The sequence below is a fragment of the Ascaphus truei genome, chromosome 7 (assembly GCF_040206685.1).
Source record: "Ascaphus truei isolate aAscTru1 chromosome 7, aAscTru1.hap1, whole genome shotgun sequence".
Classification (NCBI taxonomy): Eukaryota; Metazoa; Chordata; class Amphibia; order Anura; family Ascaphidae; genus Ascaphus; species Ascaphus truei.
In genome coordinates this window covers 46313014-46437014 of record NC_134489.1, presented here as the reverse complement: position 1 = coordinate 46437014, position 124001 = coordinate 46313014, and the positions used below count along the sequence as shown (strand labels likewise).

The 124001-nt window shown below is 46.1% G+C and overlaps 3 protein-coding genes and 1 long non-coding RNA gene across 8 annotated transcripts; 3 read left to right on the top strand and 1 right to left on the bottom strand.

The window, feature by feature from the left end:
* Positions 1–3517: 3517 nt before the first annotated feature.
* Positions 3518–8131, bottom strand: LOC142499203 (uncharacterized). Its single transcript, XR_012802630.1, has 3 exons — positions 7070–8131; positions 4361–4505; positions 3518–3970 (listed from the first exon to the last, which is right to left on the bottom strand). It is a non-coding gene; the product is annotated as an uncharacterized LOC142499203 (long non-coding RNA).
* MED29 (mediator complex subunit 29) lies at positions 7845–100316 on the top strand. 2 transcript variants are annotated; one of them, XM_075608230.1, is made up of 4 exons: positions 7845–8175; positions 15393–15451; positions 15852–15936; positions 100008–100316. In XM_075608230.1, the coding sequence occupies exons 1-4, from the start codon at positions 7885–7887 to the stop codon at positions 100230–100232; spliced, it is 660 nt and encodes a 219-aa protein (XP_075464345.1). In that variant the 5' UTR covers positions 7845–7884; the 3' UTR covers positions 100233–100316. The 2 variants fall into 2 exon arrangements, with proteins under 2 accessions (XP_075464345.1, XP_075464344.1); XM_075608229.1 differs by lacking the exon at positions 100008–100316 and adding an exon at positions 20150–20909 and having other exon boundaries at positions 7852–8175.
* On the top strand, positions 90621–95028 carry ZFP36 (ZFP36 ring finger protein). The gene is made up of 2 exons (XM_075608227.1): positions 90621–90779; positions 92435–95028. Exons 1-2 carry the CDS (start codon positions 90660–90662, stop codon positions 93332–93334), a joined length of 1020 nt encoding a protein of 339 aa, XP_075464342.1. The 5' UTR covers positions 90621–90659; the 3' UTR covers positions 93335–95028.
* A 386-nt stretch (positions 100317–100702) lies between the features above and the next one.
* LOC142499198 (uncharacterized) lies at positions 100703–117704 on the top strand. 4 transcript variants are annotated; one of them, XM_075608226.1, is made up of 5 exons: positions 100703–101708; positions 104503–104594; positions 105282–105953; positions 107975–108137; positions 116528–117704. In XM_075608226.1, exons 1-5 carry the CDS (start codon positions 101698–101700, stop codon positions 116586–116588), a joined length of 999 nt encoding a protein of 332 aa, XP_075464341.1. In that variant the 5' UTR covers positions 100703–101697; the 3' UTR covers positions 116589–117704. The 4 variants fall into 4 exon arrangements, with proteins under 4 accessions (XP_075464341.1, XP_075464340.1, XP_075464338.1 ...); XM_075608225.1 differs by lacking the exon at positions 100703–101708 and adding an exon at positions 108903–109002 and having other exon boundaries at positions 103179–105953; XM_075608223.1 differs by lacking the exon at positions 100703–101708 and having other exon boundaries at positions 103179–105953.
* The last annotated feature ends 6297 nt before the right edge of the window (positions 117705–124001 follow it).

Genomic DNA, 124001 nt, shown 5'->3' with positions numbered 1-124001 from the left:
TACATTCATATTGGTATCTGTATAACTTCCTCGGCATGCGCTGCGCGAACAAGTACCGCCCCTCAATGGGGCTGGGCCCACTACGTACATTTGGCAGCCGCGCTCTACGACCAGTTTTTTAAAAGACATCAAAATTGTATTGACAACTTGCGACGGAGGGGGGCCACGCCCCCACCGGCTGTTCAGCCAATGAGGGCGAACCAGCCATATGAGGTCATGGCCACACCCCTGCAAAACCCCTGCCACGCCCCCCCCCAAAATCCCCCCTCTCACCCTTTCCTGCATCTGCCACAGACCGCAGATCGAGGTGAAGCGCTGTGCACGCGCCTCCACCCCGCCGGGCGCTCATGCTACAGTGCAGACTGGTACCGCGGCCTTACTTTAAGGAAATACTGTACACACATCTCACCAAAGTTTCTGTATACCCTGCTGCTTTGCAATTTCTTCCTTTTGCTGTTACATTCTGTAGGCAGTGTACGTAATTGTATTGACCATATAACGTAAAAGTCAACTAATACTAAAACCACACTGAAGTCATCATAGATGAATTACCAGGGCACAATATCCTACTACTTTGCTATGTTCGTTTATTGGTACATTTGGCCACCTATCTATTATGGCCACATTCATAATGCCTTGTAAACTTGTAATAAAGTATTCTGCATTAAAGTGTTTGCTGCTGTGTTACATTTTTCCTGACTGATGTGAATATTCACAACCTAGTGTTAATAGCAGTTCTTCTATATGGAGTCTGTGTGACATATATGGCCTTCCCTGTATTAACTTTTTTATAATCAGTGCTTGAGGAATAAAGAAAAAAAAATCATTTTTGATCCAGTCGAGACATTTTGTCTTTGCTTTCGTGGCCCATATACTTGCATCCCCAGGCTCGTGTTATTCTGGAAAGTTGTATGTCTCCATTAATCGTGGCTCAGTGTTCTGTATTCTGCTTTCAGCTGATTACAATAACGTTTTAGTTTACTGGGGTAATTAAATATTAAAGACATTCTAAATTGACCTTTCAAAAGTAACAATTAAGCAGTTATGGGTTCAAATGTGTGTGTTTTGTATTTGAAAGGGGTTTATTTTCATGGTAGGCATGAGTTGAGATATTACACTGTGTCCACAGGAGGGAGACATTTTCATCACACCAAGCCAATCACACATTCCTCTTTATCAGGGGTAGGCAAAATACGGCACGCCAAATGATTATATGCGGTCCGCCACTGGTAGGGACCCCCTCCCAAGGCTCTACCTGTGGTGGGGGTGGGGGGCCTTACCGGCAGTGGGAGCCCCCCCAGGTGGTCCTAACACGGAAGTCAGGGCCAACTGCTGCATTCATAATCTACATAAAGACCTATGTCGGGCCAACTCCGCACCCAAGCTCTCCAGTTAGGATCTGGGGGGTGTTGGTGTGTCAGAGAGAGAGAGAGAAGGGAAGGGTTGGAGAGGAAGAAAGGTTGGGTGGGAGAGGGAAAAGGATTGGGAGGGAGGAGGGAGAAGGACTGCGGAGGAGAGGAAGAGGTGTAGGTTTTAGGGGAGAGGGAGAAGAGTTGGGGGGGGAGAGGGAGGAGGGGAGGGATAAGGATTGGGGGAGAGGGAGAAGGGTTGGGGGACAAGAGTTGAGGAGGAGAGGGAGAAGGGTGGGGGGAGATGGAGAAGGGTTGGGAGGGAGGGTGAAGAGAAGGGGGAGAGGGTGGGGGAGAGGAAAAAGAGGGAGCAAAGGGAAAAGGGAGGGGGAGATAGAAAATGGTTGGGGAAAGGGAGGAGAGGAAGAAGGGAGGAGGATGGGAGGGGGGAGAGGGAGAATGGTAGGGGGCAGGGGCGTAGCTTTAGCTCTTGGGGGCCCACTCTCCCCCTCCCCCTGTCAGCATCCCTGTTGACCATCTCTCTCTCTTCTCCCCCAGATAGAGACAAGCGGGGGGAGAGGATGGTACACGGCGGCGGGCCCGCCAGAGTAAAGGAGAGGAGCAACCACAGAGGAGTTAGGAGTTGTACAGAGGCAGAGCAGGACAACTATCTAACCTTGAAGCCTTTCTTTCTTCCGTTGTCTATCCTGCTACAGCACGCTCCTTCCCATCCGTCCTGCTCTGCCTCCGTGCAACTCCTAACTCCTCTGCCAGCTGCTCGTCTGCTTCACGTACCATCCTCTCCCCCCACCTGCCTCTCTCACCACCCTCTCCCACAGGTAGGCATGGAGGAGGAGAAGGAGGAGGAGACAGCTGGAGGAAGGGGAGACAGCTGGAGGAGGGGGAGACAGCTGGAGGAGGGGGAGAGAGCTGAAGAGAGATGAGGTGGAGGAGGGGGAGAGATGATGAGGAGAGATCCTCCAATTTAAATCGAAGCAAATTTTTCGCTTGAATCTGCGGAATACGTTCACTTATAATAGGGCCCTGAAAAATGTTTTGCCCGGGGTCCCGCACATGTCTAGTTATGCCACCAGTTTTTTCCTATCTCGATTTACACTCTCCTTTGAGCTATTGCATTTATGTATCACATTATCCACTAATTGTCTACTTAGTTGAACCCTATGTTCAATTGTTTCTTTTTGAGAGAGAGAGAGATATATAAATATATAAATCATTTGTAGATAAAATGTAACAGAATAAAGATTTTTCCATACTTCACAGTCAATGTCCCAGCCTCACTGTAGAGAATTTCTTGTTGATTTCGTGCCCAGGGCCGCTGACAGGGAGGGCAGCCGTGGCATGTGTTCTGGGCCCGGTGAATGCGGAGGGCCCGGCAGCCGGCGCTGCAAGTTGGCCCCGGTTCTCCTTCAGCTGCAGGCCTCTTCCTCACTCTGTCCCAACGCTGGCGGCACGCACGCGAGGGGCCTCTCTGACATCAGCGTGCCGGACGTAAGATGGGCCTCAGCTTCCGGTGTGTGCTGACTTTGGAAGCTCGGCGTGGGACACATAGTGAGGACGAAACCTGCAGCTGATGGAGAGCCGGGGAACCAGCCACAACCGGCAGCCGGGCCTGGCCAAAGGTCAGGGCCAACTTGCAGCGCCGGCCGCCGGGCCACACGCAGAAACCGGGCCTGAGACCATCCACAAGGTAAGTCTATTTTTTTATATGTATTCGGGGGGAGTGAGGGTCTTTTTTATATGTATTCGGGGGGAGAGTGGGTCTTTTTTATATGTATTGGGGGGGGAAGTGGGGTCTTTTTAATATGTATTGGGGGGGAAGTGGGGTCTTTTTAATATGTATTGGGGGGGGAAGTGGGGTCTTTTTAATATGTATTGGGGGGGAAGTGGGGTCTTTTTAATATGTATTGGGGGGGGAAGTGTGGTCTTTTTAATATGTATTGGGGGGGAAGTGGGGTCTTTTTAATATGTATGGGGGGGGGGAAGTGGGGTCTTTTTAATATGTATTGGGGGGGAAGTGGGGTCTTTTAAATATGTATTGGGGGGGGAAGTGGGGTCTTTTTAATATGTATTGGGGGGGAAGTGGGGTCTTTTTAATATGTATTGGGGGAGTGAGGGTCTTTGATATGTATTGGGGGAGTGACGGTCTTTTTAATATGTATTGGCGGGGTCTTTTTAATATGTAAGAAAACAGCACACAACACTCATAGTGAAGTATATTCCTATATAAAAATGTATTAAAAGGGTAATTAATCTGCGTACAGCAAATCAAAAAGCATTCCATGTACCAAGACATGGGTTACAAAGCGCCGGAACAGGGCGGGAACGGTCGTCACGACACCCTCAGAGGGTACTCTCGGATGGTCCCTGGAAGACGTAGTTCTCCTTCAGCTAGGTGGCCTCTCACGTAGCGGCACCAGCAGTCCTCCTTGGAACAGATGTCTCGTCAGATGACTTCCCTCCGGGGTGGTGTCGGTCTTACGATATGGTAATACTGTTTGTATAATGTCCGTGGTTTTGAGCCAGAGGGTAACCCCTCTTCCTATCTCCAAGCGGTGTCACAGTATAATCGTGACCCGTAGGTGGGGAAACGGGGGATATTACTGCAGAGGTCACATAAACAAATGAGTAAGTACTCCGGGAATCAATAGTGTATACCAGCTGAACTCAAAGTAAACACTGGCAGCATGCTGCAAGTCTGTGATATCGCTGCAAAGGCGCCACGTAGTGACGGTCGGAAGCAGGGAAAGCACTCTGACCCGCTAAACAAAACACAGTGCTAGAGCTTCAGAGGTTACCCAACAATGGAAACAGGACTTAGCTTATAAAATCAATAATCGAAAATCCTATGTGTTTCTGTTACGCCGGTGCTGCCTGCAGACCAGACCCGTCCCTTATACTGAGGTGAGGGACGTATATGAGCACGCACCCGCAGCAAAAGGAGCGTGTCCGGAGTGTGGTGTTTTAGGCGTTCCCAGGCCAGGTGGTGTTACCTTTAGCAATACTTGCCGGTACCAGTAAAGAAGTGCCGTCGTCGTTGCCGTTTAACCAAGGTCAGGGATTGGAGAATTCCGGAAGGTCGGTGTCCAAGCAGGGATCGAGAGCCAGAGATTGACGTCCACCAAGCCAAGTCGTGACCTGAGTAAATAAAGAGAGAGCCAGCGTAGTGATCCACAAGTGGAAACTATGTCAAGCAATGAGTGAGTGACAGGACAGGCAATATAAAGTGCGGCTGACCAATCAGAAGCGGAGGCAGACCTGGAGGAGTGCTTGGAGCTGTTTTAGATAGGTCCGCTTGATTGGCATGCAGGTGAGTACTTTTATTCTGGGGAAACAGCCTGTACGTCAGCTGGGGGCGTGGTTTCACTGCTAGTGCAGTGAATAATTATCTTCACCCGGCACGCGCTGTCCACGCGCGCGCCCGTGACAAATGGAAGCCGCATGAGAGAGGGGCGGCTTAGGAGCAGAGGCGGACCGCCAGGGACGGCGGGGAACCACCAGGGCAGTGGAAGATGCCCGGCGTGGTGAGGGGCACGCACCACGGCAGCAGTGGGAGGCAAACGAGGTGAGAAGGGGCCGCGCTGTGGGCGCCGCGATCCCCGAATCCTCACAGTTTCGTAGCGCAATGCTACTTCATCAGGGAATAGTTTGCACTGAGTTACACAGAGAGTTAAATATATAAAATATTTTCACTTATATAAGGATCTTCAAAAATGTACACGCAATGTGACTCTAAAGGGAATACTTTATTAAAATTGAGAAAGAATCCACTACTAATGTCTCTAATGTAAGTGATATTAATGTTTCGAACATATCCGATACGGAGGATCAAGTCTGTAGGCATACACCGTTCAGGGCAGAATCGAAATTCTACCATGCACATTCTGAGGGTCACCATGTTGACACTTTTTTCAATATGGTCAATAACGACTTTAATGTGGTAGTCAAGAATTTCAAGCCGGGAGATATAAAATATAACTTCAGCAAAAAAGAGAACTTAGCCCTTCAATTTCTAAAAGAAAATAAAAACTTAATTATTAGGCATGCAGATAAAGGAGGTGGATTTATCCTTCATAATCGTATGGATTACGAAAATGAGGCACACCGACTCCTTTATGACACAGCTTTTTATTAAAAAAAACTATGTATCCCACAAGTTACTTTTTGGTTCCTTTGAAAGCACTTTTGGATGATGCCTTATCTAGATCTGTGATTTCTAAAACTGAATATGCATTTCTTTATTCTGATTCACCAAAAATGCCAATTGTTTACCATTTACCCAAAACGCATAAGTCTTTAACAAACCCGCCTGGAAGACCTATACTATCAGGGATTCAATCACTCACTGCAAACCCTTCCCAATATGTGGATTTTTTTTCTGCAAAGTTATGTAGGGAATCTTCCCTCATACTTAAAGGATTCATCTTCTGTACTTAATTTATTTACAGAATTCGAATAGAAAAATTTAGACAGATGGTTAACATGCGATGTACAAGCTTTGTACACGCACATTCCACACAATAAGGGATTAGAAGCGGTTGAGTCCTACAGTATTTGGAGGATGATCCCTTGGTACATCGACTCAATAGAGACTCTATTCTCCAATCAATTGAATATATATTAACGCATAATTATTTCCTTTTCCTCTCCGAGTTCTTCATGCAGGTTTGCGGAACAGCAATGGGGATGCGTTTTGCCCCCAGTTTCGCAAACCTGTACATGGAGAACTGGGAATCACAGAAGATATGGTCCAACAACCCCTTCAGTGGCAATATTATACTGTGGCGTCGATATATAGACGATATCCTATGCGTCTGGGAGGGTGACCTAGAGACATTGGATAGTTTTCTTCTATATATCAACAATAATATATATTTTTTTCTTGTCTTTAATTTCTTGTAGTGTAAGGGGTGCTGAGCCACCCTCATGTCAACAGCTGCAGACGCTTCACTTATTATTCATACAAGGTTATATATGTTTTACACTAATTTGATTGTTGGTGTGATAGAATTACACTTTAATTAGTGTGGGGTAATTGGATAATCATCCTACTTGAGTTCACTGAATTTATTCTAGTAGAGCACTTTTTAAAAAAATATGTATTGGTGGGAATGGGGGTATTTTAAATATGTATTGGGGGAGTGAGGGTCTTTTTAATATGTATTGGGGGGTGGGTGGGGGTCTTTTTAATATGTATTGGTGGTTGGGTGGGGGTCTTTTTAATATGTATTGGGGAGAGTTGGGGGTCTTTTTATTATGTATTGGGGCTGGGTTTTTTTGGTATGTATTTTGTGGTGGGGATTTAGTGAGAGTGGGGCAATTGATGGAAGGTGGGGGCGAGAGAGGGGTTGAGGGAGGGAGTAAAAGAGGGAGTAAGATTGAGACGCAGGGGAGATAAATATAAGCGAGGCTAGAGGGGGATGAGTGAGGAAGAGGGAGTGAGACGGAGGGGAGAGAAATACATGGGAAGAGGAGGGGAAATAGAGGGGGCTCATGAGGGGTGAAATGGGTGGGGGCTCGCAATACCGCCGACACGGGGACGACAACACGTTAGTCTAGTCCTGGGCCCCGGGAAATCTAGCTGCAGCCCTGCTCGTGCCTGACAGTTCCCTCACAAATCAATGCAAAAGCAAGAGAGTGACTGAGTGGTTCTGTATTACAATATGCAATGTGTGCAATCTGTAGTTCAACTAGTGTGGTACCGTTTAGAGCTAAAAGGGTATCTTCCATTTTTGATAACACCTTCCCGCTGTAGGGAAGGGGCCAGCGCACTGCAAAAAAAAAAAAACATGAACAATGTGTGAAATAAAACATACTGTAATAGGGATAGTGCTGCAGTTGCTACAATGTCTGCAAGCGCAAGACTCTGCCTCATATATTCCCAGTTATCAATGTGGTGATGTCATAATTTAGAATATGCTGTTATTAGGTTTTGTGCCCTTGATGGGACTGTGTCCCATCCATCCACTAATGGGACACGTTTACATAACCTCATACTAATGGCTAATTATGTTTTCTTCACATTAATGCTCTTATTTTCTTGGTCACTGACTCCTATGTCTATACTTAGGCTGTTTCGGAGGCTCATCCAGTACCAGCTTCCCCACTGTTGTTCATTCTGTTACTTAGATACAACAAAAACAGTGTTTCCTGTGTCCAAGAGGGAGACTAGTGGTTAATAGTAATGACTCGTCTTTTACAGCACAGGTATGTGAGCAGCCTTAGCAATGTGTTAACCATGCTGCATGCCCCAGTCATTTACTTTTACTGCAATAAATCCACAAGGAGACTATATAACGAATGATAAATATTGAGAGAGAATGTTGTTAAATTAAAAATAGGCAGCACCCGAGTCTGTCTCATTTGTTCTCACTGACTAATACAATCTCGTTAAACTGCTAAATCCCACCCATCTCGCTTATTGACAGCCCCTTACACCTATAACAAGCTCGCATCATTTCCGCCTTTTTCCTTGGCCAATCAGATTCTTTCGCCTTGTTGTACAGAGTGCGCAGCAATGGCGGCTACCATGAATCCAGCGCAGCAGCAACCGCCTCCGCCGCCGCCGCAGCAGCAGCAGCAGCAGCAGCAGCAGCAACAACCGCCGCCGCAGCAGCAGCAACCGCAGCCACCGACGCAACAGCCCCCGCCCCAAGCGGGAGTCGGAGCCTCAGGATGCGGGGGACAGCTGCAGCAACAGCAGCAGCTGCAACAGCAACAACAACAACAACTCGCCCTGCAACAGCAGGATTTCGACCCAGTGCAGAGATACAAGATGCTGATACCTCAGCTCAAAGAGAGCCTGCAGGTGAGTGACAGTATTATTATCAGTTATAAGACGCTAACATCCACAGCGCAGTACAATGGGGTTGCAAGCTCTCTGGTCCAAGAAGCTTTCAATCTATGAGGAGAGGAAACCACAAACATAAGGTACATGGGGAGAATGCTGGTGTGTTTCTTGGAGCTTTTAATATATATATATGAAATATAGCATTCGGCGCAACAGAACAACTAAATGGATGAGGTATGATATTATCAAGGTAGGAAGCTGGAGGGCCTAATTATATTAAATAACTCCCAATATAAGAATTATATCTCTAAATAATATTTTAAAAGAGTCCAGGTAGAATATCACTTATAGAACAATATCTTCTATTATAAACTAAATCAGTGTAACCTGGAAAAATCATACAATCGGAGTGATGAAAGTCCAAAAATAAAAGCTGAGTATAGGAAATAAGTCCCAGAAAAAAATTAAATAGAGTCTTCTTACTCTGAAGTCTTGTGTCTCACTGACTGTCTGGTTTGATGTATGCTGTTGAATCAGCAGATATATTCAGCCCAATTGATCAGTCAGTGTGTGTAAACTTTGCTGCTGAGAGAAAAAGGAGGGGAAAAAAGAAAAAAAAAAACAAAACAGAAGAGACAGCCTATGTAGACCTGGTTACCGGGTATAGATGGCAATTGGATCTTCCACCAGATTATCATTAGTCTCTGGTGTCAGGTTGTCACTCCGACATTCACGGTTGGTTTCATTCGGTCGCCCGACACTCTCCGCTGTACAATCGGGACTTTGTTCATCAGTCTTCCTCACAGCAACTACCTCTGATCTCACGATCCATATACAGGCATCTCACTGTTTACTCCTTGCCCAGCAATAGCTCCGTCTCTTGGCGCCACCGTCTAGAACCACACCAGTAGACAGGACACACACCGGCACTCTCACACAGCACTGCTTCGTCTTCACCAACCAGCTGGATGCTGATTACTGTCTCACAGCACCTGAGCTAGCACACTCTCCACACCTTCTACTTCTCAGCTGCAGATTTGATTAGAGGCACTCTGAAAGAGCCTCCAGCGCAGGTGTTTAGGGGGTTGACGTGCATAAAAAATGAGAGGCTGACACAAGTTAACTTTTGCGGAAGATATATTAAGAAAAGGGTCAGAGATGCAGTGCATACATGAATAAGTATAGCTCCTCCTAGCCCTACACGTTTCATCTAAAACGCAGCAGCAGGATTTCGACCCAGTGCAGAGATACAAGATGCTGATACCTCAGCTCAAAGAGAGCCTGCAGGTGAGTGACAGTATTATCATCAGTTATAAGACGCTAACATCCACAGCGCAGTACAATGGGGTTGCAAGCTCTCTGGTCCAAGAAGCTTTCAATCTATGAGGAGAGGAAACTAGAAACATAAGGTACATGGGGAGAATGCTGGTGTGTTTCTTGGAGATATATATATATATATATATATATATATATATATATATATATATATATATATATATATATATATATATATATATATATATATATATATATATATATATATATAAAAATTTCATAAACTCCACCCAAATCCTTATTTCACTGCCTCAAAGTGGTGGGATGGTGGCTACTTGTGCACTTGTGGTGGCAGGTTTAATGATTGTAGCGATTTATAATTGAGAAGAAGCAAATCATTGCACTCAAACAAAGACAATAGATCAACAATAAAAGGCAGTGTGCTTATCATGAAGAGAGTTGAGGACTTCTATATGAAATTGTACAGTAACACTGATAACGCAAGGCATAATCCAGCAGAGGACAAGCAAGAAGAAACCACCAATGATGTACCATGCGTCCTTTCATAAGAAGTGGCAAAAGTAATAAAAACCAATGAAGAATGAGAAGGCTCCTGGGGAATTACAACTGAAATCTTGAAAGAGGCTGGGGAAGAAGTAGAAAAAATCCTTGCAAAACTCTTTACATTCTGCTTGAAGAACCGCAAAATTCCAGAGCAATGGAAGAATGCCATAGTTATCCTCATCCACAAGAATCACAACATTTTTACATAGATACTCACTAATTGGCTACAACAGATCCTGGACTTTGCTCAGCCTAGAGAACAAGCGGGATTTCACAATGAATATAACAAAATGGCCACATCCAAGTCGTACAAGAAGTAATTAATATGATCTACCACTCATGTTAGGATTCATAGATTACAAAACAAAAAACATTTGATTCTGTCTATACCTCAGTGGTCCTAGATGCATTAAGAAGACACAATGTCAAACAAGCGTACATTGATATTATAAAGAACATTTTACTAAGTGCAACATCAACCATTAAATTGCATGATACGAGCAAGATAAGGCGTGACAGGGAGACCCCATATCACCAAAGCTTTTTACGGCAACACTTGAATAATTGTTCAAGACATTAGATTGGGAAGAAAAAATAATCAAAATCAACTGAATATTTGAGTCGCCTATGATTTACAGATGACATTGTTATTTTTACCACAAGTTCAGAAGACATCCAGTAACAAATTGGAGAACTCACCAAAGCAAGTAAGAATGTGGGTCTTCGTATGCATCTCTTCAAGACCAAAGTGTGAGTATTGGACCTCGGCCCCGCCCCCGTGACACATCCTGCGACTGGATGGGTGACGCACCTCACTCTGAGGTTCTGCATAGGAGTCGTGCTGTCAGTCGGGGGGACACCTCACGGATCGGTCTTATGCCCCGCCCCTGTGATGTCGCGGGTGACGCTTCTCGCGCAAGCACCACATTCCCACTACCAGGACCGGACCTAGGCTTCGCCAACGCACCGCATCCCGTGACGCAACGGAGGGCGCTCCAGTTCACACTCCACGCCGGCGCCGCATCCCAGGGACATGCGATTAACAACATCAGTTACTCCACACCTGCGGTGCATTTCGCCCCTGCTTATCACTGGACATCCTATCTGTAATTATTCATGACTCATTGCCTGCAAAACTTCCCATTGGCTACCTGCTCCTTATATGTTCAGCCAGCCAAAGGCAAATTGGCTGAGCATAAACTTCTGTTTTTTATTTTTCGAAGTGCTTGCCTCAAGCATCCTGTTGTTGCTCTGCTCTTGCATTCTGCCTTGATTTCTGTTACCTTTTGACCTCTGCTTGTACCCGGACCGCTGCCTTCTCTGACCCGTGACCTTGGCTTGTATTTGGACTCCCACCTTCTCGACTCCTGGACCGCGGCTATGCACAACGACCATCCGACCTCCAATCCTAGACCACGTTGAGTATCACGACTATTCTGACCTCTCCTACCCTGACCCGGCTACACGACCATCACTCTGCACGCGGTTACGTGGTTGTAGGTCGGTGTATATCACTATCCCCACCTCAGCCTTGTGGTCCTGTCCTGTTTGTGGTGAGCACTCGTTACACAAAGTGATGGAAAAGAACTAGAAAAAGTCAGACTATGTCTACCTTGGCTGGCAAATAACAATGGCCAGGAACCTTTTGAATTAAATCAATATGAGAATGAAAATGAGATGGAGCACATTTGGAAGAAACAAGACCATATTTCAAGGGAAATCCACAGTGCCTCAAGAAGAATGTTTTCAACCAGTGTAGTCTGCCCCTGCTCACATATGGATGTGAAACTTGGACCCAAAATGTGAAGATAATTCACAAGCTTCAGACAGCACAAAGAAGTAATGGAGAAATCTAGGGATAGACTCCATCTCCGGGATCACTTGGAAAGATATTTATAGATGCGTAACCTGCAATATTAAGTTGCTCTATACTTGTATAGAACACTCCATGGGACTCACAGCTATTGATTACTTTCTGAGTTGTGTTGCCATGGTGCCATTTATATAGGCTAATTTCATCTTTTCCGTAGTAGAGTCCTATGACCGGTGCTACCATAGCCAAAAATTGAGTATCTCCATGTATATGAAAGTCAATCGCCACCTAGTACCAAACGTGTGCTGCTTGGGCCAATATTTACTCGCCCGGGGGTTAAATCCACTCGCCCGGGGCGATCAAATGTATAGGTTTGTCGAACACTATAATATATAATATATATATATATATATATATATATATATATATATATATAATCTATATATCAACTGTAAATATTCCTGTATGTTCATTTGCATGTGAGTGGGTTTACTGGCTTTGCATCTTACCCCAGCCTTTGCTTAAAAGCTGTGTTTAAAGCAGCATACATTGGCTTAAGGGTTGCTCTGTAATAGGAGCTTGAGATAAAAGGTGTCACTGTGTGCTCATTTGCATGTCATTTCCCAGAATCCCTTGCTGCAGTGGAAGTGCTGTGTGCTGGGTGATAATGGTGAAAGACAGGGTGGCAGACCTGTCTAAGACATGCAAATGGACATACAGGAATATTTACAGTTGCTATATGCTTTACTGTGGAGGGTTTTTGTCACTTTTTTTTACCCAGCATAACACACATATATATATATATATATATACCATAATACTGAGTTAAGTTATGGTGAGTAAAAAAAGTGACAAAAACCCTCCACAGGAAAGCATACAGTTGTATTTGTATATATATATATATATATATATATATATATATATATATATATATATATATATATATATATATATATCACCATCACTGCCATCACTTTGTGTAACGAGTGCTCACCACACATATATATATATATATGTATGTATGTATGTATGTGTGTGTGTCCCGACCGGTAACCACACTGGCTAATATACCCCGCATGCAGAAAATGAATGAGGCACTCACGGTTGCTGTGTGCAATAACTCTCCTTGACGTGCGGCTGTCACGGTAGACCAGGACTCTTAACGCCATTTATATTTAAGGGATGAGTCAATAGGCAAAACAAGGCAGTGAAATAAACTTAGGTTTATTAGGCTAAGACCTCGGAAATACACAAATACAAAAATATACACACTTACTGGGCTCTGGGGAGTGAGATCTACCATTTCCTAGGTGCAGGGTGCCGCTTGCATATGCTTACCCCGAACAGAACCTTGTTCTGTACGTCCTGGACTGAAATCCAGCAGAAAATCCTGACCGGGACATAGTCCTGAATCCCCTGGAACTGATTCCAGCAGAAAATCGTGACCATGACCGCTTGTTCGATTTTGAGAACTTGGCAAGCTTTTCAGGATTTAAAATGTAGCCGGTCGCTCAGCTATTTCGAACAGAGCAACTTTGAAAAGCCCGCCGTAGCTTCGACTCCCGATTGGTGGCGCTCCTCTCTCTCCTGGTCAGCACCTTTCATACACTCTGCTGGGCTATCCCCAGAACGGAGGGGGGAAGGAGCAGCCAACAGAGAAGCGGAATCCCTCTCTGACAGCCAATAGAAAGAGGGCCTCGACTGACGTCAGGGGAGTAGGCGTGCCACAGAGGCTCGAAAGCCAGATGAGCGGGAAATATGATTTTAGCCAAGAGGATCAGACTATATGGCTACTTCCTCTCTGGCTAACTCATTGCCTCCTGCCAGGCCGGCTCCACCAGGTCTGACACTAACAAACTGTGTCCCTTTGTAGTCCGGACCTGGCCATTCGCCTTTTCTCATTCACCAAGTGCATTCACACCTCCTGGACATCCTCTCTCCTTTGAAGTACGGACCCCATGTAGACTTGCTGGCACCGTAACTGGTCGCCCAGACAAGCTACATATAGCCTTATAATGTATAAAACATTGAAACACATTTTAATACATGGGGGACCTTGTGGAGACTCATGGCTGTGCTGGATATAGAACTGGGATTTCGGGGCTCGAAAAGCAGGAGTCCGGGGGACACAGGGCAGCCCTGGTGTAATTCTACTTGTGTACTGACACGTCGGGTAGAATTAAGGTACTACCGGTAGCTCCGGTTCCCGAACTCCTGCAATCAAAATAATTGCATTCTTACCCAAATATCACACCTAAAACTCACAGAAAGTTTCATGAGCATGGGGTACAGGGAACATGAAATGGGAAATAAAATGACCCTGTTTTTCCTAACATGTATCATCCCTGGCTTATGGAGGTACCAGGAACCCTACGGGTTCAGGGGTAACCAGAGGGATTGATCTTTATTGACATGGTTACCCCCTCCCGTCACAGCAGCGTCTCCGGAACTCCTCCATGTGTGTGCTCCTGCACAGGTCAATGCAAAAATGAAAAAAGTGGTAGTAGCAGAGCACAACAAAATTAGACGAGGCGTGAAGAGATGAAAAATGTGTTTTTTGCTTAATTAAAATCCCTTAACTGCGGCAGGCACAGGAGCCCCCTAACACATTTCACACCGAAGTGCTTTGTCAAAGGGTAACTGGTGCTAGCAGCTTCTGCCCCTAAATAGTTAGAAACCGGCATCAGGTGAGATGATTGGTGTGCAGCAACAATGTGACCGCTGAGAAAGGGGATGCAAAAAGTCTCTGATATATAATATAAGGCGGAACTCACCATTAAGGGGGAGAACAAAAACATATTCAATATTTGGTCAAAAAATATATATTAATGAAAGTATTGAACGATTTAAAATAGCATGTGCCTGCACAATGTTAAAGTATGGTACATTGTATAAATCGATACAGAGGCTGAATTGTTAAACATTGATAATAACCAGATGGAAATCCTTAAGGATACCTGTCCAGATGGCAGCATAAAAACCAACGTCTTTACAAAACCAATAGCTACCTATGGCTACTTACATGCAGAAAGCAATCATAATTAGATTCATCATCAGGTTTGCCTGTCAAGCAAAATCTTCCCGTGAGGAAACAGCCAAAGTATACCGCCCCTAGTGTGCACAATTAACACACTTGTTGATCCTCCCAATATCCCATGAAGAGATTGGCATAGCTGGGGGCGAACCTGGCCCCCAGTGCTGTTCCACAGATCTTTAAATAAAAACACCCATCAAGTAAAAAGTAGTTTTGATTTAAAATGAAATCAATAGCTGACAAGATGAAATAACCTGTACATATGGCACCATGGCATACCGACTCAGAAAGTTATCAATAGCTGTGAGTCCCTTGTAGTGTTCTATACAAGTATAAAGCAACTTAATTTTGAAGGTTGCCCATCTATACTGTATTAATGCATACAACAAAAAAGAATCCAACGTTTCGTGCCAACTCGGTTGGCCCTATATTGCACTATCCTATCTATAAATAACGTGATATTACAAGATGTCCAGTTGAGATGAGACATAATCATACGATACTGATGTGAGCTCCTGTGAAAACTTTCTGTTTCCTCTCCTCTTTCAGAACCTCATGAAAATCGCCGCTCAGAACCTTATACAGAACACCAACATCGATAACGGGCAGTGAGTATATACCAGGGGGTCATTACTCAACATATAACAGATCAGCGCTGCTTTCCAGGGGTTACATAGTAGATGAGGTTGAAAAAAAAGACATACGTCCATCAAGTTCAACCTATGCTAAATTTAGATAGATACTTTATCCTATATTTGTACATTTGTATCAGTTTATTGATCCAGAGGAAGGCAAACAAAAAACCCCAGTGAAATATCATCTGATTATATCTTATAAGGGGGGAAAATAAATTCCTTCCTGATTTTGGCAATCGCATTACTCCCTGGATCAACATCTTTCCCATGTTTACTTATCTGGTTTATCCCTGTATACATTTCCTTTCTAAAAAGATGTCCAACCTTTTTTTTGAAGATGTAGGTGAGGGGCTCATTGCTTATCTCCCTGCAGGAAGAGCGCAGATGGACCTGTGCATCGTTTTGACAAGAGCTTGGAGGAGTTTTATGCCATATGTGACCAGCTGGAGCTCTGTCTGGTAAGTGGCTAGACATAAGTGTCATGAATTGCAATAATTCCATCCAAAGCCTTTACATATACAAGAAAAACACCTTCCGTCAGTCATTGTCAACTTGGACGTCCCGACACTTTAAGAAAACAAAGGTTTCACCAAAATGATAATTTAAACTTGAAAAACTAGAAAATAAAAGCATTGAAACATTTGGATTTACAGTTAAAAAAAGGAACCTCAGTAAAATTATTTAGCATAGCTCTTACATGGAAAACTTTGGCATCAGAGCACCATCAGGATGGAATTACACGATTCACATGTAATATATAAAAGTTTGATGCAGCTGTAAGTAGATTTAAAAAAATATATATTGTGAGTTTTATACATGGCTCCCAAACACTGAGGTAGTTGAAGTAACATTTTTGTTTGCTCACACTAAGCTGTTTTTTGTATTTAGGGGCTAATTCTATGTAGTCCGAAGCAGCAGGTTGGGGCCATTGAATCGAATGGGCATGTTTGTCTGAAAATGGCCGTTTCAGACAGTATAGAATGACCTGCTTCGCAATTTCCGTATAGTTGATATTTAATTCGCATCCTGTAGAGCAACTCTGATTTGCTCCCTCACTGATTTTGTTCTTTATTTACAGCAATGTGGAAGGGGGGAAAGGCTGCACACCAACCAAATAACAAACTGCAGGGTGCACATTCATTGCAGTCTTGAAGAATAAACATAAAAGGGAATGGCACACCAGGCTTTATGTAAAAATAAGATTATTGGGGTCCATGTCAAAATGGATTTGAAGCAGAAGGTGAAACTGCTCATTTGCATGTCATTTCCCAGAATTCCTAGCTGCACTGGAAACAGTGTATGCTAGGAGATACTGGTGAAAACCATGGTTGCAGACTTGTCTGAGACGTGATTGTGCACACAAGTGATATTTTTATTTGCTTTAGGGTATAGCATGTAGTGGAGGGTTTTTGTCACTTTTTTTACCCACCATAACTTATTTAAAGTGTGGTTGAAAAAGGAAAGAAATGTATTAAATAGTCAACATTGCGGTCTACACTTACACCTTCATCAGGACTTAACATACAAACAATGAGAAGTGCACATATATAGTGTTCTCAAAACTCCGCCCATCCAGAGCCATTTCATGACATTGTTAACAGGGGCCAGTAAACTCACAACAATGTATAAAAGGACCTGCGTACGGGTGAGTGACTGCATAAAGAAAATCTAATGTTAAAAAGGATTAACGTGACTATCAATCTGCAATCTTTTATACTATACCAGTTCTAATCTTGTGATCTCATTCACCTGAAGAGAGCAGTGGTCAGTGGCAACTTCAATCAAATAACCACAGTAAATTGTATATAATCTGTATACATGAATTTGATCCACCCTGCTACCCAAGTACAGCCAATAAACAAAGTACACATGAGTCCATACATGAACAGACTTGCTAATTTGCTATCCCTGACTAGTAATCACACCAATTAAATATTAATGGGGGGGGGGGGGGGGGGTGGTAGAAGAATGTGCTATAAGGCAATGTAAGACATTTAACAGTTATACTTAAATAGTGACCACAGAGGACCACAATGAAAACCAACTATGAAAAGCAAAATAAAGCAAAAACAGGACCACATTATTAACCCTTGCTTGGCCTATAGATGCCACTATATATTGTTATATAGATAGGATAACCAGTGAAAGACATAGAGAAGGCACAAAACATGCACATCATTATTCCCTCAACCTCAGATTGAAGGACCTCACAAGTGGTACTGGCAAACGATGTGAAAGTGGCATAAATTGTAACTAAAAGATGAAACCTCACATACTTTAAAAGGAGTACATGTAGCACTGGAGTTTCTGCATTACAATGGTCGGTGGAAACCATGCCAAATTGCAGAATACAGTAAATCAAGATGCCAGGGCAGTGCCTGCTTAGATTATTATCGCTACATAGGGAAAAAATCTCTAAATCAAATGAACCAAATAACGCATATAAAGGTACCACTAAAATTACTTCAAAATTGTCTAACTGTTCGTCAAGACTAATTCAGAAACCGCAAATATGATACAAAAAGTATGGCCAAGTTTTCGTTGTACATATTAAAACATTTTTTACAAACATTAGCTACACTTGAGTATGAGGCTTGACCTGTAACGAGGGATATTTCCTCGTTATACACAAACTTTACAAGTGATGCAGGCAGGGGTGGCCAGCTTTTCATAGGCAGGCGGGGGCAGATTAAAAATGGGACACTTTTTGCAAATCCAACTGTGATAGGGAGCTCTGCTGCACCGTCACACGCTAATCTTTTCATGGGATATCTTGAGTAAATGTATATTTAGAAACTATTGCCATTTTATAAATGTGGCATGCTGGTGGCGTGGCGGGGCTCCCATGAGTCATTACTGGAATTTGTCAACTATTAATATGATAAATGAGAAAATTGTGTTTAACCCAGAAATTAACTACAGTACCGCCAGTTTTTTTTTTTGTTGCCATCACCAAAACATCTACTGTCCTCAATACAACACTGAGGCCGATAGCTTCCATCCGCCCAGATTATCAGATTGGTTGCCCATTTCACAAAATCTTAGAGTAATGTGGATCTGTAGTGATTCATCAGACAGATAAATCAAAATGACTGAAATGATGGATAGATTCTTAAGCAGAGGATATAAACCAAGCATTGTGATAGTCCAGTGGGAAGCTAGAACAGAAAAATTAAAAAGAGCAAGCAGCACAGGAAAACATTCTCTTTATTTAGCCATTTTTAAACATTGCAACTGATGTAACAAGAAATGTGAATAAACATTGGCACATTATACAAAGTGACAAGGGTGTTGCAGATAGTGTGAAATCAAAATATATAATGGTTTATTAAAAGGAACCGGAACCTGCGGGATCTTCTGATTGAAATACAAGGTGTTATTTTATCACCCGTTTTATAGGTGAACAATTTTAAATTAGGCAGTTTGTGATTTGCCCGAGTTACTATTGTGTGTACATACCAACATGCCCCTGCAGTAAAGTCTATGTGGGGAAGACTATTTGGCCATTTAAGCGTCTTTTTACTGAACAAATAAGTAACATCAAATGTGTGAAGGAGCACAGTAAGAGACGAGCAGAAGTACAACCAGGGAGACAGATTTGGGGAAATTAAACCATGGCTTTTAATCAGCCGGTCACTTTAAACACTAAACACTATAGTTTAAGGAAACACAAAAATAAATAAACATCCTATCTATTTTTGTGATGGCTAACTCACTTTCCCAGTCCCTCTCTGCAGGGCTGGGAGGATAAGCCTTTTTCCAACCTATGATCCCAAAATCTAAAGAGGTAACTATAAGCAGGGAGTGATTTGTGTCAGTCTCTGGGTCTGGGTTGGTGTCTGTTGAGGGGCCACTTTCTGACAGGTTCCGCTGTGCCCTGGAATAGAAGTCTGGTTCCTGATGTCTTGCAGACAGCACAGTCCTGTGCTCAAGACAGTCTCTGGCAACACAGTTCCTCTGTGCTCAAGAGATCCTGTGCAATTCAAGAAGAAGGCTTTTCTATCTGTCTGATGAGCCAGGTGGAGATTGGTTAATTGTCTCTAGCTGCAATTAACCAGCTCCCTGCTGGATTCCTTAGACCAAATCAGGGTTTCTATTGAAGCCCTTTTAGACTGGGCTTAAGGCTCTCTTACAAGCTACAAGACAAGGGTATCGCTAAAGATGTCATGCAAATCTACATTTTATCAAAGAAAAAAAATCACCCTATATGTTGCTTTCGGGGTATGGGTATTGAGCAGGTACAACCTCTGGTATGGTGGTGACAGTAGTCTCCTACTATTACAGTGTGAGGCTTACTGGATTTTTAAGTTGGACACCCTAGCACTAAAAGGTGTGAGCACCACCTTAAATTATGATTGTTTTCAGCAGCGACAGACGTGGTGGTGTCTTCTGTTTGGTTGACATCGCATTGTTTTTGGTTACTGGAACAATTTAAGTAACCGTCTTCTCCATGTGAGGGCACTGCATAGTATTGGTTCTATTGAGTTTTCTGCTGTTGTTTGAATGTAGTGTTCACTACTAGACTATACCATGTGATTTCCACCAAGGTTGGGTGGCCATATTTTTTGTGCCATATTTGTGATATGACAGCTCAGACAGTGACCTTGCGGGTGGGTTGGCAATACTCCTGTTCTTTCATGTGCTGACCTGTTTCTGATTCCCCTCCCTCAGCGTCTCGCCTATGAGTGCCTCTCTCAGAGCTACGACAGCGCCAAGCACTCGCCCACGCTGGTGCCCACTGCCACCAAACCAGATGCGGTGCAAACAGAGAGCCTACCTTACACCCAGTACCTGAGCATGATCAAATCTCAGATCTCCTGTGCGAAAGACATACACAACGCCCTGCTGGAGTGCTCCAAAAAAATCATGGGCAAGACGCCTCCCACCCAGGGGGGGCTTTGACACCCACCTCTGCATCATAGAACCAAGCAGGGGAAACCTGTGACATGCAACTACTCCGTGCGCATCAAAGACCATTTGCGGGGGTGGACGGAGGTCTGTCCCATTCACGTACTTCCTGTGCATTGTAGCGCCACCTGGGGAAAGAAACTAGGATCTGTGCCATCCATCTACTCGCTGTATAGCAGCATCACTCGTGGGGAGACGTGTGACACCCACCATCCACTTCTGCATCACAGCACAATACAGAGAGGGCTCAGACACCTATCTATGACACCAACCTCCTCACTGGATTGTGGTACCAAGATTCTACCACCTACACGTGGCATGAGCGGGAATAAATTGTGACAAGGGCAGGTGCGGCTTGGGATTAAAAGGAGGGGCAGAGATCCTACAGGCCAATTCTGATCATGCTATTGTTATCACTTATTCTGTGACTGCTGCGTACATTGATTTTCTATTTTCTTAATATTACACGTATTTGAGCTCTTCTGGATTTCTTTAAGGTAATTAAAAGTTAGCTGTGCTTTTGTATTGCTGTGAGCGTTTGTATGTCACCTTGGTCTGTGCACATTGCCTAGGTATGTAACCACACCATCCTTGACTCTGCATGGCATGTGTGCAGTGTGGTAGGAACGCTTATCTGAATTATCACACTACCAGGTCCCCACCTCCTACATATGGTGCCTTATCGTCTGTGTACATAAATGAGCAGACTTGAAGTGTGAGTATGACCCTGGAACTTGCCTGTTAGCAAAGCAATGAGAAGGAGAATCATGGCGTTCCTGCAGAGTTTAACCACCTAGATTAAATAATCACTGACTGCTTGGAACATGTTGTGCACTGCTGCAACTGCAATCTAAAAGAGGGGGAGGAGTAGTGATAATGTGTCTGATTCTGCTAAATAAGCACACTTTCTGAAGATTTATACTTTTGAAATAGAAAAGGGAAAAGCATCTTCCCTGCCCACTTTTTTGGGGGGCTTAGTAAACAAAAAACAGTGGTCCTATATATACCCCTGCACCATCACATATCAATCAGGCATCTAGATTGTAAGCTCATCGGGGCGGGGACTCCTTTTTCTAATGTTACTTGTATGTCTGAAGTCCTTATTCCCATTATGTATTATTTGTTATTTTATATTATGTCACGTGTATTACTGCTGTGAAGCGCTAATGTACATTAATGGCGCTATATAAATAAAGATATACATACAGGCATTACATAACACAAATTGTTGATTGGGCACTGCTAAAAATCTGACACTTTAAATCATTGGGGCACCAGCAAACCTGGAGCAGCCCATCCTCTGACCAATGTGAACTAATGGCTATATTGTTTTTAACACACGGGTAGGCGAAATACGGTCTGCAGGCAACATCCGACCCGCCAAATAATTCTATCTGTCCTGCCAAGGGTAGGGCTCCCTGGAAAGACGTGGGAGAAAAGCGGGAGGGAAGAGAAGTGTATGTGGTGGAGAAGCTGGGAAGGAAGGGAGCATGTGGGGGAGAAGCTGGTGAGGAAGGGAGCATTTGGTGGTCCACAAAGCTTACCCAAGCTCGTGAAGTGTCCCGCCAGCCAAAATAATTGCCCATCCCTGGTATTAACGGTACTACTGTATTTGCCTGATAAGATCATCTCGAAAATAAGGCGACCCCCTAATTTCAGAAGCAGCTGGGAAGAAAACAGTTGATGTACACACTCTCATCTCTCTGTATCTTTGTGTCTATCTCTGTGTCTCTATCTCTTGGTTTGACCTCCCTGCCACAAGCAACATCGCTGCCACGTGCCCCCATGGTGGAGCTTCCTCCATTTTACCCTCCTATCTCATACAGCCGACTTCCAATTGGCTTGCAAAGTGAATGGGCCCGATTTGTAAGGTGAGTATGTACTTCTCAAAATAACTTTATAAAAAAAAACATTACCTTATAATCGGACCAATACGGTATTCATAAAGTGTAATAGTGCTGATCAGGCACTACGGTAAGAATGTTTGTGTCTACAGCCACGTTGTCTTTGTGTAAAGTAATTTTAATACCACGATTAGTCAAATGGCATAAAATTTAATGAAGTATGTATGAGCGAGAACAGAATTACACAGAACCAAGTACAATTACAAATTTGTCAGAGGAAATAAACAAGTTTTAACTTTTGGGACAATTAAATCTTTCTTATGAAGCCAATCAGCAGCCTGCCCTTAAGGTGACCTCTCGCCAAACTATGGTTAAACGTTTTTAATGGTTTTTTTTTTTTTTTTAATGTGAATCTTCTTTGCTGGCAAAGGCAAAAAAAAAATCTCATGGGGTGGGGGGGAAAGCTTCAGTCGGACAAAAATTGTAACGAAAGTGACTGCGCATGTGCCGCACGCACGGCACCGCTGCATGTCAGTCACTAGTAAGCTCCATCCGCTTGGTGCGCATGTGCAGCAGCTGCCGGCCTGGCGCGCATTTGCAGAAGCCGCAACTCGGCCCGCATGTGCTGAAGTCGCAGGCTCGGTGCATATGTGGAGAAGCTGTCGGCTCACCACACATGCGCAGAATGCCCCGGTTCAGCGCGCATGCGCAGCAGCCAGATCATCGCGAATGCGCAGCAGCTGCCAGCTCGGCACTCATGCACTGCAGCCACCACCAGCGCCACGCACAGGAGCATCAGCAACCCACCGCACTTTTGAACAACGGAGACCACACACACAAACATACAGAGACACACACATACAGGAACACACTGACACACATACAGTCATAAATGCACACAGAGACAAATACACATACAAAGACAGTCATACACACACTAGACACACAAACACACACAAGGAATTCACAGTTGGTATAAATTTAGAAGTGCGGCTCGGCGAGCATGCACAGCAGCCGCCAGCACCACATGCATGCAGCTAGAGCAGCAGCAACCCAGCCACAATTTGGAAAACGGAGACACCGCACACAGACGCGCACACACACAGTGACACCCTGTCAAGGGGAGACTCCTGGAGTGGGTAGGACCTTGCAACAGGAGAGGCAAGGATTTTTGGTGACACAGGCTGAGGTCGAGGCGGGGCAGGTAGCGTGGTTGGGGTCACAAGCAGAGATCGGAAGCAGGCGGCAGGTAGCGTGGTCAGGGTCACAAGCAGGGTTCGGCAACAGGAAGGCAGGAACGGAGACTAGGGAGCAGGGAACAAACAGATTACCAGCAAGAGCCTTTAATAATGTACAGGACTCCAACACGGAACAGAAGCATGGTCATGGGCAAAAGGAGTCTGACACATTACAAAGGCAAGGGAGGAACAGGAAACTTTAAGGGCAGGAGTAACAAAAGGAGACAGACAGAGGAACCCCAGAGCAGACAGAAAACAGAAGCACACCCGGTGGACAGAGAAAGGAACTGGGAGAGAGGGAGATTTAGGAAAATATGTCAGGGCTATTTCCAGACCCACACACGTGGAATTTACACTATATATAATATAGAAGTGTGGCTCGGTGAGCATGCGCAGCAACTGCCAGCACCACACGCATGCGCTCGAGCAGTAACAACCTTGTCACAATTTGGAAAACTGAAACACCACACACAGAGACACACACAAAGACACATTCAGAGACACACACACAGACTCGCAGGTATTATAAATATAGAAGTGGAAATTACTAAAACGGGGTGTGTTATATATCAAACTTCTTTGCATTTTGTCCTGAAATTGTGCTTTGATTTGTAATTGACAACATCAACATCACAAATACAATTTCTGTGACAAAAGACAAAGAAGTTTCACTTAAACTGCGCGTGCTCGGCACACACCCCGATTTTTTTTTTATTAGGGGTTGAACAGGCACCACATAAACTTGGGCATTGCAGATGTCATCTTTTTAATTTCTACTTTCTCTAAGAAGTGAAAGCTAATTTTCTTGTAATATTCCCCAACAATATTATTTTAAACTGGTACTTCTGTGAAAGGACAAACTACTGCAAGATTACTCACCAACACACACAAAGCATTTGATCCTCCCTCACCAACCTGACTACTTCTTCACAGAGAAGCTGCAGTGAGTTTTAGCTGCTGAGACTGTATTAGGCACACAGACTTCAAGCCTTGGGCTACGGCCCCAGTATTTACTGCGGCACGTGCACAGATAAAAGCTGCGATCGGCGGGCTGTAGGGCAGTGATGGGATGCACGGGGGGGGAGGAGGTGATCATGAGGGGGCATATCTGCCCGCCGACCATGTGGTCGCGGCACGGGTAGACAAATATCCAGCGTACGTGTCCGCGCTTTGCGTGCCCACACACACACGGCCACTGGGGCCTGCCCTGTAGAGGGCCATGCTGTGGCGCATTGGCCACTGGGGACCTGGCCTTATCCAAACATTTCTATTTACACAGAACTACTCCCTCTTATGTTTTTTTTTTGTCTGGTTAACCAACAACAATTCAAGGGCAAGCACTTCAGAAATACATGAAAGCAATGTGAGAGAGAACTGTTGCGCTGAAGAGCTTACAATCTAAGCTGCGATATTGGTGCAAAATATAGCACATTATTTAATAAAAGAAATAACATCTTTTTGAGAGCAGCTGAATTTCCTTTCCCTGTGATAAATCTGGTGATGATTTAACCCCAAATTTGTGTCCAAGGGGCCTTTTGGTAAATGTCCGTTGTTGTTTGTAGAGTTTTTCCTCCCTGTGTTTCAAAGAGGGGGGCCGTTCTCTTTTCTGGGCTATGATTCACATTGTGTTCCCAATACACACAATCACAGCTGTAATGACAAGATGAAAGGATGAAAGGAGGGGGCTAGAATGTTTTTGATTTGTAAATATTCAATGTTCTCTTTTCTAAAGATACTGTGAGATTAGTGCTAAACCGCAAGATACCTTCTGGGGCCAGAAGACACCTTATGACCCATTAGAGAAGCACTATTTAGGAAAACTGGCCCTGTATGCTTTAAATGCTTTGATTCTCGGTATTTTTCCTCCAGGTTTATTTATTTTATTTTTTCAAGTTTTAGTTTTGAACCCACTTTTAACTTTTAACCCTCTTACTGCCAGAAGCCTACAGACAATAACTGCCTCACCGATAATGGGATTAAGTTCCACCTCTCTCATTCTACAATAAAACCATTGCAAGTGTACATATCACAGACAATTTGGGCCAATAATTTCTGCATCATTGTATCAAGGTTTCCCATGTAGGGATTTTACAGTGGAAGAAATACTCACTCATGGAATGAGATAGATCAGATTCTGCCGCTTCACATCATTATATTTACTCACCTTTTTAGTACAAAACAAATCGTGTGGCTCTAAGGCAGCAGGGCACAAACTGGGGGGCGCGAGACTTCCTGCGGAGCGGGGGGGGGGGGGGGCGCGCGGTTTACAGAGGCCCCGCGCGCTTCCCGAAGGCACTTAAATGAAATGCCAGGAGAGCTGCAGGGCCTCTGTAAACCTTTACTTACCTTGGCTCCACACGCGTCGCCATGGCAATAGGTCATGTGACGTAACGTGATGTCATGACCCCGGAGCCGAGGTATGTGGGGGTGAGGAGACCGCCGGCAGGGGGGCGCAGGGAAAAAAGTTTGCGCCCTCCTGCTCTAAGTTAGTTTACATTTCTCTGACCTAACGATGAACATTACATTTAGGAAACCGTGTAAGCAAACGTCACTTCGACACAGAGCTCTGTTTAGTAACTTCACGTCATGCCTTAACATGTATCTTTAAAGACCAAGAACGTAACGTGAACTCATGTTTGCGGAAAGAAACAGCATTGCATTTATTATAATGGCCGTTAGATTCTTTCCACTCACTTGCCATTATTTCATTCCCTGTGAGCACCACCCTCTCATCCACTGTTTGGCTATTTTTCCCTCCCCTTGCTTGAGCAGAGTTAATTCTGCAGCTATCATTTGTATGCAGATCCCCTTGTCTGTTATTATCCGTTAGAAAATGATATGCAAAAAAGGCGTTCCCCCCTAACAGCGTATTTCCACAATGTTCCATTAAGGTTAATACAAGGTTTTAATATTACATAGAACTGGTCCTCTCTCTGCCTCCCTATCGCTCCCCCTCTTCAAATGGTTTCACGGTCTGCATGGGAGTAATGCTTACACATACTTCACATAACGTTAATGACATCTTAAACAAAGTTGTGTTACAATAATGTGACATAGGTCTATGCTAATGAGATTCACGGCTGTTTTTACACATATGTAACGGGTATTCCACCCCACCCAATCGCAGATATAGTGTGGGTGCGGAGAACATACAGTGTTACCAGGTGTGGTGCTTTACCTGCTTGGCTCACAGGAGGGCTGAGCTACCGCCACTGGGAACCTGGGGCAATTATAGTATGAGTAACCCTGTACTCGGTGCAGCGCCTCCACCTGCGATGGTTCCTAGCAGAGCAGGAATTGTTCCTCGCAGGACACATACAATAACCACATACACTGTATGTATAATAACCAACGACTTTTACTGATGAGCATATGAACTAATAACAATACACATAATATCGGGTGTCCCTCTCTAGAGGAGACACTGAGTAACCTGACACATATAACTCTCCCACCTTCACCGGGTGATCCCACCCCGTGTCCAGTAATCCCCCACACAATGTCCAGCAATCTATAGAGAGCGGATATGTGTGACTGCGCAGTCACTAAGGAACTACTAGGCCTGTTGGTGCACGTATAGGTCAGAGTTACCTGCCGAGCACTCCAGTGCTCGGGCCTGCAACGGACTTCACAAAGGATCTGCCGTTTGGTGATCTCTGTCTGGTCCTAGCGCTACTGTGACAGGATCCCTAACCTAGGGCCTGTCCCTGTAGCATCACAAACTGGGGAGTGAGGACCTATCTGGGACCTAAGGGGTTAATAGCCTGCTCCGCTCCCCTAACTCTTCCCAGTCCTGACTAACTGATAACTAGCAGCGCCCGCAGCAACGCACTGCAACCTGCTGAATGCGTACAGCAAACGTGCTGCACAAATCCTGTGCCTTCTTGTCAGGCCTCACAGCACTGCCAGTCGTGACCCTGACAAGACAGCACTATACACTCACTAAGGGCAGCGTCCCTATCTTGGGCCGTCCCTTAGCAATTACCCACTAACCTGGTGGGGAGTTGGGGCCTACCTGGGATGTGGGGGACCTTACACGGTGCAGGAGCTTCACTCGCTCCCTGCACCCTTCCTTCAGCTCCCCAGCTCCAACTGACGTTCACAGCGCGCAAAATGTATCTTATTCTGGCTGTCTGGGAATCCTTGGCCCTATTGGCCACTATCAGGCACCTGGTACGCTGGGCCCTAAGCCTCATGGGAGTTGTAGTCCCGTGGAGGCTGTAAACACATTGGGGCCGCGTGCGCGCCTTCCTTGCGCATGCGTGAGTCCCTAATGGCCACTGCAACCTCTCCTGGGCTGTCCCTAACTGTCTCGCTAGTCCTGCGCATGCGCGACTCCGTCGGACCGCCGGGGGCTTACTGCGCATGCGCAAACTGGCGCAACATGGCGGCGCACTCACAGCCCTGCTCCGGGAGCGCCGGGACCTGGGCAACGCGATTGCAGCCCTAACAACGGGCCGCTCGTGTCCCCAGCAACCTCCGAGCAGGAGCCTGACCGCCCTCACCCCTGCGATACGCTGGCGGGGTCGCCATTGGACTCAGCGGCACCCGCGATCGCCAGCTAGGTGAGGGGGGTGCTGACAGGCAGGGGAGACCTGGCTACATCCTCCCCCTGGTGAAAAAACCAACGTCCCCGCTTGGGGAACGACATCACACAGCATAAGTTTATACAATAAAAATTTGCATTGCATAACCGATACACTTAGCAGATTGACTTTATCATCACGCATACATGGCATGTCATATAAGATAACTGAGGTGAGCTGAGACCATTTGTGGGGTGCCCCTAACCGATCATGTGGGGGTACCTCACTTTTGCGTGCGTGAGCCTCCCCCAGAAAAATCTCGTGTAGAGTACGCTCTGGGGTAACAGTCACCGGTTCTGTACTACTTCCTCCCCCTGGTGGAAGGAATAGCACAGTGTCTCTTGGCCAGACCTTTACCCGGCCATCCGTGGCATGGATGTAGTAGGCCAGGAGGTCTTGACCTTTTCCGCGGTCCACCACATGGTGAATGGAGCGCTCCTTTTTGGGCTTAAAGGAGGCCACTTTCCCTGAATCCTTCTCCACACAGTCTTTGTCCCTACACACTTGCGAGGCTCCCACTGGGAAGCGAGCAATGGACAATGTCTCTTTCCTCACAGTCTCTGTGTCACCTGGCAGGGGGTAAAGGGTAGATACCTTACCACTGCGGTGATTCCCGGTGGCCAACAGGTCCTCGGGGACGCTGTCAGTTCCCACCTCGGCTATCTTGGGACCTGTCCCGGGCACTTCTGGGGCAGTCCACTTACTTGCTGGAACCTCGGGAGCGTTGGATCCCAGTCCTGGGACCATTTGGGTCGGAGCACACGGGCTCACACTCGGTTCAGTTGGGATGACACACGGATGTCCAGCTACGTTCTTCTGCTCAGCATGAACTTTAGTTGGAGCATTTTTCACGGCCACCTCCACCGGAGCCTGTGGGGAGTAAGGAGGTTCCTCACCACTCCGCTGGCTTGCGATGGATTCCTCTTCCTCTGGAACACTGTCAGGTACCACCTGTGCTTCACTGGACACCACGATGGAACTGACTGTTCTCTTCGCTTGGACGATAGGCGATAGGTACTGGTCCACTCGCACCACTGGACAGCTATCTTCTAAGGGAGACACCTCCTACAAGACGCGATGCCGAGTGGAGCCATTCGCCCTGGTGGCCAGACTTAAGGAGCTATCGTGCTCCGTGGTCACCTGGAGGCTCACACCCGACACCCCTGGGGCAGTCAACTCACCCTTGTCTTCGTTAGGTACTGGTCCCCAGCCTAGGACCGATGGTACCATCGTAGTTGGCCGGACTGGCCATTGTAGGACACACGGCCCCACAGCAGGGTCCGCAGCATCTGGATACACCTCCTCTAGGGCACATGGACCCACAGCAGGTTCTGTATCCGCCGAGATAGTGGGCTCAGGGACCTCACTAGAGGGGTCCGCCGGCAGGCGCATCACCACGAACGGTTGTTGATCACGGGAAGCACTAAGTAACCGCTCCGTGATGACAGACTGAACTTCAGCATAACTCATAGTAATATAGAGGTCAGGCTCCTCCTCTGTCTCCTTTGTATCACCGCTGGGGTGGTTCGGTGGTAGGCGCATCGCCACCGATGGGACTTCATCCACTTCCTCGGAGAATACCACGATCGGATCCTCCGCCTCTGCTGGTTCTGCAGGCGGGGGCATAATAGGCTTCAATAACCGGGCACCACAACAGTCACATGGTGGTCCCCACGTCAATGCCTCTCTAGAACTGTCACAGGTGGTACAAAAACATCGTATATACGGTTTTCCTTCCACCTCGGTTGGCTCGAGGCCTAGTGGGAACTGGGATAGGTCGGCTCCCTGGACATAGGCTTCTTGCAGGCAGGTGCAAAGTAGTGTAAGAATATCTACTCCTGGCGCGCGCCAGGGCACATACACATTAGGGTGTACCCCATGACAGTCTATTACCTCATCAACGTATGGTTGAAGATCACAATGCTTGCTCCCCATGGTGGAATATGAAGGAGGGGCAGCACACTCTTTCAAGGAGTGATTCTGGCTCTGCACGGCGTCACTCAGTTGGTGGGGGTGGTCTTAGGTTTTCCCGCCAGTCCCGAACGGTTTTCTGCAAAGTCATTCTGCGTCTTGAGCGCGATACCACGTGCACTCTGTTCACTTGGGGAAAGTAGCCATGGTGCTGGGTCAGCGTATACTAAAGGGTAGCCCTCAGAGGGGCACCTGGGCATAAATAACGTGGACGGTGACTCAGACGGGCATATATCCCACGTGTGTGTCACCACAAAAAGCATCGAGCTCCCTGGGGACGTGGGGTCTTTATCTACATCTATAATAAGGGCGTACTGCCACCCGGGGATTTTATGCAAGTGATCACAGACTTCCTCATCTGATATATTGGCAGGAAGGCCTCTACGGCCACCACACGGCGGGGGCTAACGTTTATCCTCAAGGCCCAGGCGAGGATCTCGTGTCCAGATTTTACAGACATGGTGGACAGTTTTTCGAAAACCTGTGTGTCAGGATAGATCATGGGACAGGCCTGTGCGGAGGGCTCGGGTAGGGTCAATACATGGGAAACAGTCTCTAAGCATATGTCACCCAGGGTGACCAGGAGATAGGTAACCCCCCGGCCGTCAGCATCCGGTTTATAGTCTATCACCCAGGCGGTGGTCAATCCCGGGCAAATTCTTACTTGTGCGCGCAGTGTGGATAAGGCCATATCATGGGATACTCCCGCCACTGCAACCACGCGCCTTGGGGATACTTGTCGCACTAAGGCCCAGTCATTGATGTCTTGCGTTGACGGCACGGACATGATGGCGTTAAAAATCGGACAATTTGAAAAAAAAATGGAACAGGGCACCCCAGGTCTATCTCAGCAGCGCCTCCAAATGTAACGGTTATTCCACCCCACCCAATCGCAGATATAGTGTGGGTGCGGAGAACATACAGTGTTACCAGGTGTGGTGCTTTACCTGCTTGGCTCACAGGAGGGCTGAGCTTCCGCCACGGGGAACCTGGGGCAATTATAGTATGAGTAACCCTGTACTCGGTGCAGCGCCTCCACCTGCGATGGTTCCTAGCAGAGCAGGAATTGTTCCTCGCAGGACACATACAATAACCACATACACTATATGTATAATAACCAACGACTTTTACTGATGAGCATATGAACTTATAACAATACACATAATATCGGGTGTCCCTCTCTAGAGGAGACACTGAGTAACCTGACACATATAACTCTCCCACCTTCACCGGGTGATCCCATCCCGTGTCCAGTAATCCCCCACACAATGTCCAGCAATCTATAGAGAGTGGATATGTGTGACTGCGCAGTCACTAAGGAACTACTAGGCCTGTTGGTGCACGTATAGGTCAGAGTTACCTGCCGAGCACTCCAGTGCTCGGGCCTGCAACGGACTTCACAAAGGATCTGCCGCTTGGTGATCTCCGTCTGATCCTGTGGTTCGTTGTCCAGGATCCGCCAGGGGCGATCCCACCCTGGAGATAGTCTCTGTCTTTGGGCACAGACTTGAGCCCAAGGCTTCTCTCGGGAAACGCAGCGTCCGCTGTGTCCCTATCTAACACTAGCGCTACTGTGACAGGATCCCTAACCTAGGGCCTGTCCCTGTAGCATCACAAACTAGGGAGTGAGGACCTATCTGGGACCTAAGGGGTTAATAGCCTGCTCTGCTCCCCTAACTCTTCCCAGTCCTGACTAACTGATAACTAGCAGCGCCCGCAGCAACGCACTGCAACCTGCTGAATGCGTACAGCAAACGTGCTGCACAAATCCGGTGCCTTCTTGTCAGGCCTCACAGCACTGCCAGCCGTGACCCTGACAAGACAGCACTACACACTCACTAAGGGCAGCGTCCCTATCTTGGGCCGTCCCTTAGCAATTACCCACTAACCTGGTGGGGAGTTGGGGCCTACCTGGGATGTGGGGGACCTTACACGGTGCAGGAGCTTCACTCGCTCCCTGCACCCTTCCTTCAGCTCCCCAGCTCCAACTGATGTTCACAGCGCGCTAAATGTATCTTATTCTGGCTGTCTGGGAATCATTGGCCCTATTGGCCACTATCAGGCACCTGGTAGGCTGGGCCCTAAGCCTCCTGGGAGTTGTAGTCCCGTGGAGGCTGTAAACACATTGGGGCCGCGTGCTCGCCTTCCTTGCGCATGCGCGAGTCCCTAATGGCCGCTGCAACCTCTCCTGGGCTGTCCCTAACTGTCTCGCAAGTCCTGCGCATGCGTGACTCCGTCGGACCGCCAGGGGCTTACTGCGCATGCGCGAACTAGCGCAACATGGCGGCGCCCTCACAGCCCTGCTCCGGGAGCGCCGGGACCTCGGCAACGCGATCGTGGCCCTAACAACGGGCCGCTCGCGTCCCAGGCAACCCCCGAGCAGGAGCCTGACCGCCCTCACCCCTGCGATACGCTGGCGGGGCCGCCATTGGACTCGGCGGCACCCGCGATCGCCAGCTAGGTGAGGGGGGTGCTGACAGGCAGGGGAGACCTGGCTACACATAGTTAGCTTTGTGGATATGTATTAACCTCAGAAAATAAGGTACTTTGATTATTTAGATAACACAGCATTATGAGCCCTGACTTAACAAATCTCTGGTCCTTGGTGTATTTGTATTCATTTATTTTGAGAGGTCACCCTTAGGCTGAGTCCATGCTCCCTGCTTGCTCGCTGAGGCGCGCTGAGGCTCAGGGAAAGCGGGTGCTTTCCCTGGCCTTGCGGTTGCTTACCGCACGCGCCGTCAGCGGGCCATCAGGGGGCTGGCCAGGGGCGGGCGCGTCACTGGCCGGGGGCGGGCCAGTGACGTCATGGAGCTGGTTCGCCCTCATTCGCTGTCTCGCCGGCAAGCGGAGGAATTTTAAATTCCCCTAAGACCTGCGCTTCCGCAAGCGCACGGAAGCGCAGATGAGCCCCTACTAAAGCCGCTCTAATTGCGGCTGTAGGGGCTCAGTGCTGAGCGTGAGCACGCTTCCGCCAGCAAGCAGTAAACATGGCCGAGGCCGCTTAGAGAGTTTACTGCTTTCACCATAGTTAGAGACCTCAAGAGTGTTATTATAATGTCTGGCAGCAGGTGGCAACAGTTCATTCTTCATCTTCCAGCTCAATATCGAACTTACACATAATATACCTTGTATATTGTACAGCTACATACACTGCTCTGTGTATAACAGGCACTCGGGCTATTTACTGCTGCAGAACATCGCTTTATTCATACTCTGGACCTTATTCAATATGATGTAAACCTGCTTCCCTGTACTGGAGAGCGTTTTAGTCCCATTCATTTGAATGCAGCTCATCTGTTCTGCAGCGGTGGGAAGCATTTTCGCTGCGCATTCAGAGAACCATGCAGAGCAGCATCTTATTAACCCACTGCAATATAGCGCAAGAATGTTGCTTTATTAATATCCAGCTATAGATGTGTAGAGCATCACATTATTACCCCATGTTACAGACTGTCAGAGCATCACATTATTAACCCATTATATACCTGCAGACCATTGCGTTATTAGATCCCTATTATAGACCTGTAAAGAATAGCATTATTACCCCTGTCTGATAGACCTCAGAGCATTGCATTATTACCCCCCAATTATAGACCCGCTGAGCATTGCATTAGTACTCCGCCATGATAGAGCTGCAGAGCATTGCTCTGTCAAGGAAGGTTAAGCGTTTCCTGTTCACTGAGATTTTGAGCTCAGGAATGGTTTCCTGGATGGAACATTATCGTGGGTGGGGAAATGCCGATGCTGATCCCAGAACAGGGAGAGTGCTGTGGGGGCAGGAGGAGTCTGTAGCCCAGGACGGTGCTCCTGCCTGTGACTCAGAGCTCGTTACCGCCCTGAGTAATTGCTCCTTAATTAAACGTGTAAGGAGCAGGAAGCGTTTAGGATAGGCAGGCTTCAGCAGGGAGGGGGTTCCCCTGTCAAATGGGGATATCCCAATAATTCGGATACAGGGAACTGTGTGTTAGTGCAGACCAAACACCTATAACCCTTACATTGAACTACCATTAACCCTTACCACTGCCACAAGGCATTCACTGCTAACCATTACACTGCCACAGGTCATTACCGTTAACCCTTACAATGTCAGTAATAAACCTGCTTCTCTCTTTCTGTAGTTTTGAGGCCCACTTCTCTCTCTGTCACTAAGGGGCCTGCTTCTCCTCTTTGTTAATAAGAGGCCTGCTTCTCCTCCCTGTCTTTAAGAGGCCAGTTTCTCTCTCACACACTTTGAGTATAGGGTTGCTCTCCTCTCTCCCAGTGGAGAGGCCTGCTTCTCCCTCCCTCTGTTAGTAAGAGGTCTGCTTCTATCTCTCTCTGTGTGTCAGCAAGAGGCCATTTCTCTGTCTCTTCGTAAGAGGCCGACTTCTATCTCTGACCGAGAGTAAGAGTTTTGTTTATCTCGCTCTGTCAGGAAGAGACTTGCTTCTATTTCTGTAAGTCAGAGACCCGCTTCTCTTCCCTTTCTGTCAGTCAGAGTCCTGCTTCTCTATGTCAGTAAGACCCCCACTTTCCTCGCTATAGCTCTTTCAGTAAGAGGCCCACTCCTCTATCACTGTCAGTAGGAGACCTGCATCTCTGTGTGTTACATTTTATTTGATTAGAGCCTACTTTTCCCTCTCTGTCGGTAAGACGCTTGCTTCTTTGTCTTTCTCCCTTAGTAATGTAGCGCACTTTCCCCCACCCCCTGGGAGATATGTAACTAGGGTGTATGTGCGGGGCTTTACCTGTGGCTCACAGCCTGAGCCTACGCTGCTGCGAGCCTGGGGTGTACCTGAATCGTTTCTGGTGAGTGCCTCCACCTGTACAGGATCCTACGGTGTGAGATAACCCTGTTACAGGAACCCATGCAAGGAAACGCACATTGGTAACAGTATAACAGTTTACTGCATAGAAGATAGGCTGCGCTTATAGTGCCGGCTACGGATGACGTCTCCCGTCTCCGTAGCCCAAGCGAAAGTTGTAATTTGAGTTTGGGAGACGTCTCTAGCTACAAGGGGAGTGACAGAAGGCAGCGGTGTGAGGACAGGAGCAAGGGGGAAGGTTGAAATGGAGGGGAGTTGTAATTTCTGTTTGTATGCTGAAATTACAGTACTTTAAATTACGGGAGAATTTACTATTTTAAAGTTGTTCACAGTATAGTGTGTTTCACTTGACAGACACACACACACACAATCAGAGCCGCCAACAGAAATCATGGGGCCCAGGACAAATGAATGGGGCAGCCCCCCCCCCCAACCCAACCCATAGCCCACCTACCACAGAAAAAAAAAATTTAGCGCACAACTTTTACTTAACCCCCCAAAACATATAAAAATACACCCCCAACCCCCCAATACATATAAAAATACCCCCCCACCCCCCCAATACATATAAAAATATCCCCCCACCCCCCCAATACATATAAAAATACCCCCCCACCCCCCCAATACATATAAAAATACAACCCCTATAATAAAATGCTGCACCCGGCGCTGGGTCGGCAGCGGCGGAAGTCAGCTGGGCTAAACTTCCCGCCTCGCCGGCGTGAGAGGGAGGCCCGGCGCACACACCGTCATTCAGTCATTGTGGGACTGGGAGGAGCCTGCAGCGGGGCAGGGCCGGCAGCAACTGCTGTGACCTGCAGCCGGGCCCCTGCCACCGCCAGCCCCCCGCAGTTCATCCAGCCGCCGGGCTACCGCCACCCACCAGCACCCCGCAGTTCCGCCAGCCGCCGGGCCCCCGCCACCACCGTCCCGCCAGCCGCTGGGCCCCCGCCCCCCACCACACCGCCCTCCCCCCTGCAGCCACCGGCCCGATCTGTGATAATCCCCAAGGTAAGCCTGATTTGTATATGTATTGGGGGTGTATTTTATATATGTATTGGGGGGGAGTGGGGTATATTTGTAGATGTATTGGGGGGGAGTGGGGTATATTTGTAGATGTATTGAGGGGAGTGGGGTATATTTGTAGATGTATTGGGGGGAGTGGGGTATATTTGTAGATGTATTGGGGGGAGTGGGGTATATTTGTAGATGTATTGGGGGGAGTGGGGTATATTTGTAGATGTATTGGGGGGGTGGGGTATATTTGTAGATGTATTGGGGGGGAGTGGGGTATATTTGTAGATGTATTGGGGGGGAGTGGGGTATATTTGTAGATGTATTGGGGGGGAGTGGGGTATATTTGTAGATGTATTGGGGGGTTAAGTAAAAGTTATGCTCTAAAAAAATATTTCCGTGGTAGGTGCGCTATGTGTTGTGGGGGGGGTGGGGGGGGTAGGGGGGTGGGGAGAGGGCGCTGCTCCTTTCATTTGTCCTGGGCCCCATGATTTCTGTTGGTGGCCCTGATCTCACACACACAATCACACATAATCACACTCCCACACACACACAATCACACACACAATCACACACACACACAATTCCCCCCCCCCACACACACACACAATCCCACACACACAATCCCACACACACAATCCCACACACACAATCCCAAACACATAATCCCACACACAATCCCACAATCCAACACACAATCCCACAGACAATCACACACACACACACACACACACAATCCCCCCCCCCCCACACACACACAATCCCACACACACAATCCCACACACACAATCCCACACACACATTCCCAAACACATAATCCCACACACAATCCCACACAATCCCACACAATCCCACACACACACACACAATCACACAATCTCACACACAATCCCACACACACACAATATCACACACAATCCCACACACACAATCCCCCCCCACACACACACAATCACACACACAATCACACACACAATCACTCAATCACACACACACACAATCCCCCACAGACACACAATCCCCCCCACACACACAATCTCCCCCCCCCACACACACAATCACTGACACACACACACAATCACTCACACACACACACAATCACACACAACTATCACAATCCCACACACAATCACACATTCCGACACACACACAATCCCCCCTCCCACACACACACATTCACAGAATCCCACACAATCAATCACACCCACTCACAATCCCACACAAATACACACACACAATCCCATACACGCACACAATCGCACAATCCCACACACACACACAATCACTCACAATCACTCACACACACAATCACACAATCCCCCCCTCACACGCACACACACACACACACAATCCCCCCCCCCCCCCCTCTCTCCCTGCACTCACACACAGGCACATTTCCCCTCTCCCTGCATCAGATCAGAAGCTATCTGATTGGTTACAGCCTGTCACATGAGGAGACAGTCTCTGTAAAAATCAAATTCTACTGACTACAGAGATTCATGTCTCTTCGTCGCGCCGTCGCCCCTACTATAAGCGCGTGCTACAGATTCAATGCATTTGTTTTGAAGCGACGTCGCTATCACCGGCACTATAAGTGCAGCCTAAAACACGGAACATATATATGCATCCAACACGGTCACGCATGACTGTACCACCACACCCTTAGGGTCCCACTCTTGGTATATAGTCCCTAGGGGCCCTTGGGCACCCAACCACCCTGGTGCCCATAAGAAGCCACCGCCCAAGTGTGTGAGACAGCGCTGCCCCACTAGACTGAATTTGTTAGTTTGTGTACTTGTTGAGATGAGGTACCTGCCAGGTGGTTCCACACCCGGGCTCGCTGATGTCGCAAGATGGGATCCACGGATCCGTTCACGTAACCCGCAAAGCCTCCGCCTTTACGTTGGGTGGGACCGCTTGGAGTGTACCACCTTCAATATTCTCTGCAGCAACAGCTGGATGATCTGGTCCCAGATCACGTAGGCCAGGATGCAGCCGCGTCCTGGCTGTGTCCCTCACTCTAATGCTACAGGGGCAGTGACCCTGTCTATGGGCCTGTCCCTCTACCTCCTTTCTGGGCTACATTATTTCTGATGAAGAGTTCGCTATGGATCCCGATAAACTTAAAGCCGTTCTTGATTGGCCCCAACCCACTTCTCTCAAGTCGATTCAGCGGTTCCTTGGCCAATTATTACCGTAAATGTATCCGTAATTTCTCTGCCACTGTGGCTCCTATCACAGCCCTGACTAAGAAGTGGATCCTTCCTCCTGGCCCCCTGAAGCATGCCAGGCCTTCGAGTCTCTCAAGAAGGCGTTCATTTCCGCCCCCATCTTGCTTCATCCAGACCTTACTCTCCCTTTCACTTTAGAAGTAGACGCCTTGGATATTGGAACAGAAGCCATACTCTCACAAAGACAATCTCCGCGGGATAAATTACACCCCTGTGTGTTCTTTTCAAAAAAAAGCCCATTTTGCGGGTGAAACGCGTTAGAGGTGCAGGGGTATGCGTCCCCCCTCTTTTTAATCATGCTTTATTAAAGAATTGTTATACAGCACAGTCCAGCTTCAGCAACTTTTTCTTCTGCCTCGTGGTGCCCGCTGAATTGCCTCTCCTCACCGGAACAGGTATACTCCCTCTGCTTGCCATAATCAGCTTGGAGCACACAGAACCGGTGGTTTCACAGTGAGTACCATTGCTGCCCCATGAGAGCTGCCCCAGGCATTATAGGATAATTTAGTACAGAGAGACTGGAGAGGTCAGGGGGGTGGTTTCACGACTCCCCCCTTCAACTCTGCATAACTCTGCCACCTTGTGCCATCTAGGGGATTTATGCATACAGCCTCAAGCACGCATTTTTCACATCAAGTGACCCGGTTCATAAGCAGTTAGATACTTATCTTTTATTATTTTTTTTATCATTGTGGGTTATTACAAAGCTCTGTAGCACCGGGTGATTGGGGTCCTCTACCCCATTTTTTTCCTGTGACTTATTCCCGAGGGTATGGAGGCGCCGGACGGTTGCTTGTATGCTGCTCCACGATTCTACCGGAAAATCCTTGAATGGTGTCACTCCTCCAAATCTGCCTGTCCCTCTGGTACCAAGAGAACGTCAGATTTAATCCGACAAACTTTTTGGTAGCCAAACATGCTGAAAGACATTAAGGACTTCATCGCTTCTTGCTCCACCTGTGCCCGAAACAACAAGTCCGCTCGTAAAAGCCGCCTGGTCTGCTTCGCCCTTTACCCATTCCGGACCGTCCCTGGACACACCTATCAATGGACTTCATTGTCGAACTCCCAGTCTCCAATGGGATGAACACCATCCTTGTCATTGTAGACAGGTTCTCCAAGCAAGCCCTTTTTATACCCCTCAAGGGTCTCCCTAATTCGGCTACTCTGGCAGATATATATGTCAAAGAAATCTGCCGTATCCATGGAGTTCCAATCTCTATCGTCTCCGACCGTGGATCACAATTTATTTCAACATTTTGGCGGGTTTTCGCTCAAAGGTTAGAAATCTCACTTCTTTTTTCAACCGGGTATCACCCTCAAAGTAACAGGCAGACGGAAAGAACGAATCAATCTCTTGAGCAATATCTCTGATGTTTCATCTCCGATGCACAAGACAAGTGGGTGGATCTTCTCCCATGGGCTGAATTCGCTCACCGCTCCCTCAGGAACGAGTCCACCCAAGAGTCGCCCTTCTATGTAAACTATGGCTTTCACCCTGCCCGCCTCCCTATGTCCTCTAATCCTTCTGGAGTACCGGTAGCGGATTCCAGGGTAAATTCTCTCAAGAACCCTTGGAAGAAAATTCAAGACTCTTCAAGAGGCAGTCCTCACACAGAAGAGACAGGCGGACCGTCATCGCTGAGAGGCGCCCAAATTTAGGCCAGGAGACAAGTATGGCTGTCTTCTAAAAACATCAGACTGAAGACACCCACTCTGAAGCTGGCTCCAAGATTCTTGGGTCCTCTCACCATCCTCGAAAGGGTCAACCCTGTGGCGTATTACCTTCAGCTGCCTCGGTCTATGTGAATTCCGTCGGTTTTTCATGTGTTGTTGTTGAAGCTGGACGTCCTGAACTCTCAGTTTCCTGATACTTCTCCTAGACCACCTCCGGTCATTGTTCACGGTCAAGAAGAATTTGAGATCCGATCTATAATCAACTCCAGATACTCCAAGGGAGGTGTCCAATTCCTCATGCATTGGAAGGGTTTTGGACCCGAAGAACGCTCCTGGGAACCACTTCGTCAGATTCACGTTCCCGTTTTTTTACAGCGGTTCCATGCCAGGTTTCTGCACCAACCTTATGGAGATCGTCCTGAGGCCGATCCAAAAGGGGGGGTACTGTATGGAATCGGAGAACACGTTCTTTGCGACGTGTTCCCTCCTTTACCTAGTGCTGCCGCTGCTCCACTCTCCACTCATGCGCGCAACCCCGCTCTGATTACAGAGCGCGCGCGCACCCGCAGCTCTTCAGCCCCTGCCACGGAGCTTGGCTACGCCCCCCGGACAAGTTGCAACAATCCCCAGCTGCGTGTCAAGCATCATTTGTGCCTCTTGTCTCCTGCAGCCTATCCCAGCTTCCGCTGGGGCCACGTCCCCGCTCCACCCCCTGTCTGTCTGCCTACATATACCCTGTTCCTGCTCTCAGTCAGTGCTCAGCATAATTCATTGTAGCCTCACTGCTTCCTACAGTTGTGCCGTGCCTTGTTCCAGTCTTGTCTTTCAGATTTACCTCTTGTGTACCGACCCAGCTTGTAAGTGAACCTCTCTGGATATTGACCTCGACTATGGCGACTTCTCCAATCCCTGATCACGGCTAACGGACCTGGCCTATTCTACCATCTATAATCCCAGACCACGGCTAACGAACTTCTACGATTCTACTCTCTCCAATCCCAGGACATGCCAGTATACCGATTAACCCTCGCTCTCCAACCCAGACCCGGCAATGCTAGACAATCCGCCTTCCAGGCACGCTTCTGCTGCTGTGGGTGCGTGGCTTTGTACCTTCCCACCTCAGTACCGGGGTCTTGTCTTGTTTGTGGGTAGCGTGAGCGTTACAGGTGTACAGAGGAGTTTATGGTCGACTCTATGACTGCAAGGTTCCCAGGTCCTGTGGCTGCAAAACAAGCCCAAATCATCACCCCTCCACCACCGTGCTTGACAGTTGGTATGAGGTGTTTGTGCTGATATGCTGTGTTTAGTTTTCGCCAAACGTGGCGCTGTGCATTATGGCCAAACATCTCCACTTTGGTCTCGTCTGTCCAAATGCCATTGTTCCAGAAGTCTTGTGGTTTGTTCAGATGCAACTTTGCAAACCTAAGCCATGCTGCCATGTTCTTTTTAGAGAGAAGAGGCTTTCTCCTAAGCAACCCTTCCAAACAAACCATACCTGTTCAGTCTTTTTCTAATTGTACTGTCATGAACTTTAACATTTAACATGCTAACTGAGGCCTGTAGAGTCTGAGATGTAACTCTTGTTTTTTTTTACAATTTCTCTGAGCATTGCACGGTCTGACCTTGGGGTGAATTTGCTGGGACATCCACTCCTGGGAAGATTGGCAATTGTCTTGAATGATTTCCACTTTTGAATAATCTTTCTCACTGTAGAATGATGGACTTTAAATTGTTTGGAAATGGCCTTATAACCCTTCCCAGATTGATGGGCAGCAACAATTGCTTCTCTAAGATTATTGCTGATGTCTTTCCTCCTTGGAATTGTGTTAACACACATCTGAATGCTCCAGACCAGCAAACTGCTAAAACTTTGGCTTTTATAGAGGTGGTCACACTTGCTGATGATCAATTAATCAAGGGCATTTGATTAGCAGCACCTGTCTGCTACTTAGCATCTCAATTCCTATGGAAGCAGTAAGGGTGAACTTAGTTTTTCACACATAGCTTCTCCATTTTGGCTTTATTTTTGTTAAATAAATCATGACACGTGTAATATGTCATGTGTTGTTGTTCATCTGAGGCTGTATTTACCTAATTTTAAGACCTGCTAAGGAACAGATGATTGTTATTATGTCCTGATATGTAAAACCATAGAATTCAAAGAGGGTGTACTTTCTTTTTCACACAACTGTATCTGAGGTTCTTAAAGACGAGTTGTCCGCTTAGGAACGCCCCACAAGTCTTGAGGACCATGTGGCTTTAATGCATGAACATGGATCCACGTCTCCAGGAAAGAAGGATGAAGAGGGGTAAGCACCAATGAGGTACACACTCTTTTTTGTCTCATCCACTAGGACCCATGGCTCCTGCTCTGTCTACCCAGGACGAACTCATGCAGTTAGCAGGTATCCGCTTGTCGACAGAGGAGAGGCAGCGCCGACGTCGCGCAGGCTTATGTCTATACTGCGGGAACACCGGACATCTGGTGGCCACTTGCCCGATCAAACTCGGAAAACGCCACTGCCCACTGGGAGACAGGAGGATCACACTGGGTACCTTATCTTCACTTCCTCCTCAACCTACTACCAGGATCTATGTCCCTATCACTATATCTGAGGATGGTTTCTGAGTCTCTACGCAGGCTTTTGTAGACTCCGGGTTAGGAGGGAACTTCATTGATCAGGGGTTTGCAGAGAAACATTACATACCCTTAATATACAAGAAGCGAACGGTAGGACTCGAAACTATCGATGGCCGACCACTGCAACCTGCCTTCATCTCCTTGCAGATGAAACCCATCTCCGTACTGGCCGGGAAGGACCACTCCGAATGCATACAGTTGGACACCATCCATACCCCATCAGTAGATGTTATTTTGGGCCTTCCCTGGCTTCGGTTGCACAATCCACGAATCAATTGGACAGAGACTTCACAGATACACTGGAGTCAAAGATGTCAGAGGAGGTGTCTAATTCCCCCCAAGGCCTTAGCAAGGATGTCGATAACTGAACAGGCTAAAGTACAACTCCCGGAACTGTATAAAGAATTTCGGGATGTCTTTGACAAACTTCAGGCCGAGGAACTTCCACCGCATCGGCCGTATGACTGTCCCATCGATTTTTGCCTGGTGCCATTCCGCCTAGAGGTTGCTCCTATCCACTGTCTGTGCCTGAGACTAAAGCTATGAGACAGTACATTCAGGAAAATCTCCAGAGAGGCTTTATTCGGAAATCTTCCTCACCTGCTGGCGAAGGCTTCTTTCTCGTAAAAAAAACTTGTTAAGGATACGTCGTGCAGACAAGTAGAAGACGGCCTTCAATACTCGTGATAGGCACTACGAGTACCTTGTGATGCCCTTTGGTCTCTGCAATGCACCTGCCGTATTCCAAGACTTCGTTAACGAAGTCTTCAGAGATCTGTTAGACCAACATGTAATTGTGTACCTGGATGACATTTTGATCCACTCCAAAAACAGTCAGGAACACCCAGTACATGTGAAACAAGTTCTTCAAAGGCTACGGGAGAATAATCTCTTTGCCAAACTAGGGAAATGCCAGTTTCATCAAAATTCAACCTCCTTCCTTGGCTACATTATTTCAGACACCGGACTCACCATGGATCCCGACAAGGTCAAAGCAGTTATGGACTGGCCGTGCCCTTTATCTCTTAAAGCCGTCTAAAGATTTCTGGGACTCGCGAATTACTATCGGCACTTTATCCAAAACTTCTCGTCTATAGTAGCACCGATCATGGCCTTAACTCAAAAAGGAACCGATACAGGTCTCCTGAAGCCACTGCAGCTTTTGTAAAATTAAAGAACGCTTTTTCTTCTGCTCCCATTTTTACACCCAGACCCAGGATTACTAAGAAATTCTCTACTGCGGAGAGAAAGTACGCTGTAGGAAACCGTGAACTCCTCACAATAAAGATGGCCCTAGAAGAATGGCGATATCTTCTCAAGGGTACAGAGATTCCTGTCACTATCCTGACAGACCATAAGAATCTACTTTACATTGAAGGTGTGCGTCGCTTGGGGTCACGACAGGCACGGTGGTCCTTATTTTTCACCCGTTATAATTTCGTGATATCATATATTCTCGGTTCCAAGAACGTAAAAGCCGATGCACTATCCAGACAATTCCTGGTTGAGGACAGAGCAGAGGATTGTCAACAGACCATACAGTACTTCCTCCCGCATACATTTGTTTGATGTACCACTGAGGTCTATAAGTAAATGTACTCCAAAGTACCTTATGGGAAAAAATAGACAAAGGATGTAATGAGCAGTGAGACAGATGAGCTGGTATAATCTAGCCTGTCTCATTGTACACATTAACTCAATGAGATTGAGTGGCAGTCTGCCCATATATATCAATCCTAAGAAAACACTCAGTGCTTGGTCCCAAATTAGTCTAGATTCCTAAATATGTATCAGCTAGGTACAGTATATTAAAACTGTTGCTTGTGGTAAAGCAGCAGTGAGAGCATATGTTAATTGCTTGCCTAAATATTGTTACTAATAGGGTCAGTCTGGTATACAAGCAAGCACACATATATATATTACAAATTTGAACAATCTTTGTGGTAGATTGTAATAATAGTGCTTGTTATTAAGGCAGAAGGACCCAGTTTATAGATAAATGGCTAAAATGACAGTGGCGCCTATTGATGGAGGTTTGTCCAATTGTGTATACTTATGACTGTGACAGTGAAGGGGTTAACCAGGCTTATAATAAAGGTCAAGCCCACTTGGTTAACCCTGACCCATGTGCTAGGGTCTTAGAGTGTCAGCTCTGGGACCCAGATGTCGAAAATGTATTACTGCAACTGTATACGGATTTTGCGACATTAAAGAATTATATGTGATTTTTGCCTTTACTGGGATCGGGAGATTTCTAGGCTGTAAGTTTCAGGGTTGGTTTGGCGGAGAAAGTCTTTGCAGAATGTGTCTACGTAGCGGGGTTCTGGGATACCCCAACAGCTGTATCCGGAGATTGAGTGATATCTTCGGATACAGCTAAGCGCATTACTCCGCCAACCTCGGACCCTGGAAACGTTCTTACAACTCACCGCCAGGATCCCTGCTGCAGCATCTTCCAGACAAGGTAAATGGGTATGAAGGGGTTAAAATATATCTGCAGGTATACACAGAGTCCTTAGTATAGCAGGGGTTCCCCAGTATAGCAGAGGTACCCACATCCATGCCCAGGTATCCTGTGCCTAGAGTAGGGGTTCAGGGAGGTGCTTGAGCTAAGGTTATAAAGCTGAGCATGTTTGCAGTGTTTTAAAAAAAAGTTTAAAAGTATTTTTCTCATGTGTGCCAGGAAAGAGGCTATTGATTTGTAGGGAATATATACACTCACTCCATTCATGACACCAGAATAGGGACTCATAACTTTTAGCACACAGAAGACAGGACACTATCTTTTATTAAACGGGTATAGTTTAATGTGTATAGTATATATATTGATAACCTGTACAGTATATGAACTGAGGGCTTTTTAAGTCATGGGTTCCGGAAGACCCAGATTGCTACTAGTTGGTGCCTCTGTGTCTGCCTGAAGGCTCAGAGATGCCTAGGTTTTAGGACAGGAGGGGGCACTGCCATTATTCTGGAGTGCCCATATCCTGGCCTGACACAAGGCAAACTAGCACCATTTGCCAAAATCCAGACTGTTGAGCCAGAGCAGAGGGTGGGGTCGGTATGCAATGAGGTCAAGGGGCCAGGTTAACCCATGTCCCCTTGCTACCTGAGAAAAGGTGCCCGTCCAGTTTTACAATACTGGCAAATTGGTGATTGGCTGGCAGGAGAATTCCCACGCTCTGATAAGCTGTCCAGGTTAGTGTATGAGGGCCTGAATGCTTAAGAGGGCCTACAGCCAAGGGGGAGCGCAGATTCCAAGGAGATTCCAAGCGCCACACCAACAGCGGCGAAGTAACAGATGTCCAGGACTTTTTGTGAGTACCGGTAATTGGAATATACTCTAAAAAGGTGATCTGAATGAATTTCGTTCCGGAAACGGATTTATTCGTTAGCCCCATGCCCAGTAAGTGTGTTAATCTTGTATTGTGTAACTTTGTGTGTCTGTCTTTTATAAGAAATAAATTACCATTTATTTTACCATCTTGTTTTGCTCAATCAAATGATCCCAGTTATAAAAAGGTGTTGTAGAACCTGGTCTCCCGTGACAGGGTTATTATTGAACTTATATTTATACTTTATTTGAACTTGTTTGTGACGTAATGCACATGTGCTTTAAATAAGGCTAATATATTAATAGCGCATGGGTTGCATTAGATGTTAAAGAGCATGTGCTTCTGTAACGAGCATGCAAGGAATATTATTGTGCATGTGTTTTGCGCATGTTGTTTAATGCAAATGTGCATTAGTAGATGTTAACACATAGCTTGGCATTAACATGTGTAGCTATGCCATCTGTGGCTACTAGTTTGCTTCCCTCCTGGCAGTAAGTCCTCGTACAAGCAGGCCTTACCAGTAGTTGTTATGGGATTTTCCCCCTCCTAGGAGCTGCACTTGAGTGACAGCGGGAGGCGGTGACATCAAGCCTGGGCATGACCAATCATGAGACAGACCTGGTGCCCTCCTCCTGACAATACTTAAGGGCAGTACCACCCCAAATTCGGAAGTGCCCTTCCCCACTTGAGGAAGGCAGGTCACACATTGGAGAGGCTGAGTATTGGGCCTTCTCCAGTCCTCTTCCCTCCGGGGAAGAGTGAGTGTGGACCATACCTCTGCCTCTGCTAGGGAAGCAAGGAAGAGTTAGGATGGCTATGGGTGCCCTTGGCCTGTAGTGACGGTCCAGAGACCATCCTTTAGTGGTAGCTGAGAAGTATTGCATTGGGCAGAAGCCTGCCTTGTTACTGTGCTGTACAGAAGAGATAATAGAAAAAGAGAGAGTTCCTGTTGTTATACCTCCTGCCTGGTGCGTGACCTTACTGGGGGAGAGGTAATAGTTCTACCGTGGGAGATAACCTTCAGTTCCTGGAGCGTACGGCAGATGGAGGCGCTGCACTGCTAAAGAGATATGTAGGGTATCAACCCCAGAAGTCTAGTCCTGTGTCCCCGCTACCACCGGCAGATGACTCAGCCCTCCTGTTACCAGCAGGTATCATGCACCCACGATCAGTAATGGCCAAATCTCCCACCGGTGGGGGAAAACACCGTTACACATGTTTAACGCACAAAGACATGCGCAACTATCTTAACGTACTGTTACGCCTATGCTAATGAGGACCTTAACACGTTGTTTTTGCATAAAAATAGCTTTGTGGATCTCCGTTAAACTCAGGCAAGCTAACGTCTGTTAACTATTTAGGTAACGGGACATAAGTTGCCCTGATTTAATAGAGCTTTGTGGATCTGCCCCTCTGTATCAGTAAAAGGCCCACTTCTCTCTCTCTGTCTGCAAGAGGCCAACTTCAATCTGTCTGCGTCAGTAAGAGGCCTGAGATGAGTCACTTCTCATACTGATCTGGCACGGGATTCCTGAGCTGTAAAACATCTCACTTCCTGCAGAATCAAAATATCACAAAACACTTCTCGGCAGCGGGGAACAGTCTTAAACTGCTTCACAATCAATGCCAACAGCACGCCATACCTCCATAACATTCTGATTACTGCACAAAATGTACAACTTGTGTTACTGTAACTGTGGCTGTGTCATTAAGTATTCAGTCATATTTTGCGTGTTTTACACACCATGATACTGATACTGTGTATCAAATGGTTCCATAGCGTATGTGACACTGCCTGTGGCTGTATGATTGTATAACAGTGCGCAGGGCTATTTTTGTGGGTTCATTTAGGGGAACTGAGCTCCTTTTTTGGGGATCAAGAAGAAACTCAATATACAGTACTGTAGTAATTATTAAATTAACAGGAATGGAGCTGGATACTGACTGATAGAGTAGAGGAATGTTTTTTTGTATCACATTACAATATGGATTATGCATTATAGTTTAAATCAGTGGTGCGCAAACTGGGGGGCGGGAGATTTTGCTGGGGGGCGCGGGCGGTTGTAGAGGCCCCGCGCTCTTCCCCCAGGCATTTAATTAAATGCCGGGGGATCACGTGAGGCCCCTGCCAGACCCCACTTACCGGGATTCAGCCAGCTGTGTGACGCCGCGGGGCCATGTGACGTGACGTCACACGCGTCAAATGATGCCGCGGGTCACGTAACGTCTCACGACCCCACAGCGTCATTTGATGCAGATACAAGGTAGGTGGGGGGGGGGCGCGAGAGTCGGGGAAGGGAAGATAGGGGGTCGCAGCTTGAAACGTTTGCGCTCCCCTGGTTTAGATTATTTTTTCCCCCTACAAAAACACCATTGAAAGTACATATGACTGTGTGTGATTCAGTACTCACGTTTGTAACATTCTGCGTTTTGTTGTGCAGTTGTATAACAGCACACATGTTTTTGAGTACACACTTCTGTCATTGTCTGAGGTCACAGGACCCAGAGTCATTTCCCCTTGTGGTATCTCACACTGTGGGTTTTGTGAAAAGTTACACAAAGACATCGCAAGAGAAGCTGCTGACTTTACCGCCTATAACCACAGAGACAGAGGGGAAGTGACAGGCCTTATTTACAAGCATTTATGGACAAGAGACTCCTCTTTTACAATGAAAAAAACCTTGAAAAAAAACCTTGTGAAATTTTGTCCTGCTCTGTAACCAGTTCCCAAACGTGAGGAAAGAAACATTGTCACAGCTATATGAAATACAGTATATTCCACGATATAGAAGGGTAGAGACGCCCCAGTATGGTCTGTATTCTGTATATAGTGAGATAGGATACATGTGCCTGGGTATGTTCTGTGTACTGCATACAGTGAGATAAAATTATGAATACCCAGGTATGTTATGTATTCTGCATACAGTAAAATAGAAGAATAGAGATGACCAGGTATGTTCTGTATACAATGAGATAGGATACAAAAGAACGGGTATGTTCTGTATATTGTATAGAGTGAGATACAATGATAGAGATGTCAGGATACTGTATGCTCTGTATTTTGTATACTGTGAGGTAGAAGAATACAGATACCTGGGTATGTTCTATATTCTGTATAAAGTGATATATGTTCTATATTCTGTATAAAGTGATATAGGTTCTATATTCTGTATAAAGTGATATAGGTTCTATATTCTGTATAAAGTGATATAGGTTCTATATTCTGTATAAAGTGATATAGGTTCTATATTCTGTATAAAGTGATATAGGTTCTATATTCTGTATAAAGTGATATAGGTTCTATATTCTGTATAAAGTGATATAGGTTCTATATTCTGTATAAAGTGATATAGGATAGAGACGACCAGGTTATGTTCTATATTCTGTATACAGTGATATAGGTTCTATATTCTGTATAAAGTGATATAGGTTCTATATTCTGTATAAAGTGATATAGGTTCTATATTCTGTATAAAGTGATATAGGTTCTATATTCTGTATAAAGTGATATAGGATAGAGACGCCAGGTTATGTTCTATATTCTGTATACAGTGATATAGGATCGAGACGCCCAGGTACGTTTCTGTATTTTGTATACCGTGAGGTAGAAGAATACAGATGCCTGGGTATGTTCTATATTCTGTATAAAGTGATATAGGTTCCAGACGTCAGGTTATGTTCTATATTCTGTATAAAGTTATATAGGATAGACACGCCCAGGTACGTTTCTGTATTCTGTATACTGTGAGGTACAAGGATATAAAATCCCTGTTATGTTCTGTATCCTGTTTACAAAGAGATAGAAAGATAGAATTAATGTTTCTCTTCTCTTGTTATCCCGCCCTTTCACTCTGTTTGCGTTTCTCTCGCCACCTTCCTTTTCTTATCACTCTTTCTCTTCCCCCTCCTCCCCTTCCCCCCCCCCCCCTCCCCCTTCCAGTTTTCATCAGGTGAGATGCCGTCATTGGGGAGGTCATGTGACACAACGCACACACTAATGTCTTGTAGTTCCTCCCCTGTGTTTAGTCATTGTTGTGTCCTGCTCTGACGTGGTTACGTAAGATACAGAGAGACACAGCTGTGACTTTTCCAGTAACCGCTCACCTCTCGTGTACAAAGACAGACAAGAACATCTACATCACCATATACCTGCTTCCTCTCCCTCTCATCTCTCACCTTGTGTAAACCTTTGTCACCAAACTTGCACATCTATACTACTTCTAGTGTATGTGCACAAAGAGACTGCATGCAGTCTATGTGCACTGTCACGCTGCAGGGTCTTTTGTCCCGTATTAAATCCAGGAAAACATATTATTCGCTTAACAGGGTTTATTTACAAGGCAAAACAAGGGTACATTAAAAAAATCTAAAGAAAAGGACCTAACTCCATGTTGGAGCTCTAGCAAATGCATCTTAGTTACTTACTATAAGTGGGAGAACTAAACTCTTTCCCCATTCAGAACCCTGTACCTGGACATGAACCGCAGTTTTACCTGCAGTCTCTCACTGAGGCTGTCAGCGTGGGAGCTTCCAGATCAATCAAAACAGCAGCAGCAAAGGGAGGTGTCTGGACTGCCTTTTATACCACAGTCCATTAATTAGTGCCCAGGTAAGAGGAAAGGATACAAACCCAGGAAAGTGGTAAGTCCTATATACCTCCCTTCAAACACCTTCTCACTGAGTACATCACATATCCCTCCCCTCCGTCACGTACGACATCCAGCTAGCACGTGACCTGCATATGGGACAAGGGTTAATACTGACGCTCGCAAGCGCTCCCACTTTTCATCTCCGCAAAGGTCCATCAAATGGACAATACCTCCTCTGTAGGATCAAGGATCAATACACAACCCGCATGCTGCCCCACTCTTCACCTCCGCAAAGGTCCACCAAATGGACAATACCTCCTCTACAGGATCAAGAATCAATACACAACCCGCAAGCTGCCCCACTCTTCACCTCCGCAAAGGTCCCTCAAATGAGTTGTATCTCTCCTCAAACCGTCCCAATATACCACCTCCACTAACAGCACACAAGTGAGCACGTGACAGATATGCAACCAGGGTTGATACACACGGCTACTCTAGCCACCCCACCTTTCTCCTCTTAAAGGAACCAGTGAGTTAATATTAACTCCTACTCAATTGCAAATCATAACTATCCACTGCCACCACCTGGCGTATGCAAATATGATAAAATGTAAATGAATATTTGCCAGGGCCTCAGGTCCCTGTTTCTTATAGGAAAAACTATGCACTTTTACATACCAAAATCAGTTGTAGCAACATGTGCCCGAATTAGTAAATTAATCTCTCCAGAGCATGTACCAGTTCATTCAGAGCCCAAAGCATTACTTATTAAATGTTTTAATATATATATAAAAATACAGTGCTTAGATTACAAAAAGGTACAGGCATACCCCGCTTTAAGGACATTCACTTTAAGTACACTCGCGAGTAAGGACATATCGCCCAATAGGCAAACAGCAGCTCGCGCATACTCCTGTCAGCACGTCCTGAACAGCAATACCAGCTCCCTACCTGTCCTGAAGCTGTGCGCAAGTGGGGAGACTATAGAGCCTGTTACAAATGCGTTATTTACATCAGTTATGCACGTATATGACGATTGCAGAATAGTACATGCATTGATAAGATAGTGCTTCACTTTAAGTACATTTTCGCTTTACATACATGCTCCGGTCCCATTGCGTACGTTAATGCTGGGTATGCCTGTATTACAAGAACATACAGTTACAATAAAAGGCAGAACAGCTTCTTAAAATAAAAGGGGTAAAACAGAAAATCCTATACCTTACCAAATGCTATGGATTTTCTCCAGAGAGGCGCTGGTTCAGAACATGAGGTCTCCCATGCTTTGTCCAAAGCATGCCTCTGGTGAGATCTGATTTTCAAAATCTTTGTCCAGACTTAAATACATTCTTTCCTCATGGCACTGGCATAAGCCCACCCCTGGAAGAGGCTTTGAAGCTGCCCTCCCCCGACCATGTCTATCGAACTTGATTAAAACAATTGACATCTTGAGTAGGCTATCCAGGCTGGACCCCCTGTCCCAAGTAAATCCCTTTGAAGTTCAGGGCAGCCCAAATATACAGTCCTGACCTGTTTCAAACTCAGCATTTTGTTAAAAGAATTGTAGCTCATTAACCCCTCAAGCACCAAATGGATTAACTACATAATATTCTCATGATATCATGACACCCCCCCTTTGCTCAATCATGGACGGGTGAGCACTTGCATAGAGGGAGGTGTACACTCGGGACAATGCATCCGCATTTCCATGTTTGGAGCCTGGCCTATGTTCTATTGTGAACTGGAACCTCTGGAGACTCAAAAAACAGTGAGTTACATGAGCAGTTTTCTCACTATTTTGCTGCATGAACTTCCAAGGTACGTGGTACGTTATTAGGGTAAACTTCCCCCCTAACATAATATTTTAGAGTCTCCAGAGTCCATTTGATTGCCAAGCCCTCATTTTCAACCACGGCATACCTCTTCTCATCTGGGTTTGGTTTTCAGCTAATGTACATGATTGAGTGTTCCTCTGATCTGACTATTTCTGATCGGACCACTCCTACCCCTATATCGGAGGCGTTACACTGCACCTGAAATTCTTTAGTGAAATCTGGGGTGACCAGGATGGGATGGGCACACAATCCATCTTTCAACCTTTGGAAGGCCTCCTCTGCCTGGTCAGACCACTTCACCATGACCGAACTCTTCCCTTTCGTTAGGTCTGACAGATGTGTTGAGAGGGTGGCAAAGCCTGGTATAAAGCGACGGTAGTAGCCGGCCAGGTCGAGGAAGGCTTTAACTTGTTTCTTAGTTAGCATTCCCTAATCACCTTAAGCTTTGCGACCTGAGGTTTTACCAGCCCTCTAACAACCGTATAACCTAAATATTTGGTCTCCTCTAAGCCTATGGCACATTTAGTGGGGTTTGCCATCAGACCCGCCATCAGGGGGTTGCCATCAGACCCGCCTCCTTAAGGGAGTCTAGGACTATATGTACCCTTTTTAGGTGCGAGTACCAGTTATCACTGTGAATGATCACATCGTCCACATAACTTGTGGCATATTCCGTGTGGGGTTTTAACACCCACCCATCAACCTTTGAAATGTTGCTGGAGCCCCATGTAGGCCGAAGGGCAGAACCATCTGGTGTCTAAAAAGCTGTTTTTTCTTTAGCGTCCTGTGCTAGTGGTATCTGTCAATATCCCTTAGTTAGGTCGAGGGTGGTTAAATATCGGGCATCGCCTACCCTGTCTATTAGCTCATCTACCCAGGGGCATAGATAGTTTCCTAAAATCATTACAGAACTTGATCGAGCCATCCGGTTTAGGAACCAGCACGATAGGACTAGACCGGCTGCTGTAACATTCCTCGATTATGCCCAGGTCCATCATTTTCTGTACCTCCTCTTTAGCTGCCTGTTGTCTAGCCTCTGGTAACCGATAGGGCTTTTCATGAATAACCTTCCCAGGCTCTGTATGTATGCTATGCTCAATGACCGAGGTTCTTCCGGGTACGGGGTAGAAAACTCGAGCTTTGCGCACAAGGAATTCCTTCACCTCTTGTCTCTGTGGAGCAGACAATGTGTCTGCAATTTTTAAAGCAGGAACTGAGGGTGCCCTAGAGTGAACAACAATCTTATTCTCACCAACCAATGCTTCCCTCTCTTTCCAGGGTTTTAAGAGGTTCACATGGTATAACTGTTCCGGTTTCCTCTTCCTGGGCTGGCAAACTCTATGATTAACCTCTCCTACTCTTTTTAGATTTCGTGGAGTCCACGTCACCTAGCTAAAAACTTACATTCTACTGTAGGTACAGATGCAGCGGCCGTTATTTGAACAAATCACGGAGCCGTTTTCGTGTGCGCTGCTGTTCTCCACGTGGAATTAACGCGGCCAATCGCCCCAGGCACACGTGTTTATCGCGGTGGCTTTGCTTGAATTTCATGGATTCTGTTTCTTTGTGTGCAATTAAATGCAATGAAATTAATGAATTGTAATGTGTACAGTACTGTGCTACTGTGTCAATTTCAGGTGTTTAAAAACCAGAACACTAAAATGCCATTTTCTGCACTCGCGTCTTAAGGCGGTATGGTTGGAAGAAATCACGCGCCATGACATGGGTATTCCGAGGTATACAACGCGTGAAGTGTTCGAATAATGGCCATTGCATCTGTAGCACTAAGACCTTATCTCCCGGACGAAACACCCAAACTCTGACATTCCGATTATAGGAGTTCTGCTGTGAACTTTGGGCTTGGTGCATGTGTTGTTGGACAACACTACTGAGATGCGATCCTGCATCTATGAAATATGTTCCACTATGCTATGGTGTGGAGTTGACTCAGTTTCCCATGTCTCCTTGAGCATATCTAGTATACCTCGGGGATGTCTCCCATATAACAACTCAAAAAGAGAGTAACCCGTAGAGGCCTCAGGAACTTCCCTTATGTCAAATAATAAATATGGTAAGAGGAAATGCCAGTTTTTACCATCTCGGTCAAAGGCCTTCCGCAGCATATTTTTAAAAGTTTTGTTAAATCGCTCCACCAGGGTGTCGGTTTGAGGGTGATAGATCGAGGTGCGTAAGTGTTTAATATTAAACACTCTGCATAGGTCTTTTGTAACCTGGGACATAAAAGGGGTTCCTTGATCCGTTAATATTTCCTTGGGGTGAATCCTATTACACAGAGGAGCGAGGAAGCTTCTGCTCAGGTGCCGCGCATAGCGGTTGTGCGCTGCGCGAACGAAGTCTGAAGACGGGACCAGCGGGAACGGCATTTAGTGCTGAGAGCGGTCCACGCGTGCCCCTAGAAGGAACGCTGGCATTCGCCGGTCTGCGAGATGCGCTGCAGGAGGCAGAAGAGGCAGGAGTCCCAATCGCAGGTCTAGGCAGGTAGGGAGGAGGGCGTGACTGACGGATCCTTACACCCATTCTCCTAGACCCCAGAGGCATACTTGGACTGGGAAGAAAACTATGGCAACACCCAAAGTGCTGCACCCTTGAAAAGACGATCGTGACCTCTTCCTAAGTTTGATTCCTTACTTGGTCCAGCATGAATAGGCTGCAATAAAGAGACTGTACCAAAAGAGACTATAACCATGAACTGGGCCTCCTGAACTACTGTACCTCTGCCGAGTATTGTGCCCGATGACCAAGATGTGCTGAGCCCAGTGTGTGGCTCCCCCAAGCCTGTGAGAGTGTCTCAGGTTTTGTACTGTTCATTATCATGCACACATATTTATTTGTTGATCCATTAAGAATGCTGTAAGACAAGTTCTTGACAATGTGTGTTTCATATTTCCCGTTAGTTTGTTAGCTAGTTAAGTTTGTATTCACACATAGTTTTTGTAAAACCCTACATTGTTATAGTGTGAGTTTCAGCCTTCTTCAGAGTTACAATTATAAAAGGGCAGGACCTGGTCACTAGCTCCCCTATCTTATGGAGCAAACTTACTTCCGACTCTGCCAATTGTGTAGGCAGATATGTGCCCAGAAATATACTGGATACAATCCCATCCCCACCCTGGTTTGCCCTTTTACTTTCCTCTCCCCCACCAAAAAAAGTCAATTTAATTTCGACTACATTCAATACTCACAATCTGACTGTCAGAACACACAAGTCCAGACACCTAGTCTGACTTCCCCAAATTTGCACAAGGTGAATTTTCATACTCAACATAACACTTCCCTTTTAAAATCTTAAAAATAAGGGGAAAAAATGCTACCTAACTGAAGTTTAACCCTTATCTCCATAAATATTAACATGCTCAACTCTCTAAAATGGAGATTAGTAATATCAGACTTTAAGGCTACAAAAGCTGATCTAATAATGATTCAGGAAACACACCTTAAAAAAAAGGATCAGCATAGACTACAGGATAAATCATACTGCCATATTATCCATTCACCTGTATCAGGTAACAAAAAAGGTTAGGGAGAAGAAGCGGCTCAGTGAGTAAAGACACGGACTGGCACTGAGTTTGAAGCAGCTGGTTCAATTCCTGGTGTTGGCTCCTTGTGACCTTGGGCAAGGGGATATGCACTAAGCTGTGATACAGTAAGTTGTTTTAAGAACGCAAAGTGCTCTTAGAACATGATGTTCCGCTGAGCGCGATTCACAGAACAGCACTAACAGGCACTTTGCGCTCTAAAACGGACTTTTTTCAAGAAATTTTTCAGAGTCCAACTTTGCTCGTACGATCAGCTGTTTGCGCTGATTTCTGCCCTTCTGCGGGATTCACTAAGCTACGCAAACTTATCGTACTTGAAAGTTGCGCTGAACAAAGCTCACCAGCTAAAGGTAGGTGATAAAAAAAGCAGGACTTAGAAAAATTTCTTTGTTTACATTTTTGCTGGCGCAACACCCATACAACAGGCCGGCGGGTGTCCCCAGCTGAACCCACGGGGGTCCCCGAGGGAGGCCGGGGGTCACGCAGGTGTCCGGGGGTCCCATGGGTGTCCACGGCTGACCAAGCGGGGGTCCCCGCGGGAGTCCCGGGGTCCCCGCGGGCCTGCGGTACCAATGTTGTGCCTCCAAAAAAATAAACAATATTTCTAACTAAATACACCCCCCTCCCCCTGCCCCCTAACACATACAATACAGTAATGGGCAAAATTACTATTATCCACATATGGATAATAATGCATTTGCCCATTTTAAATACATGAATCACAATAAATACATATTACACTTACCTTTTCCAGGCACCCACGATGAAGGCCATCCTCATCTTCATTCTGCCCATGTCCCTCCGATGCTGCAAAACATACAAAAGAATAAAAATAGCCAATGTAATGTCCCCTAACCCCTTAATCACCTTAGTGGTCATTAACCGCTATAGTCATTAAGGGGTTAACCAACCCTCACCCACGACTCGGGAGGCATAAACACCCTCCCACACTACCCACCCCATGAGGCCTAACCACCCACTACCCACAGGGAGGCCTACCCACCCTGGCTTGGGGACAATACCCACTTCCCCCACCCCCATTAACCACAATAAACAGCACTATATTTAATAAACAATACATAACCCACCCCCTGTGCCCCCCACCCATAAATACCTGATTTATTCTTTTACATACAGGGTTAATACCCCAGGCCCACGGGAGTCCCCGATGGTCCTGACGGGTCTCTGTAAGCCTCACAGTGGCCCAGCAAAAGGTTTCAAACAGGGTCTGGAGGCCTACGGGTGGTCCCCGCCAGGCGCCGTGGTCCACCAGGTGGTCTCAGCGGGTCACCGGGGGCCCCAAATGGGGTCTCCACGGGTAGGCCCGCGGGTGTCTGAGGGGCCTCGGGTCAGACCCACAGGTGTCTGAGGGTCCTCGGGTGGTTCCCACGGGGGTCTGTGGGCCCTCGGGTGGTCCCTACGGGTCCGCGGTGCCCCCAAAGATGTGGAGCCACCGGTTCTTCCCTGCAGGTGTCTCCCGTGGACCCGGCAGCCTTGTACCCGTGGGAAGTCCGGGGAGACCTCAGGTGGTCTCCAGAGGTCCCCACAGACCTAAGCAACCAACCCTGTATGTAAAAAAAATAAACCTGTCCTATACATTTAAATACATACACACACACACACACACACATACAGTACAGTAATGGGCAAAATAACTATTATCCAGATATGTATAATAGATTATTTGTCCATTATTAAACACATTAACTAGCATAATAAAATTAATACAGTTCTACTAACCTCATCAATATGAATTCTCTCTGCCTGCAAGTTCCCCCTGTCCTCCGTAGCCAAAAAAATACATTGCAAATACATTCTGGTGTCACTTAATCCCATAATCGCCTGATCGGTTAATAACCGCAAAGGTAATTAAGGGGTTAAGCCACCCTGGCCCGATACCCACCCTTCACCCATTCATTTGTACAGTGGATTCATCATGTATGTATGTTGGTATGTATGTTGGTCATTAAAAGACTGTTATTTGATTTCACTTACCTTTTTACTTCTGGAGCTGATATTAGTTTTTTTGCTCTGTTCCCACGGGTACAAGGCTGCCGGGTCCACTGGGGACACCTGTGGGGAAGAACTGGAGGCCCCACATCTGTGGGGGCACCGTGGACCCGTAGGGACCACCCAAGGGCCCCCAGACTCCCGTGGGAACCACCCGAGGACCCTAAGACACCTGTGGGTCTGACCCGGGGCCCCCCAGACACCCGCGGGCCTACCCGTGGAGACCCCATTTGGGGCCCGCAGAGACCACCTGGTGGACCACGGCGCCTGGCGGGGACCACCCGTAGGCCTCCAGACCCTGTTTGAAACCTTTTGCTGGGCCACTGTGAGGCTTACGGACACCCGTCAGGACCACCGGGGACTCCCGTGGGCCTGGGGTATTAACCCTGTATGTAAATGAATAAATCAGGTATTTATGGGGGGGGCACAGGGGGTGGGTTATGTATTATTTATTAAATATAGTGCTGCTTATTGTGGTTAACGGGGGTGGGGAAGTGGGTATTGTCCCCAAGTCAGAGTGGGTAGGCCTCCCTGTGGGTAGTGGGTGGTTAGGCCTCGTGGGGTGGGTAGTGGGGGAGGGTGTTTATGCCTCCCGAGTCGTGGGTGAGGGTGGGTTAACCCCTTAATGACTATAGCGGTTAATGACCGCTAAGGTGATTAAGGGGTTAGGGGACATTACATTGGCTATTTTTATTCTTTTGTATGTTTTGCAGTATCGGAGGGGATATGGGCAGGATGAAGATGAGAATGAAGATGGCCTTCATCGTGGGTGCCTGGAAAAGTTAAGTGTAATATGTATTTACTGTATTTATTGTGATTAATGTATTTAAAATGGGCAAATGCATTATTATCCATATATGGATAATAGTAATTTTGCCCATTACTGTATTGTATGTGTTAGAGGGCGGGGAGGGGGGGGGGGGAATGTGTGTTGTATATTGCTTTGTTTATTGGGGGCAATTGTCCCCAATAAACATGCTATTGTGCCTTAACCCCTTCATTGCCTTAGCGGATAGCCTCTAAGGCCAGGGTGGGCAACCCTGTCGCCATTCGCCACTTGTGGCGAATTGGCAGTCAAAGTGTGGCGAAGTGTGCCAAGAGCGACTCCCCCCTCTCCCCCCCGCCCGCCCGCATGCGCAACTCTTCCTGCCAAGCGCTTGTTCAGCGCTGCCATTCCAACTCAGCGCGATGCCAACCACAACATGGCCGTTGCATAGGTTCAGGACACAGAGTGAGGAGGGCGTATAATGAAATACTGAAGCACCAATCAGGTTCCACATTTGAGCCATCAGCCCACCTACCTGACTCCCCTTCCAATCAGCAAGCGAGCCCTGCGAGCTTCGCCTTTCGCCCTCACTCAGCACTGAAGGTAATCGGGGCTGCGCGGACAGGACAGTGTGTGCTATTCGAAACACCAGCCAACCGGGTGCGAGTCCGGGGGCGCTGGGGAGCGCTGATTGGGTGGTGTGGGCGGGGCTTGTCATTGGCAGCAGGGATCTGATACTCTGGGAGAGAGTGAGTGGCCGCCCGAGGCTCGGAGCCCCTGGCCAGACCGACCAATGAAGCTCAAGAATATAGTAGCCAACACTGTGCTGGGGTGTGTGTGTGTGTGTGTGTGTGCTGGTGTGTGTGCTGGTGTGTGTGTGTGTGCTGGTGTGTGTGTGCTGGTGTGTGTGTGTGTGCTGGTGTGTGTGTGCTGGTGTGTGTGTGCTGGTGTGTGTGTGCTGGTGTGTGTGTGTGGTGTGTGTGTGTGTGTGTGTGTGTGTGTGTGTGTGTGTGTGTGTGTGTGTGTGTGTGTGTGTGTGTGTGTGTGTGTGTGTGTGTGTGTGTGTGTGTGTGTGTGTGCTGGTGTGTGTGTGTGTGTGCGTGCTGGTGCGTGCGTGCTTGTGTGTGCGCCCTCTCTCCCCCCCTCTCTCTCCCCCCTCTCTCTCTCCCCCCCCTCTCTCTCCCCTCCTCTCTCTCTCCCCTCCTCTCTCTCCCCCCCCCCCTCTCTCTCCCCCGCTCTCTTTCTTCCCTCCTCTCTCTCTCTCCCCCCCTCTCTCTCTCCCCCCCTCTCTCTCTCTCTCTTCCCCCCTCAGGTTTATTATAACTTTCAAGTTTCATGTTTAAAGGGTTAAACCTAGGTGATTGATTTTTTTTTGTTTGTTTTTTACCCAAATCTGACACCAATAAGGATTAATTTAAAAACATTATGAGCTAATGGTTGGGGTTGATTTCCTTTCCCCTTTGTCTGTTGTTACTGTGTGCACAGCAAGTACTTGCAGTCACACACAGCCCCCTCTCCCCTTATCTTTATCATCTCTCTGATAAGGACAAGATATGCACAGGGTAAAGAAAACACTTGGTTGACAAGCACTTCCCTATTCAGAGCCCCCTAATAAATTGAACTAGTTAATTGGCAGTCAAAGTGTGGCGAATTGAGTACCTACTAGTTGTTTCCCATTGTAATGGGAAGCGTGGTGGCATGTGAGAGTCCCCTCGCGCCCCTCTCCCCCCTCCCTCCCCCCCTCCCGGCAAGTGCGAGTACGCCGGCGGCGGTACTAGTGCTGAGGGGACCAGCGGAGGAGAAATAACAAATTTTCGCATGCACAACACAATTCCTCAATTTTAACACGTTGTGGCTATTTTCACTTCTAATTCGCCACACTTGTGGCTACATTGAAAAATAGGTTGCCCACCCCTGCTCTAAGGTAATGAAGCTGCTTTAATGTATTTTTATTAATAGTGTGCGGGAGCAGGGGGTCCCCTGAGCTGAACCGCATTGATTTCTGCCTCAGAGACCCCCTGCTTCCCAAGTTACAGGCCCAGGTTTGGGGCATTGGTGCCAGTGTCGCCGCCATCTTTATAGCGTCCACGTCGCGTCTTGGACGCTATAAAGATGGCGGCGACACTGGCCTCCGATGCCCCATACCGGGGCCTGTAACTGGGGAAGCAGGGGGTCTCTGAGGCAGAAATCAATGCGGTTCAGCTCAGGGGACCCCCTGCTCCCGCACACTATTATTTTACCATAGCAGATAGCCGCTACGGTAAGGAATTATTGTTTATTGATATGTGTGTTTTGACAGTAGTGTAGATGTGCAGGGGGTCTCCAGAGCTGAACCGCATTGGTTTCAGCCTTGGGTACCCCCTACTTCAGGAGATACAGGCCCCGTTTGATCCATCCAATAGTATACTGGTCACGCTTGATATAACGAGCCTATATACAAACATCCCACATTGTGAGGGTTTGGATGCCATTCAGAGTAAATTGACGAATAGGACTACAACAGGTGGACCACCATCCGAGTTTCTTTTACTTCTTGTAGAAATCATTCTAAACAAAAAAAAATTCAGATTTGAGAGGACATACTATCTGCAACTGAGTGGGACAGCCATGGGCTCCAACATGGCACCTTCATGTGCCAAACTATATATGGACATTTATGAGCAAACCCATATTTTGCATGATGCCCCATATGCACAGCACGTACAAATGTATTTACGTTACATCGATGACATTTTTATCTTATGGAGTGGGAACAATATTGAATTAAACATCTTTTTGGAACATCTGAATCATATCCCATCCAAAATAAGATTCACGATGTGCTACAGTGATCTGGAAATATCATTCCTAGACACAATGGTGTATAAGAGTGGCGATAGATTGGCTACGCGATTATACCAGAAGGTAACGGACAAGAACACCTTACTCCACGCAACAAGTCACCATCCGGTTCCTCTCATAAAAGGTTTACCCTATTCCCAACTTCTGAGGGTGAAACGTATTACGAGTGATCCAAGTCGAATGGAGGGAGCTCTGATGTCCATGGCGAATCGTTTTCTTGAGAGGGGATACAGCCCTACAGATGTTAAGTACGCACTGGACAGAGTTAACACACTGGATGAGGAATCCCTGGGGAGTAGTCATCAAAAGGTGGAACAAAAGGCCAGATTTAATGTGATCAGTACATTCAGTACAGCTTCAACACAAATCCAACGTAGTGTGAAGCGGAACTGGCACGTTCTTGCACAGGATGACAAGATAGGGCAACATTTTGTAGAACCACCTCTCTTTTGCTTCAGGCGGGGACCCTCAATTGGAGACATGATTACACAATCCGATCCAGTTGAAAAATATGCCAAAAGCAATACATGGCTAACTCTCAAACCAGGCTCTTACAAATGTAAAGGTTGTACCAACTGTCAAATACATGCAGGTTGGATCAATATATTGTCATCCACATAGTGGGGTGAAGATTAAAATACAACAATTCCTTAACTGTGAGTCCAAATTTGTAATATATTTGATCAAATGCCCTTGCGGGTTGGTCTATATTGGAAAAACAGTTAGAATGTTAAAAGAACGTATTGCCATTCACAGGTCAACGATATGTAGCCAGGTCATCTGTTTCCCCCTTCGTCCTCCTAGGGAGCCTCCGTGGCCAGGAGAGATGCCGGGTGCTGCCGGAGGCCAGCGGCAGACCCGACGGCCATCCCAAGGGTGGGGGCCGTTGCAGGGAGCGGTGCGCTGTCTCCGCGAGCGGGCCGGTTGCCGGGGACGCGATCGGGCCGTTGCTAAGGCCGCGGTCGCGTCTCTAAGGTCCCGACGGCCGGCGAAGAGAGCGCCGCCATTACTCCACCATTCGCGCATGCGCAGGAGTCGCGCGAGAGTAGGGACAGTGAGAGGGATGTTGCGGCGGCCATTAGGGGTTAGTGCAGGTGTAGGAAAGGCACGCATGCGGCCCCAATGTTATTACAGGCGCCCAGGGACTACAATTCCCATAGTGCTTAGCGAGGGAGGCACGAGGTGCCTCATAGGAGCCAATAGGGCTGTAGGACTGCCAGGAGGAGAAGTGGATACATTTGGCGGGCTTGCAGCTACGTGGGCAGTCAGAGCAAGGAGCAGACAAGGGAAGGAGGTAGGGTACAGGAGCGAGGGACTCCCTGTACTAGGCCAGCACCCCCTTGGCCCAAGATAGCCCTGAGTCCCCCAGTAGTGTGAGTGTTGCCAGGGACAGCCCTCAGGATAGGGAACCTGTCACTCACTTTAGTTGGCAACTGGGGAACAGAAGGGAAGATAGGGACAACTGGGGGGTTTCATAGCGGTAACCAATCCGGGGAGCCATAGCCCAGGGTCCTGTTGTAAGTAAGTGGCACGAGACAGCTGGGGGGTTCATAGCGGTAACCAGTCCGGGGAGCCATAGCCCAGGGTCCGTGTTGCGAGTGACGAGGCAACTGGGGGGGGGTTCATAGCGGTAACCAATCCGGGGAGCCATTGCCCAGGGCGGCGTTGCGCGTAGTACGAGGCAACTGGGGGGGGTTCATAGCGGTAACCAGTCCGGGGATCCATGGCCCAGGGCCCGTATTATGAGTAGGGTGGGTACAAGACCTACCTATATAGGATAGGCAACCCCGAATGCCCTAGGAGATTGACCCTTAAGCCACTTAAGGATGCTGTGCTATAGGGACGGCCTGTAGTGCAGGGTGTGTCACGTTGCTGTATCGTTAGAGAGGGACTAAGCGGATGCTGCGGTTCCAGTGACGGAGTTCGGACCCACGTTGGGGGTCCACAGAGAATATCGCCAGGATAGGATCAGACGGATTCATCACGCGTCTGACCCTTTGTGAAGCGTTGCTGATCCGAGCACTGGAGTGCTCGGCAGGTATCTACAGTTCTAAGTGCACCACCGGGCCCTTAGCTTAATAGTGACTGCGCAGTCACCCATTGATTCTCTGCAAGAGTGCGGGACATTGGGTGGGGTTCTTTGGACACTGGGTGGGATCACCTAGTGTTGGGGAATCGTCCTGCGAGACGTCACGGTTAGTGTCTCCTCCTGAGAGGGACACAGGTTATGTTATGAATGTGATGTGTCGTATTACATGTTAGTAAAGTCCTTAGTTATTATACCCCATTGTGTATGTGATCATTGTGTTTGTCCTGCGAGGATCCACTCCCCCTCTGGTGGGAGCCATCGCAGGTGGAGGCGCTGCACCTATTGTAAGTGGTTGTCCATAGTATTGTAATTGCCCCAGGTTCCCCGTGGCGGAAGCTCAGCCCTCCTGTGAACCAACAGGTAACGCACCACACACACCGGTAACACTACATGTTCTACTCACCCACACTATATATGAGATTGGGTGGGGTAGAATACCCGTTACACATAGGCAAAGCATTGTTATCAGATGTGAATGACCAGGAGTTCAAATGCCTTCCGGTTGCCAAACATTTTAGAGATCAAAAACACTCATTGGCAACCCTCAGATGCATGCCCATTTTGCAAATCCCAGTGCCCAGTCGAGGGGGGGACAGAAATAGACTTCTATTACAAAGTGAGGCTAGACACATTTTTGAACTTCGGACTATGGCTCCATTTGGCCTTAATGAAGATTTGCATTTAGGATGCTTTTTGTGATGATTATATTTTATTGCAGATCGATTCCTTCTGTATTGGGATACTTTATGTTCACTTTTTGTCCACGTGGTTTTTTGGTTATACACGCACTAATATTTGTTCGGTGGCATGTTTAATGGGTTCTGTTAGTCAATATATAATATATTGATTCTTTTTGCGGTATACATGTGAGCACTGAAAGGACATATAGCGCTTGTGTAAGTTAATTTTATGTAATTAATGAAACGAGTTGTGCTATATGTGTATATATATTTATTATAGACATACATGCGTTTCCTCTATGCACTATGGTTACAGTGCATAGTATCAATCTCTATATAGTCTTGTGCCTTATACAATTGTTTTATTATATATAGCATCCATGTTCCTGCTTATTTTGTTTAAGAGATTCCATAGAAATATCATTAATAACTAATGCCAAACATAACATTATGTAGTGTTTTTATATATACTTCCGTTGTGTGACTTGTGGCCCTTCAGTTCCACAAAGATGCTTTTTGCATAAACATGTTTTTAAAACAGTTGAAGGTGTAATATTTAGTGAGCCAGTCTTGGACTTCATCCACAGGGCTTTATACAGCGCTGCGCACATGCGCAGTGCATATTGGGCAGCAGTGTATCTCATCTGTGAGTACACTGGCCCTTTAAGGCGCATACGAGCAGCTACAGTTGTATTAGTGTGTCAGGACTGCTGTGCAAACCCCATGGATGTTGGCTCAGATGTAGCAACATGTTTTGTGGGCTTTTGATAGCTTTGAACCTAATATTCACTAATGTAGAGGCTATTCTAATGTATTGTATAGCGCTCGTGTCACGCATGCGCAGTAAACCCTGATAGGATTGAATGAGCCTTGTGGGCACCCATAGTACACCAGCACTGTATTTTACTTCCTAAACAAGATGCTGGTGCGTTCCAGCACAGGGCTGCGGTCCACAACGGATAGATACACAAGGTTTTGGCGTTTTTTTTCGTTTTTACACACAGGTGAGCATGATTGTTTATCACTTTGGTTTGATAGGTGTGGGTATATAAGGGTATACACTAGCATTTACACACTGCACGTCCCTGAGGAAGGTCACATTCTGATGACCGAAACGTTGGATACAGTGCCTATGTATTTATCTTGAATACAACAGCTTTGGATTCCCCTGCCTGTGTGCTGTCTCGTTTTTCCTGGATCTCCATCTGGTAAAATCTTTCTGTGTATGTGCATATATGGGATAAGCATCAGTGAATAATCTGTTTACAGTGTGCCAACTGCTCTCTATTTTTCTATTATTTATATATATATATATATATATATATATATATATATATACTGTATATATTTATGTATCTTTGTGTAGTCACTGTGCATGAGACTGAAGTCCCTGCCCCTCTCTGCTCTCTTTCCACGATTCGTGCAGTTTCATATTTTCTTGCCGTTAGGCGGCCCGTGGCTTCCTGTCCTATATATATCTCACCAATGTGTGTATTTTTAACTTTAGAAAATAAGGCCAGGTGTTTCCCTCCTACCCATACCCACATACACTTACAGGGCCAGCCTGTACAGAGAATGGCCATAGCACAGGCAGAGGGAGTACAGCCCGCTTTTATACACATTGCTCTATCAGGGTCTATATGTCCAGATACTGGGCACAGCATAGGCCTCTCTCTTCTGGAACCAGGGTCACATGTAGGATGTGAATGACTCCAGTGGATTAACTGCTCATCCCCTTTTGAAAGCACACAAAGTCCTTCTGTTTTCTTCAACTTTATTGGGGGAGTCAACAGAAATATAAAAGGTACTTGATAATGGTGTTATGCAATGAGAGAGTGCTTCTCTAGATGATGGTGCCTTGGTATGGGGGAAAGGTAAAAAAGGATGGCCTTGCAGGGTAGCGTTTTACACAGGCAGCTAGCTGCTAGAACAGGAGAAAAACATGCAGTTTAACTGGGGAGAACAGTAATCCTGAGAGCTGCAAAGGGACACAGAAAATATGTAATCCTGTTCCAGGACACTCTCCCTCACACTCACATTACCAGGGTCAGCATGAGCACCCTTAGTGCAAGCCTTCCCCTGACACACACCTCTACCAGGATCTGCGTGTAGAAAGTGGGTTCAGGGAGTACAGGCCTCCTCTTTCATATACTGCTCTGCCAGTCCCTCTATATACAGCGAAAGAGAAAGTCTTTACCTGCCTACATACACAAACTCACACAATGTCCAGCCATTGTATCATTTTTGCAGCTATTAGTGGAAATTCATTACGGTGCAATTTGGCGCTAACGCACGGAATCTCCTATTCAAGTGTGGGGAGTTTGTACAGTAGTCCATATTCAGCAATATCACACCTTAATAAATTACCATAATTTTATGTATAATTAGGACACTGACAGGTACGCTTCGCAACACTCACATCAGCAATTCGAAAAGTCGGGGTGACATTGTCGGTGCTTATTTGAAGAAACAAAAAATCGGTGCATGTTTTAGCAAATAAACGCTAAAAATGTAATCCCGACCTCTGTAATTGCTGATTTGAGTGTGGCGGAGCGTATTTGACTGCATATCTCTTCAGTAGGTGTTAGGATTATCCTATACTCCAGTGCAGTGCAATTTTGATTGAGAACATACTTACCGACAGTGAGGGCCTAATCTCCCTACATCTTGTTAAGTACTATAATTAGGAAACACAGATATGAAACTCCCTATTTGAGATTCCTGCTGATTTCAGCTTTTGGTAAGGACAGGGGGAAGGGAGGGCTGTGTGCATCAACCAGCGTTAGTTAGACCTTAAGAACAGGGCTGCAAAATCCATACCCCAAAATACGTGCAGAGAATACTTTCACAGTCCTATCGGCAAGAAGAGGTGAAAAGGCAGTCGTCCTAAAAGTCGGCTGGGCAAACACATTGTGAAACGTAGTGTTTGAAAGTTCTACCAAGGAAAAACGATTTGAGAATGCTAATAATAAAGTTAGTGCGTCTAAAGTGGGTAATCCTAGAGCACCTTACAAGAGTTTGGGAGTACTGCAAGAGGGGGATTAGCAGGGAAAAGTAAGGGTTAAAGCTGCAGTTCAAGCTGCCGTTTTAAAAAAAACATATTTTTCCCATTCGATATGTGCATCAATACAATCTGCACACTGATTAGCTAAACTGCAGATCGATCCATTCTCCTGTAATCACTCGCTTTGCTCTGGGTTATTTAATTCAGCATTATGTGAAATGTAGCTCTGGAATATGATTGACTGGGCAGTAACTAGATACAATTGGTGGACAGCAAGGGAGAGGGCGGGGCTCAAGAGCCAGAGCCTATCAGAAGGGGAGGGGGCTGTCACTTTGGTAATGCTTCCTGCATTAGAAACATTAAAAATGTCTTTAAAACATTTTTTTTTTAAATGCTACAAGTATTTTCTCATAGCACAGAACTGATTTATAAAAAAAACAAAAAAAACACACGTAGGATATTGCTTGAACTGCTGCTTTAATGTGACTCCTAATGTATATAGCATTTCGAAGTAATTCAGAAATCTTTCTTCGGCAGTAAGGACCAAAGTGACGTGTCTAATGAGTTTAAGGGTTAGTCCTATGTAGGGCCAAAGTGACCTAATGACAGTGATATATCTATTGTGTTAAAGGGTCAGTCCCACCTACAGCTAAATATTTGCTGCAGCTACACTGAGTAAATACAAGATGTAGAAGGTAAATCAAATAACTTGGTTTAGAAAGAGGAAGGCAAAAAAAAATTTTTTTTGAAAAAAAGGAACAAGGAATGTACAAAAGCATAAAAGAGGATGAGAGAATGAAAAAAATGAGTCAGGTGTAAAAATAAATTGCGAAATAGAGAAAACAAGAGGAACTGGGAGGAGAGTAAAGTGTCCCTGTCAAACTCAGCTTGTCTTCAGTAACTCAATACAACTTGTGAGTGTGGGAAGCAGTTTTGAGTCTAGTCTGGAAGTTGTGTTGATCTGAGGTTTGATTTATATAGGCAAACATTGGACTTAAAGTCTCCCCACCCTGCTATTTCTCTCTGTAGCATGAAGTCACGTAATGATAACTACGACTCGAGATAGAAACCACACACATACACACCTATACAAACACACACCTAGGTACAAGTAAAGAGAGGCAGGAATAGTTAACTAACACACACACACACACAGATATCGAGTAAACAGAGGCAGACACAGCTAACTAACACAGAGAGATACACCCACACACCTTGGATAAAATAAGCTGAGGCAGGCACAGCTATCTAACACACACACACACCCACCTAGGGACAAATAAACAGGCAAGTACAGCTAACTAATAAACACCGTTACACACCTAGCATCAAGTAAACAAGCAAGTAAAGCTAACTAACACACACACACTTACAAACAAGGAAACAAAGGCACGCACACAAACAGCTATGGGACAATTCGTCGCGGCCATATGACCACCACATTTAGCCACGGTAGGACAATTCATTGTGGCTGTTTCGCCACCGGTCATTTAAGCTTTTTAGGGTTTAGTGTTAGGGATTAAGCATTAGGGTTTTTAGGAATACTAGGGTTAGATGTTGGCATTTAAGGTTTTTAGGGGTTAAAGATAGGATTAGGGGTAAAGGTTAGAATTAGGGTTAAGGTCATAGTTTGCAGTTATCGGCATTATCCAAAATAGCCAAGAATTCCCCAGACTCTCTGTGTCATCTGTGGTAGCGAACTCTCCTGGCCTGTCCTATGCCCCACACAAACACCTAGGAATAAATAAAGGCAGGCAAAACTAACACACACACACCCAGGATAGGGTGACCAGACGTCTCGGTTTAGCCTGGACAGTCCCGTTTTTTTAAGTTCTGTCCCGGTTGTCCATCCGTTTTTAAAATGTCCCGGTTTTTGGCTCTGGTCCCGGATTGCTAGCAGGATGCGGCAGCGGCGGTAAGGAGAAGATGCGATGAGGATTTGCAGAATGCCGGGGGTGGGCTTTAGAGAATGCCGGCCGGGCCACATGGGATTGGTTGAAGGATGCCGGGGACGGGGCTTTGTAGAATGCTGGGCCGCAGGGGATTGGTTGGAGCTCGGAGGATGCCTGGGGCGGGGCTTTTGGTTGGAGGTTACCGGGGTCGGATGTAGTGAGCAGAGCACACTGAGCTGCTCTTCTCAGAGCTAGGGGGGGGGGGGGGGGCTGGGGGAACGGACATTGTCGTGCCTGCCACGAGGACGAGTTTTGACAGACCACCACTGATCCATACAGACCTCAGGTCAGTCCAGAAAATAATTTAAAAAATATATGTTGCTTTTCATTCTTTTTTTCAACTATTTTAGAAAACACACACACACAACCAGGGGGTGAGGGAGCAGAGAGAGCGAGAACGACACCTTACAATTTACACTGTTAAATTGCCCACCAAGTCCACCCTCTTTTGAAACTCTAGTTGGCAAAATCTGCCTCCCCTTTTCTAAGCCCATCTTGCTTGCTGCCATCTACCGCCCCCCTAAAGCCCCTCTACAATCCTTGACTGATATCACCCAATTTCTTGGCTCCATTTCCTCTCTGAATGAGAAGAGTGAGCTGCTAGTTCTTGGGGATTTCAACTTCAATTGGCTTGACCCTAAAAACCACAAAATCCAGATACAACTCAAGTCACTTAACCTATCGCAACTCATTTCCCAACCCACACGGATAAACCTGAAATCGCATAACCATTCCTTGCTAGACTGGATTCTCTCCTCAAACCCCAGCAGAATCCAATCCTCTGGCATCCTTCCTGATATTTTCAGTGACCATGCAATAGTGTACTGTGTAAGGAAAATTAAACCGCCCCATTCAAGCCCTAAAGTTCTCCTCACTAGAACATTTAAAAACTTTAACCCACAACAGTTTCTGGATGACCTTACCAACTGCCCATGGCACAGAATCGATTTAATTCCCGACCCCGATTCTGCGCTCGACTATTTCCAATCCGAGTTCTTAAAACTCTGCGATACCCATGCTCCACTACGCAAAATAAGGGTACGGGGGGCCCACCTTCCATGGGTTACACCTGACCTTATAGCACTCTACCAGTTCAGGGATGCCTTGTGGAAAAGCTACAAAGTAACTGGCACTACCAAGGATCTCAATCACTACAGATGCATGCGGAACATGTGCACAAGGCAAACAAGGCATGCAAAAGCACAATATTACGCTGACAATCTCCACCAAAATACATCAAACCCAGCTAACTTCTGGAAGGTTATCAACAATATATTCCAGCCTCCTAACCATCAACAACCAAGTAATATCACTAAGGGGGATATTACTCTGACAAACCCCACTGACATTGCAAATGCATTCAATGATTACTTTGTGGGGTGTGCCACTAACTTATTAGCGAAACGCAGCACAAACCCCAAACATGAATCTCATCCTGGGAGTATCCCTACAGTCCCACCCCCTCCCAACACTGCCCACAATTTTCAATTTAGCCCAGTATCTGAAGAGGAGATTATACAAGCGCTCCTCAAACTAAAACAAAGCAGCCAATGTGGACCCGACTTACTACCATCAACAACCAAGTAATATCACTAAGGGGGATATTACTCTGACAAACCCCACTGACATTGCAAATGCATTCAATGATTACTTTGTGGGGTGTGCCACTAACTTATTAGCGAAACGCAGCACAAACCCCAAACATGAATCTCATCCTGGGAGTATCCCTACAGTCCCACCCCCTCCCAACACTGCCCACAATTTTCAATTTAGCCCAGTATCTGAAGAGGAGATTATACAAGCGCTCCTCAAACTAAAACTAAGCAGCCAATGTGGACCCGACTTACTACAATCTAGGTTCCTACGACTTGGTGCCCCAGCCATTGCCAAACCAATTGCGTCCATAGTCAACTCTATCCTGTCTGCAGGCCATATCCCTAAGACCTGGAAAACTGCCAGAGTTGTCCCAATCTTCAAAAGTGGGGACAAAAACACAGTCTCAAACTACAGGCCAATCTCACTTCTCCCATTTCTATCCAAAGTAATGGGAAAATGTGTCCACTCCCAATTAAGCGATTTCTACACCAAGACAAATTTCCCTAGCCAATTCCAGTCTGGGTTTCGTCCCAAACACTCCACCGTAACTACCCTGCTAAAAGTTTGCAATGAAATCCAGTGTGGAATGGAACGGGGTCAACTCACTGGTGCAGTATTCCTAGATTTTGCAAAGGCTTTTGACACAGTTGATCATGTTATCCTGCTTAACAAACTCCAGAGCTCTGGAATAGGGAAACATGCTTTAAACTGGTTTCAGTCCTACCTATCAGGAAGATCCCAACATGTGTCCATCTCAGGCTCTAACTCCAACCCCCTGGATATCACCTGTGGTGTCCCGCAAGGCTCTGTTCTGGGGCCCCTACTCTTCTCAGTGTTCATTAATGATCTTCCCACAGCTTGTAAGGAAGCCTCAATACACATGTATGCAGATGACACAATCCTATATGCACACAGCCATAGCCTCTCTGACCTTCAACACATACTTCAGTCTGACTTTTTGAGACTCGAAAACTGGATTTTCCAAAACAAACTGTTTTTAAACACTGACAAGACTGTAACAATGGTATTTGGGACCAAGACTAAATTTGTAAAGATTCCAGTGACTGAGCTCCTGATTAGAACCAACGCTAACACCACCCTAACACCTGTCACTAGTTTTAAATACCTGGGCTTATGGTTTGACTCCCACTTAACATTCGGGATGCACATTGATACCCTGACAACCAAGACCTATGCCAAACTAGGGGTACTTTACAGGAACAAATCCTCCCTAAGTCTCCTGGTCAGAAAGCGTATCGCACAGCAGATGCTAATGCCAATTATTGACTATGGAGACATAGTATATGGCTCGGCTCCTCAAACCCACCTTAGCAAACTTGACACCCTCTACAATTCAATTTGTCGTTTTGTTCTCCAATGCAACTATAACACACATCACTGCGATATGCTCAAAGAACTAGATTGGTCATCACTAGAGTCTAGGCGCAAAGTTCACCTTTCCTGTCTCACCCTCAAATACTTTCTGGGCAAGCTACCCGGCTACCTGAACAAGCTCCTCACCCCTACCACATACAGCACCTATCACCTGAGATCAGACTCCAAAAGACTATTCATGGTCCCAAGGCTCAACAAAGTATCCGGACGTTCCTCCTTCTCCTTCCGTGCACCCCAAAACTGGAACAACCTACCAGAGACTCTCATATCCACCACCAGCTTAAGTTCTTTCAAATCTAAGGCTGTCACACTTTAATCTGGTCTGTAACTGTTTCATACGCTCATAATATATATTTTCTTTAACTGTGCACGCAATGTCTCTGTATATAATGTATACCTTGTTCATTTATGTAACTGTACTTGTAACCATGTATTATTTGTTTTACTCTGTGCCCAGGACATACTTGAAAACGAGAGGTAACTGTCAATGTATTACTTCCTGGTAAAATATTTTATAAATAAATAAATAAACGGGAGGGAAGAGGGGGAGACGAGAGTTTATGTTATGTTAAGAATTGTAAATAAATACATTTTGAAGTAGTAATCACCCTTCTGAACTGGGCATTCCTGGCCAATAATGCCCTGGCTGTAAGAGTTGAAGGGCCCAAGCAAAGCCCCCACCTCCTTACACACAAACGCACACTGCAGCCCCCGCCTCTATACACACAAATGCAAACTGCAGCCCCCACCTTTATACACACAAACACACTGCAGCCCCCACCTCTATACACACACAAACACACACTGCAGCCCCCACCTCTATACACACAAACTCACACTGCAGCCCCCACCCCTATACACACAAACACACACTGCAGACCCACCTCTATACACACAAACACACACACTGCAGCCCCCATCTCTATACACACAAACGCACACTGCAGCCCTCACCTCTGTACACACAAACACACATTGCAGGGCCCACCTCTGTACACACAAACACACACTGCAAGGCCCACCTCTGTACACACAAACACACACTGAAGCCAGGGTTGCCACCTTTTATTGAAGGCTAACCCGGAGATAAAATTTTTTAGATCTTTTTATTATATACTAGCTGAGAGACCCGGCGTTGCCCGGGATATAATTTTGGGGGGGCGTACGACAGGGTTAGGCTTCCCCCCCCCCCCCTTGACAGCTAGGTGGGTGACTGAGTTGACTGAGTGTGTGGGTGACTGGGTGGGTGTGTGACACTTGACTGAGTGGGTGGGTGGGTGACTGAGTGGGTGGGTGACTTTGGGTCGGTTTGACTTTGGATCGGTGGGTGGGTGACTTTGGGTCGGTGGGTGGGTGACTTTGGGTCGGTGGGTGGGTGACTTTGGGTCGGTTTGACTTTGGGTCGGTGGGTGTGTGACTTTGGGTCGGTGGGTGTGTGACTTTGGGTCGGTGGGTGGGTGACTTTGGGTCGGTTTGACTTTGGGTCAGTGGGTGGGTGACTTTGGGTCGGTGGGTGACTTTGGGTCGGTGGTTGGGTGGGTGAGTTGGGTCGGTGGGTGGGTGAGTGGGAGACTGACTGGGTGGGTGAGTGGGAGACTGACTGGGTGGGTGAGTGGGAGACTGACTGGGTGGGTGAATGGGTGACTGGGTGACTGACTGGGTGGGTGGGTGACTGACTGGGTGGGTGAGTGACTGACTGGGTGGGTGAGTGGGTGGGTGAGTGGGTGACTGACTGGGTGGGTGAGTGGGTGACTGACTGGGTGGGTGAGTGGGTGACTGACTGGGTGGGTGAGTGGGTGACTGACTGGGTGGGTGAGTGGGTGACTGACTGGGTGGGTGAGTGGGTGACTGACTGGGTGGGTGAGTGGGTGACTGACTGGGTGGGTGAGTGGGTGACTGACTGGGTGGGTGAGTGGGTGACTGACTGAGTGGGTGACTGGGTGGGTGAGTGGGTGACTGACTGACTGAATGGGTGGGTGACTGGGTGACTGAGTGGGTGGGTGACTGAGTGGGTGGGTGACTGAGTGGGTGGGTGACTGAGTGAGTGGGTGGGTGGGTGAGTGGGTGACTGACTGACTGAATGGGTGGGTGACTGGGTGACTGACTGAATGGGTGACTGACTGAATGGGTGACTGGGTGACTGAATGGGTGGGTAACTGAGTGGGTGACTGAGTGGGTGGGTGACTGAGTGGGTGGGTGGGTGACTGGGTGAAAGTGGGTGACTGGGTGAAAGTGACTGGGTGGGTGACTGGGTGGGTGTGTGGGTGGGTGACTGAGTGGGTGACTGAGTGAGTGGGTGACTGAGTGAGTGGGTGACTGAGTGGGTGGGTGACTGAGTGGGTGGGTGACTGAGTGGGTGGGTGGGTGACTGGGTGAAAGTGGGTGACTGGGTGAAAGTGACTGGGTGGGTGACTGGGTGGGTGTGTGGGTGACTGAGTGGGTGACTGGGTGGGTGTGTGGGTGGGTGACTGAGTGAGTGGGTGGGTGACTGAGTGAGTGGGTGGGTGACTGAGTGGGTGGGTGACTGAGTGAGTGGGTGGGTGACTAAGTGAGTTTTTGGGTGACTAAGTGAGTGGGTGGGTGGGTTACTGAGTGGGTGGGTGACTGAGTGGGTGGGTGACTGAGTGGGTGAAAGTGACTGGGTGGGTGTGTGGGTGACTGGGTGACAGTGCGTGGGTGGGAGACGGTGTGTGACTTACCTTGACCCCGTGGCATCTGGCTGGGGCAGGAGGTGAGTTCGGGAAGCTGGGGGGGGGCAAGAGTGGCAGGAGTCCCGCGCCGCGCTTCCCCTCTCCGGTAGCGTCACACGTGATGGGGAGTCCCGCGCCGCGCTTCCCCTCTCCGGTAGCGGCGCACGTGAGGGGGAGTCCCGCGCCGCGCTTCCCCTCTCCGGTAGCGCGGCGCACGTGAGGGGGAGTCCCGCGCCGCGCTTCCCCTCTCCGGTAGCGGCGCACGTGAGGGGGAGTCCCGCGCCGCGCTTCCCCTCTCCGGTAGCGGCGCACGTGATGGGGAGTCCCGCGCCGCTTCCCCTCTCCGGTAGCGGCGCACGTGATGGGGAGTCCCGCGACGCTTCCCCTCTCCGGTAGCGGCGCACGTGATGGGGAGTCCCGCGCCGCTTCCCCTCTCCGGTAGCGGCGCACGTGAGGGGGAGAGCAGGAGGGCCGCGCCGTGAGGGGGGAGGAGCCTGGAGTTTGCTGCTGAGCAGCAGGGCCGCGCTTCCTCCGCGGCGCACGGTGAGGGTGATGGTGCGGCTGGGGATGTTGCGGAGCGTGGGGATTTGGGTGAGGTGGGGAGGGGAGAGAGAGTGAGGGGCACCGGGAGAGTGAGGGGCACCGGGAGAGGAGGGGCACCGGGAGAGGAGGGGGGGGGGGGTGTGGAAGGTGAGCTGCGGTCCAACTGACGGGGGAGAGTGTGTGTCCCTGTGTGTGTGTGTCCCTGTGTGTGTGTGTCCCTGTGTGTCCTTTGGCCCGTCACTCCGCCTCAGGCCAATGAGAGGTGTGCGGGGGCGGACCAAGGGACCAATGAGATTTCCCCTAGGGACACCGGACATCCAGGCAGGCAGGCAGGCTGGCATGCATGCATGCAGGCAGGCAGGCAGGCAAACATACAGTGCTTTCACTAATATAGTATAAGATTTATCTTGCCTTTGGCTGTATCCTACCCTCCAAATTCTGTCAACAAGGCTGCACGACGTCACGTAATACACATTGCCATAACAACGAGATGCTCTGTGACATCAAGCGGCATCAAGTTGACATGACAACGGGACACATTATGGCGCCGAGGCATCACGTGATGTCACATTGTCATGGCAACATGTCACCGCCTGACGTCAGTGTCTCGTTGTCATGGCAACGGGGTGCATCACGTGATGTAATTTGTTTTCTAAATAATGTTTTAATGTGTCCCAGTTTTTCATTTTGAAAATCTGGTCACCCTAACCCAGGAGCAAGTGAACAGGCACAAGTTACTAACATATACATACAACAACATATACCTAGGAGCAAGTAATGAAGGCAGATTCTGTGCACTCTAAAAACACACACATAGGCGCATGTACTGTAATAAATGGTAGATAAAGCTAAGACTCACTCATACAAGCACACAGATACGCACACAAACACACTCCGAGAAGCAAGTAAACAGAGACTTGCACAATGCATGTAAGCATAAAATTAGGTATACGCCCTTAGACATGATACTAAACAAAGAAATTAGGAGTTCAGGGGAAATTAAGTCACACCTCTTGCAATTGATCATGGTCATGGGACTATGACATCAGCCACCAAGCATTTGCAGGTACATTACATTACATCATGGCATTACAGTCAGCCTTCCCCGGGGTCATTCCTTCTCCTGAACCACTAACTGATTGATAGATGCATGTTTAATCAAATGGAATCTACATACATACCTTAATCTTGACACATTTCATGACTATTAATGTCTAAATGTTCTGTCTGACACCCTGAAGTTTCTGTGTGGATCTCTGCAAGTGATTGTGGTCGTTATATGTATTAGTTTGTGTGTTAAAATGTTTTAGTAGGTGAGATATACACAGACAGGGCAGTGGGGATGAACTTTCAGTGGACACAGGAACACATAAAGTCTGTTAAACCGTGAGAGAGTGAGGATACCCCTATTTAATCATAAATATATTTAATAATAATCTAGTGCGTAAAAGTTCATGTATTGTGTTACTCCATTTTTCACTATATTAAATATGGAGAGAAAGAGAGAGAAGATGGAACAAGGAGAGAGAGAGAGAGAGAGAGAGAGAGAGAGAGAGAGAGAGAGAGAGAGAGAGAGAGAGAGAGACATTTAAGAAGGGGAAGAGACATAAACACAGAGAGTGTTATGTGTTATAGCTGTTGTAGTCTGCATTTCAGCCTGTCAGCTTTTTTCCATGTTATGCCAGATTGTGTGTTCCTCCCCTGAGGCTGACATACTCTTAAGTGTCATACATTATAGTGTGTGGACACGTAAGCCTTGTGGTATCTGCTCCTTGCCCTGATCCTGTCATTACACAATAATCCAAAATCGAGAAAAGAAACTGCCCCTCCTCCCTGTAATCTAGCCCGATCCCTTCTCACTTTCCCTCTGCAGTGTCAGCATGGTGGCCCTTCTTACACATGCCCTTTCTCCTCTAGGTAGGGTGAACAGATTTTCAAAAGTAGAAAACAGGACTGTGACAGTACCTATACCCCCGTCTAAAAGGGCTTCAATAGCCCTGTATTGGTCTGATGAGTCCCGCAGGGAGCTGGTTAATTGCAGCTACATACAATAAACCAGTCTCCACTTAGCTCATCAGTCAGGTAGAAAAGACTCCTGCTTAATCTGGAGGGGATTGCTCTATCAGATATAAGGTGTTTACTGACAGCGAGGGATCCCAGGGAACCAGCCCCACTATTCCAGGACACAGCGGTCACTGGAACCTGCCAGAGGGTGCCCCATACGGACACCAACCCACACCCGACCTGAGGGAAAGAGCCCCTGATAACAGGTACCTCTTTGGACTTCGGGTCAGAGGCTGGTAAGAGGCCTTGTCTCCCAGCCCTACAGATAGGGACTCGGAGAGTGAGTTAGCCCTTACAAATGGCTAGGCTGTTTATTTGTGTGCTGCCTTAAAGCTGTATTGTTTGAAGATATGGGCTAAATAAAAGCCAAGATTTATTTCCCCCAATATATGTGTCCTTGGTTGCACCTCTGTACTCATCTCCTACCGGACCATAGACAAAACATTTTTTGTAAAACAAATTACATCACTTAAAATGAAATATTATAATGGTATTTGTCTAATAGCGCCCCCAATTATGCTTTATTATTGATTTATTTCAGTTTCCTTACATAACACAAACTCTCGAGTGTAGCAAAATGACGGTTTGGTTTATATTAATACATCATTTAGCATTTACCAATATATTGCAAATATTTACTCTGATATGTTTGATCACATAAAAATATGCAGTGTCTATTTTCAGTTTTAAAAAGCTAAAAAACAGGACATTTGATCGATTTTGATAAAATTATCGGGACACTGGAACATTTAATGGAAATCCTGGACTGTCCCTGCTAAACCGGGACATATGGTCACCCTACCTCTAGGACTATTTGACCCAGGGCTGTTCACCTCTAGAAGTATATGACTTCAGTGTCCTATACTATGGGGTATATTCATCAAGTTCTCCCAGTTGCACCGCTGAATTTGGTGCTTTTTGTGTTCTTTTTGCCCATGTTTTGCAACTAGAAGACGTAAATAAACGACCCATCAAAAGACTGAAGTTGGGCCTTTCACCCAAAGTGGCCAACACTTTGAAATTCAAGGAAGCCGGTGAAACTGAAGGATTCCATGCTGGCTTCCTGTCATACTGGATAAGCTAGAAAAAGAAACCCCAAAATGTGCTCACAGTGGTGCTATGATTATCAGCTTGATAAAGTGGTAAACAAATGTGAAAAAGTTAAAGATATATACCCCCCAGATGGTCACATTAAATTAAAAGGACCAGTAGTAGAACTAGAAGCATCAAATAATTATATCAGACTGTAGCAGAGAAAAAAAAATACAATATGTGATGAATAAAACAAGAAATATGAAAATAAATTAAGAGATATAGTAAAAGTGAATTATATAAAAATGGGGGCAGTAGTAGAAAAATAAGTATTGTGAGTAATGAATACAAAGACAAAACCTCATAGTATAAGTTCCATTTCCAGGCACTCGATGCCTTCATAAGAGTAATCCTTAACCCCAAACTGTAGAAATTATAAAACCTAAAAGAAAGCGCAACAAAATGCCCCCAATCATGTAATATATAACACAATTTATTCCAAGTAAAAGATAACAGAAGACTCTCACAATATGTGCTGCCCAAATATTGACTGTAACTGGCTCCTACTGTAAGTCCTTAGTCTCCGTTTCAGTGCAACAAATATAAATAATGTTACCATTGGTGACATTTTTTGCGCTTTCTTTTAGGTTTTAGAACTTCCCGTCATGCTGCAGGAAAGGGCAGAGACACTGACAGAAAAAAGAGAGCGAATGGGATAGTCACATAGAGGTAGGGTAACCATACAGCCCGGTTTAGCTTGGACAGTCACGGATTTTCATTAAACGTACTCTTGGCAATGTACTCAAAATCGTTCAAATGTCCCAGTATTTATATTATCCCTGTTTGGACGCACTTAAAACTCTTAAAACCATAAAAATAGACACTGCATGACGTCAAGGTGCATGGGCGCTAGCTAAAACAGGTCTGCGAAGATAGTGATATAACCCTCCACATTGGAAGCAAAGAGCCAGAAAAGTGGACAAGAACTTCCCTAACACCCTTCTCAAGATGCTTCCAAAAGCCTAAAACAATACGGCTCAGGAACTTATTTGTTTCTTTCAGAAGAGTGCTCTTGCTCTGGGCGACTCAGGAAATAGAGGAGGGCCAAGGCGGCATGCACAAAGATTGACAGACCTGGAAACCAAAATGGAGGAAGTACTCCTCCAGCAAGCTAAAGCTACGCTTATAGTGACGGCGACGCGACGGTCACTGGAAAATCAAATAGAGATGACTTCCAGAGATCGCGACCAATCCGTTGCTCCGTCGCGTCGCACTTACTATAAGTGCACACGACGGCAGCAATGCATTTGTTTTGCCACGACATCGTGTTGCTGTAGCCGGCACAATAAGCGCAGCCTAACATGGACAAGTTGATGAACAAAATCGTGGAAGTGTTTTAGGCCATGAGAGACAATTTGGAAGACCTGGAGAACAGAGAGAGGAGGCAGAACATTCGGATCCAAAATGTTCCGGAATCCCTAACACCGGATGAACTGCAACCATATCTAAAGTGTCTATTTACATCTATCGATCCAACCCTGCATTATACAATGCTGTTAATGGATAGAGCGCACCAGGACCAAAAAAATGCTGACCCAAGGAATCGCAGAGACGTGATAACCAAGTTACACTACTATGAGATAAAAGGCAAAATAATCAAAGGATGTAGGAACAGGGTCTATTGAATTTGAAGGCTCGCACACCCAAATATTCTGAGATCTGTCAAGGCAGAAAATAGCAAGAAGGAGAGACCTACTCCCTGTAACTGCGGCACTTAGGGAATATGGAGTCAGATACAGATGGGTCTCCCACTTTCGGCTAGTGGCGAGAAGGGATGACAGACAGGCATCCATGCGGTACCCGCATGAAGCGGAGGCATTCCTGATGGTGCTGGGTCTAGGCACGGAAAGGCGTCCTACAAGGCAACAGATCCAACGGGGGCCAGGCCTGTTAGACTCGCCCACCGGACAAGATCTTTACCTCATAGTGCGAGATGGAAAGGGAACTCCGCCTTGCCGAGCGTGGATGACAGAAGCCATCTGGTAATGTAGATGGGACCAGGAGTGGTTGAAATATAAATAAAACCAACAAAAGAAACCCCAGAGACGGCTCTGTTGGACTTGGAAAGACTATCAGGGAAGGGGGAGTAATATACTGTAGTTCCTAAACCTACCAAAGTGGGGGTGTCAGACATTGAAATTGCTCGTCCTCCCATATGGATCTGAGCCTGAACTTGGGGGATAGGGATGCACCATTGGGCCTATTTGATAAATAAAATAGGATAATATGGGATGGAGGTTCCTGAAAAGTGGCCAGTTAAAAGTATGTGAAATACAGTTGCAAATAATGTTAATTTCTATGCAGAGTTGACATGTGTTAGGAATGTTGTTGTGATGGTGCTCATCTCCAATCAGGAAGCTGACCTGCAGGAATGAGGTAGGGTTGTAAATTAACCGACCAGGGCCCAGAGACAGAATCCTGTTAGAGTATCCGTAGTCTGTAAGCAGGCAGAGGTCAGGGCTGGCAGGGCAGGCCTTCCCTGGCTTCAGCGACACAATCCACAGTTGGATTGGACCAACAAAGGACCAATACAGTGGAGTCCACAATGTTTCAAGTCTTGTATCAGTCCGAGGCAATAGATCTGTGGGTTAAAGATTCCTAAGGAGGACAAATCTAGTCTACCCGAAGTCTATGCTGAATTCAAAGTTGACTTCGACAAGGTACGCTCCGAAGTTCTTCCCACTCATCGTCCTTTTGATTGCCCGATTGATCTTTTGCCAGGCTCTGTTATTCCCAAAACCAGATCTTACCCTCTTTCCGTTCCTGAGACGAAAGCTACGTCTGAATACATTCAAAAAAATTTGAAGAAGGGATTTATTCGAAACTCTTCCTCCCCAGCCGAGGCTGGCTTCTTCTTTGTTAAAAAGAAAGACGGGTCTCTTCGTCCTTGTATAGACTACAGAGGGCTTAATAAGATCACTGTGGATAACTTTTATCCTCTACCGCTCATCTCTGAGGTTTTTGATCGTTTACAAGGGTCCACTATATTTTCCAAATTAGATCTTCGGGGGGCATATAACTTTATTTGTATACACAAAGGCGATGAATGGAAGATGGCCTTCAACACTCGTGATGGACATTACAAATATTTAGTCTTGCCCTTTGGCCTCTGTAATGCCCTGTCAGTATTCCAAGAATTGGTTAATGAGATTTTTCGGGACCTCCTCAATCTTTTTGTCATTGTCTATCTTGACGATATTCTTATCTTCTCTAAATTTCTCTCTGAACACATTCACCACACCAAGCTGGTCTTGTCCCGTCTCAGGGAGAATCACTTATATCCGAAACTTGAAAAGTGCCAGTTTCACCAGACGTCTATTGCATTCCTGGGTTATATTATTTCCAATACTGGATTCTCCATGGACCCTGCCAAACTCAAGGCAACTAGAATAGCCACAACCCACCTCTTTTAAAGCAATTCAAAGTTTCACTGCTCTAACAAAGAAAGGAGCAAACACTTCTTCCTGGCCACCTGCAGCACTTCAAGCCTTCAAATCTCTCAAAGAAGCTTTTGGGTCTGCACCTATTTTATGTCACCCAGACCCTAAACTTCTTTTACTCTGGAGGTGGACGCATCTGACGTTGGGGCAGGCGCTATCCTGTCTCAGAGGCAATCTCCTCAGGCCAAACTGCATCTTTGCGGTTTCTTTTCTAAGAAATTTTCCTCGGCGGAACAGGATTATGACGTTGGCAACCGGGAGCTCCTTGCTATCAAACTTGCAGTACAGGAATGGAGACACCTACTGGAAGGTACTGAAAACCCCATTTCTATTCTTACTGACCACAAGAATTTACTGTACATAGAAAACGCCCGTTGCCTTGGAGGTCGCCAAGCCCGTTGGTCACTCTTTTTCTCTAGATTCAATTATCTTATTTCCTATATTCCCGGTTTAAAGAACCTGAAGGCTGATGCATTGTCCCGCCAGTTCGTGGTTGAAGACAAATCTGAAGACATATCCGAGACTATTCTTCCTTTCAAATATGTTATTTCCGCAAATTCTTTGATATCCTGGACGACATCTTGGCTGCTCAAACACGCATCCCTAAAGGTCTTGAGGTGCCGGATGGTTGTTTATATGCCTGTAAGAGACGTGTGCAGAGGTACGCAATGGAGACCATTTAAAGTGAAACTAAAATTAGGCTTTATTGCGCCTGTCCCTTTAACACAGGAAAACATATGAAAATATGCCAAACAAAAACCTATCTCCGCTTTGGAGACTATCTATACATGTAGCTCAGCCCTCTCTGACTGGGTGTCTAGCTAAGCTATTTACCAGCCCAAATATATATACATATATACAGCTATACAACAGTCTAATAAGAAAGTCTTATCTGTGTCTTGTAGCTGTAGGGGAGGCTTCTCTGCTCTCTTGGATCCGCACCCTTGTGTGTTAAGGCAATGTCAGGATCCAGGTTTAGAATCTTGTCCCCTTTGTCTTGTTGTCAGCTTGCAGCTCAAGACATTTGTCCTTCCTTGGTTCAGCCCCCAATTGTAAGACTAAGGAATCCCTCTTCCTGTCTCAGAACAGGCTATTTCACAGAGCTGTTATTAGCAGGTGGGGTTGATTGCACCAGCAATTAAACAGCACACTGCTGGATTAGAGACAAGTCTGTTAACAGGGATAAAACCTTGTTACATACCTCCCCTGTTTGTGGGAAGCTCGGGCTTACCATGGCCGAAGCCCATCCTTCCACTCTCATTCAAGATATCTCTGTGACTTGAATGAGAGTGGATGGAGGAAGAGAACCCTCAGTCCCGCTGGGATTGGAGCCCTTTCTCCAGTTTATTTGTGTCTCCTCCCAAAAGTGCTTGCGATCAGCACTCCTCAGTCGCTTGAGGAGGACTTTTTCCAAGTAAAGTCTTTTTACTGAGTATTTGTGTAGGCAGACTGTATGGCGACAGTTGCAGAGCGTTTGAGAGTAGCCTTTTTAGTTTTCTGCTCTTGAAGATGTCCTTCTGCACTTTTCCCACTCCATGGAGTTGGCAGTTCAGCTTCTTTGGGATTGAGTTGTAATTCCACCTCCACTTCCAGAGAACTTCCCATCTTTTCAGCTTCATCCGCTAAGGATTCTTCTGGTTTTGAATTTGCACGTATACCTTTTTTGTTGCCTTTTGGGTGGCTGAAGGTTTAGCTAGTGATTTTTTAGGTGGTTCAAACTTTTCAACCTTGTTTCTCAGATGAGCGTTGTTCCCAGCTCTCACTGTACCCTTGTCTTCAGGGTTTTTAGTTGCTGTGGATACTGACGCTTGGGCAGGGTCAATACCTTTTTTTGTAGTACTGTAATCTCATCCGTGAGAGATCCCTGTTTCTTGAGTGCATCCTGCAATTCTCCTCTCAGGATGTTCATCTCCTCACCGTACTTTCTCTGAGCTTGCTTCCATATTTTCCTTATATTGTGAAGCACTGTGAATTTCTTTGCTCGGGCCACAGCTACTTGTTTCAGTTTCTGGACCTTCTTATGCTCCCTCTTGTACCGAGTCACCTGGGCTCTAAGCTTGGCCTCTAGCAATGCTTTGGTGATGCTTAGGGTAGCCTTCAGTTTCTCATGCTGCTTTGCGGGGACATACTGGTTAATCAGACATTCCTGCAGCACTTGTACTTCTTTAGCAGCCTGCAGATTGTTTTCCTGCAGAGTTTGCTGCTTCTCCTCAGCATTCTGGAGGTGTGTACGCAGACCTTGCAGTTAGTTCTGCAGTCGGTGCTCTGCTTCAAACTTTTCATCTTCCAAACGTTTATTTATTTCTTTAAGCACGTGCAGCTTTTCATTCTTTTCTTTGACGTGGTTTGTCAAATCAGAATTTTCTTCTTTCAGTCTTAAATTTTCTCTTTTTGCAGTCTCTGTAATTTTCAGGGCCTCCATGTAGTCCTTCTTCCATTTACGCACATCTGCTTTGTGAATGACAGTCTCCTGGCGTGAGACTTCCATCTCTAGGTTGAGGGTCTGAAGCTCCTTCTGAGAGACTTTGAGATCCATATTAAGACTGAGGTTAGTTTTATGAGAGATGTCCAGCGCCTCAGCGAGACTGTGAAGTTCCTTTTTAGAGACTTCCAGTTCTGTGCAGTAACTGCTGATCTCTTGGTATGAGGCATCCAGTGCTATGCGGAGAGTATGAACCTCCTTCTGGGATATGTCCACCTCTGTCCGGACACTGTTGGCCTCCTGGTGTGAGGCATTCTGTTCTATGCATTCTGAGACACTTCCACCTCTCTATGGCACTTACGAACCTCTTGCTGAAAGACTGTAATCTCCTTCAGTGCCTCCTCATACTTCTGCTTTAGATTAGCAATCATTCAATCAGATTGACTCTGCTTTTAATCCATGGTGGCATTAGTAGTGTTTGCAGTGGCTAGCTCAGTCTTGAGATCCTCCAATTCGGTCTTGGCCACAGAGTAAATTGCGAGCACAGTCTTCTGTAGCTCAGCATTATTTTCTCTCTCCCTTTTCAATTCTTCACGGAGCAGATCACAGTTATGCCTGGCAGCTTGCAGTGCATCTTCAGGGCTGGTCATGGGATCGTCACTCACTGGTTCCGGCTCCGCTTCCCTGGGATGGCTGGTTGAGGGTTCCTCACTATTGGCACCGGATAGACACTTTTTTGGGTTACCCGACTTCTGCCTTGGGCCCTCTGGATATTCTGTCATCTGCATGACGAATCCTCCATTTTCTCAAGGCAGCAGGGCATCTCGGTCCCCCTTTTTCTCCGCGGGATCTGTGGACGTGTCTGTTCCTTCCACAGTACATGAAGGCCCGCTTATTTTTTTTCTTTATCCTCCTTTTTGTTTTGGATTACTCCGTCCCATAAGGAATACTGGGGTCTCCGTCTTTATTTGATACTTCAGCAGCTTCACTGTATCCGCCATATTTTCCTTGCAGCTGCGTTAGCTGGCGAAGATATTCAATGCTCTGCTGCGCCCACTCTTGCTCCTGCCGATCACATTCGTCATCATAGAGAGCGGTCTTTTCGGTTCCTACCGAGTTTAGGCACCCCCACCATTCTTGGGGTGTTTTGTGGGTGTGACTCGGTTCGGGTTCCCCGTAAGAGATGTCTTCCTCCTTATCGGACCGGAAGGGCCACTCTTCCGTGGAGTAGGGTTCATTACAGGAACGCCACATCTTGTCCTCCATTTTGGGGTTATCAGGTGTATTTTTCTTCCTGACCTCAGGAGGCGCTATTGCAGCTGTTGTCACTGTATTCGCTAGAACCCCAAATGGTTGGAGTCCTACATGTGGGCAGATTTTGCTTGTAGAGTTCGTAGTTATCACAGGCGTCTCTGTAGACTTCTTCTTCTTTACTTTGGTATGTTTTACAACATCAGCAGTATTGTGCACGCATTATTTCTCATTAGTGATACTGGGTGTGCAGTTACTATGTAAAACATCTGTACCTTCCCTGGGTCCACAGCGCATTGCTTGCTGCTGCATTTCCTTGGCTTGTTGGAAAAAATAGTCCTCTGGCTGCTGCCCTTTTTCTGGGGCCACATAGGGGTCATCCTCATCGTCTGAATAAGGCCTGAAGGGACACTGCTTCGTGTGGCTGGGCTCTTTACACCAGGAACACATTTTCTTCCACCTTCTTGCAGAGTCTGTATTTGACTTCAGCTGGGTGGCCATTTTAAATTCCCACTAGTTGTAAAATGGCTTGGTTTTGTCTTAAGGATAGATTTATAATAGAAGGGCCTCTTATTTCCTTTAACAGGAGTTGAACTACTAGCCTGAGAGGGATTGCTAGGCCTTCTGCTGTTAACTGGCTTCTGCCAGACAAACACTTGATTTTTCTCGTAGTCTTGTTTATCCCTCTCAAACTTAGTTTGTTTCTTGATCATAATTTCTATTTCCAATTTATTTATGTTCTTAGCCAAAGCTATGTCCAGTTCTAGGAAACCTTCCATTTTAGTGTATTCATGGAGTTTAGTTTGTAAAGTTTTAATGTCCGTCTCAATTACTGTAGTTTTTTTTCCTTAGATTTAAATGTTACAATCAATTCCATTAGTTTAAATGAGCAATCGTCAAGTACCCGCTTCCAGCTAGTTTCAAAGATATCCTCCTGAAATACAAACGTAAGGGACTTTTTAATACGAAGTCCTCTCAGTATTCTATTTGACTTAATATAATTTTCAATAGTCATAGATAATTTTTATTTTTACTTGTGGGCCTCCTCCTGATTTTTGGCAGTGCTCTGCCTTTCTCCTATTTTTGTGTACAGATAAAACATGTATAAAAAATATGCAATGTGTCATCCTATCAAAATGTGTATAAATGTATGTCAATGATGGCTCCCATCCCCCCCCCCTCCATTTCCCCCTCCCCCTCCATTTCCCCCTCCTTTCTTCCCTTGTGTACAACTACCCCATCCCCCTGGGAAACATTTTAAATATATTGATAAACTCTAATTAAATGATTTATTAATATAAACTAAACCGTCATTTTGCTACACTCGAGTTTTTGTTATGTTAGGAAACTGAAATAAATCAATAAAGCAGCATAAATGGGGGCGCTATTAGACAGATACCATTATAATATTTATTTTTAAGTGATGTCATTTGTTTTAGAATTAATTTCTGAATGTGTCCTGATTTCTACTTGTGAAAATCTGATCACCCTACATAGAGGGACAGTCAATCTATCAATGTTATAAAGAGCAGAGAGGAGAGAGACATGAGAGGGGCAGTCTCTGATTGGGGTGATAAATTCCATGGTGAAATTTCCCTCGTGTTATATAAAGTTATTTCAGAATTGGCAGTGCACTATCCCTATCCGCCCCTCTCTCCTCCTAACTCATTTCCCCTCACTTCCAGCATTCCGTCACTGTGCGAAGGGGAAAGTCCCACGTTTATTTTTAAATGTTTCCACAGAATCCATTCTGTGCTGTTCATTTAATATGTTACAGACTTAAACATCACGTTTAAGGGCTTTTTGAAACCTAGGCAGAACCACGGCAATCTGTTTAATAAACGCCAGTGTGTAGTCGCAAGTGCGGGAATACTTATGGAAAGGGTTTAGTGAAGCAATTATGAAGCAGGTAGGATAAAATATACAGCGACTGTTAACCCCAATAGTGCTGCATTTTTTCAGTATACAAATATATACTGCTCTGTATTATGTTGCAGAAAAGGGTTAATACAGGAAAGCTTAGAAAATACATTGTAAGAAATTCATATAATAATAATTCACATTTTTTTCATCAGTTTATTACACAAAATCATTGCATATTTACCATCCCCCCCCCCCCCCACAAAAAAAAAGAAGTGAAAAAGACTCCTCACAGCAACCAGTTAAAAAAAGAAAAACCCAGACAAAATGGATGAGAAAAAAATTCTAGAGATTTAGTGGTAACACATGATGTTGCTGTATTCGACAGGAATGTATTCTCCACATACATCCCATATAATTACATGGGTCGGAATAGCTGTCTGTGAGTAGGTTTACTGACTATGCGCTTCTTTAACCCAGGTAGTGCTGAGAAAGCTGTGTAAGACTGCAGGCATAAGCTTATAGGGGTTCATGTTGAAATGATCAAGAAGCAATTATCCATGTGTTATTGTACCAAATATTCGATTGTAAGCTATTCGGGTCATGGTTGTGTCTCCTGCACTGTGTTTGCATTTTTTCATGCGAGGTTCTTGGTAAAGTGGGAGTGTTGTGAACTTCCAGGAAATCATATCATTGAGACATATCTGGCTTGTGTGTTACACAACTCTTTGCAGCACTGCCAAACCAAACATGGAAATGAAACCTCTGTCAGTTAACATCTCATTTGCTGTGCATGGGGTGTTTAAACGTACGTCTTTTTTTTTCTTCTTCATTTCCTTACCATGAAACATATGTTGAAATACATATCTCACTTTCAATTGTGCCCTGGGATATATGAATAGAATGAAAAAGCTTCAATCTGTTTATGTGGCAATCAGTAATAAGGAGTTGCAGAAAGGGGATAGGCGTCTATAAAGCTACAAAAAGCTTACCTTTTAAAGACTGCAACATTTTTTCATCATAAAATATCCACCATTACATTTCTGTGGAACTGCAGATAACCTTCTACTTTAGACCAGCAAACCTCATCTTGCGCTTACATTGTATCAAACAAACACGCATTCTTCGGACAGAATATTTAACCACTAACATATTGCCAAGTATTGATACACTGGGTTCTATGTATTAACGCAATGAATTATGTTGACATTTGCGTTATAACGTGAAATGCAAAAAAAGCGCACATATTTTATTTATCATACTTTGAGAAGTTGTTGTTACATGAAACGCACAATAGAAATAGTCGAATTCTATTTGACGCTGTGCATCATGGGAAACATACTTTCTTGATACGGTACCTATGAATTTGAAATACAAAACCAATGGCGCAAAGCATCAATTAATCAAAAAAGTATTTAAGTAGTTATCGCGTTTACTGCCTCACTACTGTGCGTTCAGATTGTTTACTATCGACATATTAGGTACTTAGGAACCAGAGAGAAAGAAATATTGTTATAAACAAATATACATACATATATCTATACATTGTCCAATTAGTAGACTTGTCATCTATGCACCTTCACTTGATAACTGTATTAAAAGAGATTTTGTAATGTTTCTGTCACCTACGTGTTAATTAACTTTGTTTCCATCTTTAATTCAATACATCCACTGTGTGTCATTTTTATAATGTTTAATACCGGTACATATAATCAAACACTTTTTACTAGACGCCTAAACAATACCAGATACCAGAAAAAAGTTGGCTGATGCAATTGACACATTTATGTGGTTTTCTGATGCACCAACAATAAAATCTTTGGTAAATATCATTTACTCATGTGCAACACGCAAAAATGTTACTCCAACGCAATTTGCGCCAGTCTATATGGCAAATATATGACTTGATGCATCGCACGTACATGACAGAAAATAGGATTGATGCATAGATGCATTTCCAAATGATAAATGCCTGTGTCGTATCAGCGCCAAATATTTGTTATGCTCAAGTTGATACAGAGGCCCCATTGTGTTAAGTAGCCCCTCTTATCTCGTGGTGCTTCACTAACTACATTGTAAGCTCCTTAGATACACAGTCCTATTATATAAAGTGCTCTGGGCATTGACACAGTTACATGAGATAATTATTATAAATACTTTTACTCGTGAATGACTTTTTATGTATTTATTTTTTTACAGTTTATGAGTAACAGCAAGGGGTCATATGGGGTGATATTTTTAAACCTGGGCTATACAATATACTTGTGATGTTGGCCCCTTAAGCAAAGAATGGGTGACGTCCACCCAGTGCCCTACTCAGAATTATGTGAATCCCTCTGCTGTGCAACACGGGTACTGCCCCAGAAAATGGTAGCGACTCAGATAGGGGTTATTCATTAACCTGCGATAATGCTGATCCGGGCACTATCGCATGGAAACTCCCATTTGCCTGTTCACCACTATCGTAGTTAAATTAATAACCCAAAGGGAGAAAAACTGAAAGAAAAAGATATAAGGAGGGAGAGATAACACCAAAGATAAAATCAGGGTGGAGAGATTTGATGATGAGAGGGTGCTTTTGCTGCTTGTCTAAACACCGAGTTGTGTTAAAGGGTTTACATGGGTTCAGTAAGAGGTGGCCTGTCCAGTGGGTACAATGACACACTTCCATTTTGTTGCCTGTTTATTATCTGTCTCTCTCTCTCTCTCTCTCTCTAGTCTGTTTTTTTCCCTCCTAAACAGGAAATGATCTGTAAATCCTGTTATCTATCACTGTCACACATTCAGTGTAAACACAGATACCGGTACAAAGCAGCGAAAAGCGAAGATTTCTCTAATGTGTCTAATATTCTTCTGTTCTTCCATCCTCCCGTCTCTTTTCGCAACCCTCCCCACCTCCTTTCTGGTTGTATCTCTCTGCTCGCAGTCTGTTCTCTTTCTTTCAATCTCCTGCACTGTTTTAGTTTCTGTCTCGCTCCCTCTCTCTGTTTTTTTGTCACCCCTTCTCTCAGTTTCTCTCTCCCTTCTATCTCTTCACTATCTCGCTGTGTTTCTGTCTCCCCCCACTTCTGCTTCTGATCTCGGCTTTGGGCTGTTTTGTTTTCCTGGCTGGGGTGAGATTGGCTAACACTACCCTTCCTCTCCCCCCCCCCCCCCATCGGACCTCACCCTCAGAGATGACCTCATAGAGAGTAGGCGGGGCTAGAGGGAGGGAGGTGCGAGCTTTGGGAAGGGCAGAGACTGTATATAACCATGATAAGCAGAGCAGAAGCTGAGCGCAGCTCTGAATCTAGGCAATTATTGGGCGAGAAGACTGAGCTAGCTTTCTGGATCATTATGTCCTCCATACTGGATATACACACTCTGTACCAGGTAAGATACTGTCTGGGCAGAGGTCTATTTTCTGCCGAGCCGTTGAGGGGAGGGAGGAATTTTCAATTCAAGGGTCTTTTGTTCTGACGTCTTAATTTCTAAATCAAAGACGAAAAACTCGTTGAGTCCTAGAAAAGTTCAGAGCGTCCTTGTAAATCCAGAGAAGGTAGGGTGAGTTCTGGACACAGAGAGGATAGGAAGGGACATGAGGGAGTAAGGGGATTTCTGTAGGAAGGCATTAGTGAAATGGTCTAGGTGGAGAAAGGAATTTCTGGAGAGAGGGTGGATAGGAAAGGCCCTAGTCATAGTGTATAGGGAGAACTAAAGGGTTCCGGAGGGAAGAAATCGGGATTTTTTTTTGGAGAGTGATGTCTTGGAGGACAAAAAGTGGAGTCTCCTGGAGCTAGCGACGATAGAGAGGGCTTCTGTGTCAGGATTGTGATGACATTTGGAGAGAGAGGGCTGTTTTGACGGAGTTGGGATAGAAGATTTATACAAGGAGGGGGGAGGGGGGGCACTTGGGTGTGACCGCAGATAGAGAAGGGGATCAGGAGTAGTCGAAGTAGTGAGAGAGGCTAGAGGGGGATCTGAAGTGAGGATAGAGGGGGGGGGATCTGGAGTGGGAGAGCATAGAGGGGGATTTGGAGAGAGGATAGAGGGGGAGATGCGGGGGGATGTAGGGTGAGGCTAGTGGGGGGATGTAGGGTGAGGCTAGCGGGGGGATGTGGAATGTGAGAGGATAGCGGGGGATGTGGAATGTGAGAGGATAGCGGGGGATGTGGAATGTGAGAGGATAGCGGGGGATGTCCAGTGAGGCAGGATAGCTGGGGAATCTGGAGTGAGAGAGGAGACCGGAATATCCAGAGGGAGAGGGGGGTAATCAAGACTGTGAGAGAGGTGGGCATCTGAGGATAGACTGAGAATGTGTGATAATATCCATTATTAATCTTTCACATATTACATATTCCCATTTTCAATAGTATTACAGTAAAACAGCCTGTAACTATGGGTTAAACGTCCAGCATACACTTATTCTGTCTTCAGGGCAGTATAGTACCAATGTAGAGTGAAGGGGTAAAGGTGTGAATAGAGAGATGAGGCGAATGTGTGGAGCTAGAATCAGAGAGACGGGTCTGCCGAGTAAGAATAAGTGGGTTGTCTGCTTGATATAAGATAGACAGGTCTCTGTGGTGTTTCTGAGGATTAGCCCTCTGACACTTCCCTCCTGTTGCCAGGATAATGTGAGCAGGGCTCAGTGAGGTTGGGAAATCATAGAGACGTCAGAACTGAAAATCGCTTCTCCCTGCATAACCTGATTGGCTCCATTCCCCATACAAGTGCCTGTGCCTCTCAGTCTTTTTGTCCCCGTGCCTTTAAGTCAGTCTTTCCTTGTGTCTTTAAGTCAATATTTCTGTCCATGTGCCTCTGTCTATCTGTCCAAGTGCTTCTGACACCTTTTTCACCTGCTTTTAGGCTTTCAAGAGTCCATGATTTTGTATTATGTAGGTAACGGGTAGCTTCTGTCAGTTCCTATCATTCTCTGCCCGGGTCCCTAAAACCCCAGCTTGCTTAGGTTTGTTTCCGATAACTTTTGGCCTCTGACCCCTCTCCCCCCCTGTCCTACTCCAATATTCTAACCCCTCCATCACCCACAGAACCTGCGCAACTTGAGCCTTTCTGAAGACTGTGAGTCTACCAGAGAACGGAGCTTCCTGAGCCCCCAGCGGCGACATTCTTGCGCCCCGGACCCTCACGATGAACTTCGATGGGCCCCCCGCAGCCCTTGGACACCCGAACCCAACCGGGTCCCCTTCAGAGCCGACCGTTCTATCAGCCTGACTGAGGGGGCTCGGCTTCCTCCTCCTCCCCCACCGGGCTTCCCCCCACTGAAGGCTGCCCTGCCCGTCCTCTCCCCCCGCTACAAGACGGAGCTGTGCCGCACATTCTCAGAGACAGGAATATGCAAGTACGGGGCAAAGTGCCAGTTTGCCCATGGGCAGTCAGAGCTGCGAGAGCCAAACCGCCACCCCAAGTACAAGACAGAGCTGTGCCACAAGTTCTACCTGTGTGGGGAGTGCCCGTACGGGTCGCGCTGTAACTTCATCCACCACCCCATCGAGCAGGGAACATCCCAGCATATCCTGCGCCAGAGCCTGAGTTACTCCGGCATGCCGACCTGGAGGGGCTCCCCTCCCCCACCTGGCATCCCTGACCCTGCCAACTTCTCCCGAGCCCCCTCCGTGTCCCCGCCGCCCTCATCAGACCTGCTCTTCTCCCCTGCTCCCTCGGAGACGAGAAGCCATGTGTCATCTCTGAGAGCATCTGATTCATTCTCCCGCTGCTGCTCGTGTCGCTGCGCTAGGGCTGGGACCCTAACCCAAGACCCCTTCTCCTCCTCCCACCTGCTTTTGCGCTCACCCTCGTCCAGCTCGCTTCCTGAGACGGAATGTTACAGCAGTGGGTCAGAATCTCCTGTCTTTGAGATGTCCTGCCAGGCGGCTCCCCCCTCCAGCAAGAGATTGCCCATCTTTAACAGACTCTCAGTGTCCGACTGAGAGGAGGGGACAGGAACACAGCCCACCCCAAGCACACACCAACCAGCAAGTGGAACCATGCAAATCTGCTCAAACCAATCCAGAAAATGGGAGGAACATGGACTTTGCAAAACTCCTCCACAGCATCTGGAGATGGGAAGGGGCAGCAGCTGTGCCAAGTCCCTTTCAAATAATATTGCAAGAGAGAGAGGGGGGCAGGAGCTGTGCCAAGCTCTTCCAGAGCCTCAATGCAGACTTACCATCACTCCAGTCCAGTCATTGTGTCTTTAAGAAGCAACAAGGCACCCTGAGGAGCTGTCACCAGCAGATGGGTGGGTGGCTTCAGGGAACCTCCCAGAGTGCCTTGTGCTGAACCTCAGGGTTGTGTGTGGGGAGGGTTAATGGGGACCTCAGCCACCATTGCATCTCCCTGCTCATTCTACAGAGAGTTAATCCTTTCTGGCCATTTGTTTTGGCACAAATTTAAACCCCCTTTTCCTGAATACTTTTTTTTGAATCAATGTTGATCCCATTCAGTCCTCAGCATTGAAGGAGGGATTGTATTGTGTAAATCTATCTAAGGACCCCTCCTATGTCCTGTGGAGGTGGTGGGAGGGTCCTGATTTATGTAGCAGAACAAGGTACAGCAGGGTTACTGGCCCTCAGTCCCACACTTCCAGTTTGGGCTGGTTCCAATCTTTAGGAAATGGGACTGGGTGCTTCACTCTGCATCCCTGAAAAACCTGATTTCTTTAATGATTTTTATACTGCAGTAAACGCATCCCACTGACCCATTTAAGAGGGTGGACCCTTTTTACTTCTGAGAGGTGCTGCAATGCATTGCCATGCAAGTGCTGCCCTGTGTATACTACAGATACACACACTGCTCTGTGTAAGATCATATACATTCTCTGTGTAAAATACAGATACACACATTACTCACTGTAAAGTACAGATACAGTACACACTGCTTTGTGTATAGTACATATACAAACTGTTCTGTTTATAATACAGATACACGCTGCCCTGTGTATATTAGTTATATACTGCACCGTGTATGATTCAAAACAGATACTGTTCTGTTATATAATATAGACATGAAGATTTACATTGCCCTCACAGATACAGTGGAATAGATAAACATGATTGTATATAATAAAGATAAAGTTGACTTTATGTGTAATATAATTATGTACTATTCACAATATTACACAGATGCATACTGTTCTGTGTATAGTACATGCATACAAATCCATGTTTATAATACAGATGAACACAGCTCCCTTTTACAATGATGCTGTATATTGCTGTGCAATGCATTATAGTGCTTCCCAGCAATGAAGAGGTTGACACATCACAAAGTGCCTTATGCCTCATAGGGATTTTGGAAAACTATCCAGTCCACCCTGGCAGTGAAAGGGTTATAATGAGGTGCAAATACTATAGTGAACCAGGTAAAAATACGCAAAATATGAAACTAATTTTACCTTGATACTTCTAATCCCAAACTGTGCTTGTTTTATAACACATAGGTGTTAACCTGTATGAAAATTATTTATGTCATATATTTATTTAGCAAAATGAATTTTATATATATATATCTATTTATCTTTTTGTATTATTTTGGAAATAATATATATTTGTCATTGTTTGGAATAAAAATTGTAATGATCCCATCAGGTCAAATAAACATGTAATAAAGAGATTTAAAGAGACATCCTTGTGAAGGTGTGTATTTACTGGGATGGGGTGTAGGGCAGCACACACCACCTGATTACAGGTAGGAGGACAGTCATTATGAATCCCTTACCTGCTTGCAATCTTTTTCTAGTGTAGAGATCCATGATAACTTGCGCAATGTCACACACAATGTTAGTATTATGGAAATTCATCCCAAAATGACTTCCTTTAAAATGTGTCCTTAGTGAGATAAAAGATCTTCTCATTCTGACACTTATCGAAAGCTGAGACTTTTCAAGAAGTGTTTTAGTATCAATATACACAAAACAACTTCAATAGGGGCACACTTAAAAGTGTTATTGGTCCCTCCAGGCTGTGTCACTGCATCACTCTGTGATAAGAGGAGATAGGTATCCTTTCTGTCTGTGTTAGGGCAGGTCCATACTGCCGCAGGGGCGCGATCACGTTGCCTAAAGGTATTGTTCACGCCCATAGACCATGCAGGCGCGCGCGGCAACAGGAGGGGGCACGCGTTGCGTGAGAAATCGGTTGAAACATTTCTCGGCGCAACAGCCAGGTCACGTGAGCGGTTCGCCCAATGAGGGCGAACCAGCTTCATGACGCCCCCTGGCACGCCCCCCACAGCGCATCTACCATGGACAGAAAACGCACCCGCTTCACGCGGGTGACATCACAGCCTTCGCTTGCCTCCGGGCGGGCGAAGGCTGTATGGCCTCAGCCTTATCATGCTAATGAGAGACAGATTCTGGGCCGTAGATCCTTTCCACATGTCACCTTGTGGTGGGAGGGAAAGACTCAATGGACCATATATTATAATCCATTCTGTCTCTGTTTTACTATTACTTTACAATATAGGCACTGATTTAATTGATATTTTTCTTCCTCCTTAAATATGTGTAGCCAGCAAGTTATTTTATTTTACAATTTGTTCTCATGAATACAAAAAAAAAAAAACAAATTGCAACACAACATAAGGATGATAGCACAGAAAAAGATTTTTGGGGAAAAACAACTATTTTTATATGCGTGGATAAATACTTCAGTTACAAATTACCATTCCTATTTCATTCTAGTACTATACCTCACTGTCAGATAATCCAGGCATCTACATTTCCAGAGAGATTTGGATGTTGAATTGGTGTTGCTGGTCCCCTTAAACATGGCTGCCATTATGCATTTTCTAAGATGGTCCCATAACTCAGATCAAATCACTGCTACATTGACATCACTGCAGGATGCTTAGCTTAATTAAATAGTTATTTGTAACTGTTTCATAATTCAGGGTATGTTTATTAGCTGTACGCCTTGCTGTAAAAAGTGCTCTAACAAATATGTAATTTATAATATATTATCCTTGCCTAGGTCACACACCTACATTAGAGAAGAAAGTTGTAGAGATTTCAATGTTGCAGCGATCAGGGCAGAGTTAGTAAGCATATTTTCAGAATATCACAATTGGAAGTGACTTGAAAAAATGATATATATATACATCATTATGTCTGCAAGGTAGAAAACTAAAATACCATTTCACAGTGAAGTGTGTACTTGGGAGGGACAGCAAAATACTTTTCGGTCTAAATTGGAATGTTGCTTAAAAAGTACAATCCTTAATACTGTACTTTTATTTTTGGATATTTTTTCTTAATGCAGTCTATAAATAAACATGTTCTTTACACTGTACAGTTATTGTTAATTCTGTATGTTTATACTGTAGCACTCAGATTTAACTGATTGTACATTTTAATTTCTGGATGTGTTTGAGTAGAAAACAACTTTTCAGAGTTGAATTGTATTGTATTTATATAGTTCCAATCATGTAACTGTGTGTTTCACAGATTTTTTATGCAAGACATGAGAAGAATACAAGTGTATACATAGATACAAAGTTTGACGAACAGAATGCCAGCACCAAAGAGCTAAAGTCTTACTAGTGTTTTGGGAGGCAAACAGGGAGGGCATTGCCAGTTTTATAAGGCAAAGTGAATAGGGTGTGTGTGCATTTCTAAGGAGAACATGCTCCCCGTGGATTTTGTGTGTTTTGCTGTTACTGTGGGGGAAGAGTGAAGACTACCCCTTCCAGTGGGTTCCAGAGCAGGGGGTGAAGCTGTATTCATTTAAATTTTATCACATTATCACCTATTTAAGATTTTGATTAGTCACTTATTATTAGTGTTCACTTTTTATTTGTTTGCGCCTTATTTCACTTTACCACTATACATTTCTAAGGAGATACAGTATTTTGGACTGTAAAGAAAAAAACAAGGTGCTGAATATTTGTAGTGTTTTCCTATGCCTTTCTGTGGAAGTGCCTGTGTCATTCAGTTAAGCAGCTAGTTTCATTCCTTTGGTTTTCTACCTACTCCCCCCTTCCCCCCTAGGCCTGGGAGTGAACGCTCTAGGCCAGATCCGCACCTTTCTTTGTGTCTGTAAGCGGTGAGTCAGTCTGCGGCCTGACAAGGCAGAAGAAAAACAGGCTGACAGCATTAGCCGCTGAAAGCATCACGTGTTCATGTGTCATAACCAGAGCCGGTTCCACAGGCCTGGTCAACAAGGATATAAATGTTACTAAGTCTGAGAAAGAAGAAGTACAGGGAGTGATTATCATGCCAGGAAAGAGGAGTCACTGAAAACCACGATTCCCGCTCACACCCAGAGACAGCAGCGCACACACAAAATAAAGAATCACTTCCTTGAATTCAGTTCTATTGTCTGTACTTTGTAACTTGTGACAGTGTAATTCAGTGAATTCAGACCCAAAATATACTCCCTCTCCCTATACGTTTTCTAAAGATATAGGTGGAGGGGCATATGTGCTAAGCAAAATTTGGCGCATGCCAAACTGAATTTCAATTGCACTCATGTGCGCCTATATTTTAAACACACATTCTTCCACCTGCTTGATAAAGGGAATCAACATTCTTCCAGCTGTGTAAAAAATATATATATTTTTACATTTGTTTTGGCGCACAGAATGGGACTGTAAATAGTATGTACTAAAAAGGAATATTTCTGTGTGCCACAAAGGGATTTAGAAGTGTGTCAAAATAGTCTGCCAAGTTCAATTTGACATAAAACCTAAGAAATATTCTTAATAGTCTTAGTGCAGAATTAAGTTTCTTTGTATCAAACCCAACACAGATATTTAATTATATAGGTTCACAAAATGTTCTATTTTCACAGTATGGCCATTATAAATAATATGACACTAATATTTGATGTGTTTAGGGAATGATTATATGAAGCAATAGGAATATCTGTGAGAGCATATCTGCATATTATTACCCAGAATCCCTGGCTGCAGTGGAAACATTGTATGCTAAGAGATAATGGGGAAAAGCAGGCTTGCAGACCTGTCCGAGACATGCGAATGTGCTCACAACTGGTACAGTATTTGTATTTGCTGTACACTGCAGGGGTTTTTACCCACCACAACTTGTTTTGTGTGCGGTTATACCCACTACTAGCTTTGCACTGAATAGCTGGTAACCAACCCTCCCACTGATGAGACTCAAAAGGTCAAAAAAATAAAAAAAGCTGTCTGTGATTAACTTTACTGGCTATGCTCTTCTTTAACCCTGTCTCTGTGATATGACAGGCATAAGCTTATAGGGGTCCATGTTAAAATGGGAAAGAAGCAAAGAGTGACACACTGAGTGCTCATTTGCATGTCATTACCCAGAGTCCCTGGCTGCTGTGGAAGCACTGTATGCTAAGATATAATGGGGAAAGGCATACCTGTCTGAGACATGCAAATGTCCCTACAAGTGATATTTGTATTTGCTGTACTCTTTACGGTGGAGGGTTTTTGTCACTCTTTACCCATCATAACTTGTTTTGCGTCTGGTTATGAAGCAATAGGACAAGGTTTAGGGAGCAGTGATATGAAGCAATAGGAGAAGTTAAAGGGAGCTGTTATATGGAGCACTAGAAGGCATTATAGGGAGTGGTTATATGGAGCAATAGGGGGAGTTTTTATGGGAGGAGAGTTATGGAGCAATAAGAGTAGTTATACCTGTAGGAAGGGGTACTGTGGAGAAATAGGAGTTATGGAGAGCAGGTATATGGTGCAATCGGAGGAGTTAAAGGAAGCAGATCCAGTATATGGTGCAATAAGAAAAGTAATAGGGAGTTCCAAATTAAAGTAGTATCCCTCCAGGGACAACAAAATGGTGTTTAAATGCCCCACTTTATGCAGGCCAATAGGAAGCCACAACGTATCCTTATTGGCCCACATGATGCAGGGGATTTAAATACCAGGAAGTAATCGGTGGCAGCTTCTCCGGTAAGTATCTCGAGAAACAAGTTTTTTTCAGAGCTGAAGTTAACGTGCTTATCCCATCTGTGTAAAAAGAAGGAAAAAAAGGATGTAGGAGGGATTGCACCTTTTATTTATAAAACAACAAAAAAATTGTCAATTAAAGAATTTTTACATTGATAAATCTGGTGCTGTTTCTTTTGCAACCAAGAGATTTTTTTACAAACCTCACCAACAGTATTAAGTTGTAAAGCTATGGAGAGAGGTATCCATAACATAGGGTTGCCAGATGTCTTGTATTGAACTGGACTATCCTGTATTTGGACACGCGGTTCTGTGAAAAATTAAGAGGTAATACTGGACATGTATGTGTCCGGTATTACCTCTCTGGACATAGTAACTAGTAACCTGACCGGCTTGGGGAGCTGTGGGCTATTACTGGGGGGGTGGGGGGGCTTGTCAGCTTCCTCCATACTGATTTGCTGCTGTTGGGTAATGCAGCCAATCAGGAGGAGGTGTGAGGAGCCAGGGAGTGGGGCCAAAGAGAGGAGGAAACAGCATGGAGCGGACGTGTGTGCGTGTCGCACTTTTCACCATTGTGTCCAGTATTTTTGGAGAAGCCACCTAGCAACCCTACCATAACATGAACAGCATCTTGTATTTGTGCGGCGATTAAATGCATGGAGGTGAGTGTCTCTCACTGCCTTGTGCCCTCATATTCCTCTCTCCCTCTTACAGGAGCGGATTAAGGTGGGGGCACAGGGGGCCCGCCACCAGCAACTTCCCCATCCGACTGCTGGCCTGGCAGCAAGAAGAGGCTCCAGCAGTGCCCTCTGCCGCTGTACCTGGTTGGCTGCGCCAGAAGTCGGGCCCAACTTCTGCTCACGTGGCCAGCCCTGCACTAAAGAAGCCCTCTCAACCATCCCTCCCCCAGGCAAAATTCTTAGAGTTGTGGTGGATTGATTGTTGAGGGGAGGGGTTGATTGAGGAGGTGTGGGATTGATTGTGGAGGGCTGTGTATTGTGGAGAGGAGGAGGGATTCAGTGAGTGTGAGGGGGGGATGAATTAAGTGTGAGGGGGGGAATTGAGTGTGAAGGGGGGATTGAGAGAGGAGTGGGGTTGAGTGAGAGGGGGAGTGGGGTTGAGTGAGATGGAGGGAGGCAGAGGTTGAGAGGAGGAGGAGGAGAGAGAGTGAGAGGAGGGAGAGGGTGAGAGGAGGAGGGAGAGAGTGAGAGGAGGGGGGTGAGAATGAGAGATGGGATTGTGTGTGAGAGAGAGAGGGTGTAATAGGTAGGAGGAAGAGTGTGAGAGAGGGGGAGAGTAAGAGAATGATAGAGGGGGGGGCAGAGAAAGGGAGGAAGAGTGAAAGGGGGGATGAGAGACAGTGGGGGGAGGGAGAGGATGAGAGGGGGGAGATGATAAAAGTGTGTGTGTGTGTGTGTGTGTGTGTGTGTGTGTGTGTGTGTGTGTGTGTGTGTGTGTGTGTCCTCACTTCCATGTGTCTATAATTTTTTACTTAACTCTTCCAGTAACCGAGCAGCCTGTGCTGTAATTTCATTAAAAGCAGAGCAGCAACCATCCCACTTCTTTAATTATAATACAGTTATACACACTGCTCTGTGTATAATACAGATAAACATACTCCTCTCTGTATTACACATACATATAGCACCCTTGCTAAGAGTTAGAAAATCCCTGCATGTCAGCCCTAGGGGTTAAATCCTCACTGGGCCTCAGTACATGTGAGTTAATCACACTGTTGTTGTCTAATATGTTGCACTTTAAAAGGTTAGTGTTAGTCACATTTAGTTGCTAGATGGTCACATGGTAATGGTGTGACCAGAGTGCAACATTTATTCTGTCCAGATACTGTGGTAGAATGTTAGCCACACCCCCATGGTATAAAAGGTGGGGATCCACCATTTTGTATTCAGACCCATTTAACATCAGGAAGATCCTGTAGCATCTAGGAGGATTCCAGAGAGGTCTCCAGGCTACCTGGCCTGTAAGACAAGCAGCAGAATACCTTTTATTTGTTTTCAGTGCTAGGACAAAGTTTCCCAGTGTTAGGGGGGCCCTTATGGAACCGTGGTCCAGTAAGCCTACTCTACAGTGTGGAGTGGTATCCTATCTTAGGGTTTTCAAGAAGAAAGTCCTAGAGGGGACTGCCAGGAGTTTCATGGGTAACTCCTTGATCTATCCTGGGCTGGCAAGGGGCTCTCAGGGAGAGTGAGCACTACAAATCTCATAGCAAGAGGAAACTGGACTCGAGTCCCAAAGCATTCAAAACCTGTCCTGTTGTGATGCCTACGTTGTTGTTCTAATGAACTCAAGTTATTCCTGGCGCCCTCTTTATTCTTCACCACTCCTCACACAAGCCAGCGCGGATCCAACTACCCTGAGATGCACCTGAAGACCTGTCCTGTTTATGCAACCAGGTAAACCGCTGAGCATTTACACTCTTTGAGCAGGTACAAACCCTGTCAAAGTCACAGCGACTATTACAACACTCCCATTTTACTGTACACTTTATCCCTATGGTTGCCAGGTGTCCAGTATTGAACCGGACTGTGCTGTATTTAGACACACTGTCCAGTAAAAAATTTGAGGTTATACTGGACATTACAGTATGACCTCTCTGGAATAGTAACCTGACCGGCTTGGGTGGGCCGCAGGATTTCTCTGAGCAGGGCTGTTGCTATGGGGCTGGGCAGCTTTCTCCATCCTGATTGGCTGCATTACCCAGCAGCAGGCAATCAGGAGGAGGTGTGAGGAGCCTGGGGGTGGGGCCAAGGAGAGGAGGAAACAGCATGGATCGGTGAGAGGGTGTGTGCGTGTCTCAAGCACATCGCACCTTTCACCATTGTGTGCAGTATTTTTGGAGATGCCACCTGGCAACCCTATCTATCCCTCATGCTGGGGTGGGATAGGGGTGATACATACAAATAAAAAACAGATACAGACCGGCGCCTTATAGTCCAATTAGATGGTAAATAAAGTCCAATAGATGGCTTGAAATGTCCAATATTTGGTGTTCTAGTCCAGTGGACAGCAGATTCCTCAGCAGCAAAAGTAATATGCCATGCAGGGAAGACAAGAGAACAAAATCATAGTGTAACACAGTTGGTTAAAACTTAACATATATAGACATACACAGACAAACACAAACAACACTTAAACAACATTAAACAATAGACTGACTAATATTAATGATTTTAATGAACACAGTAAAATCCAGCACACTGGTGACGAGCGGATTCGGGTTCCGGTGTTTTAAAACCGGAATCCTACTTACAGCAAGACCACAGGATATAGGCAAATGGATATTGAATCGATCATCTGTCGGTAGATGCTTGTGAGCTTGTGAGTCCTGCAGGTCACTCCTCGTGCTGATGCCGAAAATGGCGACTCTGCCTCCTACTCCACAAGACGCCTTCCGTTTTCGCCCGGAACTGCGTCACAGCGGGCGGGACAGGGATACCGGATCGCACTCCAAATGCCAGCTCCTTAAGATCTCAACTTCAGAAACTGCTGCAAGGCTCTGCTCCTCTCTCAGTGATGCTGGTAATAAACTCTCAAAGGCCCAACGCGTTGCGCACGAAACACCGGAACCCGAATCCGCTCGTCACCAGTGTGCTGGATTTTACTGTGTTCATTAAAATCATTAATATTAGTCAGCCTATTGTTTAATGTTGTTTAAGTGTTGTTTGTGTTTGTCTGTGTATGTCTATATATGTTAAGTTTTAACCAACTGTGTTACACTATGATTTTGTTCTCTTGTCTTCCCTGCATGGCATATTACTTTTGCTGCTGAGGAATCTGCTGTCCACTGGACTAGAACACCAAATATTGGAAATTTCAAGCCATCTATTGGACTTTATTTACCATCTAATTGGACTATAAGGCGCCGGTCTGTATCTGTTTTTTTCTGTGTCTCACTAACTGTGTTTGGGTTAGATGTTCCTGGCAGCCTTGTTTATTAATTAATTTAATTTTCACACTGTTGTTCTTACAATCACTAGTATATTTGTTTCGATTAGTTTTTAGCGCTATCCACACCACTCTTTTTTTCTTGTGATACATACAAATACACACTGTTCTGTGCAGAGGAGGAACTAGGTATTTTAGCGCCCGGGGCACGTACCCACAAAAGAAAATTCTGAAGGAATGAGGGTTATTGTAAAGCAGGGGATGGGGGGAGGGGAGTCCAAACCCCCCCATCAGTAGCCCTAACAGTCAACCCCCCCTCCGACACAATATCACTGCCCTCTCTCTCACACACAATCCTCCCTCTCTCTCTCACACACACTCCTCCTTCTCCCCCCACATTCTCTCCCTCACCCCACATTTTCTCCCTCCTCCTCCCACATACTCACTCCCCCCTCCCCCCAGATTATGTCCCTCCCCCACCATTCACTCTCTCCCCCTCCTCCCCCCACCATTATTTGCCTCCTCCCTCCCCTACCATTCTTCTTCCCCCACCAGTCTCTCACCCCCACTCCATCCCAGCAGTCTCTCTTACCCCCCTTCCCACAAAAGTCTCTCTCACCACCCCTCCCGCCCAACAGTCTCTCTCACCCCCCAACAGTCTCTTTCAACTCGCCTCCCTAGACCATCTCTCTCAACCCCCCGACCTCCAACAGTCTCTCTCAACCCCCTCCAACAATCTCTCTCACCCCCCAACAGTCTCTCTCAACCCCCTCCAACAGTCTCTCTCACTCCCTTTAGCAGTTTCCCTCATTCCCCCCCAACAGTTTCTCACTCCCCCCCCCCAACAGTTTGTTTCACTTCTCCCCAACAGTTTCCCTCACTCCACCCTAACCCCCAAGTCCCTACCTCTGGAGCAGGGGTCCGTCCTGGTGGCAGCATAGGAGTAGCAGCTACCAGGAGAAGAAGCACAGACTAACTTTATGATTTGCCACCAGTTAATATGTCTACATTGAAATCTGTCCTTGTATGGCGAGCCTTACAAACGGATGTTGAATAAAGATGTTTTTGTACTACTGTATAAAAGTTCCTGGCGCCCATCCTTATTCTTACTACATATCCACGCCCAGCCTACACCGCACCAGGTATGTGAGACTGAGCACTGCCATGTATATAGTCTAGTGTTGTACCGGGTAGTGATTTAAAAAAAAAAAAAAGGGAGTAACGGGTACTTGGCCAAAATCAATGGTTCTACCTGGCCGGGTACTCGTCTACCCGGTTTGACACTTACTTGGCGACATCTAAGACAAGCAGCAGAGGTCCTGTGGCGGTGGCAGCATCGGAGGCGTCTTCAGCCGGCGGGGGACAGCAGGAATCCCTTACACAACACCGCAGCAGGTAAGCAGTGTGTGTGTGTGTGTGTGTCAGCCGCCGGTGAACTACGTGACCGGGGCAGGAGATGGAGCATTCCTATTGGACACCCACCCCAACAGTAAGCCTCCGCGCCCGCCCCAACTCCGCACCTCCGCTGCACCTCCGCGCCCGCCCGCCCCACCTCCGCACCTCCGCTCCAGCCTGCCCGCCCCACCTCCGCTCCTGCCTCCTGTCCAACCTCCGCTCCACCGCTCCTGCCCGCCCGCCCGCCCCACCTCTGCACCTCTGCTTCTGCCCGCCCGCTCCACCTCCGCTGCTGCCCGCCCGCACCACAGCTCCACCTCTGCACCACCGCTCCAACTCCGCACCTCCGCTCCTGCACGCCCGCACCACCTCTGCTCCTGCCCGCCCGCCCCACTGCACCAACTCTGCCCCTGCCCGCCCGCCCCACTGCTCCACCTCTGCTCATGCCCGCCCCACCGCTCCACCTCCGCTCCCCCTCCGCACCTCTGCTCCCGCCCACTCCTCCGCTCCTCTTCCGCTCCACCTCTGCTCCTGCCTGCCCATCTCCGCTCCACCTCTTCTCCACCTCCGCTCCCGCGCACCACCTCCGCTCCCGCCCGCCACCTGCCAGCCCAGTGCCACCGGAGGTATGTGTGCCTCCTTCAAGAGCCGTTACCCCTACTGGCGCGGTCTCATTTATCTTCCCAGCCACGGAAGCTGTGGGCTCGTGTGCCCTTATCAACGCGCCCGGAAGTCTAAGTGGTCCGTTGCCAACTAAAGTGATCACCGCGGACCCTGCAGTGGGCCAGTGGGCCCTACAACGATCATTTCAGCCTGCTGTGACGGTACCAACGGTCCAAGGACTGGGATCCGTACCTGCCGAAGTCCCAGAGGGTGAGTTGACTGCTCCAGGGGTGTCAGGTGTGAGTCCCCAGGTGGCCGCGGAGCAAGGTAGCTCCATAATCATGGTGGCCCGGGCGACTGGCTCGCCTCAGCATCACGTCCTGGCAGAGCTGTCACCACCCGAGGAAGAAGATGACCTCTGCCGGGCGGAATCTGTGGAGAAGAGCCCCCCTCCCCACATGGAGAGGAGTTCCAGCCCAACCGCGTCCATCCCAGAGACTGCGGAGGTTCCGGAACGTCTAAGGAGCTCCCTGATCCCTGATGATATCGGTGCTACTTCTGGTCCACCTAAAGAGGAAGGATCATCAACTACCGGTGTTCCGCAACCGTCATCCTGGTCGGAGTCGTCTATCCAGAGGGCCGTGCTAATACCGGAGCTTCGGAGAGGTCCTGTGCCTGAGGAAGAAGGCGTTGCTGTAAAGACTCTACTGGTCGCGGAACCTGTGGAATCAGACGGCGTCCCTTACCTACAGATGGGTGAGACTTCCACTCTTTTCCTCCAACAGGAGTCCGCTGTGGCCTACACCGATGCGGGGCCCTGTTTGGAGGGTGGCCCAGTGACCTACTTCTGGTTCAACCGGAAGTGACGTCATCACTGGCGCCATCGAACTTGAGTCAGACAGGTGCTCTCGCGAGACTGTCGCCGGACATTGATGTCACTAAGATGGCGTCTGTCGTCGTTCACATTATTTCTAACCCACCACTGGTTTCTACAGTGGTGAAGTCGGGACCCTTGCTGCCTGGTGCCCCCTGTTTTGAGGTACATTGCCCCGGCCATGGACATCGTGTTCTGGAGGTTGCTCCACCATCCTCAGCATGAGGTTGTAGTAGGCCTGCCCCATATATACCTGCCCGGCCCAGTTCTGCTCCCAGTTCAGTCCCTTTTCTGTCCCCAGAAACACCTGTATCAGAGGAGATTATGTGCCCTATCGCTACACCTGGTTTTTGTGGGTGTATTTCTGTTGATCTTGTCACCTCCACGTTTGCGCTGTCTACATTCCACAGTGACACAGTGTGTCCTGAGTTGTTCCCTAATATTCGGGATTGGTCCTATGGGAGGGGGGATAGTGATTCAGATGAATCAGAATGTACCATGCCTACGTTATCCTGTAACAAAAGACCCTCATCTAGAGGATCGTTTGGGTCCTCATCCAGGTCTACATCTCAACAATCTGATACCTCTGGGGTATCTTCTCAAGTATGCCACTGACCTTTTGGCCCTAGACCTAAATCTTTGTCCAGGGAACCCGTTAAGTGGTGGGACCCCATGTTTCAGGGTTATGCCCCTGATATAAAGTATACTAGATTTGTGTTGGTTAGTGGTTCGATAGTGGATCACTGATGGGAAGAAGGTGCATTCTCTCTGGAAGAATCGGCTGAGGCTCTCCGTAAAAGAGAGGGGGAGATTAATTTGGTGTCAGAATACCTAAGGGTCCCTCTATATTGTATCAAGAGGTGGAACCTAATAACCCAAGGTTATGGCCAGGGAACTGGTCATAAAGTCCTGAGGCTTAGCCAAACTGACCGAGACATAAGAAACAGATACCGTCAGTCTCATGGCTATAATTTCCCTTATGTGCCAGAGCCTGTTATGCAGGAAATAGAAGGTCTCCGGTATGAGTGTCATAAGCTGGCTGTCACTGATTATTTTACAGTCCAAAACTAGTTACACAGAATTTGCGACTGAGTCTAATATTTGTTCTATCATAAGGGAATGGCTTGTAGGGACATGTATATACATGGACAGAGTGGAAGTTCGCCAACAAGCGGGTGCCACTACGGTCTACTCCGTTTGGGTGAAGGACTTCGAGGGACGGGCTATTAAGAAGCCTGATCCCAAATATTATAAATAGTGTTCTGCATTCTTCAGGTTGAAGAGTTAGTAGTATAAATATCATCGCTGTAGTCAGTGGTGATTTGGGCCCTTGTTGATTGCAACGTATATGATTATGTGTAACCTATGTTATCATTCAGGTCCTAGACTGACAGATGGTGCACTAAATTTGGTCCCAAGCGAAGTTGTTGGTATTTCACCCAGGGGAGAGTGTAACATAGTCTGTATCTTTTGGCCTGTCTCTCTTCCCTGTCATGTAACTCCTAGCAGTCTAGGCTGTGACAAGTTAATCTTGTGGGCTTTTGACCCCCCTCATGCCCCTCTTATGAGTGAAAGAAGTGTGGTGTTGACTCATGGCCTGTGTAAGCCTATCAGGGATAGGTATAGACCATGAGCCTGCCTCTTCTGATTCCTCCTGAGAGGGAATGTCAGATTTAGTCAGTCCTGCTCTGGAGGAGTAAGAGAGCAGTAGAGCTGTGTCTCTCTCCCATCGCAGGGCATCTGATTCAACCCACAGATGCCCTGTAAGATCGGGGGCAAGCACCATCCAGAGGCCTGGAACCTCTGAGACTCTGCACTGCTGTATGGAACCATCTGCAGTGAATGCCTGCCAATAAAGACCCTTGTTCATTATACTCCTGTCTAAGTGTCAATTCCTGGGCAGGAGGGAAGACGTATGCAATAGTGGGGGCTGATCTCTGGACACCCTGGAGCCCACTACGGCTGGAGGCGCTAACCACCAAGAGAAGAACTACAGAGAAAGAACCTAAGCCTGTCCTCATCTCCATACCAACGCAGGTCCAACTCAGTTCTCCTGACCCTAACAGGTATCCGCACCACACAACAGGTAGCAGAAGCTGTGTATCTCCCACTGGGGGGGGGGGAGGCGGGGAGGGGGGGGGGAACAGTGCTACACTATATTTGTACTACAATATATTTATCCAGAGGAAGGCAAAAAAAAAAACCCAGTGAAATACCGTCTAATGATATCTCATAAGGGCAAAAATAAATTCCTTCCTGACTCCAAATATTGTCAATCAGATTACTCCCTGGCTCAACATCCTTCCCATATTTACTTATTTGGTATATCCTTGTACTGTATACCTTTCCTTTCTAAAAATATGTCCAACCTTTTTTTGAAGATATGTATTGTATCTGCCATCACAGTCTCCATGGGTAATGAATTCCACATTTTAACTGCCCTTAATGTAATGTAATGTAATGAACCCTTTCCTTTGTTGCTGGTGAAATCTCCTTTCCTCCAACCTTAAGGAATTACCCTATTTCCTTTGTTCTGCTCTTGAGATGAACAGTTCTTTTGAAAGCTGCTCCCCCTCTTTTCTAAAGTAAACAAATCTAATTTAGCTAGCCTCTCCTCATAAATCAGATTACCCATCCCCTTTATTATTTGGTGGCTCTTCTCTCCACTCTCTCTAGTTCCATAATGTATTTTCTAAGTAGTGGTGCCCAAAATGGTACTCTATATTCAAGGTGTGGTCTTACTAATGCTTTTTAAAGGGGCATAATTATGTTTTCTTCCCTTCCATCCATTGCCCATTTATAGCAAGGTATGATCATGTTTCTCGTTGCAGCTACTGCATGACTCTGGGCACTATTGCTAAGCCTCCTGTCTACAAGCACTCCTAAATCCTTCTCCCTAAAGGATTCTCCTAATTTGTCCCCATTTCATTTGTAAGTTGCCTGTTTATTGTTGTTTCCCAAATGCATATATTTATCTGTATTAAACCTCATCTGCCATTTACCTGCCCACGTTTCCAGTCTCTCCAAATCCTTCTGGAGAGAAATTACATTCTGATCTGATTCTACTACCTTATACAATTTAATGTCATCAGCAAAGATGGAGACTTTGCTCTCGATGCCAACCTCAAGGTCATTAATAAACAAGTTAAAAAGCAGGGGTCTCAGTACCGATCCTTGGGGTACTCCACTCACAACTTTAGCCCAACCTGAAAAAGTTCAATTTATTACAACTCTCTGTTGTCTATCCTTCAACCAGTTTTCAATCCAGGTGCAAATATTTTTATAGAGTCCAATTTCCTTTATTTTTTACACTAACCTCTTGTGTGGAACCGTATCAAAAGCAATTGCAAAATCTAAGAAGACCACATCAACTGCATTACCCTGGCCTAAATTCCACTTACCTCCTCAAAGAAACCAATAAGGTTAGTTTGGCAAGATCTATCCTTCATAAATCCATGCTGACTATTACTAATAATTTAGTTTTTCATTAGGTATTCCTGAATATTATCCAGTACTAAACCGTCCAGTAGGTTCCCCACTATTGAAGTCAGGCTTACAGGTCTGTAATTCCCCAGTTGTGATCTAGCTCCCTTTTTAAATATAGGCACCACATCTGCTTTATGCCAATCTTGTGGTACTGAGCCTATGGAAATTGAGTCCATGAATATTAAATGTAATGGTTTAGCTATTACTGAACTGAACTCCTTGAGAACTCTTGGATGCATGCCATCGGGGCCAGGTGCGTTATCTATTTTAATTTTATCAAGCCACCTATGAACTTTTTCCTCCGTTAACCAATTGTTCATTAATATGGAGGTTGTGGCTTCCTCCTGCGGCACTTCTATTGCAATTGATTCTTTTCTGGTTAACACAGAGGCAAATAATTTGTTTAATACCTCTGCTTTTTCCTTATCTCCAATCATTTGCCTGCCCATCTCACACTGAAAGGGTCCTATATTTTCTTTTCTGATTTTTTTGTTATTAAGGTACTTAAAGAACTTTTTAGGGTTGATCTTACTTTCTATTGCAATTCTTTTTTCATTATCTATTTTTGATCATTTGATTGCCCTTTTGCAACTTTTGTTACATTTCTTATCATTCTGATACGATGTCTCCGTCCCTTCTGACTTTAAGAATCTAAATGTCCGCCTCTTCTTTTCCATTTCCTCCCCTACCTGTTTATTTAGCCACATTAGTTTAGACTTCTTTCTTTTATATTTATTACCCAAGGGTATACACTGATAAGTCTGTTTTTCTAACAATGTTTTAAAGATTGCCCATTTATCTTCCACATTTTTTCCTGCAAAAACATCATCCCAAGTTAAATTTAAATATATATATATCCAATTAAGAATATCACTTGTGAGCACATTCACATGTCTTAGACAGGTCTTCAACCCTGCCTTTCAATCATTATCACCTAGCATACAGTGCTTCCACTGCAGAAAGGGATTCTGGGAAATGACATGCAAATGAGCACACAATGTGTCACCGTTTGTCTGAAATCCATTCAAGCAAATTCTCTGATATATATATTTGCATGTCATTTCCCAGAATCCCTTGCTGCAGTGGAAGTGCTGTGTGCTGGGTGATAATGGTGAAAGAGGGGTTGCAGACCTGCCTAAGACATGCAAATGAGCATACAGGAATATTTGCTATATATATATATATATATATATATATATATATATATATATATATATATATATATATATATATATATATATATATATATATATATATATATATATATATATATATATATATATATATATATATTGATTAAGGCGGCGGAGTTCCATCCACGAGGATATAGCCAGGACGCAATCCAAGACTTGGGACTGGACTGCACAAGTAAGGGTAGGGGTGGATATATATCTGTGTACCATTTCATAGAGATGATACCTAAGGCCAAAAGAGATGATGAGCTCACCAAGTGATAGTGTGTGTAGAGAAAAAGAGAAGTTCCAGAACAGCTCTCTGAGGTACACCAACAGACAGATCAACAGCAGACTAAGGGCTGTTATATAGAGCGTGCGGCCGCGCGTGCCTATGCGAACGAGCGTGCACGTGCCGCATGCTTTTCGTACTGTAAATATAGTGAGGGGCAGTATACTGGGAAGGTACCGTGTGTGTGTGTGTGTGTGTGTGTGTGTGTGTGTGTGTGTGTGTGTGTGTGTGTGTGTGTGTGTGTGTGTGTGTGTGTGTGTGTGTGTGTGTAATTTATTATTTATTTAAAAAAAAAACACTTGGTAAAAATAAAATATTTATTAAGTTTGTGCAGACTCAAATACATACACACACACACACACACACACACACACACATATACATACATACACATGCATACATATACACACACATATACATACATTTTGCGCCGGTCGTGGCGCGAAAAGATTCTTTTCCCCGTTTTCCCTGCTCCCTGTCGGCTCCCCTCTCCGTGCCATGCGCGCACGGCCCTCGTATAGAAGGGCTGACTCACGTCAGCCAACTAAAATTCCGCGCGCCCGCACGGCACTATAGAACGCGCCTAAGACATGTTAGCAACAGAGACAGAGAAAGTCCAATGGGAGAGGTACTGTATGATGAGATCCAGGATACAGCTTTGTTGTGGATACCAAGAAAGTTTAGATTACGAAGGAGAAGAGAGAGATCAGCAGTATCAAAAGCAGCAGAGAGATCGAGTAGGATTAGTAGGGGAAAGTGACCTAAAAGTGAGATATACCCACTGCTCTGCATATAAAATATAGACATACACACTGCTCTGCGTATAATACAGGTAAAAACACTGCTCAGCATGTAATACAAATACACACACTGCTCTGGTTATAATACAGATACACGCCTCTGCGTATTATACACATACTGCTCTTTGTATAATAGATACATACACTGCTCTGTATAAGGCCTCGGCCATATTCCCTGCTTGCTGGCGGAAGCGCGCTAACTCGCGCTCCCGCTCAGCACTGAGCTCCTACAGCCGCAATTAGAGCGGCTTTAGTAGGGGCTCACCTATGCTTCCGCAAGCGCGCGGAAGGGTAGGTCTTAGGGGAATTTAAAATTCCCCCGCTTACCGGCGCGACAGGCCGGTCGTGAGCGGTTCGCCCAATGAGGGCGAACAAGCTCCGTGACGTCACTGGCCCGCCCCCGGCCAGTGACGTGCCCGCCCCCGGCCCGCCCCCTGACAGCGCGTGCGGTAAGCAACCGCAAGGCCAGGGAAAGCGGGGCCTCAGCGAGCAAGCAGGGAACCTGGCCGAGGCCTAATACAGACACACATGCTGCTCTGTGTATAATATAAGAACTCCTGATGTTCTGCATATAGTACAAATACAACAAAAAACACAAACTAAGTGCAGACTGTAAACTTCAATTTAGCAGTATGTGAGGAAACTTGGCTCTTCTGTAAAGCCTACTCACAGGATGGCAGATGATTAAGGGCAATAACTGGATCTGGTGAATCTGTGATGTCGTCTGGATAGACAGGACAGCTCTCACACATAGGCATCAGGTAGATAGGAACATGAGCGGTGAGCGGTGGCCACATCCAGACACTCCTGAGTCACTTGGCATAAGTGCTAAATGCTTGATATTGTTTGTATTATTGTAAGTGCACATTTTTAAACTACACTATAAAGTTATCCTTTTTATACTGATCTGCACCATGGAGATTTCTTTTTATTCTTCCATGTTCCTATCTACCTGATGCCTATGTGTGAGAGCTGTTCTGTCCATCCAGACACTCCTGAGTCACTTGGCATAAGTGCTAAATGCTTGATATTGTTTGTATTATTGTTCCTATCTACCTGATGCCTATGTGTGAGAGCTGTCCTGTCTATCCAGACGACATCACAGATTCACCAGATCCAGTTATTGCCCTTAATTATCTGCCATCCTGTGAGTAGGCTTTACAGAAGAGCCAAGTTTCCTCACATACTGCTAAATTGAAGTTTACAGTCTGCACTTAGTTTGTGTTTTTTGTTGTTTTTTCCTTCATGCTCCCCCTGGGTTGTGAGAACATATAAATCGATCATCTGGGACCAGTGAAGACAGTCCCTTCCAGAGGGTTTGAGCAGGGGTTACAACCATTTATATACGTTTTTTTCACTATTATTAGTCACTTATATTGTATGCACTTAAGTTATTATAAGTATTTTTATACACTTTATTAATTATTCACTTATAGACCGGTGAACACTAGTATTGTTTCAGCGCCTTCTTTACACTATCACCTTGTCATATAGTACAGATACACACATGTCTGAGGAGAGCATAGACAGCAAATAGGGCTATAGTGAGGGATTAAAGCTGAGACATATGAAGGGACAGGAGTGGACAGCCTTGAAAAAGAGAAAACAAATTGGTGAATGCAGAGTGTAATAGGAGAAGAGCAGAGACTGATGGCAAGTGATTGAGGTTATCAGCAGCATTTGAATAGATTAAAGGGTAGAAAGCTGCAAGGCAGGATAAGAAAAGGAGAAGGGAGGCAAAATGGGAGATAAAAAGGTCACCCATTACTATTTTCTTGTAGTAAATAAACAGAGAAAATGTTGTATTTTAGCAGTGCTACAGAGAAAGAAGCAGCAAGATTTAGCAATAGTATGAAGGTGACGGGAGAATGAAAGAGAAGAGTCAAATATGACACCTAAGCACCAGGCTTGGGGAACGGGATGGATTGTAGTGTTACACACTGTGATGGCAAAGGGCACAATGGGGCACGATATAGGTGATATTATAAGCAGCTCAGTATTTGGTATATTGAGTTTAAGGCATGTAGCTCCCATCCAGGATTGTCGTGAGACAGTTGGGAGACCTGGAATCTGGGCCGGCTTCATGGCGATGCCGTGAGTGCCTGTGCACCGAGCCCGGTTGTTACACAGGCACTGCGCTCTCCCCAACAATTAAACTAATTGCCTGGGGAGAGTGCGGGGCCTCTGTAACTCTCGTACCTTCTCCGGCAGCATCCTGTCATTATAGCTCTGCAATGTCAAATGCGTTGTGTTGCCATTACAACGGATGCCCTGTGATGCTGCATGATACCACAACGCCATTCGACATCGCAAAGCCATGATGACGGGACGCTGAGATGCTGCCAGAGAAGTGACCTGAGGCCCCGTGCATGTCCCTGCACCGAGCCCTGCAAATAGGCGAAAGGGTAATGTGTGACAGCGAGGATCAAACAGAGCTGCAGCAAACAGAACTTTGCTCAGCGACACCCACCAGGAACTGCAGCCTTATAAAGCAGACTGCCAGTACTCAAAATGGCCACAGTGAGCAGAAAGAGCAGGAGAGACAGAAAACCTGGATCGTAATGAAAACCCGGCACGGATCAAGCAGAATCCTTACAGGTTCTCTGACTGGGGTTTCTCCATACATACCCTCCGCTGAGCTATGTTCAGCATGGACGAAGGAGGAGAGACCAATCAGAGCATGGGAATTCCTCCCAGCCAGCCAATAGAAACGGGCTCATCTCTGGACTGACATCAGAGGAGGAGGCGTGCCAAGCCTGCTCAAAAAGCCAGGTGAGCGGGAAATATGATTTAGCCAAAGGGAGAAGTGCCTACGAGCTGTATCTCCCCCAGCTAACTCATTGCCACCCGCTGGGCAGGCTCCGCCAAGGCTGGCAGATACAAAAGGTGTCCCCACAGGGTGCCCTTTCTTCTCCGGACTTGGCAATTCGCCCTTCCTCGCCCACTAAATGTCTTCTCACCTCTGTACATGTGCTCCTCTTTGAACTACGGACTCTATGCAGACATGCTGGCGTCTATGCTGATGCCCTGGCTGACTGTATAGAACCTTATAGTAAATGCCTAAAATATTATAAAGTACACTTTAATAAAGTATACACATTGAGAAACCTTATACATAAGGGAAATGGATTTGGGATATTTGGGCTCGAAATCCATGAGTCTGGGGGACACTGGGTTGCCCCGGTGTAATTCACCCCGCGTACCGGCAAATCATGCCTGCTTGCCGGGGAGCATTAAAGGATCACCGGTAACTTCGGCCACTGAACTCCTACAAACAAAATAATTACATTTCTACCCAAATATCCCCCTTAAAACTGACACACAAGAAATCTCACTGTTCTAGGGCCAAGGGAACATGAAAACAAATCACTTTATTTTCAGCATATATTATCCCTGTTCCCTGGCTTATTTAGCTACCAGGGACCCCACAGTTTCAGGCGTAACCACAGGGTTTAACCTTTATAATATAGCCTCGTTACCCCCTACCGTCACAGACGTATCAATTTGTCTCCCAAATTTAAGAGCAAGACAGTAGTAATTAGTCTTGTTACGTCCCTCATAATCCTCTGAATCTATTGATATAACTCGTGTGTCTAAATATTAGAGAGTGGAAATTGTGAGTGTATTTATATACTGAGGCAAAGAGTTGGACATATTTTTTTAGGAGTTTCTTTTTCTCTGTCGCAAAACCGTCAACCTAGCAGCTGATTTACGACAGGGGTGGGCTTATGTTGTTCTCAATAGGAAAATAATGGTATATAGGGCTTGCCCTGGAGTTATGTAATCAGAATTCAACAGAGGTGTGTTTAGAACCAAACACGCAAACTTACATATTTCTACGCCAGTAACCTCTTTGGGTGAAATCCTGTGACATATGGTAATGTACGGTATAGGGATTTCTGTTTTTGTTTTATCCTGTTATTTTAAGAAACGGTTTTGCATTTATTGTAACTGTATGTTCTTGTAATTATCTTTTTCTGTAGTCTGAAGCACTGTATTTTTATATATGTTAAAACATTTAATAAGAAATGCTTTGGGCACTGAATGAACTGGTGCACGCTCTGGAGAGAGTATTTAAATTTTTGGACGTATTTTGCTACAATAGATTTTTATGTGTTAAGTGCATAGTTTTTCTATAATAAACAGGGAAGGTACCTGAGACTCTGGCAGATATATACTAATTACATATTTTGCATAATTTCTTGGGTAGTGGTAGCGTGTACTGTAGATATGATTTGCAATTGAGTAAGGGGTTAATATTACCTCATTGAAAGTACCTTGCGGAGGAGAAAGATGAGTTGACTAAAGTAAACGTGTTTATTAACCCATGTTGCATATCTAAGTCACGTGCTCACTTGTGTGCTCCTCGTGACAGATGGTATATGGGGATGGATTGAGGGAAGATATTGTTCTTTTGAGGGACCTTTGCGAAGGTGAAAAGTGGGTCAGCTTGCGAGCTGTGTATTAACCCTTGTCCCATATGCAGGTCACGTGCTCACAGGTGTGCCGTGCGTGAGAACCTGGCTATGTGGTGGGCAGGCTGCATGACCTCCCTGCACAAATCCTACCATAAAGAATACAGAAAGGAGCTTGTAGGGATAGGGGTATAAGAGGAGGTGAACGAGGCAGAACAAAGTATTTTTCAAGGATCCCACACACCCTTCAATTATTAATGTTTGTCATTATTAATACAAGATATGCTCTAGTTACAGGATAATCGTCACAGCAAGAACAGTGCTGTGGGACAGCCGGGACAGCCACATCTGAGATGCAAAAAACAGAGGGATTTAGGTGCTGGCTTAACGGTCAGGCCGGTTGGTTACACCAAGTAGAGATTGATAGGCTGTAGGTGCCGGCTGTACTGTCTGGCCGGCTGTTCCCAAATATCCAGAATGTGGACGCCAGGTGCAAGCTTTACGGTTGGACCCTAAGCCGCCACAGGGGTTTTCGTTACAGTTAAGGCATCCCAGTTGGGTATCTACAACCTGTCATTTTTTCCTCCGCAATATTACCAAGATATGCCCTTTCCTCTGTTGCTCGACTGCAAAAAAACTCGGACATATACCCTCATTCTCTCCCGTCTTGACTACTGTATCCTCCTGCTGTCTGGCCTTCCTGCCTCTCACCTGTCTCCCCTACAATCTATCCTAAATGCTGCTGCCAGAATCACTACTATTTCCGAAATCTGTCACAGTGTGTCCCCGGCTGAAATCCCTCTCCTGGCTACCTATCAAATCCCGTATCACACACTCAATTCTCCTCACTTTTAAAGCTTTACACTCTTCTGCTTCTACTTACATCTCAGCCCTTATTTCTCGCTGTACACCACCCCGACTCTGCTCAATGATGTCTTCTCTCTACCCCTTTTGTATCTAAAAGCCCTCTCCCGCCTTAAACCTTTCTCACTGACTGCCCCACACCTCTGGAATGCCTTTCCCCTCAATATCCAACTAGCACCCTCACTATCCACTTTTAAGAACCAACTCAAAACACAACTGCTTAAGGAAGCATATGAGTAGCTCCATGGCTGATACTTTACACCTCATACATAAACCTTGGCCCCTTGCAGACACACTTACCAGAACACCCTCCTACTGTCTCTGTACGTTATTCCTACCAACCAGTTAGATTGTAAGCTCTTCGGAGCAGGGACTCCTTTACCTAAATGTTACTTTTATGACTGAAACACTTCTCCCCTTTGTGTTATTTATATTATTTGTTATTTATATGATTGTCACGTGTATTACTGTGAAGCGCTATGTACATTAATGGCGCTATCTAAAAAGACATACATACATACCCAAAGTGTTTTTAAAAGTTGAAAAGTTGGGCCCAGTGGCTGGTTGGCTATTTGTTTATGAATATATGTAATTGGTTAATAAAGCGGTGACCTTTTTATGCATATGACAACAGGGTGTGGAGTCTCTTCTTTATTTTTAGTTTAAGAGGTTAAATGATCTTTGGGGGCCGTCACTAGCCTCTATGTGTTTAGGATTTTGCAATGTTGAGGTTGGTTGTTACTTTGGTGAATGCTGTGTCAGTTGAGTGAGTAGTGAGAGAACCTGATTGGAAAGGGTCTAGTAGAGCAGGGGTGCGCAAACTGGGGGGGGGGAGCAAAATTTTCTGCAGGGACACGGCACTTACAGAGGCCCTGTAACTCCTTCCTACCTTGTCTCGGGTGGCTTCTGGCGACGCATCGCCATGACAACATGGCATCATCAAATGGCCACACGTTGCCATGTGATGTCAGATAACGCCAGAGAAAGGATAGGGGGGGGGTGAGAGAACAGGCAGGGGGCGCAGACAAAAAGTTTGCGCACCCCTGTAGTAGAACATAGGAGCTGAGGAATGAAATCATGCGGGAAGATACAAGTCATTCCAGACGTTTAGAGGTTAAAGGCAGGAGAGAGAAAAGGTGATAGTTAAATGGATTATTGCTGTATTGATCAACACTGATCCACACTGCTCACTTTATTATATAGATATACATTACATTGTGTCTGTGTCTGCATGTGTGCGATTGTCGAGAGGTAGAGATTATTACACAACTCGGTGAAGTTCCCCCTTTACAGAAAATAACATTTTATTTTTCGGCAAAAAAAACATCCTGTTCAGAAATAACTTCCCTTTTCCTCCCTCCTCACATCTGCATCACAGCCCCTGACTTCCCCTTTCTGACAGATTTCTGCTTTTATGGGCAAACAGTTTCCACAGCATGCAAACAAAGTCATCAGGCATATTTAGCCCCTCACAACTGTGATTGGCTGTGTATCTGCAATGTTTCACTCTGATACACTGTATCTCTGATATGCAGAGCTGTGTGTGTATCTGTATTTTATTGTAGCGCAGAGTGTATCTGTATTATACACAGAGCAATGTATGTATCTGTATTATACATGGAGCAGCATGTGTATATATATTATAAGCACAGCAGTGCGTGTATCTGTATTATACCCGGTGTCGTATGTATATCTGCATTATACATGGGCCAGAATGTGTATCTATTATACATAGACCAGCGTGTGTCTATTTTGTGCATCCATCAGTGTGGGAGTCTTTTCCTTGCTGAGGTTGTGGTCACTGGAGTGCAAACTAACCGCTGTCACATTATGGGGTCGGCATATGGGGGTGGGTCATTGTTTTTAGAACAGAAAGTTCCGCCTATGGCTGTTACTCAGTGCAAACTTTCCCTGCTCTTATTTCTGTTTGTGAGTGAAGATGCTGCTATTTATAACTTATGAAACATTGACATATACACACAAGGTATAAATAGGTTACATATAAATAGAGAGAGATGTATAGGGTGAATATATAGCAATCCGTGCTGCTTATGATCTTTATATTTTTAATTGCCTAGTACCCCAGAGCTGCTGTTCCCTGGCCTCTAGTTTCTGAAATATCTGTACTTTTCACCATCAGACAGGAACACTTGCTCAGTGTCAACAGCACAAAAAAACATGTTTTTAGTGAGCCGGTGGTGGGTCCTTGGCGTTCTGGGGACAACATATCGGCTATGGCGAGCGCCCCTGCTTAGATAACGTTCAAGACATTAAAATGAAGGGATTGCCTTTTTAACCCTGTCTTTGTCAGTGGGGCCAGGAAAACATTCATACTAAGGATATATTACAAAGTTGAATGCTGCATTGTCTGTGTCCAGGAGTAAATGGCACATAGTATGCAGGTCAGGATTAAAGTGCAAGGTGAGAATTGAGTGTAGGTGTGTGTGCGTTAATAAGTACTGAAATAGTCGGGGGTGCCGCAAAGAAGAATCAAAATTGAAGTGACAGAGAAGGGAGTATATTTACGCAATCAGACAGTATTGGGGTGCAGTGACAGAACTGTGTATATATTTGGTGATCTCACAGTATTGGGTTTCAGTGACAGAAGTGTGTGCGTATGTATTTAGAGGTCACACAGTATTGGGGTTCAGTGACAGAAGAGAGGTAACTCTCAATATTACTAATATATTACTTCCTGGCAAAACATTTTATAAATAAATAAATGTAGGAGTCACACAGTATCAGAGTGCAGTGACAGAACTGTGTGTATTTAAAGCACAGATTGTTGGGGTGCATTGACAGTGTGTATTTATTTGGGGATCATACAGTTTAGGGGTGCAGTGACAGAACTGTGTGTTTTTAGGGGTCATATGTGTTTTTTGGGGTGCAGTGAAACAGGCTGTGTGTATTTAGGGATCAGACAGTATTGTGGTGCAGTGACAGAACTGTATATGTATTTGGGAGTCTCAGACTTTCGGATTTCAGTGAGAGAACTGTGTATGTATTTAGAGGTCACACAGTATTGGGGTTCATTGACAGAAGCTATGTGTGTATTTAGGGGTTACAAAGTATCAGGGTGCAGTGACTGAGCGTGTGTATTTAAAGCTCAGAGAGTATTTGGGGTGCAGTGACAGAATTGTGTGTATTTAGGGGCCCCACAGTATTGGGGTGCAGTGACACAGGGTGTTTATAAATGTAGGGAGCATACATTAATAGGGCTCAGTGACAAAGACTGTGTATTTAGGGATCACAAAGTATAGGGGAGCAGTCACACATTATCATGGTGAAATGACACATGCTGTGTATATTTAGGGGTCACACAGTATTGGGGTGCAGTGGCAAGCTGTGTGTGTTTAGGGGTCACACCGTAACAGGGTGCAGTGACACAGGCTGTGTGTGTGCACGGCTGGGTCTCACTATCGGCTTCACATATGTGTGAGATTTCCAGCTGTGAGGGGGTAGCGAGGACATTGTGTTCAGAGTGAGGAATGCAGCAAACTGCTGACGGCAGCACAGTTCTCTGAAGAGGAAGGGAGCGGTGCTGAGAGCCGCCACCTCCTCCCCTGCATCAAATCTAGGTTAATAAACTTTGGTCTGTGTGTCCTCCACGCACAGGAAGGTTTACTTTGAGGAGCTGCACACAGAGTACAGTTGCGTCACATGTAAGGAGATTGTTAATGTTTTACATCTGGCGCAGATTAAACAGAAGAGGTGATGCAGAATATGACCCATCCTATTATAATATGTAACTACTCCCTCACTAGTCATATTCACAATTCAAAATTACACGGGGCAACACTGGAGCACAGCACCTCGCCAAATGCCCTGAAAATGCTGCAGTTGGCACGTGTTTTATTCTAAGATTGCACTGAGACAAGGTCACTCTGTAGAAGTAGATAGGGTGTACATAACAGAGAGGGGGTGGTACTGATAAGCACTATGTGTAGTCATACATTTGTATACACAGCTCTCAGCTGTGAGATATGGTGTATATACATGCTATACACAGCACTGTAACGTGTTTATATACACCGGGCTGTGGGATATTGGTTTATATACATACGGTTGTGAGTTATGGGTTTATATACACACTATACACAGAGCTGAGCTGTAAAATGTGGGTTTATACACAGACTATACACAGCACTGTGAGATATGGATTTATATACGCCGTATACACAGGCCAGTGAGATACGAGCCTATATAAACACTATACACTGAGGTTTGCGATACAGGATGGGTTTATAAACACACTATACACAGAGCTTTGAGATATGGGTTTATATACAAACTATATACACAAAACTGTGAGATATAGGTCTGTCTACAGTATATACTCTATAAACAGCTGAGCTGTGAGATATGGGTGTATATACACACTATAAACAGCTGAGCTGTGAGATATGGGTTTATATACACACTATAAACAGCTGAGCTGTGAGATATGGGTTTATATACACACTATAAACAGCTGAGTTGTGAGATATTGGTTTATATACAAACTATATACAGAGCTGAGCTGTGAGATATTAGTTTATATACACCATACATATGGGTTAATACACTCAGTGCTTTGAAATAGGGTTTTTTCTTAAACTGTTTGCTAGCTCTGTATGAGCAGATGTTGTTTTCCGGGCAGTGTCTGCTGGAGGCATTACAGTGCATAGCAAGATATGTTGCAATGTCTTCTTCCTTGACCCCAGGGATTTTTCCTGCCACGAAAGAAATGACATCATCATGTGGGACAGTACAGAGAGAGGATGTCCTGTGGGTGTGCGGGCGTCAGTACAGAGAAAGGTTGCCCTGCAGCTGGTGGGGACAGTACAGAAGGGCTTTCTGTGGGCTGGGTGGGCAGTACAGAGGAAAGGTGCCTCGCAGAGGGGTGGGGGACAATATTGAGGGAGAGTGTCCTGCAGGGAATGGGGCGGTACAGAGAGAGGGTGCCCTGTAGGTGCAGGGGAATATACAGAGGAAGGTTGTTCTGTGGGATAGTACAGAGGGAGGGTGACCTGCAAGTGGAGGGGACAGAACCGATAAGGGTGTCCTGCATGCAGGGAGAGGGAGGGTGTCCAGTGAGCTGTTGGAACAAAACAGAGACAGGGTGTCATGTATGTGGGAGGACAGGATAGAGGGAGAATGTCCTTCAGATTAGTAAAACAACACATAAGGAGGGTGTCCAGTTGGTTGTGGATTCAGCACAGAGGGTGAGTGTTCAGTTGGTTGTGGATTTAGCACAGAGGGTGGGTGTTCAGTTGGTTGTGGGGACAGCACAGATGGAGGGTTAGCTGTGGGACCAATGGAATTTCTTGGATGAGGTAGGAATGTGAATTTCATCCCAGAGAGGAATTAGCAAAAGCATGTTGTAAGAAAAGTCTGAATGACTTACAAACACAGGGACAAACAGAGATACAGGTACACAGAAATATTGACACTATACTCTACTATACACAAAGGGAGAGAAAGCAATATACAGGGATGCAGATACAGAAAGATATTATATACTAACTAAAGGGACCCAGAGAGCCAGAGACACAGTGAAAGATAGACACACACACACAGAGATGCAATGATTTCACATGTATATACACTGTGTGCGTCTATGGCCTCGTTCAGGGTGCAGGCTTCGGAGGGAGGGCGTGCTGCCGTGGGACACAAAGTATTCAAATTGAATACTGGTTGTCAGGGTAGCAGCTGCCCTGTCTCCGAAGCCCGGAGTTGACGCTGGCTAAAGTTTAGATAAACAAAAAATTCGTTTTTTGAAGCTGCAGCAGCGTCACTGGGACCTCGGCAGCCAATGAAATCATTCTTGAGAATGATTTCAAGACTGCAGCCTCGATCCCTAACCTGCCGTCTGTAGCCCCGCCCCCTCCCCGCCTCCTGAAACAGTCTGCTGGGGATGAACACACATCGCCCAGCAGACTGCCGCCCTCCCTCCCGAACGCCCTTCCTCCAACTCCTGCCTCTGGCACCCTGAGCGAGGCCTAAGTCAGGGGTGCGGAAAGTGGGGGTTGTGGAATGAGATTTTCTAGGGGGAGGGGGTGCGGCACTTGCAGAGGCTTTGCACTCTTCCCCAAAGTATTTAAACTAAATGCTGGGGGACCGCGCGAGGCCTCTGTAAATTCTCTTACCTTGTCTCCGACGGTGCGTCGCCATGGCAACGCGGCATCAAATTATGCTGCGGATCACGTGATGTCACGTTGCCATGGCAATGCGACGTCACATCACCCAACGTCATCAATTGACGCCCGAGACAAGGTAAGAGGGGGGCGCGAGCAGGGGGGCGCAGAGGAAAAAGTTTGCGCACCCCTGCTTTAAGGGTGACTACAGAGTCATATAATATATATATGGACAGTATAAGGAAGGATTTTGATTCTACCATATAAAGAGAGGACAAAAATACTCTGTGAGTATGCACTTCCCTCTACTGGTTTTACCCAGTACTGCTCTTGTATCAACAGGTCATACACCCAGGATTATATAACCTGTCACTTTAATTTGTGTTATCACTGACTGTGGGTAGCTAGCAAAGGCTGCGTCCATGGTGTGGGAGACCGCGCGTAGGCGTCCGCACGGGGCGCGATCAGATTGCCTTAAGGCATTGATCGCGCCCATCGACCTTGCGGGCGGAGGCAGGAGGGGGCGCGCGTTGCACAAGAAATCAGTTGAAACTGATTTCTTGGCGCGACACACAGGTCACGTGAGCGGTTCGCCCAACTCCGTGACACCCATAGGAACGCTCCCCATGGCCCGTCGACCATGACCAGGGAAAGCACCCGCTTTCCCACAGCCTCCGCACGCCTCAGCGCGGGCGAAGACACCATGGCCCGGGCCTAATGGTGGAAGAGGCGTTAGGGAAGAGTTATGTGAAGCAATTGGAGCAGTTATAGGGAACAGTAGGAGG

Excerpts from the sequence above, each read along its gene's own strand:
- ZFP36 (XM_075608227.1), top strand. The coding sequence starts at position 90,660 with ATGATAAGCAGAGCAGAAGCTGAGCGCAGCTCTGAATCTAGGCAATTA. Across the intron at positions 90,780-92,434 it reads ATATACACACTCTGTACCAG|AACCTGCGCAACTTGAGCCT; the intron begins GTAAGATACTGT and ends CATCACCCACAG.
- LOC142499198 (XM_075608223.1), top strand. The coding sequence starts at position 105,038 with ATGCCCGCCCCACCGCTCCACCTCCGCTCCCCCTCCGCACCTCTGCTC. Across the intron at positions 105,954-107,974 it reads CGTCCCTTACCTACAGATGG|GAGGGAAGACGTATGCAATA; the intron begins GTGAGACTTCCA and ends ATTCCTGGGCAG. Across the intron at positions 108,138-116,527 it reads AGTTCTCCTGACCCTAACAG|TTACAGGATAATCGTCACAG; the intron begins GTATCCGCACCA and ends GATATGCTCTAG.
- MED29 (XM_075608229.1), top strand. The coding sequence starts at position 7,885 with ATGGCGGCTACCATGAATCCAGCGCAGCAGCAACCGCCTCCGCCGCCG. Across the intron at positions 8,176-15,392 it reads AGCTCAAAGAGAGCCTGCAG|AACCTCATGAAAATCGCCGC; the intron begins GTGAGTGACAGT and ends CTCCTCTTTCAG. Across the intron at positions 15,937-20,149 it reads ACCAGCTGGAGCTCTGTCTG|CGTCTCGCCTATGAGTGCCT; the intron begins GTAAGTGGCTAG and ends CCCCTCCCTCAG.